The following is a 129,333-nucleotide window of genomic DNA, read 5'->3' as shown; positions in this document are numbered from 1 at the left end:
CAAGGCGTTTGTTTTTCCTCGTGCAGGTCCTCGCCAGAAGTTCTGGAACGATGTGGGCATTACAGGCGTGGGAATGGCAGGGTGAGTGGCCGTACCCTGCCACTTTTGATGGAAGTCCAACACCACATGTTCACGTTGCGACGTTCTCGGATCGTCACATTGATGTGGGACGTTATACTAGTGAGTAGATAAATTACATTCAACCCCCATAAACTGACTTATTTACTGCCAAAGACTCAGGCTGGTGGATGAGAGAAGATCAAAAGAAATCTGGTTTGGAGCACCAACTTTCGGCGTTCGCATCATCAGATGGGCAGAGAAGTAGAGAGAGGCATCTGCGTGACGCCAAGAACCAGAGCGCCGGCACACCGTTCGGTGACCATCGGTCTATATCTGAGTCGCTTAAACACACCGCTCAACAACCATCTGTGCGTCAGCATTTCGCGCAAAGTCAAGCATGGAGCTATCAGGAAAATCCGGGAAGCGCTCCTGACAAGAAAGCACCATTCGAGCATGAGTACCGTTATTGACACGTGACTTTCACTGATCGGCACCCTTCACCTGCGCAATAGCTACCAGTTCTCCACTCAGCCACTAGCTACGAGCAGATGGTAGTGCTGGCGTCAAACTGGTGGAAAATTTGTAAACCGCCAGTCCAACGTCGGCAGCGGGAAGTGTGGGGCAGGGCAGTTTGCCGCTTACTTTTTCCTTGTTCTCCGTTCCTCCTCAACCCATCTGATGGTGATGAATGCCGAAAATTCATGTCCCCATCTAGACTTCTTTCGATCTTCGTTCAACCACCAAGCTACCAACCTTCAGCAGCAAACGTGTCCATGTTGTTAGGGGTTAAAGGCAATCGTTTTCTCCGATATGGTGATGAATGGAAAGCCATCTCGAGTGTTGAGTGATTAGCGAGCAAATTTCAGGGCTGGCGAACGGGAGCTGAAACGCTGCACACGAGCATGGAACCAGACCAAGAGCGCTGACACCTTGTCACAGGAGCATGCCGAATTGAAGTTCAGTGCTCCCACCAGTCGCACTTCGACGGTATGTGGGAATCTCGTGAAATCCGTCAAGTGCCGCTTTGTGAAGCTGATTGGTCTGGGCTTCACTAGGAGCATCACATCTTTTGATGCGACGCCATTTGAGATTCTCAAGCTCGAGCAGCCAGGAGTGACTTTGAGAAGATGGTCAGGATTTTGCTGGCTAGGGCTCATTACAGGGGAGGGAGGGGGGGGGGGGGGTCTGCTAGGCAGTGTCAAATTCCTGCTTATCGAGGGTAATGAGAAGCATGCTCCCTTAAATAGATGTAGACGATGAAGTTTCCAAACTAAGGGCCTTCTGATCGGCATAGGAGGTCATCTGGAACCAATAAAAGTCCTCTCTACCCCAAAACAGGACCCCTGTTCCACAAAAGATCCTCTTGATCCAAAACAGAATCCTTCCGGTTCACAAAAGGGGCTTCCAAGTCCCGCAAAGGGCCTCGTTTTCCTAAAACAGGGCATTCTGCGCCGGAACTGCAACCATCTGATACATGAAAAGGGCCTCCTGCTCCAAACAAGAAGCTTCCTCATGTATAGAGGGTGCCTCTTTATTCAGAACGGGAGCCTCTCAGTCAGGGGATGCACTCTTGCACACTTTCGGAGGTCTGAGCCCCCCCCCCCCCCCCCCCCCCCCCAATGGTGACTTGAACCCTCAATGCTCTTCTGGGCCTTCCCCATCCAACCCCCCACTCCACCCCCACCACCAATGCGTATGAGTAAGAAGTGGAATGCCGGGTCAATGAAATGCAGCTTCTGAAGCGCTGGCACGTCAGTTACCTATGCACATCACTGTAAATGCCAGCATCATCATGTATAATCATTATCACTGTCACATCGCCTTGAAATTGGAAGCCATATCTCGACACCAAAACAACTCTGGAACCGGCCAAATTCTTTGTGTTGAAAATCAAAGTGGCCGAGAGCCGGGAAGAAACAAGGCTCTTTGGGAAGGTTGGGTCAATTTAAGTAACTCCTCCACCAAACCGATTTTAAAAGTGACCCACTGCCTCTAGCTTGTAACGGGAGTCTTCCGAGCAAGCCAAGGGCCTCCTGAACACAAATCTGAGCCTCCTGATCTAGAACGTGGGCTACCTTAATGATAATGGTGGTGTCACGGACCAAGCACGGGCCTTTTGATACGCAAGCGTGTCTTCTGGGCCCGATTTAGCGCTCCCTAGCTCAGTTATGGGGCCTCCTTGATCTGAATTTTGGTAATTTTTGTAAGCTTTGGTTTGAGTAAAAGAAAATCTAAGACTTTGAGGGGTAGAAACATACTTTACTCCCCCTTTCGGAAGGCAAGAAGGACTAACTCAGGTGAAGACAGGGAGGGTGCAACTCTAACCCCCTCTGTGCCTCCCCCCCCCCCCTTCAGCCCTGCTTCGCCACCCTTGCACATAGCCACGTTTGCCACTCGAGACGGGCTTCCCATTATGGGTTAAGCCGTCCCATCCAAAATTCTCGAACAAAATCCTCTGCAGCATGCATTTCGTGCGTGCAGTGAAAGGCATGATGAGGCAGCGAGGATCAAATACGGACGATGCTGGGCGGAGCGTGCTTCGTTTAGTGGCTGGTTTGTGTAGCCATTTCATATTTCCCGGACTAAGTCGCGCTCTGTGTACTGGAGAACGGCCTGAGGCGGCCGAGTCAACAGGCGCGCAGTCAAGGTCCAGATTGCTCTCCGCTATTGATCCCCGCGATCCATTGATTTATTTTCGAGTGGAAGGCACCTCGAGCGCCTCATGAGAATAATCTCACTCCGTGAGATTTCCGACGCTCTCAGCACCATGCACGGCAGCTGATGCAACTGTGGGGCCTCCTGGGCGCTCTCAACAGACACCAAGAAGTCGCCGACGTCTAAACCACTTCGAAAAATACTGGCAGCTGGCGGGAAATCATCTGCAACGCAATCTGCACATTGAAGTAACGCAAAGTTAACACAGCAAGATGACGATGCGGCGCCGAACCAAACAATTGCGTTTCATGCACAGTGAGATTCGCAGGTGAGACACTCAGCGCCTCGCTAGCCGGAAGCGCAGGTTGGCCTGGCGCGCTGGCGCCACGCCGACGCTGAAGTACACGCATGCGCGTACTTCGGCGGAAAGAGTGATCCGGTGCTTGCGGCAGAGAAATAAAACGCCCGCGAGGCCGTCTGATGGATCATGGCCAGTAAGAAGGCGATCGAGAGGACAGCTATGTGCATGCCTATGTGCTGAGCTGTATACATTGAGCAGTATATATTGAGCAGTATACATTGAACAGTATACATTGAGCAGTATAGTATTGAACTCGGCTCGTGCAGCTGGGGTCGGGGCGAGGTGGAGATCCACCAGACGAGGCCCTTTTGTATTTCCTCTCGGACAGCAGACAGCATGACGTCTGCAATGCACAGCCGCGGCGTTGTGACGACGTTACGCAGAAAACGCTCCGCGCCAGACGAGCCACAGACACTAAAGCTCGCGAGGCGGGACGCCGTCATCAGGGTCCCATCGACCGCGGACAGGTGCAGCGTCCGCTGAAGCCCGTCCACTGCCAGCTCTGCGGCTGCCTCTCCGGACACTGGGCCCATCTGGCTTCTCATGTCCAGCATGACGGCCGGCACGCGGCTTCCAGCCGGACCGCTGACAGCTGACTCTGATTCAGCTGACCTTGAGGCCGACTTTAATGCAGCATTGGAGGCAGAGCCTGTCCTTGCTGTGGTGCAGCAAAGGGCGTCACTTTACATACTTTGAGGCGGCGGCAGGGGCGGGGCTGAGGCTGGCAATGCTGACTTCAGCCCGTTTCTCCTCCTCCCAATAGTAATCAGAGCCCTTTCAATGCATATGAGCAAGGAAGGAATGGTGGGCAGAATACATGCAGAACAATTATCTTGACTATTGGCATGCTAGGTAAAAGATACCTGAACATATCGCTATCAGTTTCATGTTGATAATGTACATAAAGCATCCTGTGGGTACTAACTGTTTTGTCAAGGTTCTCCAAGTAACTCTGTCATATGTGAAGCCAGTCTGCATATGTTGACAACTTTATTAAATGGTAACGCCTGGATGAGATGAAGAACAACTGACTGCAAGATGCAGCAGCTTTTAAAAGCACAGGGTGGCCCATGAAAATTAACGCAGGTGTTCCCCAACAGTGGCAAGAGTATCTGTGACGTAATCGTGGCTGTGTTGGTTATGCAACACGATAAGCTACAATGGTAGTCATGAATTATCCCTTACTGTTTGCGAAGTGGCTTGCGCTGTGAATCACACCCCGTTCTAAAATTTTCACAGACAGATAACAAACATTAACTTGAAATAAAGTTATTCATCGGCAGGAAAACATTTTGAATCCATGAATATTAAACAACGTTGTCTCTTATTTAACATCGAGGACCTCGGGTGCCGATTTGAGCTCTTTTGTGAGGGCCCTGATCCCTCCCCCCCCCCCCCCCAATGTTGAGTTGGGCGTCCTAACGTTGGCTTGCCCCCAATGTTTTAAGCTGGAATACTTAAAAAGTAGGTAAAAGATGACCATAGCACAAAACCTTCTTTGATCTTCTTTGATCTTTCTGCCTAGCGATGTCTCGTACCACTATCATAACAAAAACTAATGGTTGTTTTCACCACCAGATACACAACGTAACAGCTGAGCGGATAAACGATGCAATTAACTTCGTTTATGAGGTTAACGAGAAAAGCTCTGGAATATGGAGATGACATAAGTCCTTCATTGCTAACCCCGTCCCCGTCCCCCACAGCCAAAATGCGTGCCGCCTCTCATGACCGCCATAGAAGAGCGCCACTGGCGCCCAAGGTGGCCTCTAAAAGGGCGCCTTCTCTTGCCGGTCAGAAGAGACGTGTGCGTCCGGTGCCTGATCCATAGATCCATCCTTGCATGATTTCTATGCTACTTGAGTTAAAGACTTCCATAAATTACATAAAATTAAAACGTATCTTGCCTTTACTCAATATAAAATGGGCTAAATCCGATGAGAAAAAAATAGGTGGGTATGGTGTCGGGCCCTCGGCTGGGGCCGCCAATAATTTACCAAAATTGACACCCCTGTCGGGGACGTATTTTCGAGTGGCCGAAATCCGCGGAGAAGGCCGATTTTAGTGACACCCCTGGGTGCAGCTGTCCTATCTCTGCGACCACCTGGAAGCGGCTGCCGGTCTGCGTGGCTGGCAACTGACTCGGTGCGTTCCGCAATGAATGCGTGCCATGAGGCAGGCGATGGTGTCGTTCGGATCCCACGCAGTGGTCATCGGTGCAGAGTGCGAACAATCACAATCACTACTCTTGTGAACGAGTTTAGACCCAGAAAACATAGCGAAGGATAAAAAGTGGTCGCCGCGCGCTAATTGGCGCCTACAGTCAGGAAACCGTGATAGCTGTCCTGTGGTGAAATTTCTCAGAAAGACAGCACATCCCAGCGTTCGCTTCTTCGTGGCGCAGTTCACAGCAGCAGCCGCGGCACCGTTGCTGGAGTGCCCGGAACGCTGCCGGCCGCCGGTCTCTGATGGACGTGCACCTCCACGGCGCGGCTGCTCGGTATCAGCAGCTCGAAGACCAGCAGCTGCCGGTGTGCGCAGCCAGCTGACACGATCAGCCAGCGTTGGCTGCTGTGGCTGCAGAGTGACTATTCGCTGCCCCTCCAGCGCCAGGTCGAGGCGGTGGCAGTTTGGCAGTGACAGACGACTTGTTTGTTGAAGCAGCCAAGTGAGCAGGGCAGCCTTGCGAGCGAAGGCTTGCAACATCGTGCAGATTGGTCGCCATCGCCTCTCAAGCCTTCAACTTCCGAACGGTGTCATGGAGTCTATCAGTTGATCGAGGAGGCCTGATGATGTCACGGCGTCTTTCAGTCATTCGAGGAGGCCGAACGATGTCATGCCGTCTTTCAGTTATCTGCGCCGTTCCAATGATGAACGGCGCGCATATCCGGGTTGCGCAGAACTGTTGTCATGGTAAACCGGAAACGTCCTTGAAAAACTAAGGCCAAGTTTATGTGGATAATATGAGTATCTCAAAACAAGGCGGTATGCATATATATATACCAAAACAACAAACTGGAAGAACTTGTTTCCGGCACCTTTCGACCCACCCTTAAATTCACTTAAGGAGTCCCTAGCCCCGAACTTTCCGTTATCCGGAGCCGGATTACGCTATCAGAAGACAGCGAAGATACCATGTGTCGCTAACCGAGGGCAACCTGGGCGCGTCGCGATAGGCCCGCCCAGCGAGCGACGGCCTCCGGCGGCCGCCACTCGTCCTTCCGGCTCGAACCATGGCGTTCGCCGGTACAGCGCTGCTGCTGCTGCTGGCGGTGGCCATCGGCCCAGTTCGCGCCGGCGTCACCATCGCCGACAACGGCTACTCCGGCGTGCTGGTCGGCATCTCGCAGGACGTGCCGCAGGAGCAGGGCCAACAGCTCATCGACGCCGTTAAGGTAGCCGCCGCTGCCGGCCGACCGGCCCGAGGGAGGGTGGGGTGAGCTGAGCCGGCGGGCAGGGCAGGTGGGCAGGTCAGGGCAAGTGGGCAGGGCAGGGCAGGTGAACAGGGCAGGGCAGGTTAGCAAGGCAGGCGGGCGGGGTAGGTGGGCAGGCCCGGCGGGCGGGGCAGGTGGGCAGGGTAGGCGGGCAGGATAGGGGTGGGGGCAGGATAGGGGTAGGGGCCCTGCCCGCCTGCCCGCCTGCCCTGGTCGGGCAGGCGGGCAGGGCAGGGCCGGCAGGCAGGGCAGGCGGGCAGGGCAGGGTCGGCGGGCAGGGTAGGGCATGCGGCCAGGGCAGAGGAGGCGGCCAGGGCAGAGCGGGCGGGTAGGGTAGAGCAGGCGTGCATGGCAGGCGGGCAGGGCAGGGCAGGGCAGGGCAGGGCAGGGCAGGGCAGGGCTAGGCAGGGCCGGTGGGCAGGACAGGGCAGGCTGGCAGGGCAGGGCCGGCGGGAGGAGTAAACGGATAGGGAAGAGCAGGCGTCGAGGGCAGAGCAGGCGGGTAGGGTGGAGCAGGCGTGTATGGCAGGCGGGCAGGGCAGGGCAGGGCAGGGCAGGACCTGTGGGCAGGACAGGGCAGGCGGGCAGGGCAGAGCAGGCGGGCAGGGCAGAGCAGACGAGCAGGGCAGAGCAGGCGGACAGGGCAGAGCAGGCGGACAGGGCAGAGCAGGGCAGGGGCGGCCGGCGGGGTCGGCAGGCAGGATAGGCGGGCAGGGCAGGGCAGGGCAGGGCCGGTGGGCAGGACACGGCAGGCGGGCAGGGCAGAGCAGGCGGGCAGGGCAGAGTGGGCGGACAGAGCAGAGCAGGCGAGCCAGTCCAACCATCACCATGCGGGCGCGATGACGCACCGCGAGGACGGTACTGCGAATACAGCATTTTCAAGGCAGGAGACAAGTGGCATGTCCCCAAAACAGTTGAAGCATTTGCAGAACAACGGCAAGACGGATGCTTCCGAGCTCTATTTCGGTTTTCGGCTCCGACTATCATGGCCCCAAGTACTGACATAATGCCGATGGGGGAGCGATGGTGGCACTAGTCTTCCGTGGGGCCAGGGCGAAGCTTCGTGTAATCGGAACGGCTGTAGACCAGATCAAAAACAAATGAATATATGCTGCCTGTAGTTTTTCAGGCTGCTAGAATCCATGATATTACATCTGGGTGCTTGATGAGCCATTTTTACAACAAATATTGTTATGTCTTGACTCTTGTTCATGGACAGTCAATTCCCATGAACAGAACACAGCACACAGGTTTCCCGACCCCAACAGCTACGTGTCCGTTTCCCGCAATCACGACGTTACGTTTTCCTTAATTCTGAAATAATTTTTAAGCGATAGATTACAACCCATGCGTTAAGTCTCGTCTGATATAATGGTCACTAGATGACCTCTAGAGGTCAAATTACAACATGGAATTTCTCAATCAAATTCCAACGTGGGATTTCTCAGACACCGAGCTACGTAATGGTTCTCTTCACATGACTCTAGCTTAAGCAAGGTCGAAATGGCGAAGACGTGTTCATGATCTGCCCTCGCCAACGACCCCAGTGGAGAAAGCTCCCGTCCGCTGGGTATTAAGACAAAAATTGTTGCAGCGCATTGAACTGTAGAGAATAAACGCATGATAACCATCAGTGTAGCGTATAAGTTAGGAAATTCGAAAGTCTCTACGCGACTGTGCGTGGCTATTTTTCGTTGGACCCGACGCATTTAAGGCGTTGTTGAAACGTGAATCGTGTTGCTTCATGTCTACGCCATGCTAAATACCGGCGAGGATGTCTTCTTTCCATCCGCTTCTTATGTTCAAAAGCTCGTTGCTTAGCCTTTCTTTTGGATTCAAGAAAGGAAGTAAAATGCTTTTGAACAATTGCTGCTTTTTGAATCCCAAGTCCTTCACTCGGGTATTAGCCGACAGGCTGGTGAGGATGATTTGGTCGTGGGACCGTTCAAGCGTAAAAGCAAACGTGTTCCGGGAGATTATTCTCCACAGAAATCGGATGGGTCCCGACCGAACGCTAAAGACGGCACGCATTCATGGCACCGCGAAACGAACCAGGCAAACGCCTTAATTATGCCCAGGGAGCAAACCTGACCTACAACGTCTGACCGTTTACCCTGAAGAAGCGTGCGGACTTGGGAAAAGCGTTATATGTTTTGTAGGAAAATGCGCAGTATCTCGGGTTATTGCAGTAACAGAGAGATTTGGGGGTGGCCCAACTTTCAACTACGGGAACGAAGGCAATCTTTTGGGCTGTGGCCTTTCCAAAGGGATACATGGCTCCATACACCCACCCACAGCTCACGATGCCAGCGTGCAATTGGTGCGAATTGGGTGCGTGTACTGACATATTTTGCCGCTCGTGTTTTCAGGTCATGTTCCGCGAGGCGTCTCAGGCGCTCTTCACGGCCACTGATAGACGCGCCTACTTCAAAAGTGTCACGATCCTGATTCCGATGTCCTGGACGAATTTCACCATCGACCGGGAGTCGTTCGCGGAAGTGTATGAGGTGAGATACATTGTGCTGAAGCTGGTTTCAAATCAGGTTGAGCCGAAGCTGCTACTGTCTCTCGTTTTATCTCGCCATTTCTAACTTGTGGCTACCTGAAGTCGCGAAAGATTTCGCGTGCGGTTACGTTCATAGGTTGTTTGTTCTATCGTTTTACGGGGGTTACGCAGAAGGTTACGAGTTGCATGATTGGATACGATTCGATTATTTAGCTGTAGTGGCAGGCTGCCATCACATCACATTGGGTACCCTCACATCTCTACCAAATATGCCCGGTTCAGTAATATTCTAGAGGTTTTATTTGCTGAGAAGCAGCTTCATATCCTAAACCAGGCGGAAAGTTACCTGCCTAACAGTACTCTAGTATGATTTTCAAGAATCTTTTCTGTCGAGCAAAGTCAAGATCTGAATATGTTTAGAATACGAATGCATTATAATGCCTATAATTTCAAGAATCGTTTTTCTTTTTCCGTCCACAAAAGCTACCGATAGCCCGTGCCAAATCATCGGCAGGTCAGCAGTTCGTAAGCAGAGATCTGGTTCCAAAACTCGGCCGTTGCACCAAGTTTTGTCGGATATTTGCACAAAACTTTCGCATTCTAGAAGCCATTTAAAAAACTGAAGGCAGCGTTGCGCCACTAGGAGCCTTAAGGAAGAATAATTTGATGGTTTGAACTACAGTGAGCCTGCCATAACGCAAATAATCAAGGCTGTTCAATAATCTAACACCCGAGCCTGCCGTGAAGCTGTGAAAAGTGTGGTGGATTGTTTGTGCAGCCGTATCTATTAATTCATAACCATTTTGGAATAGAGTATCAAATCTATCCATGGTCAAATGGCGTGATAAGCAGTGGGCCAAGCACTTATCGTTGACTGCTTCAGTCGAGGCATTCAAGCAATTGATTTCTGGTGCGACATCGTTAGTTTGGATTACAAGCTCAGCTATGAATTGGGATATACAATACACAAAACAGATAATAAAAAGCCTACGTCAGAACGGTTACGCCGCGCCGGTAAGAAACTGTTCTGGAAAACCGTCGGAGGTAGGGGGTCAAACTGGCTCCCGATGGTATTCAATAAGGAAGCAAATAGCGACCCGGTTTTAGCAAACGCATCTTGCTTACCGCTATCGCAGTGAACCTATCCTCGTCGCTGTTTTTGCAGCGCATAATTACGTATTTAAGTGAAGCAGTTTACTCCTAGCCTTAATTCCATACAAATATTGGTCAACATAAATCGTTGATCCGATGGAAAAAGGCATAGTCGAAAAATGTTGTACGCCGTAAGGCGGCCTCTTAAGTGGCACCTTCACCTGCCGATCAGAAGAGGCACGTGCGTCCAGTGCCCGCTTCCCGGATCTGCCCTCGCGTGACTAATAATCTACTTAAATTACGGATTTTGTATACAGTATACAAAAATAAAAGCACATGTTGCCCTTCATCTTTGTCACAATGAAGTAGGGTAAGGAAGGTGGACCAAGGACAGGCCGATCAAGTTCATCGGATGGTGTTGCCTCCGCGCTCTTGTCAGACTGGAGTTTGGATGGTTTGTGTGCCGCGCCGTACTACAACCCGTCCATCCGTACCCCAGGTCAGCTTGACACTCTCGGGCCAGCTGATGGTCGACTTTTTCGGATCAGTCGGACCAAACTCGTCCCCGCCAGGACCCGTACCAAATCCCGCTAGAATGCACGATAAGCATCTTTTATTTGGAACACGTAGGCGATGGAACATCCTAACATGCGATTTATGAGTCCTGCCATCATATGGAGTGTATGGCGTATTGCTGCCCTACCCCTATCTCTCCATTCCGCGTTGGTTATTTTGAATTGATGTTATGTGTGACTCTTGGGTTGTGCCGTATGCGAGATTCCCTGCTCAAGCAGCAACGTAATCTCAAGTTTAACGAATCGTCGGAAACCTCGCAAAAACGTAGTTCCCTGATTGGTCAGCAGAAGGTATTCACCGGGGGTATTCGAACAGACTAGGTAAAATATCAAGCTCTTGTAGGACATCTAGTGGAATGTTGGAAGTGTAGGCTATGAACTCAGTTGTCATGCACTACAACTGTATTATGAATTATCGGGGTGAAAATAAAGAATGCCAGAGACACGTAGGCAAAGCGTGAATAGTTAGCAGGGGATGCAACTGATTGGGTATGCACCACTCTTACGTCGACCTAGCTGTGCTACATTCGGCTTCAGTTTAAGCAACTCCTTGGTTTGTTTGCAATCAGTTTTCCTCTCTCGAACAACGCACCAGCCTTTCGATTCCTGCCTTTTAAGTCTGATCGTCCTGTTGTTCAAAGATGGCTTCCCTGTTGCCGAGAAACTCCGTTGCTGATTATGTAAATTTTCGAGTTGATGCGTATTGCTCGCAATGTTCCACGGGTATGGGTAAGGCCCAAAAATGTGAGGAAATCATATTTAAAATTATTCTTGGCATGCCCACAAGGTGAACATCAAACCTCCATGAAAGTGAAAGATCATTTGTTGTTGATCATTTGACAAAGACCATTGTTGTCGCTCCCCTGATATTTTACGCTGGCAATTTGCAGCAACGAAGATATCAATAGCAGTCACTTGTCACGCGACTGGGGTACGCCCTTAGCCTGGCCGTAGCTGGTCCAGAGTGCGGACCTGACGATGACCATGGATGGATTAAACGTACCGATCATACAAACTTATTCAGACTTATTGGGAACTGCAGCGACTTTGGAGAATCAGGATTATTTCGGCTCGGCTGTCATGATTTGGGAAACATTGACGCCTGTAATTGGTCCGGAGTAAGCGACAGACGCTCGCTGTAATTGGTCCAGACTAAGCGACAAACGCATGCTGTACTTAATCAGCCCTACCTTAACGACAGCTGTGATTGGCTGACTGCAGGGGGCAGACGTGCGGCTGGCCCCGCCCAACCCTGCGTACGGCGACAACCCGTACACGCTGCAGCCGGGCGGCTGCGGCGAGCCCGGCAAATACATCCATGTCTCGCCAGGCTACCTGCAGAACCTCAACACTAGCTCAACTCGCAGATTCGGCCCTCCAGGTATGGCCCTCCCTCTCCCTACTTCTATCCCCCACGACCCCTTCTGGCAGCGGGAAGCGTGCAGTGGCCGGCCGGGACGCCACCAGTTGCGCGGAACATCCAGGGCTTTTCTACATTATAAATACTGGGGGGAAGCTCAGCTGATGCCCCGTTAGGTGGTAATTCCGCTTGCTGTTACCGACTCATATCATTGCCTGGCATGCATGTGTTGCACGGTATGATAGAAGTCGGTGCAATCGATCTGCTTTAGCGTACGCGTTCTCGTGGCGAAATATTAAGATGACGTAATTTGCAATGCAAGTTGGTATGACCGCTTCCCCTCCAGGCATATGGCATACCCACCCACGTTCGGGGACCACAGCACGGCACTGTTTAGCCACTGACTGAACAGTGGGGGCAGAAGCACAGGGTGGCCGTCTCTGACGTGGAGGCAGACGTCAGCCAGTGGCTGATGTACATGATGTAGGCATGCCGGCGCGGATTACACGCGTCGTGGTGTCTAGTTAGGTAACATTTAATCCGTTGCTGCGCGCTTTACTTAACATCTGCATCAATCCTACTCGCATGCATCAAACTCAATGTTTGTGGTGGTATGTGGTTGCCAAATAAAAGTAGTCGCCGGTATGGGGTTTGCCAACGGAAAAAGGTTGGAGAGAAGACACTCGGGACTTTATTTGCGTTTCCTTTCATGGTACACCCATGGGAAGGAACGTACGAAACGTATTTCAAAGGTGTTCTATGAAATCATCACGATCAGCAGCAGTATCGTCTTCCCAACAATATCCACGGACGTGATGTTCAGTACCAAAATCCTAGGATCCATGTGCTCTATTCCCCCGGTGGTGTAGGATATCATTCTCAAGGCCTTATTCATGCTTTGCGCACAGAGATGACCGGAACGAAGTGCAGCGACCACAACAACAATCCATGGTGTGTTGCAGCTGCAACAACAATCCATGGCACGTTGCAGGCAAGGTGCTGACCCACGAATGGGCTCATCTGAGGTACGGCGTCTTTGAAGAGTATGGCTACCCTGGTGACGACACATACCCGATGTTCTACTACACACGCGAGGCTAATGGAGAGAGCAAAGTGGTTCCCAATACCTGCTCCAACACAGACCTACGCGGATACAAAATGTGAGTGTGAGAACTCGATGCACGTTGATTTCTTTTCGTACGCAAAGGGAGGTTTGGGCCTCGAATTGCTGAGAAAGCCGAGGAGATGGAGGCCTGAAGAGACTGTGGGCAATGACTTCAGTGAATCATACTGCATGTTGTGAGCTCTGCCTATGAAGTTTACGTTACATTTTAGTGCAAGGCAAGGCTACTTCTAGGGGGGGGAGGGTAATGGGGCAGTCGGATAATGGGTAATGGAACAGCAACTATCATTACCCCACACCCAACAACCCTTTGCAGTAATGAAGTAACAGAACGTGTCGCCAAGCACAGGTTACCAAGAGATAGGTCTGATAAGTAGGAACCTGATCGTGCAGAGATGGTGTCTAAAATCTCGTTCCCTGGAACTGTGGTCGTGCTGTGGTGGGCGCGTGGGCGCAGGAGTTATGCTGCATGCTGTGCGCGCGGTAACGTGGCGCTGTCTTGACACGTTTGAAGACCCCCGTGCTAGGACTTTGAGACTTCTGGTCACCGCACGCCCGTATCGTGTACGACCTCGTCGATATCAGATCCTCTGAGCCGACGAGGGATTAGTGTCGCATCTGGATAGCACGCACGTCACTCAGGGACGTCCGAGGCTACATGGCAGTGCGGTGTGGACGAAGGCATTTATATGAAGTCATATATATATATATATATATATATATATATATATATATATATATATATATATATATATATATGTGTGTGTGTGTGTGTGTGTTTGTGTGTGTGTGTATACATATATATGTATATATGCATTGGTATATATAAATGTGTGTATCTCTCTCTCTCTCTCTCTCTCTCTCTATATATATATATATATATATATATATATATATATATATATATATTTCTAGCTTCTACGCCCACCAAAGTAGAACCTATCAATAATGAAAGTGTTGGTGCGGTTAGCAGATGACTGCAAGATGCGAAGCGTAATGTTCGCGTGTTTTCGCCTGTCAGGGACCAGAAGACTCAGCAGCCATGCACTTACAGCAAGACCACTGGGCTGCCGGACAACAACTGCGTCTTCTACCCGTATGACGACAACGACGCCATCTCGTCCTTGATGGCGTTCACCTACCTGGACTCGGTACAGCAGCACAGGGCGGCCCAACTGTCGGACCTGAGGGGTAGAAGCACGGTGTGGCCGTGTTTGACGGGAGTGCAGACGTCAGTGCGGATCTGTCGGAAGTCACCACTGTTCCATCAGCTCTTGCGGCACAAAAGCCCACGGTGACCTGGAGCCCAGCACTATAAGGAATCCACACAGCGCTCCTCTTTGCAGAGTGCGATATTCGCTGCCTGCGGACATTTTTTCCTTCTTCAAAAGGTTGAGCTGTGCGTATTGTGGCATACCTCTACATTGAGAAAAGGTCACAATCACGGTGGGGCATATATAATTAATCACGACATAAATAGATAAAGAAGCACCTGGTACTGGTTGGTCTTGGTACCCAGGACATTTCCGAGTGATGGGACTAATTAGAAGGTGTCACACTGGATTTTTTACTGGACCCACTGGCAAAGTTGTACCATTGATCTAGCCTTCATAGCTGTAGTGCGATAAAACTACGAGGGTTCTTATGTTGAATTATATATATATATATATATATATATATATATATATATATATATATGTGTGTGTGTGTGTGTGTGTGTGTGTGTGTGTGTGTGTGTGTGTGTGTGTGTGTATGTGTGTGTGTGTGTGTGTGTGTGTGTGTGTGTGTGTGTGTGTGTGTGTGTGTGTGTGTGTGTGGTGTGTGTGTGTGTGTGTGTGTGTGTGTGTGTGTGTGTGTGTGTGTGTGTGTGTGTGTGTGTGTGTGTGTGTATCAGGAGATAATGACTAAACAACGTTACAGTGCGAACGTTGGTTGCAATGATTGCTGTGCTTGCTGTGCACTTTTGCTTGGGAACAGCCATATTAATTTGCCCATGTCGTTACTGAACTGCCTCCAACCACATATGAAGCTGTTCGCCTAACGACGCCGACGCAAAGTGTGGCGTAACACATGCTGTTGGTCTGAGGAAGGCCGAATATCCGGAAGGTCACACCCTTACACGCAGTACACGCACGCACACATGGTTGGATGCATGCACAGTCACTGTGTTGTGTACTGTGTACATTATGCAGTATAATATGCCCCTTGGGTACCGCATCGCTGTGTGTTTGATTGGCTGTTGTTGATGTGGTCAGTGATCTTACCTCAGAGAATGTGCTAGCGATTTTTATCGTTATTGTACCGATCTGACGGCGGTCCTGTGTACCAGGTGAACCATTTCTGCAACAACAGCGATGATAAGCGGCACCGTCCGGATGCGCCCAACAAGCAGAACTTCCGCTGCAACCAGAGATCGGTCTGGGAGGTGATGAGAGAAAACGCCGACTTCAAGGGAGGCAGGTGAGCCAAAGAACAAACCGGGTAAATGTCGTTCGATCTGATCCAGTCCTTATCCGGCCAGGCACGAAACTGATTCATTCCAAGTCAAAAACTTCTTCCAGTGCTTTACTAGGTTCAATCCGAATCAAGTACGCCCAAATAAGCCTAAGTATAATGAAGCCAGAACATAGATCATTTGTTTGGTGTAATGCAAACCTGCAGGTTAAAATTGGATTACAAAAGCTGCTGTTCTAGCAGAATTTAGGGCGATCACCTGGCATATAAATCAGGACTAGTCGACACCACCTAGCGGTATGATTTCTGACCGGGTAACTTCATCTCTGGTGATTAAAAACCATACGTTAATGGAAGTCCGGTTCGATAAAAATCCGCACATATTTAAGGAAATGTCGGTAATCCGATCCACATCCAATCCTGTGCATTGGATCAAATGGTTGGATCCGCCTGATTAATCTACTCACTTTCCTTCTCTGCTGGGTGCACGTGTGCGTGGGCTTCTATTCAGTCATACGCCCTGACTTCGAGGCACGTTCCGTATAAGTGTCGCTGCCGCAGTTTGGACTCATGGACTGCAATGAGGCTGCAGACGACTGTTGTCACACCATTAGCGCGCAAAAGGATATAGATTTTGGGATGGCACGCAGCTGTTTATGTCAGACGTTTGCACATAGGAACACCGCTAGTATTACACGCCGTGACGTCACGCTTGCTTACCTTTACGCTAACCCTAGTGCCCCAGCGCCGACGCGCGTTCCCCAGTGACGGGCGCTGTGGTTACCGTGTACCCCTCCCCTTTCCCCTTTGTCGACCGCCGTGGTAAAACGCGTCGTCTCCGATCGCAGGAACCCGCCGGCCAGCTTGGAGCCGAACCAGCTTGTGCCGACGTTCGAGGTGGTGCAACCGGCACAGGCCAGGTTCATCATGGTGCTCGACACATCCGGCAGCATGGGGGATGTGTCTGCAGCGTCGTCGAGACAAGCAAGTGGACGGCGATCCCAGTTGTTCACTCTCCGATCCATACAGTAGAACCGAACCCCGTACCTCTGGTTTCCCACTACACTATCGGTCCCACTACACTTTCGGCACCAGGGATCTATTTTCAAGTTAAGTCGGTGCAATTTCTATCGAAATTTCCAAAGAATAGCAAGCATATGATGACGATGCGCTGTTAACGCCCGTAGCATTCCAACAGTGGTAAAAGTCACCAATAAAACAGTGCAGCGTTTTAATAAATTTCATCCCAACTGCCATTGTACCGTCTTTGCAGTGACGACGTAATTATTAATCAAATGCCAAATCGGAGACGTGTTTTGCACAACAACAGAGGCGCTTTTTATTAAAGTCAGAGTAATGGTCAAGTGGCGTCAGAGTGTCATTTTCTGTTGTTACTTCCCATTCAAAAAATGTCAGCGTCCGCTGTTCTCAATGTGCGATGTGCCTGCCATGGCATGATCAACGATAACCTGCCCAACAGTTCTCAGTCAAAAGATGTGTGTGATTCCGTCAATTAATGATGTCAAAAAGACGACACAAATTACTTGGGTTTAACGCCTTGTCTTGACATTTATCAACGCCGACTGAAATACCTGCGATGGTGACCCCGGTGACCTTGCAATACTGACCCTGATTGACACGTCGTCAGGACAGTTGATCTGTTATAGCATACTGATTGGAGGGAAGGAAAGAAAGTTGAAACGTCTGTCTCCGTACTTGCAAAGGATCACCAAGGCCCCCACTGTCGCTATCGCCCGCATGTGACGTGAATTTGGACTGCAAACGTATTTATGGCAAAAAAGATGTCAAATGGTTTCAATTTGTACAATTGTTAGAAGCGCGCTGGCCATCAGCAGGAGCATTCTGATTTGTCATGAGCGTCCCAGGAGCACGTTAATTGTAGTTTATGCTTTGTATTTTTTAAACATGAACGACTTAACTACATAACCCTGAAATCTTAAACCATGAACTTTGAAGGAAATGTTCATGGTTCTGCCCCACTGATGCCGTCGCTGCTCTTCTGCGCTCCAGACGTCTAAAATACAGAAGCTTCACTCTGCTGCCACCAAATGGATCAAGTACGAACTCCAGAACGGCACTTGGGTGTCCATCGTGACGTTTACAGACACCGCAGTTCTTCGAACAGACTTCAAGCAGATTGTGGATAAGACATCAAGAGAAGAAATTGCCAGACATGTTCCTTCATCAGCATTTGGTGGCACGTGCATCTGCAACGGTGTATATTTGGGACTTAAGGTAAGATCATTTGACTGAGTGTGCTGACCTCTTTTGCTAACGCAGGCTGCCGATTTTGTTTACGCGCTCAAACTTTGCATTCAATTTTTCATCTAAATGATGTGCGCCGATTTCTAATGGGGTGGGAGGAGGGGGGTGGGGAAATGAAACCATTTGACAGAAATAAACTGAGGTACAACAAAACTAATTTCATTTTCTGTTAGACTGAGATCAACAGTTTCATACGGGTGCTGGAGCGAGTAAAGACCCAAAGTGACCTAGAATTCCAATACGTTATGGCAAAACAGATGTAAAACGTATGCGCTCTACAGGTACTAAAACTGTGGTGGCCATAACTAGGATCGCTCGGATGTTATGGTGCTCGGGTCTTTGGATCTGGCCAGTGTTCACATGACGCAGAGGCCCTTCCTGAACAATGCTGAGTTTGTCTTACTTGAATTGTGAACAAACTTTATTTGACCAGTCCGGACTGCAGGATTAACATTTGTGACCGACCATGGGCCCAGCCTGTGCAGCCGGGCGTTTGTCGTAAGTGATCCAGTTTTCGGCTCGGCTAAATGTACAGTCATACATAGCCATAGCAAAGCTGTTTATGCCCTTAATAATGTAATGGTCTGAGTGCCATATAATGGTGCAATGCTATCTACGAAAAAGGCTCACAGATCCGGCACCGTAAAATGCCATCACGCAATCCATTCTCAGTGGACATGCTCTGTACTTGAAAAACGATTTCCCACAAAGGGCTTTTCTTTGCCCTTGATCATCAACATACCCTTACCAGCCAGTGAGTCTGAACAACTGACGGATTTCCTATATTCACCGATGTATTCACCAATGACGTCCTTCACTCCATCGTTCGCCGTCACCGCTCTCCGTGCAGACACCAGCTTCTGAAAATCGTCCAATGTCGACCATCCACGTTCACTGTCCTCTTGCCTTATCTTCCCGAACTGAAACGTCTCAATATGGCACCGCTGTGTTACAGACTCTGAAGAAAGCGGTAGGGACTGGTGGAGTGATGGTCCTCATGACAGACGGCGGGGAGAATCCCCCCTGCTACAACCCGGACACAAAGGCCATGTGGGACCTGACCGACCTGTACGACCCCGTGGTGGCGGCCGACGTTCGCGTCATCACAATGGCCTTCGGGTACGTAGCCTCACCATCGGGCATGGGTGTGAATTGTCAAGGCGTGGCGCCATCGTGATCCTTGGCAGCTCAGGGCCAGGTGATTGGCGTGACACCTATGGATTCAATGAGAGAGTGATGGCAAAAAAACAGCAGGATTTGTTTAAATATTGTGGTACTTATATGTAAAGTTGTGGTACTTTTACGTTTTATTATCAAATCATTTATTGAACGTGCATATTACTATGTCACCAATTAATTTTAAATTTTATTACGACCAGATCAAAAGGGCTGCTGATCTGAAGGTTCTCTCAATGATGATTCACAATGTGAGCATGTGTCTGAGAAGACACATAAGTCAGGCACGAAAAAACACAGACGACTACATCGTATATGCATGGACATAGATATATATGGCACTGTTCAGCACCTCATTTTAGGCATATTGTCGTGCATACCTCGGTGGAGCCTGGCAACCTGGTGGACAGTCATATTTGCGCAGTTGTCGCTTCCGATGTTGCACCGACCGTGCTGTCTACACTTAGAACAAGTAAACGTTTGGGCAATATTTATCCCCCAACATGTTTAGGAACATTTAATACGGGTCTTGTAGGGATCCATGAAAAGAAACGTCACACAGCGCCTCTGAGCTGCCCTGCCCTCCCCTTCCCCACAATCCTGGATAAAAAAAACACTTATGGAAAGCGTACCCTGGCCCAACAGTGGTCCAGTTACTCACCTCGACCAGAGGTCCGAATGAGTTTTATTTTGTCAGTGATCGGTCTCGCCTTGAAAAGCAGACTATTTTGGTACCAATATCCATCTGACATTGGGTTCTATGGTTCGTGCATACATTTCCACCGGAGGATCGAATCAGTCCGATCTTATCAATGACATTTTTAAGTTGAAAAGACCATTTTGGTTATCGATATCTAGATGTATTCGTGCTGGCGTACTATTTATACTAGTGTAGATCTCGCTCGTGCAAGTGTGTCTCGTGATCCAGTTAAAGATCTTGTCAAACTATCACCCCTATTTTCTAGTCCCTCGCAACAAACACCAACACCCACACCACATTTACCACCGGCACAACCAACAGCGATCTTGCTTTTTGCAAGCCTAGAGAGGGTATGGACCTACATGGCCACTAACGATGCGCCTTATATACAACGCGCATGGGAAACGAGCCATGGTTACAGGTCCTGGAAATGATGTGATATTAACCAATGAGAAGCGGGTACCACGTCGTACGATGGTTGGCTAAGCCAATCACAAAGTAGAGATTGCCTCGCGAGCTGTCTACTGCAACTTCCGGCTGGTGAGGCGCTGAAGGCGTTTTCAAAGGAAGTGTAGAATGACATTACGGAGGTCAGGCCTAGTCTAGGTTTCCATGAAACGGATAGCATGTGGTGAGAGAGCTCTTCCCCAGGTCTGGATATATTCTAGTGCTCTTTTTGTTCTAGAGACTTTCGAGGATCGTGGAGCATTTAAAAGCGTAGATATCTGGAGTTTTAATAAATGCTTCTGGAGAAATTTATTGCTGTTGAATATGGCCTTCTTACCAGAGGTTTTAGTGTTTATATGTACATAATCGCAGAGGTCAGTCATTGCTAGATAGCTAGATCTCAGTGTTCGGGGCGGTAAAAACTAGTGAAAATGACTATCAATTAACCGCGTTACCGTTCTCCTGCGCAGAACGTCGGCCGATTCCCGATTGGAGAAGTTCGCTGACATTAGTGGTGGGAGGACGTACTTCATCAGCGAAACGAAGGCCTCACTGCAGCTCGACCAGGCGTTCCAGGGCTGTCTGACCTACCAACCGGACATCACAGTGGAGACTGAGAAGAACATTGTGGTGCGCAGTATTCGAGATCTTGCTCGCTTGGAATTGTTCCAAACCAAACAAAAGCATTCTGGATTGGGCACATTAGCAGCAAGTGGGTAACTGTTTTTGACCTGTTTTTGTGGTGAGCGGTTTTTAAAGCTGCAAGCATGGTCAAGTCCCTGTATTTTTCGCATGAATAATAACATATAAGGACATATTGTAAGACCGTCTCATTCAGTTCCAGGGGCACGGGGTTCAAAAAAAAGTCTAGTCATATTACTATTTTCTTAAGTTTCACGTTTTATTTTTTACATAGTAACTATCAAGCCTTGTGTATAAGGGAGTTAACGTTCTGTTCTCTGCGCTTGGCAGCTGTTTCAGCAATATTTTTCCGGATCTTCCGTCACAACATTTTCCAGTATGTTCTCCATCGATCCAACAACGGGGAGAGATGTCGTCTTCAAACTGGCGTTCGATGATGCATCGGCCATCAGCACCGTCAAGTCTGTTCGCTTGGTCTCTCCTACCGGCGCGACTTACACGAACGTCTCCTACGAACCGAGTGAAAACTTCGGCACGTTGAAGTTGCATCTTGCTGAGGTGAGCTGTCTTTTTGCGGTGATGCCAAGGCACATGCCAAGCCAAACTGTTCATGTGATAGCAAACGTGTCTGGTGTGATACCCCGTCACGTCTCAGCGACTTCCCTTCAGAGTGGCGCCATCGTCCAGGTGATCATCCGTTGCAGGTCGGTGGCCATAATCGAGGTTTGAAACGCCCAGATGAGTCTTGTCCCGTCCACTCGTCGAGAGAACATTGCTGACGGTTTCTGTCGCTATCATGAAATGGATTAGTGAACAGATTTGTGCATCACGTGATACATACTAATATTTCGTCGCATTTCAGGAAGGCGATTGGCAGTTCTCCGTGGCTTTCAAAGGCAGATCCGATGATGTTGTCATCACTGTCACGTCTAAGTCCAGGTAGGTTCGGGCATTCCAACTAGAGTTCTTCAGATCATCCTTTCACGTACAGAATCACTGCAAAAGCAATCCGACACACATTGATGACGTATCCCTTCGTATGCCGTAGTCGAGTTTACTTGTTCTCATGGTTGCGGACTGCTCGCATAAGTGTCCTGAATGATCCATGCATGGTTTTTGATGTTTACTAAAAACTTTGGTCGCAACCTGACTCACGCGTAGCAAAGTGAGAAAAGCGAACCAGTCTGTATGTAGCAGGCATGGGCTTGTTTGGAACGTATGGAAGGGGTACATGCTTCTGCTATCAGTACTCAGTTCGAGTTGTCTGGACGAACTGTGCCATCAACTTTTGTGCATTGGAAACCCGCTAAATAACATCATAACCGGGTGAGTGCCTTCTGTTTCTCACACTAGATGGCATTACATTCAAAACATTTGTGTTTGATAGCTGAGGTGAAAGGGACATTGATGCCGTTGTGGAATCAAAACTCCCAGAAATAGAGGTGACTACCATCCTTTATGTTTTAGCTCCTAATAAAACCCCATAACACTATTACCGGGACGTGATTGAAGAATGAATGTAGTCCATATGCCGTTGCGGGAAACGGACTTATCCTCCCTTTTTCCGCTTTCTACGACTCTTCATAGATCCTCGCAATGCACCGTCTCACCTGCAATGCTGTCGTCAGGCACGAGCCGGCCTCACGACCGCCTTTGTGAGACCCGATCCCTAGAGTTCGCAGAAACACCAGAGAAATGCCTCTGTGGGTATACCCACATTTATCTCCACTGCCCACCTCTTTTTTTAGGGATGTTCAAATTTGAAGATGTGGATGCAATCATCATGTATGATAAAATTAGTTCTCTTGTAAATCTTGGATTGTGTAATTACCAAAGACTGCTCTAGACAACAGAATTCCCCTATTTCCTAGATATGCTTCTCATTACGTCATCGTTTGGTTGCATCATGAAAGATTTGCATGACATCAGAGCGGCTGCTTAATTGGCGCGTAAAATTGTCACCGTAGTGGACGGACTGACTCACTTGAAGTACCTCAACCTCTCGAAAGGTGTCGTGCTGACCAGTTCGCTGTTGGCAGAGCCCATATACCATTGTGAATGCGCGGTGATGCCCTTTCATGTGATGCTTTTGTACTTTTTTATCCATGATTTGATATCACTTACTTTCATTCATTTGTGAACTTACGGTGTTATTCTTAAATGGAGTGCTCCACATTTATGCGGGGTTTGAGCCGAAATAAACATCTTGAAGATAATTCGCTGCAGTTCACAGCCCTGTTCTTCTTAACACCTAAGCCCTTCTAGTTTCTCAGCAACACCCTGGGAAAGATGTGCAGACTATTTCATAGAATAATTTGAAGCTCACACAGGTGTCCATGACGGCATGATAACGTTATTCAAATCTTGTCATTTCATTGGCGCTACGCCGATCAATGCCAAGAAACATATAATTGTCTGGTCGCTCTTATCTGACGCTCGTGAGCGGCATTTACAGATGAAGCGACCGGCAATTGGCTCTCAATTAATGTTGTGCAAGGTACGATGAGGTAATCAAACGATGACGTATTGAGGGGCATGTTTGGTAAACAGAGAAACTGTATTGTACAGAGCAGTCTTTTCCACTTAAAGCATGCCAATAGTTTTATGTGAGCTTATTTCATTATGTGTAATGCTTGCTTAAATATTTTCAATTGTGGAACATTTTTTAAAAGATTTTCTTTCCCAGTTTTGTTTCCGTCATATCCCGTACCTCCGTCCAACTTTCCGTGTCATATAGCACACAACGTGATTCGTGTTCGAAGCATGCACTGAAAGCATAACGTTAGTTGGAAACCAGTTGAAGTCCGTTCGTGCCAGAAATTGTGCTTACGTACGACAGACACGAATAACTCGTTGATCATTGCTATCTCAGTTCTGAACACCACATAGTCAATAGGGTGGCAATATTTGTGTAACGTTCCTATAGCGTTATGCATGCCTGGAAGACCTTGAAATAGTCCGTACGAAGTAGTGTGCACACTTTCGTAGTCCAGCTCAGAGAGCTCAGGAACTAGATGGCACTTAGTATTATAAAGGGCACGGCTGTGAACTACAATGAATGATCTTAGCAATTGTCATATCAGTTACAAAGCACATTCAGATCTTAAACACTCCCTTTTAGAATGAAAAATTGGCGCTTTTCCTGAAGGAATGGATTGCTTTCATGTTTCGCAGCTAGGACGTCCTAGGGCTTAACGTATTATGGTCGCAAATGTCTCTTCGTGGCTTGCAATCTTGCAATCCCAGTTCAAACCCGGTACAAATGTGAGCATGTCCTTGAAACCTTCCGTGATCGCCGTCGTTTGCACGATTAGACTCGCCGTGGTGCTCACTGTGCTTGAATGAGGAATGTCTTCCTGACTTGGCAAGGTCACAAGGTCGTAGCCCTGCGGACGAAATAGCTGTTAGATATTGCGGCAGAGTGTTTGACGTAACTGTCTGAAGGGAGTGCTTGTCTGCCCTGTCGGGACGGGTGTTGCGATAACTCAGTTGGTTGGAGCGCCTGCCTTCTAATCCATCCACCAGTGGGGTGGTGGGTTCGAGCCGCTGAGGGCTCCGCTGTCTGCCTTTAACGGGCATGGGCTGCCACCCACCATGACCGTGGTTGGAAGCAGCAGTCATCCTGCAGGTCAGCTGACGCCGAACGGTAGGACGGACGTTGAGCGTTGAGCACCTAATTGTGCTGTCGACCTGGAATTGAATTATCACGTTTTCACAGGTAAGGGTCAGTGTTCATACAACAAGCATTGCTTAGCGTAAGCTCTGGCCCCATATTTTTTAAAAGAATGTTTTTACATGGCGTCCGTCAGAGTGTGGGCAGTACATCCCCGTGGGCTCCCATTCCGGTCATGTCGTCCACGCGTCCGTGTGACCCCGACGGGTGCACTGTCGGCAGGTCCAACGGCACGCTGCCGCTGACAACGGAGTGCTGGATCGGTACCATCGGCCAGGTGACCGTCACAGAGTCCACGCGACTGGCCGTGCTGGGCCGGGTCCGCCAGGGCAACAACGCCGTGCTGTCAGCCACAGTCGTGTGAGTGGCCTAGCTCCGCCGGCAGCGAGCGCCGGCACACACGGCCACGAGCCGGGCACGAGCGGTGTGAGTGGCCTAGCTCCGCCGGCAGCGAGCGCCGGTACACACGGCCACGAGCCGGCCGCGGGCGGTGTGAGTGGCCTAGCTCCGCCGGCAAAGAACGCCGGCACACACGGCCACCAGCCGGGCGCAAGCGGTGTTGGGCTCAATCACCACAGGCCGTCCGTGCGCCCTCGGCGAGAGGCACAGCCAACAGCTGAGCACGCTGCGACGCCAAGTCGTCATAGCAGATCCACGCAGGCAGCTCATCGTCACATCCACCAGAGCACTGTCAAAGAGAAACAATTCCGCGGACGTCACGTTATCACCGATGACTGTCACACTGGACTCCCATGCGCGACTTCACAACAAACTGTCACCGTGCGTCGCCATATCGGGGCGTTCCCACGCGCTGGCTCCGCGCGTCACGCTCACGTATCGGGACGATCATGAACCACTTTGCCACAGTCAACTGTACCGTCACACGCGTCAGTGTTACATAGCGCGCTTGCGCCCACAGCGTGTGGCTTGTCTCGAGCCGTTCAGTGTTGCGTCATGCGCGGGGGCAGATCCAGGATTTCGTCACGCGGGGAGAGGGGATGGGTGGGGTGGGGGGTGGGCACGCAATGTTGTGGAGACTCCAGAGTTTAGTTCCCCCCCCCCCCCTCAATGAAAAATCCTTGCATTCCGGCCTCTAGATTTTAATTTTGGGTGCACGCCATTTTTTATTACGGGAACCCATCTTACTATGCGCAGCCCAAAATCTGAGCGATCATGGGTGCCGGGGCAGGCCAACAAAGGGGCTTCCGTCATCAAGTATAAGGTCCTCAGAGCCATCGATAATAACCCGAGAGCAACGTGGTGAGTTTCTAGCCGATCGGGAGCGCCCGGCGGGCTGACACATAGCACCCAATCATATCAATAACCGCTCTCTCAATCAGTCAAAAATAGCTTTGTGCACTCGTGGGCTCTTCGCTTTCCATGCGACTGTTCTTGGAAGGTATGACTCTGTGCCCCCCCCCCCCCCTTCTGGATTGGCTGTTGGCCGCTTCCACCCACAAACGCTGCCCAGATGCCGTTTCCCATGACTTTCGGCACCCGTAGCTACAGGCCTCTGATACGAGACAGTCAGTAACGGCCGGTCTCACTACTATCTTTTGAGCCAAAAGTCATAGTTGACCGTTCAGAATGGTTAAAAGTTTTGACCATTCTGAACTTTAAGGTGCCCTTCAAACTACCTGTTTTTCAGCAAATACAAAGGTAGGATGTCGCCTTCAACGCCGTTTCTCTCACCAGGTTGAGAAGTGGGGCCTATGCAAACTTGTGTTTGATTGAAATATGTGGGCGTCACGACATACTCTCCTGATACACATGGGTTTTGCGTGTGTTTTTTGTGAGTTTTCGCTTCGCGCTGCAATATTATGTTAAGTTTAGGCTTGACAGCCACCTAAATGTGTTACACACAACACCCGTTGGTGCTGTCAGTATGGCGATGTTTCAGTCCGAAACGTCCCGGCCGATGGTGGCAACACCTCAGACGCTTGCAGTCCGCTGGGGTTGAGAATTTACTAGAGGATTTAAAGCGTTTTTGTGTTGAAAATTTTGTTTTGAGCGACCAAACCCACCGCAGTTTATTGGTGAGACATATCACGTATGAGTGCCACTTCAGTCAGGATATATCCGTGGTCCGTTGATATGGCCACGGGACGTGGAGCCCCGAGCTGGAGCGGGCCGAAGTGGCCCGGATCGGGGGCTTGTCTACCCTGACCACCTGGCCGGCAGGGCGCACGTCACCACACCGAGTGCTAGTTCAGGTGTGCAGGACCTGCTACTCCTGGACAATGGTGCGGCTGCAGATGCCATTAGAAACGATGGCATCTATAGCAAGTACTTCACCCAGTTCGACGGAAAGGTAACTAAGAGAAAACTAGGTTAAACCCGAGGGGTCGATGAAAGAAAATCATGCAGCTGGAATGGTACAATGTGTTCTTTTGTATTACTTGCCTGCGTTCTAGCTGTGTCGTCGATGCTCTATATGTGCGATGTTTTGTTCCTCCAGACCAGAACATGTGTGCTGCAAGTTATTAGCATGGCGGTTGAGAGCATGCATGCGCCTGGCTCCCAATTTTGGTTCCTGGCTGGTTCTTGTGGCAGAACAGAGCCCTGGATTCTGATTTCATGTCGCTATTTCAGCTTTGGACGGGAGGCGTTAGCTATTTGCCATCTATTTTCTGTCTGCGGTGTGAGCAGGCAGACAGCAGTAGCAAATGAGGGGTCCACCCGTTTGTGGACAGGGTCTCTCGTAAAAGACGTCCCGTGTGATCTATCCGTGGATGGTCAATGGAATAATTAGCTCGGCGCACCAGCCGCGTGCGGTTCTGTATTCTAGGCTCCCGAACAGCCACCAAGCCCGAGCCTAGTACCCGACCCCGGTTGTAATCAAGCCCTCCGCCGCGTGAGTGGCGTCACCTCTTGGTTGCGACTGTGCATGTGTGTTTTCTCAATATGATTAAAAGTTGCCTGATGTTGTTTCATCAGCGTCTCTTGATGTGCTAATGGTTGGTCATTTCGGCATCAGAACTATCTTACACATAATGCTAAAAAGAGAAGCTTATGCTATTTTTGCTTATACATATACAGCTGCGTTAAACATACCGAACATAATGTTTAAACAATGCAAAGAGCATTGCCACATATACGCTAGAATGTAAAATAGCTTTGAATGGAGTGTTTCGGGTTTACATGGAGTTTGAACTGAAAGAGCGATGTTAAGGATAAATCGGTGCAGTTCACAGCCCCGCTTTTCTTGAGACCTAGAACATTCTAGTTTCCGAGCGACATGCCTGCGAAAATGTGCACACTATTTCAAGGTAACTATTTTAAGGTCACCCAGCCACCCGAAACACTATGACGTCATTCAAATTCTGTCATTTCATTACCCGTGCGGCGATCAAGGCCAATAACAATATAATTGTCGAGTTGTTCATATCTGGCCTTCGTAAACACTATTTCCAGATATAATGGCCGCCAACTGGCTCTCAATCAACCCAGTGCAAGGAGGATGACACACAAAAACATGACGCATCGAGGGGCATATTTGCTAATCAGAGAAATCGTGTTACCTATAGCAGTATTTTTTCACTTAAAACAACACTAATGGATATAAGTGCGCTTCTTCCATCACACATGATGTTTGCTTCAATATGTTCAAGTGTGAAATATTCTCTTTAAGGAATGGCAATCAAATGTTTCCACGGAGCCATTCTGCTTCGTCTCATCGTGTTTTTTATGTGTACGCTTGCCTAGGAAAACAATTATACTTTAACGTAACCTGGCCTATCCATTTGACCTAAGGGAAAGGAATCACGTTTCCAATATCTCCATTGTGGTATTTGTGTCGGTGTAACCGGTGCACGTTGCAGTGCCTACAGTGCTTGTTCGAAGCTGTAACGCTTTCCAAAGCCATTTTGGGGGCTTGTGCTTTGCGATAACAATGGGAGTGAGTCTAGGGCTTTACCTTGCTCTTCGCATCCGGTACCTACCGGCTCGGTCCCTCCAAATGAACGGATTGGTACTAAGCCATAGGCGGATCCTGAGGGGGGGGGGACACGGGGCCATGTCCCCCACCAAAAAAACTCTGGGAGTATGTTTTGCCCCCCCCCCAATCATTCCTAGAACTACTTAAAAATTTCGTCTACTTACCGTCCGTTTTAACTTTGATCGTTGATCGTCGATTTGATCGTCGTTTGACTCGTTATAGCGTTATGGCGCTTATCAGTACTTCCACTAATCACGTTTTTACTCACTTCGTGTCCTCACGCCGTTGGCTCTTGCAAAACAGTCCTACGTTTAATACCAAACTTCATAGATTGGTCTCATCTGCGACAGCAGCAGTGGTCGCTTACGCTTACGATCAGTGTTCCGCCACCAATATAATTTGAATGTCACGTCAGCCCCATGTTCTTCTCAAATTGGCATTGCATCCTGATTCCTGACCGACTCATCATTCATCTCGTCCCGCAGCGCGGCTCACCGGTGTGCTCGCCCGCCACAGCCGCTTCGCAGCTGCCACCACGCTCCATAGCAACTAGAATCATCATTTGTGCGGCCTGATCACCCTGTTTAACCATTTGTTACCCTGATCACCATTTGCAATAAACCCCATCTGACCAGTTGACTCTTGAAAGTAATATCTTATGTTACGATCTTTGTAAACATGCGTACTGTATATAGAAGGTTCAAAAGCATTTCGGTGCTTGAATGGTGTCTCTACTAGGTACTCGCGAGAGGCACCATTCACTTGACCTCGGATCCCACACCAGCCAGCTGGCGACGAACGGTTGCCCCCACCCCCCAAAAAAACAACTCCAGGCTGGATTCGCGCCTGTACTGAACGTTAAGGGGGAAAGCTGGTATACTGTCTGTTTCCATTCTTGCGCGGCTCGTGCCCCGTGTCCCAGTGCTCAAGAGATACGTGTGTTTGTGTGGGGAGGGGGAAGGTCTGGGGTGTGTTGCGCATGCGCTGTGCAGTTGCCCAACTGTCGCTGGTGTTGTGCGTCGCCGTCTGCCGTTATCACGCCTCCTCACGGGAGGAAATTAATACTGAGGAGTCAATTCTAGGACTTTGTCCTGCTCTTCCTATCCCGTAGCTACCGGCTTGGCGCCTTCAATCTTGAGCGGATTAGTACTCAGCGTTAGGGGGAAAACCCGCTGCACTGTCCGTTCCCATTCTTGCACGGTTCATGCTTACGCCTCACTATCACGCGTCCTCACGAGAGCAAATTTCGGTCTGCCGGTGGGTGGTCGAGCCCACCGGCAGACAGCGAGCGCCAGACATGACCCGCGTCTATACCTTACAGTCCCCACGGCCGGCACACTCTGGAGACTCGTTCTGACCGGCCTGTCCGATGACTTAGTCCCTTGTCGCCCGTGTGCCCCAGGGCCGGTACTCGGTCGTCTGCGAGGTGCGGAACGACGGCAACGCCGTGATCAACGAGGGCTTCTCGGCGTCGGCGGCCATGCCGAACCCCAACACCGACAGCTCGAGCTGGTGCTGCGGCAGCGCCTCCCCGATCGGCAACACCAGGCCAACAGGTGAGCCGCGGGCCAGCGTCGCGAGCTGCTGACAGACGTACTGGCTGCTAGGACGTGCTGGCTGCTAGCTGCTGGCAGATATGCTGGATGCCAGCTGCTGACAGACGTGCTGGCTACTAGCTGCTGACAGACGCGCTGACTGCCAGTCGCTGACTGACATGTGCTGGCTGCCATCCGAGGGACGTGACGCAGTAGGTGTTCCAACAACTTATCGCTCACGGTTGTTCTGCCCATTGGTCTAGAAGTCATTCTGGACTGTTGGTGCCTAAGGATGTGACATGCGTGTTGCTAGATGTTAGCAGGCGAAATATTTCGATAACGTTTTCATCACCTTATCCCCATACCAAGGCCGCAATAGCCACAGTCACGTTACTTGCAGCGCCCAAAACAAAAGAACAAACTCACTCTCAACCTTGCAAGTGCGTCTAATGAAGATATCACAGCTGATATGCTGACCCCAAACTGGGGCCGACTGTCATTACCCTGCTGGTTCGTAACTCACAGTTTGCCTCCGTCTGCAGGCAGCTTTACCCGGACGGTGAGCGCTGGGGCCTTCCAGGTGACAAACAACGCCCGTGGCAGCCTGCTGCCGCCGGCCCAGGTCACCGACCTGGTCATGAGCGAACGCGCCTCGGACGGCGCCGTGGTCACCTGGACGGCGCCCGGAGCTGACCTGGATCAGGGCATCGGTACGGCAACCGGCCCCTCTCGTCCCTCCCTACCCTACCCATCCCCGCCATGAGCTCGGCGGGGTACGGTGGGTAAAGCTATTTCTACTCCGGAACATGTCATGAGATGGGTGCGTTTGTTATGTCGCGCACTGCCAGGGTGTTGTAGGACCTAGAAATATCAGCGGTGCCTGTAGGCAAAATGGCATCGTTCGTCGTTTTCACGTCTGTGTGGGTCTCGCCAGCTTACCGACCCGTCTTGGCGTACGTTTTGGTGTGCCAAGACCCAGATCATCAGTAGCCAGGGATGGTGTCTGGGAAATCCGGGAAATGTTACGTTGTCGCTTTTGCACCCCGCAGCGCCCCGTTTCGGTGCATTTCCATCATCATAGGTCTCTCGCGTCATCGGATGGAAAATCGTGTCACGTTGACACGTAAGCAAACCCTAAACGGCCTTTCCTCTCGGCCATACCCTCACCGTTCGTTGGTTGTCTGTTGCTTACCGCGCGCTGCCCTCCCTCCCCCCACCCGCCTCTCCTCCCTCTCCATCCCATGCTGACCACTGACTGACCTCACCTCGCGACCGAACTGCTCTCCCACAGCATACCGGTACCAGTTCAAGTGGTCTGCCAATGCGACCGACCTGTCGCCGACCCAGTTCGATGCCAACGGCGAGGAGGTCGACAGCTCGCTGGTGGCGCCCCCGGAGATCAGCGGCACCGTGCAGAACCTGATTTTGCCAGTGCCGTCCAGCCTGGATACAGTCTACCTGGCCATGTGCACGTTCGACCAGCAGGGTAAGACGCTGATGCCGAACAGGCCCCGAGATGCTGCTGGTGCGGGTTGTCGGGAGATGTCCTCCCCTACCGTCAGATATGACGGACCTGGGTTAGCCATCAGAAAGCGACATACGCAGTCTTCCCAGGTGTCCATTTTTACTACGAAATGTGATTTTGGCACTTGTCCGCCAAGTCCTAAATCATTTTCAGTTCTCGAACTAAACGAACTGTTCGGTGATGAGCTGGTTTGTGGGATGCCGTCTGTTCAGCCTCGATGTTCAGCCCACTACACACGATGCGTCTCGTCGTCTCCCATGTACATGCACCTCTGGCGCGCGAGGGAGCGTGACACCGCCGGACTCGCCCACGCGGCATCACTGTTGCGGCGACCACGACCGAGTCGCCGCTGAGCATCGTCTCTGACCAGCGGCGTTTCTCCGCATAGGGCACCGCAGCGCCGTCTCCAACACGGCGATCCTGTACCTGGGCTCCGTGCCGTCTCCCCCGGACGGTAGCCTCCTTGTCGGCGTCATCGTCGGCATCATCATCGCCGCCGTCGTCCTGCTGGCGGCGGCTGTGGTGGGGGCGCTTATGGTGCGGCACCGGCAGCGCGTCATGGCGGCGTGAAGCGCCGCGGCGAGTTTATCAAAGGAGAGAGACCACTGATATGGCGAACGTTGACGACAGGCGGAAACGTAGCTCGAGAGTCGTGAAGTAGCTTCCCATTACGAATAGTCGCTGTCGGAGCTCGATGGTGCGGGCGGTTAACAGTGCCTGGGATAATGCCGCGTGATGAAACGTTGCTCCGAGCGCCCCGTTACTGCGTCCCTGTTGATGGTGTAAGACCGTACGCTGGTAATGGTACCGCGTAAAAAAGATATCAGCAGATGTTTATCACCGGGTTGCTGTCTTGCTTGTTGCTAACAAAATTACCTCGAGCATGAGCTATCAAATGTTTGTATGTGAACAGCCTTGAGCGAAATATAATTTGCGTGATCGCGTTTATTGGTATGAAAACAATTTGCTCTCGTTACGGGTATACCTCGTTCACCTCAGATGGGTTGTTTTACCCTTTAACTTTAATCGGAACACAGAATGCCTACAAAACTCTTCAGCGGATTCAGCGGATAGAGCATGGTACAGACGGGGACTGGCAGGTACCAGCGGCGGGCCGGAGCGAGACACGTTCGCCTGTGGTCGCGAGCCTGTAGCGGGGCGCTGTCAGGCTCCGCCGCTGCCGCACAGCGAGCAGGCCGGACCTTCCAGACGGTGTCCGTGGCCTCCAGACGGCCGCAGTCACGGCCGTACAGAGCGCACACCGGTCACCACGGAGCACGGGAACGGCACGACCGCGTGGACACAAGCATCTCGCCATGCATAAGTGCATGGCCCTGCAACATGCAACATGGCCCTGACCCAGTGCAATCTGACCCCGCGCAATATGACCCGGGCCCCGTGAAACATGGCCCTGACCCCGTGCAGCATGGCCCTGACCGCGTACAGTATGGTCCCTAACCGCATTCAACATGGCCCTAACCCCGTCCAGCATGACCCTGACCCTATGCAGCACGGCCCTGACTCGAATGAGCAGCCGCGACAGCCAAGTATCAGTATGAGTTTTAGTATATTGGAAACCATCCACATGGTGGTCATTGCGGTCTCAGGTAATGCAGGTGCAGTATGAAATGATGCGCCCAAGAAGTGTACAAAAAAGTGATACGAACAATGGTCAAAAGCTAAAAAGACCAATCAACGCACTATGGGCAGATCAGATCGGTTGTCAGTGGTTAAAATCACATCGCGTATGACAGTCTTAAACGTGCTCATTGCTGTGACATGACGGACGCACGATGGCAGGCGGTTCCAGGCAGCTGCCGCTCGACAAGTAAACGTCGTCTGTGTGGCGGCCGGGAGGTCCTTGCGCGGGTATAGGCTACCTCTGTCCGAGGCGTGCGTTCAACGGCTCAAAACAGCAGCGCGTGGGGCGCAAGGACCTTGTGAGGTGCTGCTCCTTCTTTGAGCACCGTTAACACATACATCACGTCAGGGAGCTAGAATCACTTTTGAACTAGGGTGGGAGTGAAAAATTTCATCGCAAAAAAACCGTGTGGGAGTGAAAAAATCCATTCACAAAAGACGGAACCTGTGAGCTTGCGACGGGTGCTTCAGCAACCAAAGACATCTCTTTCAAGTTGGCATAGACGTAATATCAGAAACCTGACGAAACTATTTCGTTTTTTAACATCTTAGGCCATTAAAGTGAAACAGAATGCATCAACACGAGCTCGGGTTGGGAGGGGGGGGGGGCAAATTGACCCCCCTCCGACCGAATGGTTTTTGAACGGCGCGGCGTAGCCGCGCCACATTTTGCATAGCTGTAGAAAATTGCACAGCGGATCGTTTGACATACAAATTTTAGATGCACCATGTAAGGTCGCTGACCTATGACAGGTCAAAGTCAGCCCATGGTTTCAGCGAAGGCAATTTCTAGGGAATCGTTCAATGTGATACAACAACGGAGTGTTTGACGAAGACATACACATCTGAGATGCCTACTTAGACACCACAAATGTTGAATGAGCAAATTACTTTGACCAAAGGTCAGGTATGATGGTCAGACCAAGGTCAAAACCAACCTGATTTATTACTCTAGGGATAGTAAGCTAATACTCAAGCTGTATGGGATAGTTTCTGGTGCTCATTGCGAATTTATTGACAGCAAGAACCACATTATACATTTTCAGTTGACTTCTTAGAGGTCAGAACAGACCATTGACCTAAGACGACCCGGGTCGAACGTTTTGTTTTAGGAACATACTGCCTAGCGCAATTTTTGTCACTTATTCAAATGAAAACGCAGGGCAATCTTGCATCATTTTGGTCACTATGACCTTCAAAGGGTCAAACAAGGTCAATGACCTGAAATAGGCTTGTGACTTTCTGCCTAGAGACAGTTGCCTGGGTTCTGAGGGTGCTTTGGAGACCAACCTGGAATTTGACCTTGTTTGACTTTATTCGACCTGGAGGTCATGATCTAGGAAGCTGAAACCCTAACCTAAGCGTGTTCACGCATAGCTCAAGACATCCTGTAAATTTGGTGTCTCTAGCTTTCTTAGTTCCCGAGATCTTAGAGCGGGGGTTCAAACTGACCCCCCCCCCCCCCCCCCACAGCCGAGCGGAGGGCGTCTAGCCGGTTAATGTGGGGGCAGGGAAAATAAAAATTTTGTCACCGTTTCTTACAATATACCAATGCTTATTTCCATGAAAGTAGCCTATGCCTAACCTAAAGAGACCTCACATCTTCTCATCCTGTATAACCTGTTTTTGTATCACAGCAGCAGCTGTGAGTTACAGATTCTTGCACAATTCCTATTGCCACTTGCTATGCACTTGACTAACTAAACCTAACTTCGAGTAGCCCATATGATGAACATCATCTCATCTCACCTATCTGTTGACAGCAGCACTTGTGATAAAAACATGATATTTAAAGCTAGTTTTTGACTGGTTTCAACTTGCATTTTTATTCAGTTCGTTTGTGCATGCTTGTTGACATCAGACAACGTTGGCAACACGCAAATCAAAACACTATAAATCACTTTGAACAACTTATTTTGATTGTCATGGTTAGCCTATGTCAAGGGCAATAATGGGTATGCTCCACAAAACAATCTCTCTTCTCCAAAAATAACATCACTTTTAGATGATCATGCCAGTATTGCTGCTTGCCTTTTCAGCTGCAGCAAATGGATCCATTTGGGCTTGTTTATTAATATTTAATGACAAAGTTTGAGATGTTGGCTATACATTTTAAATGGGGTGGTCTGACTATTTGTTACATACCAATATTTGATTCATATCATAATATGCTATGCAACTTAGAGTATCCTGTGTTAAAAATATAGTGTATATATACAGTACTGTCATTTGCCGGTCAGCCAACCATGACAACTATAAAAAAAAATCTGGTTAAAGCAGCCATGGGGGTCCACTTAAAAAAATTTGGGGCAAATAGCCAAGAATATGGAACAAAATAAGCCCATTGCATGCCTTGTGGCATCATGATTTGTCTTATGACAAAACTCGATGCATTAAAACAGAAAATGGTTAACTCTGGTTACCAATCATGTGTTGAAAGCAGGCAAGGTAAACAATTACGTGGTCCACAGGAGACTTCTACCGGCTACCGTCTTCTTCCCGCTCCCCCAAAAACAAAAATTCAGTACCTTTTGCATAGTCTGCTGGCAGACAGAGTCGTTCGACTCACCCCCCAAGTATAAATATCAGTCATGCCCACCAACACTCGAGATTAAAATGCAAAACAAGTGAGAGGTGCGCATGATAAACATCTCCAGAGGGCAGAATTTCGCCATCAAACACTTCTGTATTAGCTGCGTCAGGTCTGTCCCAAGACTCAAAAAGGCAGCATTAAAATAGCCTTGTCAGGTAGCCTGGTGAATTAGACGCTCGAAAAGCTTGGATTTGTCCTTATTGAGCACCGCCATGAGCCAAGAAAGCAGTTAACCGAACGTTTAAGAGGGCGAAAATGGCGGTAAAAAAGCTCCGTGTTTTACACTGTCTCCTTCATTCCCTGGGAATTGTTCACGCATGGGTGCATATCAAACATGTTTGGGCGGCTGGCGAATTAAACCAATTTATGCAAGGAATACGTACAAGATTGCAGTTGAAGCATCTTGCAGAGAAATTGGTCGACATTTTAAGCAACAGATGGTACCTCTACAGGCAATCCAAAAGAAAGGAAGGATAAAGTGGTGTCACACTCTTATGGTACCAAGAAAATAAAAGTAGTTAAATAAATATAAAGACTGATACTTTTCTGGAAAAATGTTGTTATCGGCTGATTTGACTTAAATCTGTTAAAATAAGTGCTCAAATGATGATATTCATCTTGTAAATTTAATTTGGAAGACATTTCTTGAACTTTTCACTCATGCGTTTCGGGAGTGATGCAATTTAGAGGTCAAGTTTCCTCGGGAAAAAAGAAGCACGTGGAGTAAAATTCTCTACCAGGCCTTGCTGGTATTGGCACCAGGCTCTGCTTTCGTTGTGTGGTGGTGAGACCAAAAAAATAGGGGATGCGTGAAAACCTTGTATTTGGCGCACAGCTGCAGATGGTGATGCATTTTGTAAACAAACCAAACTTAATGCGTGCAAGCGGCTGGGGTCGCTGGGGTTCTTGGGCTTGGGGGTACCTGGCTTTGCTTTGCTTTGTGCCCTTGCTTTGTGCATACATATATATGATTCGGATGTAGGTGAGGCAGGACATAGGCATAGGTGTTCAGGTTCTGCGGAGCCCCGTTTATGCTTGGCGGTTTCAAGTGAGCTCGGCTGTGGACGACATCTGAAAACCTCAGAAAGGGAAGTAGGGGGTTTGGCATGTGCGATTAGGCAATATCAGGCAAGAGTGAAAATTCATATAAAATCTGGGGAGAAGGAGTGAAAAATTCCTCCTCATAGGGTGTTGCTTTACACCCAAAGTCGGCAATTCTAGGACACTGCATCACGTTGCGGTGCGCCACCACGACCTCGATCTTCGGCCATCGAAGGGAATTTAAAGCCGGAGTTATGTGATAGTGTCTTTTAGGGCCGGCAATGACTTTTGCAGCAAAGGTGATAGTTTTTTATTTTGTGTAGTTGACTTTTGTTTGCCCCACCCTACACGCAAAGGTGGCATTGTGACATGGCGGAAAACGTACGCCTGTGTGATGATTTTGAGAAGATGTGAAGTAAAGTAATGAAGTAATTTGTACAGAGAATCGAGAATGGCACTGTATCTTATTTTGCAATGCTCGAGACATGGGCACCCCATGGCAGATCGAAGTCGACTATGACGACACGGATTTTGAGGTTACTTGAGGCATGCACAGTCAAACCGTTCACTTAGAGTGAAATTCGGTAAACTTTTTAAAATTTTGCTTTAACCCAACGGGCATAAAAGTAGTTTTTGTTTCATTCGTTTTGAGAGAATGGGCACTGAGCCAGTTCTGAATCTCACGCACGAAACGTTTCAGTCTAGTTTTGAAGTCCGCGGGGGTCTCACCGCGAGGTCCGCTCCGTCAGGGGGTGCGCAGTCCACGTGCATGGCGTCGTCAGCCTAAGAGATGAGGCAACCATGAGTCAAGTATCCATATAGATCGATGGCTAACAAAATTAACCAAATTGGACCGATGCTTGAGTTCTGGGGTACACCGTGCAACATGGCGAAAGCGTGCCGTTCTCCACGCACCAACTGCCCTCGACCGCCAAGTAATTCCTAACCCATCCCACATTGATAACGCCACACCTAGACCGCTTGATGAGGAGGACGTCGTGGTCGACGCTATCGAACGGCTTTGACAAATCGATCAGCGTTACCGACGACACAAGACCGTCGTCGATGTAAATGACCAGGCGCTCGACTGCGACTGTCGACTGCGACTGCGACTCGACTGCGACTCGACTGTCGGGCCTGGTCCGGGCTGGCGCGGCCCGTAGGCGTACTGGGATGGGCGCAGCAGCGCTGTCACGTTCAAGCATTCCGTTAGCTGTGTGCAAGCTGCCCTTTTAAGGCCTTAGAGAGCACACTGAGTAGAGTTGAGGGCCTATCATGGAACGGTTCAGCCGGATCACCCAGCTTCGGAACTGGTAAAATACATGCCGTCTTCCAGCTGTCTGGGAAAATTTTGGTCAAGAGAGACATGTTGATGAGCTTTAAAAGATGAGGAGCGACGACTGAAGAACATTCCCGCACAGCCTGGAGTGGGATCTCATCCAAGCCCACCGCCTGTGATGTACTCATACACTGAATACGCCGTGACAGCTCTGGTAGCGTCGCAGGTCGGAACGAGATGCCAGCGGCGCCCACGGTGGGCGGTCTGGGTTCTTGGAGCCGGCGCTCACTGCGCTTCGTGTGTTGGCCGCGACTTGGGACCCCATGGCAGCGAAGTGGCGGCTAAGCTTGTCCGCCGTTGCCTCAGCATCCTTGGGGCTTACCGCGGACGCGACCTCAGCCGGCGTCAAAGCTGCCATAGTGAACTGCATTTTAAGCAGCAGCAAGATGCCGCCGCCGCTGCCGCCCCTGCCGTTCTCGAAACTGGGCGGCATGGTTTGTGCTTGGTACTGATTGTTCCCTGTATATACTGGCGCGTTTTTGCACATAATCACCCCGCTATTCAGCTATCTGGCGATGGTGCTCACTTTTGCTCTGCGTCAATCGACCCCGCCTCCCGTGACGGCCCCTTGCGCCTTCTCCTCATCAGTCCGCTTGCGCAGTAGCCATTTAATCACTGATTCGCTGAAGGATTCAGATGAAATGTCTGCTGAATGGTCCTTGGTTGCTTTTTTAGCGACTGAAACTGTCTGAGCCAGCGTGTCGTTGGTCATCACGGCGTTGACTAATATTGGCATGGCTGTGAGTGACTAATATCCTACAATAAAGCAGCATGGTATCCGGAGCCCTATGATGACATCGAGCATCCAAGTTCTGAAGGTTAAGCTGGACTGTAACACATTCATGATTAAGCACAGACCCATAACTACCGCAGATGATTTCGCATTGATCACCCACCACGTTGGAGGTTTTTTTTTAAAAAAAAAAACTCATTCTGAATGCGTTCAGACACGTTCATTACACCGATGGCAAATTTGCATGTATTTTTTTAGAAACAATCTGGGGCCTGCTGACTGGCTGGGTAATTGGTGCTTCTAGCGCAGTCACTCTAAAGCTTGAAGTGCTCTTCCCATCCAAGTAACAGCACCTTCACCTAGCCTCCTCCGCCCCCATCACCCGTGCAACAGCCTCGACCAAGCGGACATCCGCAATCTGGCGGATCTTTCCATAGCTGCGTTACCACGCGCTCCTCGTCAGAGAAGGCCAGCGACGCATGATCATCCAGCACCTCTCGGTCCAAGCCAGAGTATTGGCTGCTGTTCCTGCAGCGGCGTGGGTACTGGGCGTGTGGCGATGGGTTGGAGACTATCATACGAGCGAAAACGTCCTGCTTCTTGCCATCAGACACGTCAACGTTTGTCCCTGCCGTTTCCCACAGTCCTCAAAAGCGGGTATTTGTTAAATAGTATCTTAATATCCAATGAACCCGAGGACACACGGTGCGGAAGCCCTGTGCCAAGGCAGAACCTTGACAGTGTAGGTAGCCATGGCGCAGGGGGCACGTGCCCCCTTAGGTTCCGAGGGGCCTAAAGGGCCCTCGGAACCTATGATTAACAGCGCGATTCGAGGGCTCGAAGGGACCGAAATGCCTGCCGGAAGGGACATTCAGGGGCCCCGGCCTGCAGGGCCGGGCACTCCAATGCCAGCCAGAGGGCCCTGCGCGCTGATCAGGGCCCCTGAGTCGATAACGATATATATGTCTGTCAGACACCGCCAGTAACGCTCAGTCGGCTCGGGAAATGGGCCTAAAGGCCCATTTCCCAGGCAGGAACAAACCAGAGCCAGCGTCTGCCGGCGGGAACGCAGCGTCCGCCGGCGGGAACGGGAACGGGAAAACATTGGTCGGGAACGCAGCGTCCGCCGGCGCCCCACAGCGCCTAGCAGCGTCCCGGCGTTGGCAAGGGGTCGCGAGTCGGCCATAGGCAGTGTTCGATAAGGTTCGAAGAGCCTTTTCCTAGCAGTTCCTCAATGTAAGCACTCATCGCAAGTTCTCATGCTTCTTTTCATTGTCAGAGGGCCCCGACCAACGCGACAGGCCCTTTGTCGTCCGGGGTCCCGCCCCATCCCTATTGAGTAAATCTTCCCCTGACCGACTCCAGGCCCCTCGTTAACACAAAATACCTTGTTAGGCACTGTAAGTCCCTGAACGATGCACGAGCCCCGACCAATTAAAATCGCGGCCCGGCCTTGTTCTTGCTTGGGAAATTGTCCCTCAGAACTCCGACCACCACGGAGCCGACTGTTTGCTGTTGGTGATTTCTGGCCGAGAACGCTACGTCTCTCAGGGGTCCCCAATCAGACAATAATTTGCATACAAACCTGGCTTCGTCAAGCTGATACAAGTTGTGAAACCATTTTGGTCTACAATCTAATTTGCGGAACTAGGCCATTCACAGGGCATTATGTGTCAACAAGGGGTCTCGATTCGGTCGGGGGTAGATTTGCTCAACAGGGACGGGGACGGGGCGAATCTTTTTACAACATTGAGGCTGTCCTCTGGACATATTAACAATGACAGCAACCCGGGAAATAGAGCAGGCTCACAGATGGAGGCCTCCGGCGAGAGCGTAGGGTCCCCCATGAAAAAAGCAATGTCCACGACGCAATGTAGAACGGCCGCCAAACAAGCCAATGCGCCCTGGACAGGTTAACAGACAGGGATCCGACAAGGGCGTGGGGCCCTCCATTCAAAAAGGAAGTACCCAAGATCCAATGAAGATAACCTCCGAACGATCGAGTGTCCCCAAGCAGGTTATCAGAAGAGATCCCGACGAGAGCGTAGGGCGCCATTCAAATAAAAAGCACTCAAGGCCCATTGCTAGTTACTTGTTGAGTTCTGAGGGTGTGTCAACTGCTCCGGCTATTTGTGTCCATGTCTTATTGTTGAAAGCCCACGTCGACAGAGCTATAATCAGAACTATGTCGGAAGACTGTCATCAATGTCTTAGTTGCTCAGAAAGCTCGTTAGCCGCATACCGGAGCTGTGAAGCGTAGAAAACAAGTGGCCCACCTGCCAATTGTCAAGGTCGGTGAGCATAAGAGCTTTAAGTTAATGTCTCTGAAAAAGGCGAAAACTGCTCGAAGATCGATCGACGGTGGATCACCCCACAGCCAGGCCAGGGGAATGAACTTCAGACTTAAATATCGGTTTTGCTCAATCTCTTAGTTCCCACCCTCAGCTAGCGCGTGGGCCACGGACAAAGGTGCCCGCATCTGCGGCAAAGGGGCGGAGCTGCCCCGGAGAAAACGTAAGAGTGCGTCTCGTACGTGTGGCCCAGGCGCAACTGACATAGTCTTGCTTCGTCGGTTCTGCTTTTAAAGTAAGGTGATCTCCATTCACAGATCTGCGCTTAATGGCTCGGAGCTTGTTCGGTCCCCGGTATCTGTACCTATGTAAGTTCTGCTGTTCTGGCGTCTCGCTTCCGGCTCACTGGTACACTGAGTACGTCCCAAGTCACTTCTGTATTTGATACGCGTCATAGGCCCTCCGTACAGTCCGTCCTACTGGCGCATCCGTCCTCGCGCCGGCGCCTCTCCGAGCCTTCTTTGTTAATCCCCCTCTCCCTCGCCTGGGGCAGGAGGAGGGGAACGCGAGAGCCTCGAAGCGGCGCTCGTCAAACTAAGCAAACACTCACTAGCAGCACACAGGTGTTCTCTGACACCTTACATCTAGTTCATCCCAAGTGCGTTGCAATCCTGTTTTTAGATCACTGTAAAATACGTCCCTGAGGTCTGATGCTGGTGTCTTCTCTCAGGCTAAACGAGGACTGGTGGCACCTTGTTTGGCTAGATAATCAGCTTGTTCGTTTCCAAATATCTGGGCGTGAGCGAGCACCCAGATGCTTTTTGTAACAACACGCTTGTTATCCTGTCCCAAGGCAAGCAATGTGTGCATTATTTCTTCAGCGATTTTGTGTTGCTGTCTTGCTTGCTGCAAGGTCACCGGATAGTTTAACACGCGCCCGGGTGGCCGACTAGATACCCTTCGCTCGGGTGGGGGCGGAGTCAATTTGACCCCCCTAAGATCTCGGGAACTAAGAAGGCTGGAGACATCAAATTTGCAGGGATTGTTGACCTGTACGTGAACTCACTTAGGTCAAGTTTTGAGGCCACTAGGTCATGACCTTCTGGTCAAATAAGGTCAAACAAGGTCAAATTTCAGGTTGGTCTCCAAAGTGCCCCCAGAACCTAGATGACTGTTTCTAAGCAAAAGGTCATAAGTTCACTTAAGGTCAGTGACCTTGCTTACCTTTTGAAAGTCATGGTAACCAAAATCATACAAGACTGCTCTGAGTTTCGCATTTGAATAAGGGACAAAGATTACGCTTGGCAGTATGCTCTTTAAAAAATGTCGACCTGGTCCATCTTAGGCCAATGGCCTATTATGGCCTCTAAAAAGTCAACTGAAGATGCATGATGCGGTTCCTGCTATCAATGAATTCAAAATGAGCACCGGAAAATACCCCATACAGCAAGCCCTAGAGCAATAAAACAGGTTGGTTTTGACCTTGGTCTGACCCTCATACCTGACCTTAAGTCAACTTAATTTGCTCATTTAATGCTTGTGTTGCCTAATAAAACATCTCGAATATATATAGCTTCGTCAAACACTCCGTTGTTGCATCAGATTGAACGATTCCCTAGAAATTGACTTTGCTAAAACCACGGCCTAACTTTGACCTGCCATAGGTCAGTGGCCTTACAAGGTAAATCTAAATTTCTTACACCAAACAATTCGCCATTTAATTTTTAACAGCTGAGCAAAATTTGGCGTGGCTACGCCGCGCCGTTCGGAAACCATTCTGGAAAAACCTTTGTGGGTTTTGCCCCCACCCGAGCGCGTGTGAAAGGGTCAGATAATATGACGTACATGGATTCGTCACAGTGATGCACTGAACGTAGATTCTCACGGATGGCGAACAATTCTGCGGTGAAAATGGAGCAATGGTTAGACAAGGTAAAACATCTTCGTCTGTTTCCGGACACGAGTGCACATCCTACACCCGTACTGGCCCTTGAGCCATCGGTTTATATGTGACGGAACCCCCGATACACCGTGTGAAGACCACACAAAAACTCCGCGCGGTATTTGTCTGCCGTTGCATATGTCGTTGATGATCCACACAGATGGAAGTCACACCGGGGTGTTCGAAGTTGCCATGGTGGAAGGCCCTGTGTTGGACCTGGGGCAATACTGTCAACTGAGATGTCCCATCGCTCAAATATCTGGTTGGCACGTATGGTGATGGGCAGGGCAGTTTTCACATGTGAAGAAGTGAAAAGGCCGACAACACGAGGTGAAAAAATACTCAGGGATGTGGGATGGGATGGAAATCTTACATTTTTTTACGACATATCTCGCGGACAGTAGTTCCTGTCGCGAGCGTAAAGGGGGTTTATTTGCATCCACCAATATACTGTGCGCGGGGCCAGTACGGAAAGCTCCCGTCGCTATTCGGATTCCGTCGTGGTGTACTCTGTCTAAGGTTTCTTCACCGGATGCGAGGCCGAGTCATACACCTGGCAGGCATAGTCAATCTTAGATCGGATAAGTGTCCTGTATAGTAGTAAAAGTGCTCTACGGACACCCCCATAGAACATCCGAGTCAAGATTTTTAAAATATTTAAGTCCTTGAATGTCCTTTTTAATGTGTGGGCGGTATGATGGCCTGCTCTCGAATGTGATGTCTAGGAACTTTGCATCCTGTCTAACTGGTATTTCATCCCTATATAGCACAAGGTGTGGGTAGGGCACTGATCAAGCCCTCTACAAAAATGAACACGTGCAGTTTTGGCGACAGAAAATTGAAAGGCATTCAGCACATTCCATTGTTCCAATTTCTTTATTCAAAGTGAAGTTGTCGTTCGGAAGCTGTGCTGGTTCGTGCGCTGGCCCAAATGGCAAGTTTGTCGACAAAAAGCGACCTCCCTACCTGTAGAGGAAGGATTTCAATTATGTCATTAGCCATGATGACAAAGAGCGTAATGCTGAGAACGATGCCCTGCGGAACGCCATGTTCTTACCGGTATGGAGCGGACAGAACCGTCTCCACACGGACTGTGAAGGATCTTTTCCAAGAAAGTTCGACAGGAACATACTCATGTGTTCTTTAACACCGTATTTGTAGAGCTTCATTAGAATACCGTACTTCCATGTCGTGTCATAGGCTTTCTCAACATCGTAAAACACAGTTAAATGATGTCGTTGCTGGAAAGCTTCCCGTACCGCCACATCTAAAGTCACCAGATTATCTAAAGTACAGCGATTTCTCCTGAAGGCACACTGGGCATTGGAAAGGACGGAATGCTTCTCTATGTGCGAAATTATAAGAGCGTTTGTCATTTTTTCTTAGGGCAACGTAGGGCATTCCATTTAAATAAGAAGCTCCCAGGACCCAGTGTGGAGGGTCACCGAAAGATCGGGTGTACCGGAACAGGCTATCGCATGCCCCTCCCCCTCCCTCCCCCGGCGGGAGCGTAGGGCCCTACATTCAAATACCAATACCCAATGTGCATGGCCCGAATAATTCGCTGTGCCCAAAAAGGTGAACAAATGGGCGCCGACAAGCGTGCAGGGCTCTCCATTCAAATAGGAGGTGCCCAACACACAATGCTGACAGGAGCGCAGGGCTCTCCAAATTCCACATTCATTCAAATACACCACCACCACATTCAAATCCCGAAGCCTGATGCCCGTGGCCCCCGAACAATCCAGAATGCACGAGCAGGCTTATTTGGAGGAAGGAGGGGGGGGGGGGGGGAGGGCGAACGAACGAGTGTGCCCAAACAAGCTAACAGATGAGCCACCGACAAGAGCGTAGAGCCCTAAGCAGGTGACAAAGAACTGGAAGGTTCGTAGTCCCTAGACCAATGTAGAAGGCCCATGGGCATGTCGAGAGTGTATCCGTAGGTTAAACGAGACCGACGTGAAGCGCTCCTGAACAACCGAGCATACCACGGCAGGTTAACATATGGGGCTCTGCCTATAACGAGTGTGCCCAAACGAACGAGTGTACGAACGAGTGTGCCCAAACAAGCTAACAGATGAGCCACCGACAAGAGCGTAGAGCCCTAAGCAGGTGACAAAGAGCTGGAAGGTTCGTAGTCCCTAGACCAATGTAGAAGGCCCATGGGCATGTCGAGAGTGTATCCGTAGGTTAAACGAGACCGACGTGAAGCGCTCCTGAACAACCGAGCATACCACGGCAGGTTAACATATGGGGCTCTGCCTATAACCTATACAGTCTTTCAGGCGAATGGACAAGCAATGGAAGACCCCTGGCTGACAAGAGCCCCGGCAGGCTAGCAGGAAGGGTCCAGCAACGGCGCACGGCCCTCAGAGCAAATGCATATAAATCAGGGGGAACCTAAAGGGCTTCTTAATGACCGAATTGCCCCCGCAAGTAGACGTATGTGACCCCAGAAACAGCGCAGGGTCTCTGGACAACGTAATGAGCCTTAAAACCTCCCAAACACCACCCTCGCAACCAGTGAAAAATATTTTTGGTCTGTTCGTGGGCCCTTTGCCCTCGCTTACAACTGTTTGTTATCACCCAAAAGCACAAAATGTCCAATTTTGTTGCGTGTTGTGTGGAATAAAACACCATGTCCCTCTGGATCCCTGGGTGTTTCGATATCACTAATTTCAAGCGGTGGGGGCCTTCTAGCAACGAAAAATAGACCTGGTAAATGTATTACATGGATATTACAAAATTGGCACATTTTGACGAGTAAACGTGAAACGCAGCGCGGTAAACGTCCCCCACACCCTCCCGCCTCCACTCTGCCCCGTACCGCTATGGTGACCTCAATTCAATATAGGCGGATGCAGATTTCAAATTATGGGATATATGTTCTGTTTCTCTTTGTGGGTTTCATTCGAGCTGGTTAAAATGAGCGCCAAAATTTGGTAAAAAATCCACAATTAACTTTTTCATCATTTTGAGGAACACGACTGCACACGCCCCTGGATCTCAGGTGCGTCCGGTAAAAGTTGTTTACGTGTCGTCGCATCTGTCTTAACTCGACGAACGTGGCGCCTTTCTCCTCGAATTATCCTCCTTACTGCGAAGAAGAGCTAGTTGGTTAGGTCGCGTGGTGGTGGGCTTCGTAGTGGTGGCGTTTGTGATTAGGATTTGTGAGTAGTTGCTGTTTAACAGTAAAATAACACGATGTCGCGTAATGTTTCATCTCTCGCGAAGTTTCTTAGAGCTCCGCGTAGTTCAAGCGCCACAGGAGCAGGTCTAAGTGGCATTCAGGCACTGACAGGAAAATCAAACAATATTGCGAGTTTCCGAGCTCAGGCACGACTGGTGTCAAATGTCTCAGAAACCTCTAGTTCTGCAAGCAAGTATACTGATGGTCTGTTGGGATCATTGGTCAATGAACAACAGCTCACTCAGCAAAGTAACCCAAATCAGACAGTAACTAAAAAGCCTGATTGGAATAGGGCTGTGTCAGATGCCGAAAAAATTGTTGGATACCCAACATCATACCTGAGCCTTCGCTGCCTTCTCAGTGATGAAATTTCTAACATTGCTGTACATGTGCGCAAGCTTGTAGGAACGAGCCATCCTCTGCTTAAGACTGCCAAGTAAGTTTTCTCCATGAGTTGCCTAACCGCACAAATTTGTCTGACCTTGTGCTGAATGGTTAGGGCACCACCCAGTCATGAAAGTGTGTCAAAAGTATGTCAAAGTATGTCAAATATCCACAAGAGGTTGAGGAAAAGTGAGGCAAAGGATAATTTGTTGGGGGGAGGTGCACATTAACATATAACAAGTATTGAATTGTTATGGTTCGGCAGACAAGGATTCTCCCTAGCCTAATGCTGATCATGTGTGAAAGAATGTGTAGTTGCCAATGATTTATCAAGGAATGTGGCCAGAGTTCTTTCAAATTGATAATTAACTCACTCAATGTTAAGGTTTTAGACATGTTCACCAGAAGGCTCCACATCTGTATTTGTCTTTCATATTGATCATTAAGGGGATTCAGTGGTCAGGGTATACATTGCTACCTCATGTTAAGAAAGAGCATTGTACATCAATCATCATTTTTAAGGCAGAACATATTGTAATTAATTGTAAAACAGGTCATCTGAGCTCTTACCTTGGAACTTAAGTAACTAGGATAGCGAACATCCCAGCACAAACACGCAGCAACCACGACCTGGTGCAGCGCCATTTCTATGTGCGATCGGAGCATTACTGCGTGATCACAACATTACTGCACATCAAGAACCATAAAAATGTATGAGGCCAAGGTAACAAGAATTCAATAAAATGTGTTTCTTGCATATCCAAGCAGTCTTCCATATTGCTTGTAGATTGGTCAGCATGGTGGGGAAATACAACATTTTTGCATGGAAATACAACATTTTAAAACTTCTTAATACAGTACATATATATGGCATGAAACATGGATGCCATTGGGACACTGGGTTGAAGGGGTTAGGGTGGGGTTAGGTCAGGTCAGGTCAGGTCAGGTCAGGTCAGGTCCAGTTAGGTTAGGTTAGGTTGTTAGGCTAGGTTAGGCTAGATTAGATTAGATTAGGTTAGGCTAGGCTAGGCTAGGCTAGTTTAGACTATGTTCTGGACTATTCTGGCCTGTCCATTTCATAAATGTACCTAGACGCGATAAGAAACATTTTTCATTGCATTATTATTGTTACCTTGGTCCCATACATTTTTCATGGTTCTTGATAAGCAGAAATATTGTAAGTATGCAACGACAACGCAGAAACGGCGCTGGGGAGTTGAGGCGGTGAGGTGCGTGCAGTGCTGGGGAGCTCGCAATCGTAGCTGTTGAAATTTGAAGGTAGGGGCATGAATCTACCTGTTTTAAGATTATTTACGATATGCTCGCCTTAAACATGAGGAATGGTCTACAATTATTTTTTCTAACATTAGGTGGCAATGTATACCTACACCGGCAGAACAATGTATCTCCTGCCGCGTGATATTTTGCAATGTTTATCGTTGGTTTAAAGTAGGACATTTTGTGCTTAATTATATTGGCCCAAGCCTGTGAATTATGATATAGAATGTAAGCCAAGAAGTGCACACATATGTACAAACTGACAATCAGTGGCCAGGGGGTAGACCTGAGCACCACCTGCAAAAGCAAATTCTAGTTCCCTAAGTGCATGCTCAACTTTTTATACCTGCATTAAAGTTGTGAAAAGACATTGGTAGTTACTCCTAATGCTTAAGCATGCAACATGAATTTAAAAGTGTTATGTTGCAGTCTTGCAGCATTCTGCCACTTGGGGCAGGGATGGCAGTACTTTTTCATGCTGTTACACCACTTGCTCAGGATTCACTGCTTGATGCTTCCCTTGCTGAAAATTGACCAGTCAGCATTAAACTGAGTGTATGCAACCCAGCATCTAAGTGCCTCAGGCTTCATAACTGGGATGGGTAGGTCAGATATCTGGGTTCTGGGAGGGGGCGGGGGCTAGGGTGACAGACTTGGTGCAACAAATTGTGCATGAAAGCTGCTGAAGAGCCAGGATTCTGGCAACATGAATTCATATTTATATCCTGCATACCCTGCTAGATGAATTTTGGAATGTTACTTGAATTGATGTTAGATGAATGCACACTTTTCTGACTTATCTTACAGTAGCAACTAAAACAAGAGTGACACTATTAAATACATTTGCCAATATCACTTTTTATACTGATGATAAGTGACATCAAGTGTTTCAGCTTATGAGGATTGAGCAAACATTTGTTTGAACTCACCTATGCTAATAACAAGGCTTTGGAAATGGTCTGCTTTTTTATCATACTCAACAGCTTTCTGCAATGTAGCCATAGTCTCAGATAGGATTATGTAGTCATAGCCTCAGATTTGCAGGTAGCAGGTACATATCAGGATATTTGGGAGCAAGGAGTAGCAGAATATGTGCTCACAGATTTTAAATATTTGCACTGCATGGTATGCTGCCACTTACCACCAAGCAATGCCTGACAAATTGTGAGTATGTAGTGCCATAGGCAGTCACCTACCATCATTGTGTCACTACTGGTAGCATGGGAGCAGGCACTGACCACCAACACCTGCCCGTACCTCCAGGCGGCTGATCTACAATGGCAGAAACAACATGCAGACGCGCGGCCTCATTGTGCTGCTGCTCTCTAAGGCAGGCCGGCCACATGAACCCCGAGGAGCTGGAGGTGGCTGATGAGCAGGATAAGCCGGCCGGCGTCTCCCACAGGTGAACCATGCTCACTTGGCTGAGGTCAGACGACTGCGCTGCTGATGGCCAGTGCTAGATGGGTAGAGCCCGGAACTGGTCAAACGGATCAGGCCCGCCCGCAAAATCATTCGGGTTGAACATGTAGCATTGCGCCATCTCGTGCTGGTCCATGTCCTATTTTGTTCTGTCGGAGGTTGGCGCGTTATATTGTATTGATTCTGTAAAGTTTTGGCAGTAATACAGGACTGTTTAGGAGGTAGAGAGATTTTCAAACTTAGCACTGTCGATGTAAAAGTGCTCCCAGTGATCGCAACATTTTTGGTCGAGATGCGGCCTGGTTGGCTGAACGAAGTGTTTCAAAAGTGGTGATTCCTGTCATTCTTCATCTGCTAGGGCTAGAAAGATATTCTAGACCAGGAACTTGTTTATGTTCTTGATAATATTTAAGGTGACCAGGAACTTGTCATGCTTTTGAAAGTGCTTAGAATGAAAGCATTCGTCATGTTCTTAAGACAATGACGTTGGTAGGTTAATTCCTTTAAACCAAAAGAGTGTGAGTTTGGGTTGCCGTAAGACTCACCTTTCACGAAGCGGTGTCAACATGTGTCATCTTGTGATATGGCACGAAAATTGGGCGCCAGGAGTGCGTTGGCATATACAAAAAACAATCGTTTCAACATTTTGAAACGGTTGTTTGCTGGTATAATGGAGCGTGATAATGACACGGAGCTCTATCAGTCCCAGTGACGTCACTTGATTGGAGCAGACGTGGCTTTGGATCGTGGGCGATCGGTCTGTTGTGCGCTGTCCCTGTGACCGGGATGATCTGTGTGGTTCGCAGCCAGCGCTCTCTGGCGGAGATCACCGAGATGATCCACACAGCGCATCTGATCCACAAGGGCGTCGTGAACCTGACGCCGTCCGACTTCCCCGACGGCAACACGCTGCAGGACATGACGTTCGGCAACAAGATTGCCATCCTCAGTGGCGATTACCTGCTGTCCAATGCCTGCACGGGCCTGGCGGCGCTTAAGAACTCCAAGGTCGGTCCGACAGGTGCCGCCCGCCAGGCTAGGCATGTGTGGCTGGTTGGAAGGAAATGAGCCTTACCGACTCACCATTATCATGATCGTTTACAAAAGCTGTGGTCTTTTGCAAGTTAGGCTGACATCAAACTCACTGCGAGTTGAGAAATATGATGTGGGTTAGTATCACTACCACCTGGAATGGTCAGAACTTTAGGCAAAAAATATCTCTTGCGAACACCCTGTATACCATTATTCACAGTGCACCATACTAGGTTGTTTGTGATCTACCAGATTCCAGTGCAGCCATGGTCGGTCTTCGTCCTGGTTGTCGTGATCCATATATATATATAAACATTGGCATGCCCCACATGATCCACTTGGATAGGCTTACCCAAGGCCTTGAATACTACCAAGTACTCATTCGCTGTTGTCACTATGGCGTATGCGCGGCCTGGCGACGTCATCGATGCTACAAACTGGGCGTAGCGATATCGGGATAAAACCTCCGCAGATAGCAAGACGACTCACAAGACGACTCACTCACGACTCACTCACGACTCACTCACGGTTCTTGTAGCGGCAGGGACGTCATATTGTGCCCTTCGTGCGCGAATAACGAGCACACGTATTACGTACATGCGTACGCGATTTCCTGATCTGAGAAGTCCACATGAAGTTACGAGCAGATATTTGTGATCTGAATCGAGACGCCTGAGTGACCTGACCTGACCTGTCCTGACCCGCCTGGTTGTGCTGATGTCAGGTGGTGGAGCTGATCAGCACCTCCATCTCGGACTTCATGGAGGCCGAGTTCATCGGCGTGCAGGACACGCAGAGCAACCCCATCCCGACCAAGAACATGGCGATGGAGGAGTGGGCGGCCAAAAACTACCTGGCCGCTGGCAGTCTGATGGCCAAGAGCTGCCAGGCCACGCTCGTGCTGGCCGGGCACTCGGAGGAGATGCAGCAGAAGGGCTTCGAGTTTGGCAAGCAGATCGCCTACTCGTGGCAGGTGTGCTTCGACCGCGACCGCCGCCGGCCGCGCGGGCGGTGGAGGTCACTGGCGCGCCGTGCCTCTGCCGGGGTCACGTGGTGCGCGAGTTTGTCAGCAACGGGCCACTGGTGTTGTTTTTGTTTTGGCGCGTGTGCCGGCTGTGATGCATCGGCTAGTTGTCTGCGTTTGGGCTGTGATATGGACACTGGGACCCTCGATTCATGTGTCATTGATCGGTACCTCGCTAGTCGCGTTCTGTTTTGGGTGCTGCTGTTGCTGAGTGTTTTGGTGATGGCGCCAGCGCTGTTGTCAAGATGAATCAAGCATGCTTCTATTTTCGTTTGCTGTTTGTTTTAGGTTGTGGTAGGCAAACGACCATGTGAACCATCTGATGGTGGCTTACACACAATGCTTAACCTTTGGATCGTTTATATTCAGATTCATTTAACATTAAATCTAAATGCAACGAGCAATGGATGTGATTGGAGTAATGCTCATAACTCCCGCAGATTACGAAACTTTTCTTACAATCCCTATTTGTTTAGTCTGAGCGTCTGTGGTACATTTGTGGCACACGCGAAACTGAAAAAATCGTCCCTGGTTTCAAGCACCCATGCATGTCATACGATGAATTCGTGAAAACGCATCGCTGCATATCGTGGACACACGGATGGCAAGAAGGTCACCTCATCGCATCATGGTGGCAACTGCTGCTCGAGGTGACGGGCCGTGTTGGGCGCCGCTGACGTCAGCACGTGGGCCCCGCAGGCGCACGCAGACCTTCAGCCGTTCCTGGACCTGTACCGCTGCCCGCCGGGCACGCAGTTCGACCTGACCTCGGCGCCCGTGCTGCTGCACTGCCAGGAGCACCCCGAGCTGCTCGAGTACATCCAGTCGTGCGGCGACACCATCGACAACCTGGACTTCAAGTACCTGCACCAGGCCATCATGCAGGTGGGAGCTGCGGCCGCTGTGGCTGCCGCGCGGTGTGCCTGCTGACGCATGCCTCTCCGCTGTCCTCTGTCCTCTCCAGTCCTCTCTTGTCCTCCAGTCCTCTTGTATCCTCTCGTGTCCTCTCGAGCCCTTTCGTGTCCTCTCGAGCCCTCTCATGTCCTCTCGTGTCGCACGTCTGCCATTCGCCGTTGCGGCGTGCATGGTGCGTGTCCCCCTTGACATGCGGTCGTGCTAGCGAGTCCCCTTTGTATGACCACGGGCTTCCGTCGGCACGTGTGCTGTCCTTGCGCGCGCCATTTCCCGCGCGCTCATTGCGACAACCGTCGCTTGTGGATGGGTAGCCGTGCTGTGCTACTGCTGGGGCGCCGACGGAGCTGCCTATCGGTGGCTCGACACGCACGTACCGCTCGTTGGCTCTGCACGCCTCCTCGATGGCCACGTGGTGTCATGTCATGCTATTAAACTCATGCTGCTGAAATCGTGTGTCATGCTGTTGCGCTGCCTCGTCCGCCGCAATGAAAGCATGCGTTGCAAATCGGGGGGCTCTGTTGTAGCCCGGCCGGCATCACGCGCAAATGTCATGGTGTGCGTCAGTGCAGCACGCGTCCGACCGTCACTAGAGGTGTGCGCCAGGGGCTGAGCCTGTCGCACCCCTCTGGCGTGGGTGGTGGTGCGTGTCTGCCTGTCCGGTGTGTTGTGCGGCGCGCCGCTGACGTCTCGTGCCGGCCTGGCGGCGCGCCGACGCGTCACGCTTCACGTCGTCGACAGGGTCCCGGCGTCAAGCAGGGCCTGGAGCTGTGCATGCAGCACGCTCGGCTGGCGCTGGACGTGCTGGCTGACTTTGAGCGCTCGGACGCGCGCGTCGCCCTCGAGAACATCATCCATGCCATCATGGAGTGCGACTAGCCGGCCGGCCGCGAGCCCGTAGCGGCCGGGTGCCGGCCAAGGAAGCATCAAAAGATGGAGGCTGGCGATCGCAAGGGCGATGAAGGTGTGCTGCTGACTCAGCGGCGGGTCGTTTCTTTGTGAAGCAGAGATGTAGGGGACGATTGCGGAGCGGACGGATAACCACTTTGTGGTTCTGGCTCATGAAAAATACTCTGGGATGGGACTTTTGGCGGTTGGCAGCTAAGTTCGAGTAGCAGGTCCGCACTCTGGCCTTGCTGGCCACCGGACTTCGACAGTATTCTGTTCATCAGCGATGTTTTAGTATTTATTTGGCGGCCGTTAAACGGATCACTCGAGCGTCACGTAGCACAGAAGCCTGGTGGATCACCTCTAAGGCACCCGGCTTCCGCCTGGCCGGGCGAACGCTCGAAGCGATCGCTGCTCAACTTTGTTCGCGGTGACGCGTGGCTGCAAACGCTCGCAGCTGCTGTCTTAAAGTGCATTGTATTGTGTCGTAGGATTGTCGGGCCGGCCACTGGCTGGCGCTGGGGCCGACCTGGCGGCGTGCGCCGCTCCTGGCAGCCGCCCGGCGGGTCCGGCCGCCACCCAGGCGCCGGCCGCGGTCGGCTGCGCACCCCAGCCGGTCCAGCTCTAGTACTTATACTCGCCTGTTATGCGGTTCACGCTGTACGCCTGACCGTAGTTAGATGACTCTATTTTTACGACGCTGATTTGTTTGCGTCGCGCACGTTGTAGCGTGTGCCGGCAGCTGTGCGTGTGCGTGTGCGCGGCACCTCCGGCGGCCTAGAGTGCCGCGGCCGCTCCGCTGGAGACGGGTCCGGGGGTGCGGCACCCGCGCGTGGCCGCCCTCCCCGCCGAGGCAGCTCAGCCTGGCCCCACCGACACGGCTCGAGGGCCGTCTGCTCAGGGTGGTGCACGCTCTGCCTCGGTCCACGCGGCCGTGTCGCTCCCGTGCTCCGTGGTGACCGGTGTGTGCTCTGTACGGCCGTGACTGCGGCCGTCTGGAGGCCACGGACACCGTCTGGAAGGTCCGGCCTGCTCGCTGTGCGGCAGCGGCGGAGCCTGACAGCGCCCCGCTGCAGGCTCGCGCCCTCAGGCGAACGTGGCCTCGAACCCTCAGGCGAACGTGGCCTCGCACCCTCAGGCGAACGTGGCCTCGCGCCCTCAGGCGAACGTGGCCTCGCACCCTCAGGCGAACGTGGCCTCGCACCCTCAGGCGGACATGGCCTCGCACCCCAGGCGAACGTGGCCTCGCACCGGCCCGCCGCTGTTGTCTGCCAATCTCCGTCTGTACCATGTGTAGTGCTGTAGAACGGTGGTGGTCTGGTTATAAAATACACAGTGCATCTCTGGAACGGCGCGTTTGGCCGAGGAGACGTCGCAGGCTGCTGCTGGACGCTGCGTGTTTTGAAAAGCGGGGGATGCGACCGGCCAAACAATCACGTTGTCATGCATGGCCATCATGTTTTGCAAACTATGGAAACCATGCAAGTTTCAAAATGTCTATTTTATCTACTTGCCGTTGTTTTCTGGTCCTCCTGCGGTCCGAGCGGAGGATTTAAGACCTCAGAAGTCACCAAGATGGACCTAAGTGCGCTACCCGGTAGCCCACGCTGTTGAATAAATACACAGGACCGGGGAAGCAATGCATTCTCGCCCAGTTACAAACGCTCAAGCACAAGTAGTTGTTAACTAAGCGACGCTGATATATGTCCGTGAAGTTAGCGATTTATTCAGCGATTTTTACAGCGACGAGTTCCAATTTCCTTGCAAAAATGGTTTGAATGTGAATTTTGGCATGAAACACCAAAAATGACCCTTAATTTCCCATATCATGTGACCTTCCAGGTCAAAAGCTGGGTCAAAGGACGGGGAACTCCATATCACACAAAAATTACCGGCCGATTTTCAACTTGTAAATGCCAGAATATTCAACACGGAAAAAACTAGCCTCCGTCAAAAAGTCCTGACCTCTCAAGGCCACCCTTCAAGGTCAAACGCGGGCTCAAAACACGGGGAACTCCACATCACCCAAAAACTACTGGCCGATTTTTAACTAACAAACAGCAGAACATTCATCACAGAAAGAGCTAGCGTCCGTCAAAAAGTCCTGACCTCTCAAGGTCACCCTTCAAGGTCAAACACGGACTCAGAAGACGGGGAGCTCCATACGACCAAAAAATTGGCGGCCAATTTTTATTTAACAAACAGCAGAACATTTATCATAGAAAGAGGTAGCGTCCGTCAAAAAAGTTGAGCCCTCTTGAGGTAATCCTTCAAGGCCAAACGTGGTCACAATGGATGGGGAGCTCCATATCGTCCCAAAATCGTCAGCCAGTTTTAAACTTGCATGCATTACGATATTCATTGTAGAAAGATGTAGCGTCCGTCAAAAAGTCCTGGCCTCTGAAGGTCATTCTTCAAAGTCAAACGCGGGCTCAAAGGACGGAGAACCCCGTACCACCCAAAATTACCGGCCGATTTTTAACTAATAAACAGCAGAACATTCATTCCTTTGAGCCCGTATTTGACCTTGAAGGGTGACCTTGAGTGGTCAGGACTTTTTGACGGACGATAGCTCTTTCTGTGGTGAATGTTCTGATGTTTGTTAGTTAAAGATCGACCGGTAAGTTTTGGGTGATATGGAGTTCCCCGTCATTTGAGCCCGCGTTTGACCTTGAAGAGTGACCTTGATAGGTCAGGACTTTTTGAGGGACGCTAGTTTTTTCTGTGTTGAATATTCTGGCATTTGCAAGTTGAAACTTGGCCGGCAATTTTTGGATGATATCGAGTTCCCCGTCTTTTGACCCAGGGTTTCACCTGAAAGGCCACATGATATTGCAAAATAAGAGTCATTTTTGATGCTCTCACGGCACAATTGACCTTGAAACCATTTTTTCAGGGAAAGCGGAACTCGTCGCTGTAAAAATCGCCGAATAAATCGCTAACTTCGCGGGCATCGCTGCTGTCGCTGGGTCAAGGTCTTCATTTCACAGTGTTCAGGAAGTGTGCGGAATTATAATGCAGTGCGACTGGAACGGCCATTGGTTTTGTCAACATTTAGTCTTAGCCTCTGTGATGGAAGCATTTCTGTGGTGAGCACCACCGCTAAGTAATGCTCGTTCAACGAGCCATGACACGACTGTAAAATTCTATGTAAAAAACGGCAAAACTTTGCGGCAAAAGCATAACATCCCGCAATACTCGGCACAGTCCAAACTGCCCTCGGACGTTACCTGACCGTTAGGGTGACCCCTGCCACCGCCCGCAGGCCACCCCAGTGGGAGATAAATAACAAACGCCTAAAGCGACTCGAACCCACCCCGCCACTGGTCTGTTCATCGGAAGGCGAGCGCTCCAACCAGCTGGGTGATCGGGATAAGCAATCACACTGCGGGTGAAACGATTTTAAGTACAGCTCAGCGGTGCATCCTCCATCTAATTATACCACTAAAAGGGTGTTGAGGAACGGAATCAGTATATTCTGGGCAGTATCCACCAGAAGAACGGAATATACGGGTGCGGTTAATCTAGTCTTGTAAAGAAATCTAACCATGAGTACAGGTTCGAGTTATCAAGTTTCGAGTTATACAGTCCTTGTTCGGTTTTTTAACGTCATTTAACCAAATTTTCTCTTGGTGTGCTGAGTATCGATTTATTTTTACATGAGAATTCTCAGCTTATCACTGCTGAACACCAAAATTCATGACCTTTCTCATTTAAGCAACTTCCAACACGTCAAAGCGTTCACCAGGCTATTTTTTTAAGATGGCTGCCCTGGAGATAAATTCATTCACCAGTCTTTACCGACTCTGTTCTTTCAGTCAGTGACATGTATGTGGGGAAGCTCTTGCATGTTTGGTTTAACTTTGTATATATATATATATATATATATATATATATATATATATATGAGTACATGGTGACAAAGTTTCCAAAGTGTTCAAAGTGTTCACAAAGTTTCCATGAGGTCTCGTCCGTACGTGTTACCCCATGCTACATACAACCATTTTTCTGCTCATCGGGCCGCCTTCGATGAACAACACTCATTTTTGTCTGTCAAGTGAGATCCAATTACTGTGGCGCTTTTCCTTTAGATTTCGCCCTCTCTAAGGTTTTACGAAATGCAGATTCACGTTCCCTTGAAATGGGAAGTCGCTTCTCTGCAGCAGGACAATTTTGGAACCTACGAAACATTTTTTGCCGCAACGGGAACGCAAATTAAGGTGGCCAAAATCCGGAAAGAAATCACGGTTTGGGCGCAAATGAGGTCTACGTTATCGGCTTATCCCCCGAACCGATTTTAAAATGCGACACTCCTGCTATCACATGTGCATTGCCCAGTAGTCACGCCGGTTGCGGAGACATGCTTACATTCACATTGGTCTGAAACGCCGTGTTTGATCTACACTGATTTCACCATAACGGTTCTCAGCCGCCTGTGTTTTGGGAAATCTCAAGTCTTCCGTGAGCTGGGCGTCATGACGTGAAAACTTGCATAGCCGGCGTGTTTACGAGGCTCGTGCAATGTTCGTGATGCCTGATGTTCGCGTTAATTAATTTTCTAACTTTACATTCGGCATGTGGTATCGCATCCTACCGGCTAGTGGCCTGTGTTTGGTGCAGCCTCAACGTACCTTGCTTAGGGTGTGGTGACGCGAAGCTCGAATGGTTGAATATATTATGCCCTTTTCCATGGGAGCGGGAACCATGTTCAAGTGGGGGAGGGGGCAAGCTAAAAATTCTAGAACGGGCCCGCTTACATTAGACAGTGGGCCCCTACAAGCAGGAATGCGCCATTTAAGTCAATAATGAGCTCTCTCCAGGTCAAAATAGGCCCCAATGAGTCAGAATGGGTCACGTGCAGGACAAAATAGCCCCCCGCAGTCAATAACAGGATCTCTAAAGGATAGATTGGGCGTCCGAAGGTCCGAATGGGACCTCTACGAATAATAATGTGCCCTTGACAGGCCCAAATGTGCTTTTAACTAGCCAAAATGGGCTTGTTACAGGCCTAAATAAGCCCTTCTACAGCACGCGAGCATGGACCCTCCATGGTCGATAATATATTCTCTACATGTCAGAATGGGCCCTCTGGAATGGCTACTTTACGGTCAATAATGGGGCCCTCCACAGGCCGGAATGGGTCATCTATAGGCCAAAATAATAGGAACAGCCAATAATGGACCATCTATGAGCCTTAACTAGCCTCTCCACTGGTCAGAATGAGCCGCGTGCAGGCCAGAATGGGCCACTGATAACCGACAACGGACCCTTTACGACTCATAACGGGGCCTCTACGTATCATAATGAGCCCGTTGCAAGCCAGAAATGGTTTTTGGAGTAAAGCATGAACCTTTCACACGGCAGAATGTCCCTCCAGCAATAATGGACCATCTTCAGATCAGAATGTGCCTCTACGGACCAGGATGGGCCCTCCGCAGTCAAAAATGGGCCTGCTTTAGATCACAATTGACCCTCTCCAGGCTCAGAATGGCCCCTAAAAAGGTCAGAATGAGCCCTCAACAGGTCAAGATAGACTTTGCAATGCTTATGCAATCCCTTTACAGATCAGAATCGGTGTTTAACATGCCAGAATGGGCCCTCCACAGGCCCTCCGAGCTGGAGAGGGCTCCCAAGCTGTGGGAAAGCTCCCCCCCCCCCAGCTTTCAACTTGGGGGCGAGCTGCCCCACTTTTTGTTAAGAGTTGGATGGAATCCGGGGCAAGATAAGTTTCTTTAGCACCTTGGGGATCGGGCTTCGTCATTCACTGTTCAACCCCAACTCATTTTACGAAACTACGTCCCTGGGCCCAGTCCAACATTGGAGCAGACGTCTCAACATCCAGGGACCATAACCACGAAGAGGGATGACATGTCTTGGACTCCCGCGGAACACCTCAATTCGAACAACCGAACCGGTCAGTGCACACGCTGGTGTTTGCAGCGCGAAGAGCTTTTAGGGGTCCGCGCACACGTTGCCCAGTGCAAGGTTTCAAAGACGCCGTAAGGAATAAAGGGAACCCGTACAGTTCCTTTAAAAACCCAGAAGAGGAAAGGAATTTCGGTTTCATTGCTGTTTTTCGATGCAGATCGTGTTAAAACGAAATAAGAAAATAAATTCTGAATTTAAATAACTGGCTCAAGCAATAAAAAAAATATGACATGAATAAAACCTAAAACAGCTGTTCAGAATGCAAAACCATTTGAAGAATATGCGACGGCAACGCTGCACGACCCTTTAGCTTCCGAGTTCTTGCCGGAGCAACCATGGTACGTATTATTATTGTTTAAGTGATGATTTGACGGCTGGCACCGATGGCCACAAGCATGAAGTCTAGGTCAGCTAGTTTTCATTTGTGTACTCTTGTGGGATTAGGAATTGCTTGTGAGTGTGTATACTGATGCTGACTGCCAGTGATTGAAGGAATGTATCTTATGCGTCGGAAGCGCATGTACATAGCAATGGAGCTGTTAATTTTGTAACATTTTCGCATTTGTTGGGGCTACTGACGTATTGAGCTTAAGACGCTTCAGATATACGCTCGAAAAACTAATGAGGTATTCCTTACTCTATCATGGCAAGTTTTTGTGGCAGGTATACTGAAATTACTGAGAAGATTGTTGCTTTTAAATCCTGGAAGTCCTCTTTTCCATTTAATGGGGTTGCTCAATTAGTCTTAGCTGATGAGGAAATATGGAAATGGATAGTAAATGTGTGTCAAGATTGTGAGCTCAAAAGCCATTCTGCAAAAGGTCATCCACTTTGCGGAATGTGTACACAGGTGATGCCCATTCAGCTGAACATGGAGTATGCCTGCAGTAAAGTGGGCTAGGCAGCTAACCAAGTTGAGAAGTATTTTTGCTTAAAATTGTGGGTGGCATTTTTGCATGAAATCAACTGGGTAGCATGCTAATTTCTCAGGGTATTTGGAGCAATTGTGAAGTGGGGGCAATTGTACCAAACTCAAGGCTCAGGTTTACTCCATGTGTGGATTCAAATTGGATGTGGTATATCATATTACTTATGATAGTTTCAACAGAACATTTCTGGTGTAGTTTGGTCCAAAGGCCTGCACAGGCAATGAATCAGAATCATTGATTGCTATTGGTGTAGTGGTTGTGCAGTGTGCTTAGAAACTAGGTGCACGATGTTCAATATCCTGCAGTGTCTCCATCTTGCCATATGCAATGCTATATAGCTCCAGGTTTAAATTTTTGTTCTGAGTTTGCTTTTAGTGACGGAAGTTCAATTGTGAGTTATGTACTACCCGTACACTACTTATCAGCAGTTTAAGCAAAAAATTGTGCTGGAATTTAGCTGAGTGTTTATACTCCATGTTGGTTAAGCATTCTCCCTAACTGCTTCATTTTCTTGTCTGTCTGGTGTTTGTGTAGTTTGTGATCAAAATTATTTGTGTCAACCTGAACACTGGCCGCCCTAGGAGTTGACTCAGAAGAATATTGCTGTCTGGTCATCCTGTTTGTTTGTATCCTGGGTTTTGTGATGTGCTATCTTGTGATCATTCCTGTTTGAAATTGGGAAAGCTGTTGTAGGTACTTACTCATATTTTGTTGATCATAAAATTATGTGCCATATTGATATCTCATTTCTTGCAGTCACCTTTTGTAAGGGAGTTTCAGTTGCTTTGGTCACTTTCAAATGTATATGTGAGAAGAAGGTTTCACTCTTGGCTGTCAGCTACTGGGCTTTATGGTCTAGCTGGTTGAAGCAAGGAATGGGATGCAAAAGTAATCATCATGCTCTTGGATTGCTTGTATCATTGTGAAAAGCTCTGGCAAAATGGTCTCATGATGTTGAATGTTATAGCCTCTATCATACTGTGGGTGTATGTACATAAGAGAATGGCAATGCAAGATTGTATTGGATAGTTTGCTCATGGTGATTTGCTTGATTCAGGTGCTGAGAGGTAGACACCATGTATAACCACAGTGTATGTATTTTCAGAATATTTCCATATATATCTTGATGGTATTTTTGGGATGTCTTGTTATGGCCCCCTCTTTTACCACTCATCTACCATGCAGTGAACATTAACCAGCAAATTTGTTAACATTGTGAACAATGTTCTATGTTCTAGGGCCGTGTGCGCACCAAAACCGTGAAGAAGGTGGCTAAGGTCATCATTGAGAAGTACTATACCAAGCTTGGGCTTGACTTCCACACCAACAAGAGAATATGTGAGGAAATAGCAATCATTCCAAGCAAGCCTCTCCGCAACAAAATTGCTGGGTAAGGTCATTTATCTGTGCAACTGGAGTAAGAATGATTTTGTTTGTGGTGGTAGAATTACATGTGACATGTTTTGAGGCCTTTGAGGTTGATTAAGCAGTCAGCAGATAGTCATATGGGTCTTGAAGTCATGATAACCTTTGTTCATTATGTGGGCTCATCTGTATGAATTGTTTAACACATGCCCCAGTGGCTGGTTGGATACTTTTTGCTTGTGTGGGGTAGGTAAGGCAATCTGGCCCCCCTTAGATGTAAGGAACTAAGGGAGCTAGATACACCAAATTCATAGAGTGTGTGACATGTATGTGAGCTCACTCAGGTTAAAGTAGAGGTTTCAAGGTCATGACCTTTGGGTCAAATAAGGTCAAGCAAGGCCAAATTCCAGGTTGGTCTCCAAAGGGCCTGTGGAACCTAGATACTTGTTTAAGCAAAAAGCCACATGCCCATCTAAGGTCAGTGACCTCATTAAGCCTTTTGAATGTCATGTTGACAGAAATCATACAGCACCAGTTCACTTGTTTTTTACAGTTGGATAAGTGACAAAGATTGAGCTAACCAATATATTCTAAAAACAAAATGTTGACCTGGGTCATTCTGGGTCAGTGGCTTATTCTGACCTTTAAAAAGTCTATGGAAGGTGTTTAATGTGATTCCTGTTATGAATAAATTCAAAAGGAGCACCAGAAACTACCCCATACTGCAAGCCCTGGAGTAATAAAACAGTTTGTTTTGACTTTGGTCTAACCTTCATACCTGACCTTGGGTCAATGTGAGTTGTTCATTCAATTGTGTTGCCTCAGAAAGTATCTCAGAGATGTATGGCTTTGACTAACACTTGTTGCGCCAGATTTAACTATTCTGTAGAAATTGCCTTTGTTGAAACCATGGCCTCTTTCACCTGCCATAAGGTTGCTGACCTTGCCTTGTAAGGTCAGCGACCTTACAAGGTACATCTAAATTTGGATGCCAGGTGATCCCTTATTCAATTGCCAACAGCAGTGCAAAATTTGGCACGGCCACACTGTGCCATTTGGAAGCCATCCCAGAAAATCCTTTGGGGGTCAATTTGACCTTCTACCCGAGCGCATGTTAAGGTTTGGTAGGCAGGCAGGTTAACACATTTATTTGGTTGTCTGCACCCCATGTATGATGTATAGAATATATTTGATTCATCATTTGTTGTTTCCTTTTTGCTGATGTGACCAATAATTGTATGTTAGCTGGGTGGGAGATGTAAAAGCATCATTTTATGGCAAGTATATCTGCAGAGCCTTGAAATGCAGGCAGTGCAAGCTGCTCATGCACCCTGCAGGCTGGTACTTTGCACCAGTATGGACTGATCTTTCAGTTTTTGGGTCACACATTAGTGCAATGCATATGCTGATATGCATGCACTTAGAAAAGTGCCATGCTCCTGCTAGGTTTATGTAACTGAACCTTACTCAGTTGATATGAAATGATTGCCAGCATTTGTTAGCGGGTTAGGTGTTGAGTATATGGAAACATTAAACAACCCTCAATGGCCATTGGCATCAACACTATATATGCTGTCACAGAGTTCAACAAAGGTAGCATGGCCTAAAGCCCAAGTCATCACCATTCATGATTGATGATCTGAGAAGCTCTTCACTTGATGGGCTAATTGTTATGCACATTTTGGAGGAGTTGACAGCTTCAGAGGCCAGTGTAGGCCCATGTGGTCAGGTGTTGCTCTGTGAGTATAGGCTTAAAATAAGGATTGAGTCATGCAATTTGCACAGGCCAATTACAGCTTATTGCAACTAACATTCACACAAAGGTTCTGACAGTACTCTGGTGATACTAATTACCCTTAAACCTTACCCTAAAAACGTACAAGGCATTGCCCTAAAAACTTTACTACACTTACGGATTACTAATCTTAAGTGTGGTAAGGCTTGGGGTCGGATGTCTCTTGCTTCTGATCATACCATCAAGGCTGTAACTATTGCTGGAATACCTGATTTTGCTCAGGTGTGGGTGCTGCTCTCCCCCTCTAGCGCCACCGCGCGCACCTGTGTACGACTTGTCCCATGGTAAGCATGGTATCGTTATATGGTTGCTTGTTGTTGCACGTTCGACTGTTGCTCACGGCACCCGGCTGCGGCAGGTTCGTCACGCATTTGATGAAGCGCATCCAGCGCGCGCCAGTGCGTGGAATCTCCATCAAGCTGCAGGAGGAGGAGCGCGAGCGCAGGGACAACTTCGTGCCCGAGGTGTCGGCCCTCGAAAAGGACATCATCGACATCGACCCCGAGACGAAGGAGATGCTCAGCATGATGGTATGCTTCCCCGCATGCGTTTGTGGAGGGGGGATGCAGACTCCTGCACTTGTCTGCATGCTGTGTCCAATTAAAAATGTTTGGTTTAGTTTCTTTAGTATTGTGTCTGGCTGGAAGAAGCAGTTCAGGGTACTTATTTAGGTTGGTGATTGGTATATATGCCATCAAAGGGTGTAAAGGCTTTGGTATCACCATTTAATCTGTCGAGAGGCATGTTAAGGTTTGGATGGATCATTTCACCATACATCACAAGATGTAGTTCTACAGGCTGCGTTAACTTAATCAAATTAACTCCGCCACAACAAAATGGCATTGGCCTTTTCCCTTTGGATGTCAGATGTGAGGAGAGTGTCACCATGAAGCACGGGGCTAGTTGCCAAATGTGCATTTATAGGGAAGAACGCCGGTGATGTCAAGGTGGCATTTGCTGCAATTGACCTTGTGACCCCATGACCGTTGTAAAAGACTAGGAAGCAGGTTACCCTCCACGTGTGTGTCACGGAGCATAGACGTCGTGGGTTTATATTCCTGCTGCCGTTCGCCTGTATGACGCCGGTTGACTTCTGACGGGTTTCACACACGTCTCCGGTTCCGCTGACCCGACCGACGTGTGCGTGTTTGCAGGACTTCGCCAAGATCCCGGGACTGCAGGTGACCCAGCCCACTGCGAACACCTACGGAGGAGGCCCGCGCCGGTAGAGCATTGCTGTTTTGAATTCATTGCAACAAATAAAGGAGAAAACAGCATGCTTTTGTGTTCCTGGCGTTGTTGACATGTAAGGCAGAGGACTTTCACATGACTTTTAGCTCATTTATGCATTGTAATGGGACTATGCCCTTTGCAGGACAGACAAATAAGGAACGGCTTGCCATTGCGGTAGATGTGTTCTAGCACTGACCTTGATTAAGGCCCTGTTTAAACAGAATAGCACATGTGAATTGAGCAAAGCCAAAGCACATCAGAAACCTGCCAGCAGAGAAATGACGTAAAGTTTGCTGTTGTTTATTGGAGTTCAGGGGCGCGCCGACTGCGGTGGTCATTAAATGACGTATAGTGTGAATACGACTGCCCGCTTCTGTTGAAAACGACTAAAAGCTGCAGCAAAGGTCATAAGAATAGTTGCGCGACGCATTTGCGGCGTTTGCTATCATCAGATGGGCGGGGATTCTGCGCTAGTTTGACTAGTTCTGCGATGTACCGGCGACATGGTTAAATGGTGTGGCGACGGATCGTATGCAAGCTGGGCATCTAACAGGCTTGGTCGTCCATCAGCGGCGTTGGGTTGGATCTCCGGGCTGTGTTTATCGTAAGGAGAGGTTCGAATGTTGTTTATCTGAACCCCACCATTGAATCTACACAGAATATGGACGTGCAAACGGTTGTGGGTGGGGTATCCGGGTGGCACACGGAAGAATGGTCACCAGGTCGGGGTGGGCCCTTCCCCGTCAGAGGCACCTCTCCGGTCAGTTGGGTACCGCGCTTACGACACGAGCTGAAACCAGGCCGAAAGATGCAACCGAGAACGTCTCATGCCGCGTTTGTCAGCAACCTGATATCTTTTAGGCGAAACGAGAACGAATGGCGCCATGTGACCATGGCGGTCGACGCGTCATTAAGCTCAAATCATCATCATCATCATCACGGAACAAAAACATCGTCGATGGTAGCTGGCACATCCGGTGCATGCATTAGCGAATGCTTATGCTAAACGCGGGAATGATGTGGACCTGGCGCGGCTTCGTCCAGTCCTTTCACAATGCTTCCGCTAGCTGGCAGCACCACCGTCAGGCTGGCGATTGCCAGCTCGCTGACAAGTATTGAGATCGGTGCCGCGCCGGCAGTGGCTGTTCCGGTTTCCTCGCTTCTTCCGACCTTCATACACATGACGGTCATCTACGAAAATTCGTGTCCCAGTCAGGGGCGTAGTTTCACAAAAAGGGTTGAGGGCGGGGGGGGGGGAGGCGGTCAAACGTTGAAAAATGACTCCTACCCCCAAAAATATGCCAGCAAACAGGTTTCTAACCATACTTGACTCACTTTCTTCCCGCAGTTGGCGGAGGGGGCTGCAGCCTCCCCCAACTGAACAGAAAACTACACCCCTGGCCCCTGTTTAACTGACCTCTGATCAGTAGTTTACCACTTATCACTTAGGCAATCTCCTGGCGATGGCAGATGCCAGTAGTTAGATGCCAGAACTTCGACGCAAAGCACTTATCTCATGACACATTTGGGTGTGATAACGCTTCGGGAAAGCTTAACTAATCAATGGGGCAGACATGAGTTGAAGGAATGCATTCAAAATGCATGAATCAATCTCCCCAATTTATACTTACCGGTTATCACCCCAACAGCGGCAGCGCACAACGGAACGAAAAGGCAGTTCGTGGGAACTGCTGGAACAAAAAGGGCAAATGACTGATGCAAAACGGCTTGGCGATTTGATCAGTATGAACGTCGCACAAACTCGCTGCGCGTGCATCTCTGCGCTTGACTATGTACGCATGTGCACGCTTTGGTGTGTCAGCTTGCTTCCATGACGCAGCTGTAAAGCCAACTGATTCTCCACACCGTGGAAGGGGTCCATCAGCGTCGTCTGTCTGCACATAGGACACTCCCTCGCCAGCCTTCTTGTCGCCTGGTGTGGGGTCATCCAAGTGGACTCTGGAAACAGCATCGACGGCGTGGCCCAGCCTGGCTGCATACAGACGAACATTGCCAGCGACCTAGCTGCGTGCGCAGCCCTGAGCTATCTTACTGAGCGGCGGGGCTACGTCGAACACGCGCGGAACTACCACTTAGAAATCCACGTGCAGAGCTGCTAGCTGCGGCTGCGAGGAATTCCCGCGAGGCAGACCCCAGGTCAAGAGCGGCGCACGAACAGGTTAGGTCATGGGGCCACCTGACCCGTCGTTCTGCGTTCATTCCTGCTGGCACGGTGCGTGTGAGCGTGGAAACCACATCAACGGCTCCTCTCGCGCAACAGGAGCGGCGCTGCCACCTAGCAGGCGGTAACGGCACTTCTCATCTGACGGCGAGAGCGTCACGTGACTGCTCACACCGAGGAAGTGGGGGTGGGGGGACTCGAGCGGGCGGCGTGGTTTCCTCCACGGTTGGGCCTCCTCCGACGGCTGGGCCTCCGATGACGGCGCGGGCTTCTCCAGCAGCACGTCCTCCTTTAGCAGCTGACAGCGCGGCCTCTGGCGGCGCGGCCCCCTCCAGCGGCACGGCATCTGATGGCAGCGCGGCCTCTGGCGGCGCGGCCCCTTCCAGCGGCACGGCATCTGCGGGCGGCGTGGTTTCCTCCACGGTTGGGCCTCCTCCGGCGGCTGGGCCTCTGATGATGGCGCCTTCTCCAGCAGCACGTCCTCCTTTAGCAGCTGATAGCGCGGCCTCTGGCGGCGCGGCTCCCTCCAGCGGCACGGCATCTGATGGCAGCACGGTCTCTGCGGGGCATGGCCAGGTAACGCGGCCTCTGGCTGCACTCGAGCTACTCACGTCCAATCCACGGGTGTCGAGCCGGCGTTCTCGCGCGGCAATCCCTCGGGAGCGCACGCCGCGAGGTGCCCCTGGACTTCCACAGACCGGCACGTCCCATCGATCTGGTAGGTGTAGCCGCTATGTCCAGCGCACGTCTGCTGCTGGAAACGTGACCCGGGCGTGACCCGGACTTCACTGGGGACGCCCGGACGGACGGCCTGGGAGTCAGTCAGCGTCAGCATCAGGGGTGTAGGTCCCCATTCATTGGGTGGTGGAGGGACAAAGCCAAATTTTTCGCGTGCATTTACGGCTGGGATAGGAGAGGGACATTGTTCACCGCTAAGCCAGCCGCTTCACAAAGGTTTAAACTATTCTGCTCTCGTGCCGTCAAAAATGTTTTGATACAAATTAAAATCTCGCCACGGCAAAAATCGGCTGTCGTTTTTCATATGGGTTATCTAGTCTCTACTGAGCATAATCACGTCCCTCAAGCAACCCTGGAGGGCACGATGCACCGTATCAAGTGCGATTGATGTTTGTACAATGCGATGCGACTGCCATGACCAACACAGTGACCTGGTATGCATGCATTACATATGACGCAACTGGTCTGTCCCGTAATGTGACAACATCGCAAGCGCCGGCGCACGCCTGTGCACTGACCCAAGCAAATCCGGGAGCATGGCGTCAACAGCCCGCAGCGTCGCGCTATGCACGCCGACAGACCGGCAGACCCTTCAGTTTATACTACTCCTACCCGTCGGACGGCCGACGCTGCAGGCGAAAACTGACGTTCCAAGTTCCATGTAGCGAGTTTTCCATGTAATTTCAAACATATGCAGGCCACGGGTCCGCTTGCAGGAGCCCACGCCAGCTACCTGAGTCTGTGAGAGTCGGCGTTGCATTTTAACGAATGACCGCTAGTTTCGCACGCTGTTTTTGCTTTCATTGCACCACGGCTATGGGCACAAAAGACTCCGTCTTTCCACACCATCAGGTGGTCTCAGTTTATAAAAAAGTACCACAATTTAGGTATTATTATATTCCACTCGTTACAGCGGTCGGGTGGCAATGGCTCACGTTTCATCGCATTCTGACAAATGACAATGGAATTGCAAATGATCCAACTCTAAGGACAGGTCCAACACGACCGTGAAGACGTTCCCCTGATGCGGAATACGCACCACCCTATGACCGCTACAATCGAGTGCTGTCTCCAATCCGAGCAAAATCATCGATTTGAAATGACGGACACGGCAGCGGATACAGCGTTCACTCAGAGATATCCATATCATCCTCTCCCTGATCTTTCTCCTCCTTCTTAGCGTCAGCTGCCTTCGCGGGCGACGCCTCACGCGACGAGGACTTCTTCACATCCTCATCGAAGCCTTTCTCCTCCTCATCATAATCCCGCGACACCTTGGCCTCCTGCTTCTCTGTCTTGGGCTCCTTCTCCTTGCGATCCTTGTCCTTCTTGCGGTCCCTGCTGCGGTCGCGACTGCGGGCGCGCTTCTTGTCGCGGTCCGCGGAGCGCCGCGAGCGCGAGCGGCCGGAGCCGCGCGGCGAACGCGACCGCTTGCGCGCCGGCGAGCGCGAGCGGCGGCGGGCCGGTGAGCGCGAGCGCCGGCGACGTGGCGAGACCACGCGCCGCCGGGAGCGCGAGCGAGACCTTCGGCGCGCCGGCGAGGAGCGCGAACCTCGCCCGCTGCGCCGCCGGTCGGCCGAGCGCGAGCGCGAACGCTTCTTGGCCGGGGATCGCGAACGCTTCTTGGCCGGAGAACGTGAACGCTTCTTGGCCGGGGAGCGCGAGCGTTTCTTGGCCGGCGTGCGTGAGCGCGACTTAGCCCGCGACGACTCCTTCGGCTTGCTTTTGGCGGGCGAGGTGCGGTTCTCGGCGTCGGCCGGCTTCTTGTCACCGCTCTCCTTGTCAGCGGCTTTGGCGTCGGTGTCCATCTTCTCGACGGACTCCCTCGGCTTGTCCTTCTCAGAAGTGGCCTTGTCAGACGATTTCTCCGTCTTGTCCTTCTCCTTGTCCTTGCTCTTGTCCTTGTCCCTGCTCCTGTCCTTATCCTTATCTTTGTCCTTGCTGCGGTCCTTGTCTCGCGAGCTGCCGCTCTTATCCTTGTCGTCCTTCTTGCGGTCACGTGACCGAGACCGCGTGCGGTGGCGCCGGCTGCGATCCCGCGACCGGCTGCGGCGCGACTTCTTGTCGCGGCTGCGCGAGCGCTTGCGGTCGCGCGACGGCGAGTGCTTGTGGCTTCGTGAACGGTGGCGACTGTGCGAGCGCGAGTGCCGCCGCCGGTCGCGCGAGCGCGAGCGGCGCCGGCGGCCGCCGCGCGAGCGCGACCGACTGCGCTTCGCATCGTCCATGTAGGTGGTGACGGGCTGCATCGTGGACGAGATGAGGCTCTGCTGCTCCTGCGCGCGCCGCATCGCCTCCTCGATCTCGCGCTGCGCCATCTCGTTGGTCTTGATTTGCGGCTTGGCGATGGCCTGGCTGGCGTGCACGACGACGATGGCGCGGTCTCCCATCAGCTCGCCGCAGCGCCTGATGGCCTGGCACGACGGACGCCTGCTCGGTGAACTCGACCAGGCAGGCGCGCGACTCGTCCGTGTCGCGGCCGCACATGCGCACGTACTTCACCTCGCCCGCGGCCGACATCCACTCGATCACCTGAGCGCCAGTCGGCAGTCGGCGCCAGGTTGCCCACGACGACCGTGCGTCGTATCTCCTCCACCTGTGGACGGCACGAAATGGTCAGACAGCCGACAGTGTGGAGACACGGGGGGGGGGGGGGGGGAGGATCGATCGGGGAGAACGCCAATCGATCCGGGGAAGAGAAGGTTCCAGAGCACCAAACACAGGCAATGAGCACGAACCGCAAAACCAGGCGACTTCGGCGGTCGAACATCGATATTTTCCAGCACTGAACCCGTTGAAACCGACAGAAATGCATTTGCCACGCAAACAACACGCAGTCAGAAGTGATGGACAGTCAGGAACCTGTGTCTCGCTGGTCAACGGCACCATGGCGCCACCCTGCACCTTCCTGGCCGCTCCTCGCCGCACCCACTACCCACCTGTCCATACTCGAGGGTGCAGGGCAGCGGGGGGTATTCGGGCACGTCGTGCTCGGCGAAGGTCGGGTCCTTGGTGATGTAGAAGGCGCCGTCGACCACGTTGCTGATGTGCGCTGGCAGGCGCTCCTCGTTGGTGACGCCCAGCACACCGTTGGTCTGCACCAGCGCCTGCATGGCGGTGTGCTCGTCGGGGATGTCCGGCTTCTCGTACGGCACGATGATGAGAGCCCGGTCGATGAACACTGTGTTGTTGAGGTGCTGCGCGATGCCCACGTGGTCGCGGTCGAAGAACTTAACGAAGGAGACGCGAGACGCCACCGGGATGGCCACGTCTCGGATGGTCGGATACAGCTTGATCTCCTCCACCTTGCCGACGAAGGTGAACAGCGTCTGCATCTGGTCGCGCGTGGCCTGCGGCGCGATGTTGGTGACGCGGATCACGCGCGAGCCGCCCATGGTGCAGGGCCGGTGGCGCGGCTGCCGGAGGAGACGCCAGTCAGCTGAGGCCGTCAACAGGTTACAGAGCGTGAGCTCGCATGTGGGTGGGTTGCATAGGATCGTGCCACAGCGTTTCAATATTTGATCCCCTTGGGTGGCAGGGATTTCGGTATTTTACTTCATGCTATCATGCCCTGCCTTAGAATGAACTGATTTTTACTCCCCCACCCTGATCATACCCAGCCACTTACCATCAAACTGGATGGCATTCCATTCAAGCAGATAGGCACATCAAGCTAACAAATCAGTTGGATAGATCACATGTCAGCATTTAGGGTCAAAGGGCAATAGATCAGCAGCCAACGAATTGTGCGTGCAGAGGCTGTCAGAGATCCAGATATTCAGAACTGATATTTACCTCCTGCACACCCTATTCGATGAATTTTGGAATGCTGCACCATGGTGGGCATCATAAGTATTGGTCAACTAATCCAACTTCATGAAGTTGTGAACAATGAATAACAATAACAATTACCAGCACACTGTTCAATTTGATACATGATCTGCATTCACATCAAATGACATAATCAACCAGAAAAAAACAAAAATTCACTAGATCAAACTAATGATATTAGCCATGGTCCATTTGCCACAGCCACCTAGCTGCAATAATGTGAGCCAGGGCTTAGTATGCTGCAGAGTGATTTGCCATCATCACAATGCTTGAGCCAGACTTGAAGTGCTCATAATAGACATAACCACACTGTATTTGTGTTGTTATGCATGGCTTAATTACAAATACATTAAACTATAACGAGGTTCCTCAGCAAAGCATACTTTATACTAATACCTGCATATCTGTGTGTGTTCTTCATGGCCAAGAACAACTTAAAGTGGCAGCAATGTACAAGAAGGGCCATATTCAATATACAGTGATTCATGCATAAGAACACATAATAAAAGACCACATCAGTCTTAGTCATGACACACTGAAACAATGTAATTTTGTTGCCCAACACAAGCAATTTTACCAAGCACCTTAACGCAGAACACTCGTCCCCGATTAATGCAGTAGGGTATAAATGACTCCTACAGCAGAAGACAGCAGTGTCCTGATCAAGCACTCCCTGGGGACGATTGTCTGGATGGAGCCCCAAACCATTACCCTTAAGTATTGTACTGTCCCAAGATGGTTACTTTACATACAGTTTCTAGCTGTTCGCTATTATCTTTATTTTCCATTTTTGAAAATGATCCTTCTCTGCACACAGTAAATTATACAGAAAAGCTGCAGATGGCATGCAATTAGTGATGACTTATACTTGCATATGATTATCAGCAGCAGTAATGTTTTCTGGGAGTTCTTGTTGAAATGGGCCAGCTATCTGTCAAAAGTATCCAAAAAACCATGTTGTCTAAAAAATTACGGCAAAATATCAAATAAGTCTTGGGGCATTCCATGACAAACCGACAGATCAAATAGTTGATTTAACAACCTCATCTCTCGGATTTTCATAAAAATGCGTCACAGAGGTTACCAGCGGCACTGAAAACGCCCCTGACAGTATCAGGTCTATCAGTCGAGCGAATTCGCAGACACAGCCTCCGGAATATTCGTGTTGTGTGGTTGAAGAACTATGCTCAGCAGCAATTTTTCACCTTCATGAAAGAAACCAGCACAGACACAAATGTCAAAATGATTCAAAAACGTCCCAGATTACGCGTGCCATGGTTGGAATCGTCATTGCGAAATAAATATTCATTGCGGCATTATAGATATTTGTAATGCATGCTGCATCGTTTTCCTATGTGATTGTGAACCTTTTCTGATTCACACGTGATAGAACGTAGTTTGCACCTCACAATCCAAAAATAAAAAAGGTGGTTATAGACTTGGAAAACTTTGCACACAGTGCCACCGTAAGGAGCTGCGATTCATTCGCGTCATCCGCCATCGGGTACTGGCGCGATATCTCCACGTGCCTCTCTGCACAGGCAGCAGAAAGTGAGTGCGTTGTGAGAAAACACTAAGCTTAACAACACGACGGCTCACATACACGTGGAAATCGACTCAGTGCGCCCAGTCTAACTCATCAAAACTCTTGAAATGAAGCCAACGCTACTTCCCTCTCAACGCCCGGACTAACTCACAGAAAATGAGTCCGAACACCTTCTGGAAACGGAAAGTAATGCCCGGTGAAGCTTGAACCCCTCCGACAGTCTTGGCCTAGCCAATCTGATGCTAAGCTTATCCTCTGTCCGAGGGACTTCTCCTTTTGGACGACGAAACGTAGCATCTGCATATTAACCTTGCCTAGAAAGTGCTGGCATAGCTTTTCCTTTTTCTGGAAAGAACATGATCTCTCATTATCACATTCCCTCTCGAGAGAATAGGATTGGAAAGGAGGCGCGATGGGCTGGTACTGGCAGCAACCTTTTTCAAGGCTTTTCAAACCTGTCGCAAGTTCTTCCCATGGGATGTGGCAATGTAATGCCGCTCGCACTCCGCGCCAACCCCATCCTCGTGAATGCAAATGTTCAAAGAATTAAAGCTGTGCTTGTAGCGCAGCAGATCCATATGAGAGCAATGCACTTTTTCTTTTTGAAATGAGGCTCTCCATTTCTGGTAAAAGGTATTGTACAAATGTATGGACTGCAGTAGTGTTGTTTCATCGCGTCTAACAGCGCGCAATAACTTTTACATGTGATCTGTCCAGGTTCAAGTTAATATACCATGAAAGGATGCAGCGTGCACTGCAGCGCATTCCAATGAAACTGCTGAGTGAACTTGGTCTTGGACGACGACGGTGTAGCATTCCGAAAACTTTAAATTATCAAAGCTTCATTCTCAGACAGCTGTTTTAAGGATAATCAAAAATTGTACCCTGGTGCTGGGATGTAAGGTGATGTCTAGTAACTGCAGCTATGGCTTCTGACAAGTTGGTAAAAAACTCATCTATTTGCAGAAGTTCAATATAACTTCAGTGTTCGGTGCTCACCCGCTGGCTAAATCTGATTTAACTGACCAAATCCAAAAGGTCCTCTGCCTGCACATCAAATGTGTGAATAAAAAATGATTGCACACCATCCTAAATGGCAACAATTTTTGCACTACCACCTCATATAGGATTCCCTATAATTCCTTGTGAACATCACAAAGGCGTGACTCAGCGGGTCCTTTTAAGTAACATATCACAGGCCAAACAATTAAACAATCCCTTTTGCATTTTGGTGACAACAGAGCACACACACAGGGTGAGTGCTGCTGCTACCCATCAGGATGCAGTTTTGATAGGCCTCATGTTTGCAAATATTTGTCTTCAAACATAATATTTCAAGCTTTCATTGCATTCATTACACAAACATTTTGGCGCTGGGCTCCTCCAGTTAGGCGCTGTGGGCTCCCGCCTAACACAGGGGCCCTCATTGATTCGGGGCACATGGACCAATGTAGATTGCGAGTCTGGCCTTATCCCTGCTTAGGAAATGGGTTCCCAGACCCAGGCTAATGCTGGGCTGACTTTACAGTATTGGTAGAGCCTAAGTGACATAAATACCCTTATTGTCTTAGGGGGCCCAATCAGAGCAATGGACCTTAAAACTGATATTTCACTGATATTTCAGTCAGCCTCCTGCCCACTTAATAACCTCTAGCCAGCCTTCTATCACGCCAGCCTTGGGTTCCCATATCATATGTATGGTGCTCCCATTTGAGGTTTCTTCATGGCCGCCTGAATGACACTTTGGACCTAGAATCATTCATTTCCTCCCCATGACATTCCAGTATCAAGGGCAAACTGAGTTTAGAGAAGGGGCAAGAAAATGGAAAATAACAAAGGATCCCCTAAAACCCTACAGCAATAACAGTCACCTCAAATTTGGTCAATTTTCTTCTTTAAGGAGCACACATAAAGGGGGCCCTGAAATACATAGAAAGATGCACCACTATCCAGTACTCAAATAAAGGGGTCCCCAATGACATAGAAAACTGCACAGCTGTCCAGTACTAGGGAGTTCAGCCTTTTTTTCTGACAGGTGTGTTATGACAACCACTTACACAACAGTTCAAATGCCATGGGATAAGGGCATCCATAGTAACCACAGCACTGTTCAGGGACCCTACCACAACTGGGATTAGAACCCTGCTTACCACATGACAGCCAGATGTATTTATCACCAGGCAACTGCACCCTCAGGTTTAATTTTCTATGATGCAGAAACACAGAAAATTGGCTTTGACTAGGTGAAGATGATTTGATTACTGTCTTATGTTTATGGCTAATATAACCTGCTTTTTTGACTCACAGCTTCCTTTTCATCATTTCAGTAAATAAATTGCTGAATCTGGAGATTTTTTGGCAGGCATCACTGTATAGGCCTCACACATAGTCATGCTCAATTTTGGATGGTGTATAAGCCTGATGCGTGGCTGCCCTCTGTTTTGGAGCATGTATAAGCCCAGTAAATAGCCACCCTACAATTCAAAGGGTTTATACGCGCTGCCTTGAATAAGTTAAGATACACAACAAATTGCAACAACAAAACAATATCACCTGCCCAAAGCATTCCAAAGGTTTTTGTCAGTCTGTCCAATTTGTAGATTTGATTTTGGGAAAACTTCACATTCCAAAAAACCGGAATCCAAACCGCACCTTTCTAGCAAGCATTAACCCATCATTACATGTTATACTGCAGACGCTTGCTTATAAGAGATTGACACAGAGAACATTATACATGACTAAAAATCTGTTTCTAAAGCGCAACTAATGTTGACAATGTACTGAGTAGTCTACTTGATATTATACAACATTTAATTAACACAACGATCAGCCAAAGCTCTAGTTATTCTTACGACCGCGCCGCCTTGACCATGTGCGACATAAATTGCGCATTGCCGAAGAACAAAATGCTGGACAATTATTCCCTCCTACATTCGACTGGAGACAGCGAAGACTTGAACATACTTACATTTTACCGCTGGAGTACAAATAAGAAGCACGAATGCACGGGCCGTTGCAAAGAGCGCGCCCGCGACACCCGCAGCCCACACCACGGCGGAAACGTATCCCGACCTCACACCGGCTAATGCGGCAAGGCTCCGGCAATACGTTCTTTTTCGTTCGTGCGCAGCTTATTGCGCACTTTGTGCGCAAAACATGCGATGATGCGGTTTGCGGGATGGTGGTATATGGAATCTGAACAGAAAGTACACGGCATAATTCCCACGTTTCAGTATGAGTTACTCCACTTAATTAAGCACGAGAAATCACAAGTGGTAATGCTTCAAAATAAAGAGCTGTGCTAGGAAAAACGTTTTATGACGTCAATAAATGTGGCTAAAGCAAAAGATGACGGACCCAAAGATGACTGCACGCCCTGATTGCACGCTACGAACTCGTCAATTCCCGCCGCGTCCTTGCTTGTTTTGATGAGTGCGTAGTAGCGTGGGCCGCAAATACGTGCGTTTGCTGATGTTCTTGGGGGGAATTGGAGAGCGTGTTTCACCAGTCGCACCTACCCGTTCTACATACGAGGCTTAGGATATTGCGCGGGAGTTTGAATCTGAAGTTAGCTGTGTCGTGTTTTTAACTGCCGGAGGCGGTCCTAGGTAAACAAACAGTTTTAAAAGGAGTACGCATTCACCGGCCAACATCCCGAAACGTCGGGCTGGGACCATCTGTCAGAGACTGAACCACCCTATCATTGCACATTATGCGTGACCCTGGAAAAAGCCGTGAAATATCTGAATGCCCATGAAGAAGTGAAGTCATTGTAAGATGTTTTAGGCATTCAAAGAATAGTCCCCATCAATGGGGGTGTGGTTTTGCCAAGAAGTTTTGTTTTGGGGGAGTTGGCTGGGCTGGTCTGGGGAAATTGCATAATGTGTCCCCAAATGAACCCTAGAAAAAGTTTCTCCCCTTTCCCTGCTTTCATCTCAAAATTGGAGTGCCTAAAGGCCACCAATTGGACAGGGAATTACATCCCTACCAGAAGTCATCTGATACATCCAGTCATTACCCATGGAACCACTTGCCATCCACTCATGCTATTATGAACAAGCTTGCAAAAGGCCCAAGTGCTGCACTGCAGCTGGAAAGCCATTGTGCTCTGATGCTTGAGTACATGTCATTCTTCCAGTTCCTGGTAGATGGTAAGACTAGGTGGTAGATGGGATGCTAAGGCTGCTGATAGCATGGGTTTAGGAACAATGGGATGGGGAGCCACATCCCCCAATTTTTGAATGCTTAACATTACCCATAGGGCAATGCTCTCTTAAGAGAAGTGAGCTTAAAGATTGCCATTTCCTCTCCCCATAAAGGAAGGTGGTCTGTCTTTGCCTCCCTGGTGATAATAATAATTATCTTGTTTTGTTATTTTTCCCACAAATAACAGTCTGCACCCATAGATAGCAGGCAGGAGACATGCACCCGGAGATAGCAGGCAGGAAACAAACTAACCTTGACTTTCTTTGGCTTTGTAAGGATATAGCTGTGCCAATGACATGTGTTTCAGCAATCAGTGATTTTTCATGGCTGGCTTTTGCTTTTGCTTGCAGCTCCCACATGCTGCATCACGTGCATAGCTGATAACAAAACCAGGCAGTGATTCTCAAGGGCAAATAGCACATTTACAATGACCAATTGATGGCAGTAAGAGAAATGCCTGCCTGAAATGTTGTGTACCTTCTAACTCACAATATAAGGGTATCTTCAAAAATGTTTTGTCATTGACCATCTTCAATCACTCTTATAGCTCAAAGTTACTTAATGGAGCGGGATGAGATTTGTTCACCTGCTTGAGCCATATTCTTTGAAAATAGCCAGATTGTTTTCAAGCACAAGCATATACCTGTTAACAAATTTTGGGATCCAATGCAGCTCATGACTCACAGCCATTCCATTTTTCAGCTTATTTTGGACACTGCTTCCATTAAATAGCTTTGTTCATAATTCAGGCAGTGTGCCGCAGGGTGCTGGTAGCGTAGTGGTTAACGGTGTGCCGCAGGGTGCCGGTAGTGTAGTGGTTAACGGGTCTGTGTTAACCACTGCGCGTCTGGGAAACCAGGGGTACAGGGTTCGATTCCCCGCGGCGCCCGCCCTTCCTGCCGCGGTGAGAGGCAGGCGACGCCATATAGCCTCGGCAGCTGAGTGCGTCGTAAAGCCCCAATGACATGACATAACGTATTATTACCATTTAACTTGGTTTGCACACTGCCCGCAGATCACCAGGTCTTCTCGCCAGAACTGTAAGGTCATATGATCCATTATCAAAGGATAAAACATATGGGATTTTTAGCTGTAATGGAGTTGGCACTCTGTCGTGACATCAGTCTTGGGACCTGCCAGGAGCCCAGGCAGAAGTAATTGTCCTCATCTTCCACTCTCGGTTCTTGCGGGGTGCTATATGCTGGTCCCAAGGTTTAAATGAGTACCTTTCAGCCATCCTGCATGCGAAGGTGGTGGGGTCGAGGGAGGTCTGATAGAAACTGCTCAGCCTTAAAGTGATGGACCCTGCACTAGCACACATGCAAAATAAAGTTAAGATGTGGAATGCACCAGACATGTGTGGTGCAATTACTTCCTGGGCATCTTTAATGACAAGACAGCTTTGAATTTGCTGCATGCCTTGTGTTCATGTCAAGTGCCTGTCACCAACAGAGGTGTTAATGCTTCATGTAGAATGTTGTTGCATGGTCCATTGATGGCCAAACTGTTCCCCTCAGTGGTGGGGCTTGCATCCCAATGAGAGACTTCAAAGCACTGCATAGTTAATAGCACCCACTATTTTCAGACCAGCATGTCTCCCCCGAAGCTGCTGGCCTGTCACGCCTGCTCGAGAGGTTACATGTCCAAAGGTGAGCATTGCCACAAGCCCTTGCCACAAGCCCTTGCCACAAGAGCTATGGTTGTGGATATGCATCCTTGTGTGTAGTTTGTGTTTTGGTGCAGATATTGCGCTCTCAGTATAGCTGGACTCCTCAGCTGGGTGGTGTGCTCTACCTCTTGCACATGTCCGAGTGCCGTGCCTCGCCCCCGGCAGTGACGGCCCAGAACAAGAAGCGGTGTCCGGCGCTACTCGACTGCGGCCACAGCGTCTGCGAGGGGTGCGTGCGCAGCGCGGCCAGCAAGGGCCCGCTGCTGGCCTGCCCGCAGTGTCAGCAGGTGGGCACGCTCGGCGCCCGGTCTGCGCGCGCGCCAGACGCGCTCCAGTGGGAGAGCGCTGCTGCTGCTCGCCCTGGGCTGATGTCGTGCAGGCGTCTGGCTGCCCGGGTTTGTTTGCTCTCCATGTGCGATATGTGACTGTGGGGTTCTAGGTAGTTCACATAATTAGTTGCATGACATAGTTGAAATTACATAAATTACAAAGATGATAATCAAAGTAGGTTTCTTTTACAAATGCTTTTTTCTATTTTTTGGAAGGTGCAATTCATTGATGTGTTATTGAATGAAAGCTGGGATGGATGCTACCTACAACACCCCCAACCAGACCGTGACTCACGATGGCAATAGGCCTTCATGGTGGTAACGAGGTTTATTGCTCCCAGTTAACAGTTGTGGAGGACAAGAAGCTGCCATCAGACGCCTTCATCAATGGCTGTCTCGTTATCAACATGAGACCACCGCTTAATGAGTAAGTAATCGCTGCCATCGAGTCGAGTCGGGGCCAGTCTATGACGTAATGAGACTGTGAGGTAGTTAAATCATGAGGACAAACTGACGGCCATTGTACCGCCTTGCCGACCGTAACGACCAGAGCACTGGTAAGTGCGCTTCAGTCGTCTCCGTCGCCATGGCGACCGACGGCGGCGGGACCAGTGTAACGCAGACTTCATTGGCAGGGACACTGTCGGCTTCAGTCGCCTCCGTCGCCATGGCGACCGACGGCGGCGGGACCAGTGTAACGCAGACTTCATTGGCAGGGACGCTGTCGGCTTCGTCACGCAGAGGAAGCCACGGCGCGTGTCGGAAAAGGCGATGAACTCGGCGGTGTCCGAGAAAGGTAAGAGGCCGGCGACTCCGACCAGTCCCCGGACGCGCCGGGCAAACTTCCTGCACTGCAAATTGCGGTGTTTTTGGAGCTTTTTTCAAAACTTGACATGCTGTAACCTAAAGATTTAATTATGATTCGTCCTTGGGTCTCGGGATGTATTCGATTGTACAGGTTTCATGTGCATATTTCAGTTTGTGGTATTTTTGTTAAGTTATGCTTAGTTTTTGGTCCACCTGACCACAGATATTGGGCAAGACGATTGTTGACTCATTCAACCAGCATTTTATTGACCTCTCGTAAATCCTGGGGCGGCGGGGTCAAATAGCACCACATACGCCGACACCGCGGAGGGACAGCAGATGTGCTCGCTATTCGCAGATAAATGCGAAGAGTGCAATGTGAACCACGGTTCACTGACCTGCCCGAAATGCGAAGACTGTCGCTTTTGTCAGAGCTGCTTCAACAAAGTGAGTGCAAGCGGCATGGAAACCTGTTGGAAGCGCCGAGGGAAAGTGAGTGGCTCGCTAAACCATCTCTGGTTCAACCACCTCTGGCTCATTTTTGAATTGTTTTTAGACGAATGATTTGTCGTAAGAAGCGGCCATGTGCGTGGTCCGATGCATGCATTCGTTCTGAATCATAATTGGCGCTGAAAATGAGTCATCAGCTGGCAGCCATCGGCTCTGCGCTCAGGTACACCAGGGGTCGAGGCTCCTGTCGCGTCACGTTCCGCGCGCGGCCACGCCGGCGGCGGCCGGCTCTGGCGACGGTGGCGCCGCGGCGGCCGACCAGTGCTGCCCTCTACACGAGCGCCGCCCGCTCGAGTACTACTGCACGGATGACGACGTGGCCGTGTGTTCGCACTGCTCCATCTCTGGCGAGCACAAGGGTCACACCGTCGAGACCGTCAGCGAGCGGGTGCGTGGCTCGCCCTCTTCCGGCGCCAAACGCCCGTTCCCATCGGGAGGAACGTGCAGATGTGTGCGTCTGCGCTGTGGCGTTGGTCGTACTCGCGCATGTGACCCGCGATGCTCTGCTGTGGGAAGCGCGGAATGACGCGCATCCGTTTTGCAGTGCATGGTAGATTTCTGATTGCTCCCAGGTCCCCTCTGCTTGCATAGTTGCCTCGATGGGTTTCGTGCCGGCGCCGTGGCGTGCGCACGTGGTTGAGTGGGCGGGTTATTGGCGCGTTAAGCCTGGTCACTGGTGCCTCGCGTGCTCGGGTCAGACGGCGGGTAGCCCGCTGCGCGTGCAGTCGGGTCTGCCGCGACCCGCGCCGCCCCGGTCGCTGACGGCCGTCTCGCCCGCCGCCAGAACGCCCGACGCCGGCCGGAGCTGCTGCAGGCGACGGAGCGGGCACGCAACACCTACCTGCGCCTGCGCGTGGCCGCTCAGGTGAGTCCCGCCCGGCCGGGCGGGCGGACGGGCGGCGCCGGTCGGCGGGCCGGTTGCTGACGGGGGCGCCGGGGTCGGGTGCGGTCTGGCCTCCCTGGGCGGGCCGCAGGTCGCGCTGGCAGCTGACCGACTCTGGCACCTCACGGGTCGCCCGCTGGCGTCGAAGTTGGCTGGCGTTGGACAACGCGCTCAGCTTGACGGCTTACCAGCGGCTTGGAGTGACGGACAAAGCTCGGTCTGACCGACCTGTCCGTGACGCGGTATTGAACCAGCTCGCGGCGGCTGATTTGTAATGAGCCATTTGCGATCACCAGTGGCCTGTATGCTACGACCTCGTCATTTGACATTGGCTGTCATTTACGCATGCCTCCTGTGCTCAAAATGCACCAAGGGAGCGCGTTTGGGCGCGGAATCGCCAAGTCGTTACACCCTTACAATGGCACCGTTAAGCTTCATCTGAGTGCCAAACAGCATCTATGAATAGAACCGTGCAGGAGGAAATGCTGAGGAATGTTCTGTTGGCATAGCGGCTAACGTTAGACGGTTCTGACGTTCGAGCAGCGATGAACTGATCTTCCCTACGGCCCCGTCTTTTGTCTGGGTGCTGCAGTACACACTCAAATTGTATTTTGGAGCCGAGACGGAATGCATAACCCATTACCGCACAATGCGCTGGTCGCACAGTGCGCTGGGCTACAGCGGGAGCAAACCAGGCGACTGGGTCGGGAATAATATATATTTCTGATAATGCAGATTTTGTGGTATATTCTAAGCTAACGTCAGCAACAATTCCTCTCACCAGGCAGTGTCTGGAAATATTTGATCTAACCAGCATAGGCTATCTTTCCTTCCGAAGTCTTTCAACTTCCCGTTGAAATGCGGCGTTTGGACCGCGCCGCTCAGCGTCGGCTCTCAGACTACCCCCAGTGGCACGCTGACAAACAGACCCGCTCGGTGCGTCAGGTCGGGACGCTGCACTCTCACCTCACGCGCAGCACTTTTCACAGACCCGGTAACAGAACGGTCAAGGTATCACGCGAATGTTTGTGGCACATGGGGCGTCCCGCCTCTCGCGGCGGGTAGCGAATCAGTGTCTGCGCGCCCTCTCACTAGATGGCGGTGCGATCACCAGGGCGCGTACTGCGTCAGCTCTTTCTTGACGGGCCGATGCGACGGCTGTTCGTTATGCTTGGACTTGCGCTCGAGCGCCTTCAGCTTCAGGTAGAGCGCCTGGTCGCGCTCAGTGAACCAGGGCGGGAAGTCGTGCGTCTCCAGGAACTTGATGGCCTTCAGCTGGCGGCCCTGTTCCAGCTCCCGCAGGAACTTCTCCTGCAATAGGACAACGCGGTCAGCGGCTGCGGCGGCTCGTCTGTCGCCGCGAGCGCCCGCCGGCCTGACGTAATCGACCTGGGTCAGTGCGGCAACCCGGGACCGTTAGCTCTTGTAACCGGCGTGGTGGTCACGCCGCCAGTGCGCGTCCCCCCCCCCTTCTCCGCCGGCGGGGGGGGGGAGGGGGGAGTGCCGCCAGACCAGGACCGCCGGCGCCGGCCGGTCGCCCACCCCGGATGGGCTGCTTAGCCCGCTGGTTAGCGCCCGACCACGCAGCCGGGCTCGAATCAGACCCGCGGCACCGGCGATTGAGTGCGAAGGCCGTATGGAGATTGTGCGCCCGTGTGCCGCACGGGCCAGGCCGCGAACGGCGGGCGGTCGCGGCGCGGCCCGTGCAGAACGGTCTGCAGCCGCTGCCGGCCGGATGAAAGCGACGCTGATTGGCGCCGCGCGCCCATCTTCCGCCGCTGTTCACGGATGGGATGGCTGCAGCCGGCGAGAGGTCGACAAAGGGCCGGTGCCGCCGCGCCGCGAGCGCGTGTGAGCGGCGGCGGTCGGCCGGACCCCGCGGACGAGGCGGCCATGCTCGGTACTGCCGGGGCCGCGCGAGGCGTCGGGGTCGGCGCTCTATCGAGCCCGGCGCCGGTGAGGTAACGTCCGCCGACGCCGGCGGGGGCGAGCCGCCGTCGTGCGCGCCGTGCCGGCACCGCCATTGTGGCCGGCCCCGGCCGGTGGTGTCGGCAGGCGCCGGGCGGACGGTCCGGTGGGCCGCGCGCGGCGCCTTTCAAGCCGTCCGGCCGCTCCGCGCGCCGTCGAATTGGATCGGCTGGCGGCGTCGGCGGATGGTGCGGACGCCGCGCCGGCCGCCAGCCGCCGGCCCGCTTCCGCCTGTGTCGGCCACCGCCGGCCAAGGCCGCGCCGCGCTTGTGGCGCCGACACGGCCAGCGGAGCCGGTGCGCCAGCGAGACGCGAAAGACAGCGGGTGTCGCGGCGTCCCCACTGCGCTTAACGCGCTCTTCGCGCCGGACTCTCTGCTCACTATAGGCATGTCATCACTGGTCAGGAGCCAGTTCGCGAAGGGATTTATGGCTTTTCATTCGCCCCGATTTTTTGCTGCCCTTTTGTGACTAGACCTGAAGGGTTGACTAGAACCTATTGATGGTGCGGCCTCCAGTTTATTTCAGCTGACCCCACAGTGAATGTGGTGTCGAGAAGTAGACGAATCACTGTCACTGAAAAGCCACAAGTCAGCTCATGGACATGCTTCAGGCGATCACCTGATGAAGCATCCGCCCTGTCCGGATGCGTGGTCCGTGCTGTCGGCGTCCCTGAACGGGCCCGGTGGCGCGCGGTGCCCCTCCCCGCAGCGGCTCCCGACAGGCCGCCGGTGGCGTCGCCGGTGACGTCGGCGGCCCGGCCAAGGGCCGGCGCTGCGCGGCGACAGCCCGCTCCCTCCCGGACAGAGTCGGCCTGCTGAATCACGCCCGGCACGGGGGACCTTCTGCCGCGCCCGCCGGCGCGCCGGTCATCTGATGCGAGCTTGCACAACGGCGGCGACGTGAACGTGTCAGCGATGCCGTGTCATTGGGCCAGACGGGCAGCTGATGGCCGCGCCATTTATGCCAGGTGGTGCACGATTTACGCCATCGGCATGCTTGGCGCTGAGACCTGATCGGCACGGGGGGAGGGTTGGGGGGGGGGGGGGGGGCAGTACCAGCGGACTACCGTGTTAGAGACACCTGTGCTGCCCGTGGGGCTTATGTGGGAGTACATGACGGGTTATGCCACGAGCATTTGGCGTATTGATGGGAATCAGGGTGGAATGCTGCGCAGTGATCGGCAGCTGTTTCGAAAGCTTTCGTTAAGCTCATGTGGACCAACTCGCCGTTGGAGAGGGATAAGACAGGCATGTGTGATGGATTGCTTTGGTCTTTGGACAACCAGTCTAAATCCGTGTCTAACTCATCGAGCGGCGTTGTCTGTCTGATTCGTATCCGTCTATGGGCGCGCGTGCGCACCAATCGGTGACGAAGTAACGCTTCGACAACTACGGATGACTATCCCCTCTGCCCTGCTGGGAGATTCGCATTATTGTGTTTCAGAGCGTACCCCGGAATTTACACACACAGCCGAACAGTTATGTGCCCCTCAGACCCGAATCACCATCGCTACCAGGGCGCCCCGATCCCGTACGCACCTTCCTGTAGGCGCGCTCCTGGTGCCGCTGGTAGATGTACCAGTCGACGATGGGGCCCTTGAAGTCCTCGGGGAACGTCTTCTCGGGCGGCGCCGGCAGCAGCGACAGCGCCTCGTTGGTCACGTACAGCTGCACGGCGTTGTTGCAGTCCACGTTGAACCACCAGTCGCAGATGAACGTCACCTGGCTGAACACGGTGCCGTTCGGGCACAGGAACGAGTGCTTGTGGCCGTCCTGGTCGCAGTAGTGCCACACCTGGAACGGCGAGGGGTGCGGTCACGCGCCGACACCGGGGTCGTAAGGTCACGTCCGGGAGGGAGTGGCTGGACAGGGGGTGGGGGAGTGGGTTGGGGGGGGGGCGAGGGGACGCGGGCGGCGTTCGGAGCCGGCCGCCGGGGGAGATACGATACTGCCGTCGCCACAAACGCGGTGCTCGGGAGATATGCGGTCTCGCCGTCTCCGCTGCGCTCCGTCACGCCGTGCTGGCGCCACGGGGGTGGGGCGCTGCCGCCGTGCTGGGAGACGATGAGACGGCCGCTCGCCGTCTCGGACGCGTCCCCCGCCGCCCGTGCGTCATCATCCGCCGCCGGCGTCAGTGTTGATCAGCGTCAGGTGGCCGCTCCCCGCTCGGATCAGCAGCGCCGTGACCCGCCGGCCCGGTCGGATCAGTGGCCGTGGGAGCGGCAGGCCCGCGGTCGAGACGGCACCCGCCGGACGGGCCGCGGCGCGGAGTGGCTCGCTCGCCCTGGCGCGTGCCCCGGCGGCGCGCCGGCCGCGCACCGGCGCCACCGGCCGCTGCGCGGGGCCGCAGCCGTTCGCGGCTCGGGTTCAGACTCGCCAGCCGGGCGCAGCTCGCCGGCGACGCGGCGGGACGGAGGCGACGCCGCCGGCCGCTGTCGGGGTGTCGGGAACGGCGCGGTTACGCAGCCGGAAGGGAGCGGCGATACCGTGGGAGCCACCTCCCCTCCCCACCCGCTGGACCCCCATGGGCGCCGGCCGAGCCGAACGGTGGGCGCCGCGAAGGCTGCCGAGGCGCCGCCGTCCGGCGACGCGTAAACACGGAAATGAAGCGCTCGTGCTGCGACAGCGTCGGGATAAACATTCAAGCTGGCCGCCGGGGCCCGACGGAATCGATCAGCGCTGCTGAGGCAATGCTGAGCGGCGTGGTGATCAGTTCCGGAGTGGCGCTCACTCGCGGTGCGAACAGAAAAAACACTCGTGGCGGCGAGTGGCGGCCGCGTAAACAGCTGAAGAGCGGTGCTCGTGTGGGGTCCTTGGGCTCGAGTGGAATGCGATCGACCGCCGTGAGAAGCGGCTCGACGCGTCGCGCACGCAGAAACCGCGCCGCGAATTTCTGCGCCGGCGAGGTCAGTGGGCGCGGAATCCGGGCGCTGGAGGCCGCCGGCCAGAGGGCGGTCTCCGGGTTGCTGGAGAGGGAGGGAGGGCGGCGCCTTGAACGCATCGCGGAGCGGACGGCTTGCCATCGGCGGGCGTGCGCTATCTGAGACCCGTTACGCCACGGCAGGTTTAGTGCGTAATCCGTGCCTCTTCGGCGTGGTCTCAGCGGGTCCCGCGGTGCGCAGCCTTGGATTAGCCCGGCCCGTGCAAGCGAGACCGCCGGCGGCGGCAGAAGCGCGCCGCGAGGCCGTGCGCCCGCGCCGTGTAGTCCCACGATTGTCGCGGGGGGAGGGATGTGAACCGGGGCTGGTTGGCCGCCAGCCGCCGCGCCACCCTGACGTCCAGCCGCCGCCTGCGTCCGCGGTCGGCGTGGCCGCCTCGCCGCGGTCCGGTGCCCTTCGTGGCTCTTCATGTCTCCTCCGCTGCGACGGCGCTGACCGGCTCGCGTGTCGCCGCTCCGGCGCCGCCTCCGTCCGCCCCGAGGGTGCCGGGCGACCGGGCCGGCGGTCGCCGTGGTCGCCGCGGCCGGCAGACCGTCCCGGCACGGCTGGTCGCCTCGGGCTCGGTGGCTGGCCGCGGCGACAGTCCGCCCCAGTCGGTGGTGGCCGGTGGTGGGCCCCGGCCCGAGGGTGCCGGGCGACCTGGCCGGCGGCTGTGGTCGCCGCGGCCGGCAGACCGTCCCGGCACGGCTGGTCGCCTCGGGCTCGGTGGCTGGCCGCAGCGACAGTCCGCCCCAGTCGGTGGTGGCCGGTGGTGGGCCCCGGCCCGAGGGTGCCGGGCGACCTGGCCGGCGGCTGTGGTCGCCGCGGCCGGCAGACCGTCCCGGCGCGGCTGGTCGCCTCGGGCTCGGTGGCTGGCCGCGGCGACAGTCCGCCCCGGTCGGTGGTGGCCGGTGGTGGGCCCCGGCCCGAGGGCGGCGGCGACCGCACCGCCAGCCCGCGGCCTCGGCCGGCGCCGGGTGTGGGCCATCAGTGGGCCATCAGACGGTGTGAGCGGCGCGGGCACGGGTTCAAGAGCGCCGCGACACCCCGGCCGACGCCGCATTGTTGTCGGCCGACGCTGATGAGGCCGGGCGCGCGCTTCAAGGTCCGGCCGGCGCGCGCTGGTCGCTCATGTCGCCCCCGTTATCGATGAGCGTCGAGATCGCGCATGCTTTTTGCTCCGGCGGCGGCCCGAGCCGGTGGCGGGAGACTTTTTTCTAGCTGCGGCCGAGCGCTGCCGACTGCTGTCCTCACGGATTTGGCGCCGATTGAGCAGGGTCGGTTTTGATGTACGGCCCCGCGTCTATTGATACAACAGGATATTAACTAGCGGCGAGGTGTCAACATCATGGCGTGGCGTGATGGATGACGCTTTGTGTTCCGTATAAGTAATCTGGTGATCTCGCCGAAGGTAGCGCCGCGCGCCGCGCCCCGCTTCGGTTTCGGTCCCGCGTGCGCCGTGGGATTGAGCTCTGTTACCAGGTGGCCTTACCCGCCATGGATCACGATAATAGCTTTACGGCACCGGCAATCGCACATTGAAGGACGAGCAGCGTACGCCGGCTCGTTCGCTGCTCCGACGGACACGGCCGCTTCGGCAATATGAGTTATCCGAACTTACGAGCCACGCCGGCTGGTAACCGCAATTCACGTCGTGCGCAAATGGTTTATGGTTGTTCCAGTCGCGGCGGCAATCGATTACGGGCCGAAATGACACCGTTCGCGGCCGGTAATGCGACAGGCTAATGACGTGACTGACGGATGCCCTCGCTGGCGCCCGCGGCTGGCCAGCGCCCGCCCCGTGGGAGACCGGCGCCCGGTTCGTCGCACAAGAGGGGGCTGCTCGCGCCGCGGGCCGCGCGAGCTGGGCTAGAAAGCCCGGCTCGCCGGCGGGGAGGGACGCTGGGAATCATAAGTGCCGATCGGCGCCGCTTGAGATTCCACGGGCCTCACCGCCTGGCTGGAGCCGACATTAAAAATCAATTCAAAAAGTGATCAGGCGGCAGGCGCTGGGCACCGCGAGGGAGCGTGCGCACCCTACCGTTTCCACGTGCCGGTGACCGTGGACCCCGAGTAAAGTCCACGGCCACCGCGTCTGTCACACGAGGCCTGTAAGCCTGGCGCTGAAGGATGCTCCAGGTGGAATTATATCACATACGTGTCTGATGATAGCGTTCGTGCTGATATTAGGCGGTATCACGACGGTCGTTATGGGACCCATCACGGTGCCCGTGCTCGCGGAAGCACCTCACCATGGCGGCGAGCCGTGGGCGCCGGAACGGGTGCGGCCTCCTGTGCCGGCTGTCAGCGGCGGCGCGCGGCGGCCATCGCGTCGTGCTGTCATCTGCAGCTGCGCAGACGCCACCGGCGGGCGGCGGCGTGTGTCGACGAGTGGACGACGGACGCGGCGCCAGCTTGGCTCGTGCTGACCGTGCGCCGGCGGTGCGCCACCGGCGGCGGCGGCTAGCGCCGGGGTGGAGCTTGGCGCACGCCGCCGCCGGCGGCGGTGCTCAAGGCGGCTGAGGAGGACGCCTGGCTGGTGCAGCACGCGGGCTCTGCTGAACAGTGCCGCTGGTATGCGGCCCCCTGGGATCTGTGTACGCGGAGAGCTGGGTGCTGACGACGAAACGATTATCGCCCTCGCGCTGGCGGGCTCGTTGCGCCACCGGTCAGCCCGTCGGCATTTCGCTTCCCGGCACTGAGCCCCGAGTCGCATCGCCGAGGCCTGCGTCGCATCGCGACTCGGCACGGCACGCCGCGCGGGGGAGGCGGGCGCCGATCGCGGGCACCGGCGCCGGCGCCGCCCTGCGGGGGAGGATGCGACCCCGGCCGGCGCCAGAGCCGCGGCCTCTGACGCAAGGCGAGATAAGTGGGACGCTCGTGCCGGCTGCGGCCCGGCCGGCCGGCGGTCGCGTGCGGCGCGGCCGGGGCGCGGGCCGGCGCGCGCGCGCCAGGTGTCGCCGCGTGGGCGGCGGTGTCGGGTGTCCCCGCTCCGGGCCCGACCTGGCGGCGACCGAGCTCGTTTGCATGTGAATGCGCGATCGGAGGCGGCTGGTGTGCGGCGATAAACGCCGCTGCGGCGGCCGAGCGGCGCGAACAGTTCGCTCCCGGGGGTGGATGGATGGGTGGCGCGGTCTTCAGAAGCACCCCGACTTGCAACACCTTTTTCACAACCGGAGCGGTCAGCTGCGGGCCGGCCAGCCGGTCGCGGAATGGCCGTTTCGAAAGTGTGCGGCGGACCGATGCGCCGCCCTTCAGCATTGACCGGGCCATTAAGCGTGGGTTTCGATTGGGCCCAATCTGTCACGACGCTGACGGCTCCCGACTGGAGCGCTCAGCCGCGCCGAAAGGTCGGAAAACAGCCGTCCGGGGCAGTCGCATGACGAGCGAGTGAAGGCGACGCTCCATTAGTGGCCGCGCCTTTCATCGGCGCTGCTCGGACGCCTGCCCGGTCGCGAAGGCCGCGTCGGTCGATCTCGGCGTGTGCTCCTGCCGACCCGCCACTCTCTGCGGGAGATCAGCGTCCGGTCGACGCCGGTCAGCGGAGGTCGCCTCCCCGATCGCGGCGCCAGATGCGCCGCTTGTCGTTACAGGTGCGCTGTCGCTCGCCGCCCGCGCCGCGCCGAGAGGACCGCCGCCCACGCGGCGGCTGGGGCGCCGGCAGCGACGGCTGTCGACTCCGCCTTCCATTACCGCGGACAGGCGGGACGGTGACGGCCGACGGGACGAGCCCGCGGGCGGGGCGCGCTTCGGACCGAACTGAGAAGGTGTCAGGAGTAAGTGGCACTGGCAGGGGTCTGGCGGAGGGCCGGCCATTGCTTAGCACCGCTGGCCGGCCGTCTGGGACGCCCCCGCCGCTCCCTCCGCCGGCGTCCAGTCCCCGGCCCGGCCCGCCCGGCCGCGCGCCCGAACAGCCGGGCGCGGCCAGCGCCGACCCCGACCCGGCGCCCCCACCGGCGATGGTATCGTCCGCTGTGCGCGCCGCCCGCCCGGGGCATCACGAAAGTGACCCGGCGACCCGACGGCGCGCGCCGCGCGCCCCAGTCCAGCGGTAAAGCGGCCGCCGCCGGCCGCGCTTGCCCGGCGCGGCTAATGCTGGATAGATTGCCGCCGGTGGGAATCACTTAGTGCGGCTTGGAGGCGCCGGAATCATTCAAATGATGGGCTTGCGCCGGCCGCGATCGACGCGTCGCAAGCGTCGCAAGCGCGGCCGTGACGGGCTGAGGCAAGCCGGCGCCCCTGGTGACGTAACGCGTCCCGCGGCCGCCACGGCGCGCCCTGCGTGCGTCGGAATGGTAGAAAGCACGCCGTTTTATTGATTGGACGTTCACGCAACCGGAATTAAAGTAAACGTCGCCGGCGCCGGGCGGCACGCCGCGCGCGCTGACGGAACGCGGCGCGGCGGCGGCGAATGCGGCGCCGTGTCATTGTGTCGGTGGCCGGCGACGTCGCGGCGCACCGCGGCGGCACGAAAGCGGCGCCCGGGCCGGCGCTGTCACACGTTTGTCAATACTGCGGGCGGCTGGAGCTCGAAGGAGGGGGAGGGGGGGGGGGGGGGGCAGGAGTGCAGGAGCGGGCTGGCCGGCGTCATGCAGTGCCCGGTTTCACCGGCGGCATGCGAGAGCCAGAGGTCATCGGTCAGGTGACGGTGCCGGTGTCTGTCCGGCGACGGGCCATTTGTAACCGCCAGGCCGCCGCAGCGGCCGTGAAACAGACCGAGGTGCGCCCTTCACGGCAGCGTGGACAGGCCCGGAAGAGCGTGACGTTGCGCGCTGGGAGGGGGGGGGGGGGCGATCTGTGCGGTGGGGGGATGTTTTGCACGGGGTCCGGAGGAGCCGTCGCCGGGGTGTGCGTGGGAGGCGTCTCCACAAGCAGCCTGGAAATGCTGCATTATGCCTATGGCCTTGCGTGTAAAGAATGAGCCTAAAATACCCTTTATCCTCCCCAATCTTTCTCGGTACACCAGTCGTTAATCGGTGGAGCTACACATCTCGGCCAGATAGAGGTGAGATTATTCCATTGTAGTTTGGATTTCGTCCCCGCTATCAATCAAACCGAGCACATATGGCCTGTATTTGACTAAGGTAAATTATGTCATTTCCTTCGCCAAGGTCGGTGGTCCCATGCGCCTCCAGCGAAGGTTGTAAGTCAAACGATATTGAGTACCATACTATAGTTTCGGTAATTGAATTGGCCATGATCGAAACCTCAGGAACGCCAATTTCCTGCTCCCTGCCACGAGTTCTACCAGTTCCGCACGCCGCCGCGTGGAGGTTACCCGATTACCCGACCGCCCGCCGCGAACGCCGGCGGCGCGGCGACGCGAGCCTGGGCTTGTCGCCTCGGCAGCTGACTGACCTGGCACTGGGCGGCCGTGTCGGCGTACATGCCCCAGTAGCGCTGCTGGCTGCACTGGAAGGTCGTCTCTGGGATGCTCTGGTAGATCGGATAGTCGACGCCCGGGAAGCCCTTGATGCCGGGCGACGGCTGTAGCGTGGGGTACTCCTCCGAGATCAGGCTGTTGATCAGGTTGTCGTGGTAGACCTCGGAGAGGCCGGGGATGACGCGCGGCCGCTTCCGCACCGCCACCACCTTCAGGATCTTCTTCCGCGGCGTCGCCTCGCTCGGGGCGAGAAACTGCTTGCGGACCAGCTTCTTGGCCATGATCTTGCGGCGTCGCTTGAGCCGCTGCACGCGGAAGGCGCGCTCGCCGGACGTGGTCGAGCCGTGGCGCGACGCCGCCTCCAGCGTGTTGGCCCGCTGACTCAACTCGTCGCTGTCGTCAGCGGCGGCGGGCCGCTGAGGCCGGAGGCGGCGCCGCGCCGGCCGCCGCCGCCGGCCCGCCCCCAGCCGGTTCGGACTGGCCTCCGTCTCGACCGGCGGCGGCGCCGCCGTCGTCGCGGCTTCGGTGTCGTTGCTGCGGCGCGCGCTCAGCCGCCGGCCGAAGACGGGCGTCAACTGGATGTGGTCGAAGAGCGCGGCCGGGTCGTCGTCGACGGCGTCATCGTCGTCGTCGGCGAGCGGCGGCGCGGCGGTGGTGGTGGCGGCCGCCGGCTTGGGCGCGTCGGCGCGCACCAGCTTGCGGCGCACCACCTTCCGGATGCGGCGCGGCACCTGCGGACGAGCGGCGGCATGAGTGGTGCGGGTGGCGGCGGCGGCTCGGGGCCATGAGCCGGCACTCAGCGTGCAGAGCCTAAGCTCTGGGCTTGTGAGAGTTGACGCGATCGCTGCCGCCGCATAGCGCCTGCCGCGGTCCGGCGAACCGAGGCGGCTGACTGTTGGGAAATGTGGTCGAGCAAATAGTTCATGCGAGCATATATGGAATGTGCGGATTGTGCAGTTGTATGCTTACTCGATTGGGTCATGTGAAACACTGTTGTCGGGGTCAGTTGTGTGAATGGTTTTAAACACGCGAATGTCAATATCCTTGATCTCGTAACTACACACATAACCGTTGCTCCCGATGGGTCAAGTTTCCGTCCATTAGAACTTGCTGCTGCTGACGGGGTGTTGCTGGTATCGGTGCTGTCTGTGGTAAAAATAAATTATGGAATGAGTCAAGGGGCTATAATTGAGACATTGTTCAGATAACCTGACGTAAAAACAATATTGTGGGCTCGAGAAACAAGACGGGCTTGCGAAACGGTAAGAAATTACGTCTATTGAGTTGTGCCTGTTCAAAACAGCAGCGCTTGGTCTCCACGACTCCAGCCGTGACATATGTAAACACCAGCGCCGCGATGGGGCGCCCCGCCGAGCGATTGACGTTCGGACTCCACGGGTCTGCCTGCGCCTAACCTTGAAAACAACTCCGCGCTGTTTTGTGATGATCGAGTGAGATTTATTTGGCGGCCAAAAGACATCGCTTTTACGAATGCCACAAGCTCAGAGGGTGCTCTGTGCCGCCGCCATCCCGCCGGCCGTAAACGGGAGTGTGGACATGCTTGGGTCGTGCCTTGGACAGACAAAGGCGGACTCGGTGTGTTTGACATCCCGCTAAAATCCGCCAGCATTTCGTGGAAGCTGTCGGCGCCGTGCCAACTTAAAGGCCCATTTTATGACTTGATGTCGCTCTCAGAAACCCCGGCAATCAGCGTGAGGCGTGCGACATTTCTGCTGGTAACGGTGTCATCGTCACCCGTTTGTCCGCTTCCGTCGTATGATGACCGGCTCACCAGCCCGCCGGGTCATGCTGAGTGTCGACTCTCGCCGGCGTGCGGCCAGCCGCGGCGCCTTACCTGGTAGAAATAGCTGTAGGATTGCGACTGTGGCGAGTGCTGCACCTTGATGAGTCGCGGCGAGTTTGTGATGCAGCGGGCGCTGTAAATGCATAGCTCGCCGGCCGGCTCCTCCTCCTCCGAGTTGCCTGCAACACGAGCGGAGCGAGGTGTGAGTCAGCGATGGGCCGCGCGCGCGCGGTGCACGGCGGTGGGCTGCGAGCGTGACCCGCTCTCCCGGCCGCATTCACTGGAGAGGTGCAGGAATCTGCGGACGTCCGCGCGGACTCGCCTCGACATAATTGGGCCGGCGTCTGCCCCGAATTACACCTCCCCGTCGGGCTGCCGCGGGCGCGCAGTCCGCTCGCGGCGCGCGGTCCGCGAGTCTCGCGCCGTGTTCCGGCAGTCTTGGCTGGCGGCTGCGGCGCCCGCGAAGACCGCCGCGGCCTTGCGGCGCCGGCTAATTTGTGAAGCGCTTCGGCAGAATTAGGCCATCGCGTCGGCTGTGACATTGAGCTGCGCGCAATCGCGATGAGCCGCGGCTAACGGCGGCTAGCGGCTAACAGCGCTGCTGACCGGCGCCGCGGCCGCCGACGCCGGCCCGTTGCGCCAGAGCTCAATCAAGCCGATTGCTAAACGGATGCGCTCTAATTAATCACGGAGCCGCCGGGTTGCGAGCCGGCGGTGAGAGTGACCGGCTGGCCCGTCGCGGTCAGCCGCCGCGTGCCCGCGCAGATGACCCGCTCTGCCGGCACGGCGCGCGGGAACACGAGGCGTCCAGCGTGTCGGACGGCGCCTCGCCAGTCGGGGGCGTCGGCGGTGTCCGTGTCTCGTCGATCACGGCCCGGCCCGAGGGCGTCCGCCCGGGCGGCGGCGGCGGCGATTGATTCGGGGCACCGGCGGCGACGCCGCGCCCCGCTCGCACCGACGCTGAATCCGTCACGCGCACACTCATGATGAAGAGGTCCGAAATTGTTTCCTTGGATCTGATTAATCGACGCGCGGGCCGCGCTTGATTTGCACGCAACGTGATCGGGCGCCGCGCCGTGACGGTACGTAAATCGGCGCTGCCTCGCGCTCGTTGCCGGCCGCGGCGCCGCACCCGGGGCGGCGGCGGCGGCCGAGAAAAACCGACGCCGCTGGCCGGCCGGTCACGCGAGCCGGTCGCCCGACCCGCCGGCGGCCGGCCGGCGGCGCGGCGCCTCGGGCGTCGGTCGGCAGCGTGCGTGACCGGCCGCTCTGCCCGGTCACGACCGGCGGTCAGTGAGCGCGCCGCTACAGCCGTGTGCGCAACGCCCCCGGCGCCGCTCAAGCGTGGCCCCGCCGCTGCGTTTAGCTCTTTACTACGGACGGGAGATTCATGGCAGCACCGGGCGGCGCATCATCGCCGCTCGATGCGCCGTGCCGCAAATGGATTGGAGTCGGCTCGGGCCGGCTCAGGCGTGAAGTATGGAGCACACACGCGTGTTATGGCGCGTGTGCGGACGGGGCTGGAGTGTGAACGGAGCTGCTGCGAGCTGTGGATGCCAGAGCGCGCCAGGAGGATGCGCGGCCCCGCGCGGAGAGCGCAGAGACTGCATGAGAGAACACGCGAATATCGGAGAGAATGCGAGTCGGCGGCGGCGTGTAGCACCGAAGACTGCGACGGCGCGTAAGCGAGGAACGGATGATGGCCGCCGCCGGCGTCTGCCGGAGCGTGACCGATGAGGTGGCAGCGGGACAAGGCCCGGCCCGGACACTGCGGTTTTCTGTAAAATGAAAGATCGCGCTTGTTTATGGGAGCGTGGGAATGGGAGCGAAGGCCTGGCCGGCGGGCGATGGGGTGCCGCCTCCCGCAGGGCGCGGGCACGCTTCGGCGGCCTGTTGTGGGGGTCGTCACATCGTGTTCGGCACGCCCTGCTGCCGTCGGTGCCGCGGCCGGCGCAAACGCGTGCGCGCCGTGTGAGAGGCACAACGCGTAGCCCAAACGATGACTGTCCGCTTTTGCTACATCGCATTTGTCAAATCGGCGTCATTGTGCGGCGGGCGACAGTGTTGCCGCCGGCCCGTACCGGGCGCCTTTGAACTGTCCGGGCAGCGGCTCCCCTGACGTGTCGCTTTGTCAGACCGATGACATCAGGCCTGGTTGTGTAGGAGCCGCTTTTTGTGGGCGACATGCCTTCGACGCGTGTTCATCCTGGTTGGGTTGTCGGGCCATTCAGCAGATGTATTGCGTTTGGAGCAGTTACGGTTCTTATGCAGGACATACGCATTTACACTGCACTTTTGTCCTGTGCCTTGTATGGCTACAGCAGTTTGAAGGTCCCGTCGCCTGGTGTTCCAATTACAACCAGCGGAATGTTTTTGAAACAACAGCATTCTCACTTGGGGGAAACCGCCTGTATTGGGCGTGTTGCATTAACTTTATTTAAAAGCTGTATGGGCAGTGTTTGAGTGAGGTCCACCGTATTGAGTATAAAATTCTGCTATTTTTGTAATGCAATTTTATTCAACCGCACCGTTGTGATGCCAGCGCATGTCCCGGGACGAAAACTAGCATGGGCTGCTGGAGATTTTGGAAATGGAATATCGACACGCCTGTGGAGACTGCTGCCCTAGAGTATGCTTTCAGTTGTCTGTTTCGTTGTTTTCCCGTTTGGAAGGTTCTAACAACGTCGTGTACTGCGTTCTGCACGGTATCAGTCAGCGTTTTTTGTTAGCCATATTTCTGTGTCTTTCGTTAAGTGCCAGCACAAGTTAAGTGTGTATCTCAATTTGTGTGGCTCTTGTCTGAATTGATGGAGCCAGTTTGTGTGGCAAGCGAATCCGAATTGCGCGTGGGAAGTACAATGGTCAGAATCAATAAGGAGACATTCATTTTATGAAAAGTGCACTAGTAGGTCGACATTTCATGACTCTTCACTTTTTGTGCTGTCTCATGCAATGCAGTTATGTGTTCCGTGAAGTTCTCCTTGCTTCCCCGGAGTATGCACGGAATTCTACGTATTAATTATTAATCAAGCGCCAGATATCATCTCCGACAGTCACTGCTTATGACACCTGCATAAGCATCGCTAAAACACGCACTGAATATTCATGGCCAGATCTTGAGGCACTGGCCTGCGTATTAATTCACGCCGCATGGCTATGACGATCGATGCCTGCGCTGCGTCCTACGCCGCTCGCCGCGGGCTGGCTCCCAGGCCCTCCGCCAAATCAGCCCTCTCACGCGCCGCCCATGGAGCACCGCCGCAGTTTCCGCGTCGATCGGCTGTCAGCGGCACAAGCGCGGCCTTCATTACACTGGGGAGGCCCGTCGGAGCGCAAGGTCGCGCCGCGCCGGCCGCTTCCACGTTCGCTAATGTTGCCCCGCGCGCGGGCCTCCTCCCTGACCCAGTTGGGGCGGTCACACGCCGGGTCGGCGGCGGCGGCGGCGGCGGCGGCGAGGGGCGCGCCGCGCCGCCCTCCTCCAAATCACGAGCCGATTAGTGCAGGGCGCGGCCGCGGCCGGTGCGCGGCGATCGACCCGCGGGCTCGTGATGCCGGCCGAGCTTATCTAAATTTCTGGGAGGAGACGGGCGTGCGTGCCCGGCAAAGAACGAGACGCAGCGCAGGCCGAGTCACGCCGCTCGCGGTCCGTGTGCGGCGGAGTTTCCGCCGCACCGCACGCGAGCCTGCTGCGCCGCGTCCCGGCGCGGATAGCGCACGTCGCCGGCGGCCGGCATGGAGCGACTCGTCCGCCGCCGCCGCCGAGGCGTAATGTGTATTTACGCGGCGGCGTGCGAGCGCGGGTCGTGCATCCCCCGACCGCGGTGCACGAGCGGACCGGCGCGCAGCAGCGCTGGCCGGCCATACGCTTGGCCGACACAACCACTGTTATTTCCCGGCCGGGCTCGGCGGCGGCGACGGGCGGCGGGCGGCGGGCGGCGTGCTTTTTGCCTGGCGGCGCCAGGCGGCGTGGCGGCACTGGCCGCCGTCGGCACGGCTGACAGGCGGCGGTGTCGGCCCTGCCGGCCCCCCTGACGGACTGACGGGGGCGCGGCGACCGGACGACAGCCTGCGACAGCCGCCGCGCGGGCCGCTGATGCAACGCGCCGCGCATGCCATCATGCGCCGGCCGGTACCGCACAGCGCCGAAAAACTGGCCGGGCCGGCGTCGTGCGCACGGCGGTGGTCGCTGCCGAGCGGAGGCGAGGTGCACGACGACCTGCCCGGGCAGGGCAGCCAGAGGGTCGAAGAGCGTGAGTCGGTCTGAGCAGGTGACGATGGGACACGACAGACCGGGGTAGCGCAGGAGCAGGTGGGGTCGGTTGAGTGGCCTGACCGGGCAGCTGTCATTCGATAGTTGGTGTGGTGTGCCGGATGGGCTGCTTTCAGCTGACCATCCGGCCATTGGACGGCGGGGCGCTTACACGATCGTCTCATTACTCCTCCACCTCGGGTCGGCCTCGCCGGGTCAGGGATCGGGCGGCGGCGGCGGCTCGGGCTCGCGCCGGGTCGGGTCGGGTCGGGTCGGAACGTGGCGGGGTCAGGCGGCGGTGCCGGCGGCCCCCGCCGCGCACCGAATGTACGGCGCCGCGTGCGACAGCCGCTTCACGAACGGCCGCGTCGGCAGGCCGGCGCCGCTGAGTGACGGCCGGCCGGGTGCGGGCCGACGTGCCGGGCCGGCCGCCAGCGGCTTCCCGGTCGGCCGGGACGAGCGGGCGCGGCGGGACACCGACCCCCGCCGCGCCCCAGCGCAGCGCCCGGCCGACGGGACCGACCGGACCAGCGGCGGCCAGACGGCGGGGAGCCGACGCGCGCAGCCGGTCACCGGGTCCCCTCGGAGCGGGGCTAAAGCCGGCCTTCAGATCCCCATGGCGTCGCCCAGAACCGGGCGGACGAAGAGTCACCAGATTTTCTCAGAGTCGCCACATAACCGGTCAAACTAGGAGCAGCGCCCTTGGACGACGGGTCGTCATATCCACCCCGAGCCATCTCCGAATGTAGCACGCGAGGGACCACTTATGTGCCACTGAGCAGAGCCGACCAAGCGATCATCAAGTCCTTTCATCGGGTCGCCATCACACCAGGAGATTACTGGATGGAGGGTTACACCGGGTCAGATCCAGACTCAGACCCAGACCCAGACCCAGACCCAGACCCAGACTCAGACTCAGACTCAGACCCAGATCCGGACTCAGACCCAGACCCAGGCCCAGACCCAGACCCAGACCCAGACCCAGAACCAGAACCAAAACCAGAACCAGAACCAGGCCCAGGCCCAGGCCCAGACCCCGGCCCAGACCCAGGCCCAGGCCCAGGCCCATACCCATACCCAGACCCAGACCCAGACCCAGACCCAGACCCAGACCCTCCGGCTGCTCCGCGACCCACTGAGCGGCGCAGTCACGGCCGAGCTTCAGCACCGCTAGTGACTGCCGCCACAGCTGGCCAGCTGCGGCGTCCCGGGTGGTGATGGATTTGCCGGGCGGCGGGGGCCTGTGTCGAGGTGTTTGTGCCGGTGGCATTAAGTAGTTTACGAGCTGCGGGTGCTCCCAAGGGTGCTGGCGGGTCCATTGTTTGCGTGAGTTTTCCTAGATGGAGACATTCATTAACCGCATTCGCGCTTCAGTGGATCAGGTATAGGGTGTTTGGCGTGTTTTAATCAAACCAACTTGGAATTTGTGTAAACTGCTGGTTTTCTAAATGGTGAATATGAACAGTCTGAGGACTGCTTAGGTACGGGCTTATTACGCTCACAGTAATCGAGCGGGAGGAGGTCGCGACTGCAAAGACCTCTGATGATGACGGCCAGATAAGATCGCGATATACTGTGCCGTTAAACTCGTCGTAAACCATTGGCTTGAATTGGTCCCATTGAGCTGCCTGCCCTACCATAATTGCCCGGCCACCCTGTCGCATGAGCCCCATCCGTCGGCTGCCACTGACCCTGCCCTGGTGCAGTTCCATGCAATCTGCATACTCTCAGCACTCATCGCCGTCGACCGCCGTGCACGTACCTCGGTAACCACTGCAGGGTCGGGTTTTAGAGCCGTGATCATGCAGTCTGCACGTCACGCAGACGATGAACCCGCTTGGTATTACTAGCAGCGCTTTTAAGCGTCGCGCCTGCTCCTTTTACAATATTCTCCGACGCCCAGTGCACGACGGTATGCCTCGCCAGCTCCCAACCAGCGCCCCGCCAGCTCCCAACCAGCGTCCCGCCAGCTCCCAACCAGTGCCCCGCCAGCTCCCAACCAGTGCCCCGCCAGCTCTCAACCAGCGTCCCGCCAGCTCCCAACCAGTACCTGCCAGCTCCCAACCAGCGTCCCGCCAGCTCCCAACCAGCGTCCCGCCAACTCCCAACCAGCGTCCCGCCAGCTCCCAACCAGTACCTGCCAGCTCCCAACCAGCGCCCGCCAACTCCCAGCCAGCGCTCCGCCAGCTCCCGACCAGCACCCCACCAGCTCCCAACCAGCACCCCACCAGCTTCCAACCAGCTCCCAACCAGCGCCCCGCCAGCTCCCAACCAGCGTCTCGCCAGCTCCCAACCAGTACCTGCCAGCTCCTTACCAGCGCCCACCAGCTCCCAACCAGCGTCCCGCCAGCTCCCAACCAGTACCTGCCAGCTCCCAACGAGCGCCCGCCAGCTCCCAGCCAGCGCCCCGCCAGCTCCCAACCAGCACCCAACCAGCTCCCCGCCAGCTCCTAACCAGTGTCTGCCAGCTCCCAACCAGTACCTGCCAGCTCCCAACCAGCGCTCGCCAGCTCCCAACCAGTACCTGCCAGCTACCAACCAACTCCCCGCCAGTTCCCCGCACAAGAACAGCGGCCGCAGTCATCGGGGTTCGCCGGTAAATCAGAGGCGTTTGCGCGGCCGTTCTGGCGAGCGCGCTTGTCAGGCGCGATCACCGCAAGCCGGACCAGCCATGCGATGATCACGGTCCATGAGGACCGCGGTCGGGACGAACAAGACCGCAGCGGGCCCACCGCGCCGTCGGCGGCGGCGTCCGGCGCTGGCCCCGGACCACAGACACATGTCCGGCGCACTCACAGGGCACGGCGCTGCAGAGGAGCAGGACGGCGGCGGCGGCGGTCCACCGCATGGCTGCTGTTGGGCTACCCGGTGGCGCGCGGCCGACACTTTTCCATGGCCGGCGGGCGGCAGGCGCGCGCGCTCTCTCCCACCACGTCCGTCGCTCGGCGCGGCGCGGGCAGCACTGGCGGCGCGGAGAGCGGCGGCGGCGGCGGCGGTGGCGGCGGCGGTGGCATTGGCGGTGGCGGCGGCAGCGGCGGCGGAGCGAGTACGCTGTCGGTGTCGCGCGACGCGCCGTACCGGCGCTGCGGGCGGAGGGACGGCCGGCCGTCGACTGCGGCGTGCCGCCGCCGCCGTGCGGTTTTCGCCGCGCCAGCCGTCCGGCCGCTCAAGGTGATCGGGTGGTGGCGGAGCGTCTGCCGCCCGCGGGCCGAGATGCGTCTGCTGGGCGCGACTGGCCGTCGGTCGCGCTGTGTCGCCAGTGCCGCAGCGCCCGTCCGCGCAGGCGATGGATGGCCGGACGTTGCAGCGGCGGCCTTCGCCGGCCACCGGCCGGAGAGCACGCCGCCGGGCGTCCGCCGTCCGGCCGCGGCTTCGTCATCAAGGCTGAGCTGGACGCGGCGCGGCGGCGGGGCGGCCGGCCACCCGACCGACCGACTTGCGCTCGCCTCATTTCCATGCAGGGCGACGTGTCGCCTCCGGCCACCGCCAGAAACAAAAGGCTCCTCGCATTCCTGGCTGTCGTCGCCGCCGACTCGCGGCCGCGTTCGCGTCGGTGCCGACGGGCCATCCGGCGGTGGCGTCATGGTCGCCTGACGCGACGCCAGTCATCTCCTGACTTCGGAGCGCTCGCCGGCGAAAGGCACGCGCGGAGATGCGTGGCGGCGAGGGCGGCGCAGCGTTGCGTCATGACGGATGGCGCATCAGCCATCACTCATCGCGCTGCTTTATGGTGACGGCTCGGGTGTAACAGCGACAGCGCGGCCGACCGGCGGCTCCGGCTCCTCCGGCGGCTCCGACGGTTTCGGCGGCTCCGGCCGGTGGGAGCAGAGGGCGCGCCGGGCCGGGCTGGTGAGGCGGCCCCTCAGTGCACGACATGTCATGGCGCCCTTGATCCTTGGCCGCCTCCCTCACCCGGCGCGGCAGTGTATTGTTAGGCACCGGCTGGGAGCATTATTCACCGGCACACACACACCCGCGCGCCCGCACACACACGCGGCAGGGCTGTATCACCCAAATTGGTGTCAGACGCATTAGGGGCTTTTGTTTCACTTTTTACTCGCGCACGTCCTGATGACGGCCAATTTGAAACGGGACGCAGTGTGAGAAAATGTGACGTCTTGTTGGCGCTCGCTCATTTTACCAGCTCGTAATCATGTTTGGGAACTCGCTCGTGTCTGCGCGAACAATGTGCACGCTTCACAGTGTGTACCCCTCCCTTCGCGCAGACACCGTTATGCGTCGCGTCGCGATGGAAAGCTGGGGACTCGTCTAGGGGCGGTGAAATGGGCGCTGGTCCGAGTGATCCCTCTTGGACCCGACCGTGGCGTGCCGGCAGCCCTCCCCGCGCGCGAGCTGACGTGCCGGCGCGCGGCGGCGATGCAGCGGCGGCTCTGACCTGAGTGAGGCGGCGGCCTTGACCCGCACGTGACCCCGGCGGCCCTGGCCGGCCGCGCTGCCCCTCCCAGCGTGACCCCTGCGGCCCTGGCCGGCCGGCCGGCCGGCCGGGGCGCCCTCGTGCGCCCGGCTCGGAGGCGGGATGGATCTCGTCACGGATCCTGCCGGCCCGACCGTGAGAGCGCCACCACCAGCGGGGCGGCGGCGTTTCCGGAGGGAAGCGGCGTGGCGGGGTCCGGGAGACGTGAAGGTCCTGATGAGATTGGGGCTTGACGTTTGGTCTTGCGGTTCTTGCTGATTATCGCTTGTCCTTCACGGGACTCTTTTCTCGGAAGTATCCCGCTTTCCGGCGGTGTTTCGTGTCTCCCGATTGCCCTTTTCTGGCGGGTTGTACACGATTGATGGCACGAACTCCCGCCACCAATATCTGGAGATCTCCGAAGGCTGCCGCTTGAAAAATCGTTCCAATCTCGCGGTGTCCTAAACAAAGCATTAATCCACATTACGGCGGCTCCTGCGGCGGCCGGCGGCCGGCTCTCGCCCGCCGCGCGCGCCGCTGCCGCCGCTCGTAATGCACGCTGTATCTGATCGGGTGGCGGATTGCGGGCCCGATAGCGATTATGGCGGCCGGCCTCCGACCCGAGAGGGGCTGGGGTCGCCCCCGGCCGCGAGCGTCCTCGGCTGCCGCGCGCGCCCCTGCGACCCGGGAAGGAAAACAGGTGGCGCCGAGGGCTGCGCTGGGGAGCGCGGCTCGCGCTCGAGCGAAGGACGGCGACCGTGAATTGAAGCACGGAGTGGGCGTGGTGCAGCTGGGCTGGTTAGTCGGGTACTGCGGCCAATCCGCCACGCTTAAGACGCGGCTCGTTCACGTTCAATTTGTGTTTGAATCGACTCGATGATTCATACGAAGCTTTGGATTTAAATACCCGGGAACGTGGTAGCGCAATTTGCATTAGTCAGCACAAAGGGCAGATCAAGGTCTACTGAAGCTCGAGTAGCTTACGGAACCACTAAAACTGACCAACAATTTGAGGCTCCAATCAAGGAGAATGGTTTATGTCTGGGTGGTTTATGGTTGGAGGAAGCGGTCTGAGGGTAGGGCGCCAAGGCCGGCACAATACTTCTCTCCGCCAATTGTGTCGATCGTGCCTTACTGCCTTGTTGTTTATTCTGGTGTTCATCTTGAACGTATGATACTAATGCGTTTAAGGTGTACCTTTTTCACTGTTTTTCTTCATTGAGTTAAGCTTTGGCATTCATTGTTAATAAGATGAGACCTCTTTCCACTGAGTGTTGCAACTCATTGGAGTCTTCATGTGTCGACGTATTACCATTCTATATGGTTCACGGGTTGTGGCTGATGCGACCAATGTGTTGCACACGTGCCCGTCGCGTTTTACGCAAGGTGCCGGGGGTGATGGATTGGCCGAAAAAGCGTTTTAAAGTTAAATGGCGCAGAAAGCTGCTACTTACTTCCCAGGCTCAAACGGCACCTTCCTTCCCTGGTGCCAGGACTTTTCTCCCTACGCGCGGGGGGGGGGGGGGGGCGACTGTGTAACCGTTTCAGTTGACGCGCCTAAAATTCCATTTGATTGTCATCTCTGCGTTGCGATAACCATCCGAAGCTTAAGCCTGGGCATGAGAGCCGCGGGAGGCCGTGTTTACACAATTGTATCCTCATTATCCCAGGGCTGTAGTCCATTGCGCTACGACCCGATACGAAACGCAGAGGTGACAATACCGGTTTTCACGATGGAGTCAAGTCTATTTTGGGTTTGGACTTCTTATACCGACTCTAAGTGACCATCAGTGCAGCTGGAGGTACTGGCTTTACCACGATATCAAGCAAACATAGTTCATTTTGTCCGAGCTCGGCGTTGGAACCTGTGCCTATGGTCTCGAGTGGTCACTTGTGACCATAGGCGCGGCCCAAGCGTCGAGTCTTGATGTTCAACCACTATTTGATTGGTGCGTTGTTTCACCAGTACCTCTTGGCGTATTGAAGGCCGATTATTGTCAGCATAACAAACTCCAAACTCATGCCGATAAACCAGGGGCAAGGCCTTTCTTGCTCACAAAGAGGATCAACGTTTGTACCGTTACAATACTGCAATGTTACGGCAGGCGGTAATCGCTTACGTCAGTTTTGCGCCGTTCAGTTCTGGGCCCTCGCGTTGGTTTCTGATATAAGAAGCTGATGGAGAGAAGTGGTATATACAACACTTAAATTTGTTAATTATTTTGAAAATGGCCTCTTAAGTTACGATGCTGCCCGGGTTATCCGAACTGCCATTGAAATGGTCCCAACATTGCGTACCACTGCATGGTGGGTAAACCACGTCGTTCTTTGCGGACTGCGAGACATATTTTAGAAGCGGCCACCCGACAGCGAGAAAGATGCATTGCGGGCTATTGCGAATTTCGTGTCCTCGTCTCTTTGTCAACACCTCCGCCGCTTACAGTATTCTTTATTTTCAGAAGGCCTTAACTGTGCATATTACGCCATGTGAGGGATGAAAAATGCTGCCAGATTCCCCATAATGCGGAATATGTGATAAGGCGATGTGCTTGCGACTTACAATAAGAATGAAGACCAATTGAGTGCACTGTCTACCCATAAGCATGAAAGTGACACAGAATGCCCATACGTGCCATAATTATACCGCATCACAATCTTACTATCCCATGTTCGACCCGTTATATAGCCTAAGGTGAAAAATACAGCGAATGACAACCTTCACAAAAACGGTCTATATTTGAATTGTTCGTGATTTAGTGTGGCTCAACGTTTGCGAGGTCTTCCTGGAAGTTACTAAGGCATTCAGTTGGGACGCGTCTCGCTCATGCGGGGTTCATTTGGCGAACTCCCCGATAAATATTGTCATATCGATGTTCTCACGTGGTATATATTTTATAATTGGCTTAACATACGTCAGTTCAGGTAAACAGAAACACCAAAACTTAAGCGGGCTCGTATTTCAATGTTTTTTTGCCACGAATCCTCCGTCTTCATTTTTCCAGACGGGAATTCGTTTCTCCAGTTTTACATGCGTCCACCGAGGGCACACACACCCTAGCAGATCGCGCCTGAAACAGCGGCGCTGTGGCGAACCGCATGCGGCGAGCATTGCGCCCCCGGGCGTCTCCGGGGCTGTCGACTATAAATCACAGCTGGGAGGAGCCGGAACGCTGTCAGGTGACTGTACAAATGATCCCGGCTTCTGCACACACACCGTCGCACACACACGCCGGCGTGCGGCGCGGCGGGGTACCACGCCCTCCGACCTTGGGTCGCCGCCCGACTCTCCGGGTCCCGCGCCCGTGGCGACGCGCACGTCCTCGCGGGCCGTGGCTGTTGCCGTCGCGCTCGCGCCGGCCTCTGGGGCTCGCCGATGGCCTCTGATTACGCGCTGGACACCGGAGCCGGCCGCCGCGCCCGCCGGTAATTGACGGGCCGCCGCGGTGTTGTCCGCGCGCAGGCGCACTGAGGCGTGTAATTCAATTACCATAGCCGGCGTCCGCTCTTGAACGGCGATGTGTCGGGTGGACAGGGTGAGTGATGACAGCCATGAATTACCCGCTGGTGGCGGTGGATGCTGGTCTGGAGTGGCGACGACGGGGTCCGGGGTCAGGTGCAGGAAGTGCATGATGCAGGGGCTGACTGGTGTCAGGGTTGATTGGATGATGGGGTGGTGATGTCACCGAGCGGTTGGGGTTGTGCGGTCCAGACTTGCTACCAGACATTACGTACACGATCATGCCAGCTGCCAAGCGTTTGAATCTCCATTGTCATGTGTTAATCTGATGTGCCATATTTTGTGTCAGTTTACATGAATTTTTATGGGAATGCTCACGTTTGATTTGCCTGTAGTCAAATCTGTCGAAGGCGTTTATTACATAACAGCAGAACACAACTGTGGCGTTTTATTCATGGGATGAGAGGCTTACACCACTGACCGTGGCCTGCCGTTTTTAACGGCCGATGATGCCGTCAGCGGCTGCTATTGCGCTGCAATCGCCGATCAGCCGGTGTCATTATCTGAGCACCCGATGCTCTCATCCCCTCGGCTTCGACCGGCGCCGCGGTCCGTCCATTACGGCCGGCGCAATAAAACCCGGCCGGCCGCCGCGGCGGTCGCCGTCCGACCATGAAACTTACATGCATTCCGTCGTTGGGAGCCACCGCCGCGCATCACTGCTGCGTGCCTGCGTGTCCGCCGCGCCAGGCCCGTGCGGCACTCACCGGGAGCTCCTGCTCGTGACTCTAGCTCTCGGGACGGCCCGCAGCTCCGGACTCCTGAGCCGAGCTCCCAGCTGCGGTCCCTAGCTTGCAGTTCACGGCTCGGGCCCGTAGCTGTACTGTATGGCGCTGGCTCCCCGGGTAGCCCGTGGCTCTGGCTGCCGGCACCTCACTCAACCGGTCGGCTTCCGCATCCGGCTGTTGTTGTGGCTGGCGCTCCCAGCTGGCGTCCCTGACGTCCTAGCGCCTCAGTGTCCGGGCCCAGCAGCCCGGACTCCCGACGAGCAGCTCTCAGCTCTGTCTCCCGGCGTCCGTCTGGCGGCTCAGAGTCCGAGCGCGCAGCCCGGACCCTAGATCAGAGGTGGCAGCGCGTTGTCGTGGCCTCCAGAGCACGTCTGCTGGCGTCGGCTTCCAGCACCGACCTCACGGTGCTCGTGCTTCTGCTCTTAGCGTTTGTCTTCCCAACCCGCCGTCCGCGGCTGGCCGTCAGGCCCTGGCTATCAGCGACCTGTTGTGGTATCCGGGTCCCAAGCCGACATCCACCGCCTCAGTCGCGGCTTAGGCTCTTGGCTCTGAGCTGGCGCCAGCCGCTTTTTGGTGGCTTCTGGGACACTTTTTCCCCCGTCTAGGGTATTAGGGGAGTGCACAGGGCTTTGCCTGGGTTCGCTATATTGCGACTTAGTTGTTTCCCAATCTGTGTACTGTTTCTCCGTGCTGACGTGCTCAGCTTCGCCCGTTTGTATCCGTTGTCCGTTATCCGTATCTCCACTGCCTGCCGGCTCTGGCGCTCCGGCCTGTGGCAGTCTTCGCCCCCTGACTCCAATACACCGACCCCTGTCGACCCCTACCGCGGCTCCTGAAGCTCTGCTGACGCCTGCCTCCTGCCACCCGACACCGTTGTGACCTGCCTCCTGACCTCCGGCTCCTGGCGTTCGTCCCGTCGGGCGTTTTTGCTGCGCGCGCCTCGGCTGCCCGTTGCCCAATAGGGCGCCCGGCGGTAACGGACGCCTGGCGATTGCATGCTGGGCGCACGGTCACGGGCGGATGCGTCTCGCATCTCTGTTTTATGTGACGGCCCGTCTACAGCCGTGGCATGATTTACACACGACGCTCGTGCTATCGAGCGCACCCGAGCTCACAACGACGGTTTGATTTGTGCAATGTCGTGCGGTCGGTTTCGCAAGGGAAGACGACGCGTGGCTGGGCGGTGGCCGCGTGTGGTGATTACGTGGAAGGCGGTAGGGAGGCACATTGCAAAGCAGTTATTGGTAATATCGTGCAATGGGCAACACTTCTGTGCAATACAAGGTACAGGATTGCAATTTGATCAAACGCGACAGGATTGCAATTTGTCTGCGATTGGATCTCGATGCGATCTCACCTGGTGATACCGTGGTGGGCAACACCCGAAATATCTCAACTGTGAATAGCATCACTCTGTAATTGTTTAGTGGCTGATGTTCAGTTTGTTTTTCTCCTGTTTGTTTTTGTGATGATGGCCTGTTTTTTTTTCTGTGATTGATGTCACTTATTACGTTATGCTCTTGACTTGATGGCGAGCTGAAAGTCGCGAAGGCCGCGCCTGCGCCCCTCAAATCCCTTGCTGTTTGTTTTGTCCACACTTTCTCCTGACCAATGCCAGCGTACATTCGAACCGATCTCAATATTGCCGGCGTTTGAATGTCCTGCGCGTTCGGGATTGCCGGTGTTTACAAAGCATAAACACGGATAACTCTGACGAGCTGAGGGCCGGGGCCGGGCCGCCAGCGGCGGGAATGAAGACGCCGGGTGCGGTATGAACAGCCGGGGAGCCGGCACCGCAGATGCAGCCTTTCCATTGACCTTGGTTGAGCACCGAGCGCTGTTTGTAGGTTTAAGCCGGCATTGTAGAGAGCCGGGCATTGTGGCGGCGCGGCGCGGCCCACACGCCTGAGAACGGGCCGAGGGCGGCCGGTCGGCCGGGCAAGAAGGGATCCGGGTCCGCCGCCGCCGCCGCCGGCGGGCTGTCGGGCCGGACTCGACACCGACGGCTCGCTCCTCGCCGTGCGTCGCGACCGACGGCGCTGCCCGGCCACCGGCCAGGATCAGCTCACGGACGGGTGTCCGTACGTTGGCCCCGCCGCCGTCCGCGGTCGCCTCGCTGGCCGCACAGCTCCACGCGGGTCGGATCGTACGCGCTGATTCCGGAGCCTTCGCCGGGGCAGTGGGCAGGTGGCCGGTAACAATGGCCGGGCGTTGGGTTGAAGCCGCTCGCTGTTTCTCGGCGCGCCGCGTCCGTGACCCTCCGCCGCGGCCGACACCTGTGTCCGTCGCCGATGAATACATCGCCACGCGGCCCGTGGGAACGCGGCCGGCGCCGGCCGCCCCCGCCGCGTCGGCGGCCGGTCCGGCGGCGGGCGGGTCAGAGGTCGGGTCAGCACCAGACGGGGCCGGCGCGCGGCCGCGGTCGGCACGAGGTGGCCCGCTAGCCGCCGCGGGCGCCGTCGGACGGAGGTCAGCGGGCCGTCGTTGGCATGCACGGCGGCGGCGCGTGGCGGACGGCACCGGCTGCGGAGGCGGGACGCGCCGACCCTGGTGACGTGGCAGTGCCGGCGATGGAGTGGCGGCTGACCTGGGCCTGGCCGCGATCGGACCGGCGGACGTGACAGGGACTGATGGGGCCCGACGGCAGGCTCAGACGGCCTGCTGAAAGCTTACCAGCGTGATGGAGAACACTTGCAGTGCCGCAGCCGGCGGCAGAAGTTGTCCGTAGTCCTGGCTGGAATTGTAATTGCACTTTCACACGTGCAGTGCATGTTTGAAATTCGACAGACATAGACCAGTACAGAAGCGTAATGCACTTGCCCGCCCATTCCGTGGGTGCGTGCCATTAGCCTTCCCACCGCTGGCGGGCAGTACCGCGCGAGACCTCTCAGCGTGGTGCGGCTTATCGGCCTGATCGTCACGCGTCCACTGCGCAGCGCCCATCCTGCTTTAGCCGCTGTATCGCGTACTGCCGTCCACTCAGCGCCCCGGCAGTCGCGTCTCTTCCGGTGGTGCGGCGGCGGCGGCGGCTCCCACGCCTCTGGGCGCGCCGGCGCATCCGGCGGCCGGGGCGGCCCCCGCCGTGCGGCCGGCCCGCGCCCGGCCGACCCACGCCGCCGGCGGGGGGTCGAAACGAAAGCGCTGCGCGCGCCCAGCGCCGTGCGCTACGGATCCGGAACAATGGCGCATTGTTGGCCGTTGCAGCGCCGCGCGGCGGCATCCGTCATTGTGTCGCGGCCACAATCAGCGGCGGCCGTCCCGGGCAGGGCGTCCCCGCTGTCGTCGCGCACGCCTCGTGCCGCCCGTCCGCCCGCGCCGTATTCATGGGCGGACGCGCTAATTCGGTCGTGAATTTCATGGGGCGTCGAGCGCGTCCCCGTCACGGCCGACGCCGCTAATTCGGCCGGCGATGGATGGCCGCTAGATGGATTGGTCGCCGGCCAGACTGCACGCGGCTGATTGAAACGGGCCGGCCGGCGGCGCGTCAGATGGCCTGCAGCGCGGGAGGTGGGCCCCCGCCCCGGGTCGTGACCCGATCGGCCCGTCAGTTGGCGCGCGGCGCCAGGAGGCGGTCCGCTCTGTCAGGACTCGGTATCACGTCCTACGTGCTGTTCGTCGAAGAAAAGGAGGAAATTCTCGAGCATATCATGCCGAACGCGCCAAAGGTGTGTGCATGATGGCCCACGCATTCGCCAAGGTCGATCACGGCGCGCCGTGGCTCAGCTTCTGAGGGGGCCGCGCACCGAGCCCGTCCCCGGGCGGCTCAGTGGCGCGGCGGCGGCGACTCGTGACGCGGCTCACCTCGGCGCTGGGTCACGCCCTGGCCTGGCCGCGCTGGGAGCGCCGCTGTGCGCCGCTCGTGACCGCGTCGCCGCGTCGCCGCGTCGCCGGACCTTGACCGTGGTGGCGGCGCGCCGGCGGGCCGGCAGTTCCGTCGGCGCCGGTCGTGCGCGCCGCCAGCCGGCCTGCCGTTAGCGGCGCGGCCGCGGCGCGCTGCCGCGGTTATGGGCAGACCGATTTATGGGACGACCGGAGATCGCTGACTGGGTTAATCGGATTCGTTTTGCGTGACTCCGCGGGCAGGTGTCGGGGCGGAGAGCCGGAGCTGAACGCATGCTCACGCGGCTGTGCCGATGAGCTTTGCTGGGGTTTGATCCATGCAGAGAAAATTTAATGAGGCGTCTTATCATGATTTCGGAGGGGAGGGATGTTCTGTACACGGCCAGGATCATACTTTTGGCTGCACGTGTAATGGCTTGATTACCGGCATGGTGTTACGAGCGATGGGCAAGCGGGATGTGATCGGGATAAGCCGTGAACTTGCGCCTTCAGGGCTTATGCAACCCGCGTAGTCACGCTGACGCGCTGTTAAGCACTGGCGGCCGCAGATGGCCGACGTCCGGCCGTTCACAATCAGCCAATTCTTACGGCGCATTGTAGCGCATTAATGGAAACGACAGCGCGTCTGTGCCTTTGACCATTCTTGCCATTGAGGCAGCCAACCTGGCGAATGGAAAGTGGCCCGTTGCGTAACGCTCGCGCACGCTTACCATTTGTCATTGTCCTGTTGTCGCATCCGCCGCGTGCGCGCGCGGCCCCAGTGGCCCCGGCGCCTGACGTCCCCCCCCCCCCCCCAGCGCGTCAACAGGCACACCGCTCTTCAGGCACGGTCCATTAGCCGGCGCGCGCACGTCGTGTTTGTGTGCCGATCGCGGCGCTCCGATGCGCCGCTGGGGACGGGCAGGGCCGCGGGCCGCGCGAGGACCTGGCGCGGTCGCCGAGGAATGCGCCCGCCGCGCGCTGACGTGTGGGACCGGCCCGGGATCGGCACAGGCCTCGACTTGTTACGGCTTCTGTAGGATTCCGGGCTAGTTACCCGCATTTTTAGGCAGGCTGGCGTCATGTGTGGTGCTTCCAGCGGACAGCGGGTTGCTACTGGTTTACATCGGCCTGCTGGGGCTCACCGATGGGTCCGCGTGGGCTGTGTGGCGGGGAATCTCCGTCCATTGCCCAATCAGCTGTATGACTAGCAGTTCTGCCGGCTCCCCGTGTCTGTACGGGGATTGACCCGTGCTGAGGCGTGCCTTTTTCTGGCCGGACTTGGTCGAAAGGCCTCTGGTCTCGTTGCGGTTACACCATGGGGGTGACCGGGTGACGATGTCTGTTCCGAAATTAAAGTGCAATTTTGGCTGAATAACATCACTTTTATGTTGGACGCATCGGCGAATCGCATACGCTCGGAACATGTTCCTGAATGTGGAGTTTGTCCGCAGATGGCCGGGGCTTCAGGCAGTCAACAGGTCCATGCCGCCCGGCTTCTAAACCGCCATGCGTTCTCAAGTCGACATACACTTAATGCGTCATTCACGATCAATGCAAAGAAGACGTCTGACTTCCGAGCTCAGCCCCAGGTCGTCCCCCGTGGCGACGAGTGAGAGCTGGGCGGCCTCCGAGGACTGGACGAATTCACAGAATTCCAGGACAGAATTCGCCGTCAGCCCTCACCTGGCCTCAGTCCCGCGTGGCTGGCGTGGTCGTGCGCTGCTGACGGAGCGGCGAGTCGCGTCGGGTTGCGGTCGCCGCCGGCCCCGGACCGCGCGCCGCCCTCCGCCCTCCGTCCCGGCGTCCTCCGGCGTGATGTAACGGCGCGCCGCCGGCACCGGGCCGCGCGCCGGCCAGCAGGACGGCTCACGGGGCACGCCGTCCCGTCCGATGCAATTAGCACCCGCGCCAGGACGCCGCGTAATTGATTAGCGCCGCGCGCGCGGCTTGCGACACCGATCGGGGATGCGCGGGGCGCCGCGGCCGCCGCCGGCCGCCGGACGGTATTAATTCCGGCCGCGGTCGGATGACTAACGAGATCCGAGCCGCCATGGGCCGCCGACACCCGCTGCTTTGCCGCCTTCAATTACCGGCCGGCCGCGACATCCAATCCCGTCGCCGGGCGGCCGGCGCGCCACCAGAGCGACGCTCGAGGCGCGCGCGCCCGCCGCCCGCCGCGGTGCGCCTGCTGGCGCGCCGCGCCGCTCCCGCCGCCAGCCTTTTATTATTGGCGACACGTGCTGGAGATGGTATCGCGGGTCTTAATTCAGCGGCGCTGACCTTTGTTCGGGGGTGGGACACCGACGGCGCTGTGATGGACGCCCGCTGCGCCGGCCCCTGTCGGCCGTGGACGTCTCGGGGAGAGATGTCTCGCCGTCCCGACTCATCCGGCGCGCATCTCTCGGCGGCGTCACAGTGTTCCATGTCGGCCGTGATGTATCTCTATGTTCATCGCCCCATTGTCATGCGGCCGAGTTTTCGTATCTGCGCCCTGGCCCGCGGCCGGGGGAGGGCGCGCGCCGCTTTGGGATATCGATTGGAGACGATCAAATTACTTTTTGATTGGTGACGAGACGTGGCCGGTTGCGATCGCCGATTTGCTGACAAAGCTCTTTCCACCGGAGAAGCGCAAAACGACCACCGGGCCCTGGAGGGAGGCGCTTTGGCCTGGAACCGTACGGATCGCCCCGGCCACGTGCCAGCGTGCTGAGTTGTTCCCCAGAGTACGGGCTCCGATCACCGCTCTTATCTCTGCATCGTCTCTGACCGGACTCCACGCGGCACCTGGGGCCTCCAGCGGCCGGGGGCGGTGAGCAGATGCCGCAGTCGGAGGTCGATCCGGTCCGGTCCGCGCGACCTCCGTCCGGTGCGCGCGTCCAGCGGCGCCTCGGCCAGCCGCCGGCGTGCAGACCCGCACCTCGGCGCGACCTCCGTCTGGCCCGTCCAGTGCACGCGCGTCCAGCGGCGCCTCGGCCAGCCGCTGGCGTGCAGCCTCGCGCCTCGGCACGACCTCCGTCCGACCCGTCCGGTGCACGCGCGTCTAGCGGCGCCTCGGCCAGCCGCTGGCGTGCAGCCTCGCGCCTCGGCACGACCTCCGTCCGACCCGTCCGGTGCACGCGCGTCTAGCGGCGCCTCGGCCAGCCGCCGGCGTGCAGACTCGCACTTCGGCGCGACCTCCGTCCGGCCCGTCCGGTGCACGCGCGTCCAGCGGCGCCTCGGCCAGCCGCCGGCGTGCAGACTCGCACCTCGGCGCGCTACGCTCACCGCCGCCGGAGCGTGGGAACACACACAGCCGGGCGGCCGAGCCGGCGCGAGCAACGCGTCATACGCGGAGTGTGCAGGAAGGACGCCGCACCCGCCGTGGCCAAATGGGAGGCAGGTGGCGGCAAGCACTGGGAACGGCGCTATCGGGCGGATTTTTCTGGGTGGCGTTCGAGGGGAAGGGAAGCTGTCCGCCGGCTGCACACCGGCCCTCAGCGGAAAAAGGCCAGCTTCCCACAGTGAAGACACCGGTCCGGCCGGAGACGAAGCGCTATCTGTTGTGGCCGTCTCGGATGGCCATGGATCGGCGAAAAAACCGCTCCGTCCCAGACGGGTGACGTAGGGACTCGCCAGGACTAGCTGCGTCGCCCTTGACCACGCGGTGGTGGCGGACGCTTGTCGCCCTGGTCGGCGCACCGGACGGCTGCTGCTTGGAGACGCCGGGCCATCGCTCACCAGGTCAGCACTGTGCGGCCTCGCTCTTCACGCCGTCCTCATGCGATCTGGGTCTGGTCTTGTCGCCGGTCGCTAGCGGCAGGCCGGGGCTCACCCATCGGGCCGCCCTTGATGCTAGGGGCCGGGCCGGTCGGCCCATCCCGTCCATCCGTGGGTTTGGTGAATCGTGCGGACGACCCTGCTCCAGTGAGGTACCGGCCCGGGCAGCTACAACGGAACCGGGCAGCCCCTCGGCGCCCCGGAGCCGGCCGCGGAGGGGCACCGGAGGCCGCCCGGTGCCCGGCCGGGTCCGCCACTCCGCCGCCGCCCCTCGCCTCTCCGCCCGGCGGGCGTGCTCAGACTCAGCGGCCGGCGTCTGTGACACAAATACGGCGCGGTGCCACGCCGAGGCCGCCGGCCAGGCCTTGACACCCGTCGCCTGACGGACGAGGTCGGAGGCCGGCGTCCGGCCGGCCGACCGTCCATCCGCTGAGCATCCGACCGGCAGCGGCCGGCCACGCTGACGTAATGGACGCCGCCGCCCGCTGGCCGGCGCTGAGCGTATGCAGCGCCGCGGCCGCGCCGACGCCGCTTGGGAAACGTCGACCATCGATGTGCGGCGCAATGCGCGGTGACGCAGCGAATCGGCCGCCGGCGGCCTGACCACCAGTGCCGCTGCCGTCTGGGGCGCCGCTGCCGCCTGGGGCGCCTTCCGTCTGGGGCGCCGCTGTCGTCTGGGGCGCCGCTGCCGTCAGGGGCGCCGCTGCCTCCTGGGTCGCCGCTGTCCTCCTGGGTCGCCGCTGCCGTCAGGGACGCCGCTGCCTCCTGGGTCACCGCTGACCGGCACGCCTGGTGTTCGGACGGGCGCGCCGGCGCCGGCTGGCGAGGCGGTCGGCAGTGGCGTCACCGGCAGGCGGCCATCTCTCACGGCGTGCCCGGCGCTGCCGTGTCGCGCACGCCGCTTATGAAACGCGAGCCGGCGTGGCCGATGGCCGGCGATAGCGCGCCGTCCCGCCGTCGTGTCGTGTCGTGTCCGGGCCGCTCCGGCCGGCCTCAAAGGCAGACCGACGCCGCCGGCGACGGCCGACCCGGTCTGGCGCACCGTGCCTGGTGTACGCGACGGTCGCCGGCGGGGGTGGCAGACGCGTGCAGGAACGTGCTGGCCTGACTCCCCCGTTCGTGCGCGCACGGCAAGATGTCCGGTGCGCGCCGTAATTGGGGCAGGCCCCTGTCAAACGGGCACGGGGCTGGTGGGTCTCGGTGGTAACGTGAAGGAATACGCTGGTAGGGGCCAAATCGTGACTGTCAGGCATGACTGAAATACTGGGAACAGCACGGCAGATGTGTGCCTGGACTGACCCGGGGCAAGCGATGGCACGGTCACGCCCCCGCCTGGAGGACGAGCCTTCCACTTTCTAATCTGCTGCGCCGGTCGCACCCGCACCTCACTGTCCGCCACACAACCCTGTTCCGTGCCTGATGCCGAGATTGCGGCAACGCCCGTGGGTGGCGGTGGGGGGACAGGCAGTGCTCCTCTAACGTCTCGAGCTTCGTGGCTTCGGTTTTCTTCCGGAGGACGGTGTTCCATTCTTCGTAACACGTGCCACGTTTCGCACCCAGGGCATCGAGTAATGGACAAAATGTTCCTAGGGTGCTGTGTGTGTGTGCATATGTACGTACATATATAAATATGAATATATATATATATATATATATATATATATATATATATATATATATATATATACATTTATAATGTATCGCAGACGCCTCCAACATGTTTTGATTGCTCCAATTCCTGCTCCACAACCCTTCGAAAAAATACAAAAAGTTGTCTTTACGCACTTCAAACATGTGATTGCTTTCTTATGAAACACTATCTAACGAGCAAATTACAATTTAGTTGTTAAGCCTATTCCCCCCTTTCTCATACCTGAGTGTGCCTCCGGTTTTTGTTTTTTGGTCAGTGCAGTGTGTCTAACTGTGCACAGGAAAAAAACCCAGATGTGACGTAGGGGACTCCAGAAACTATGCAGCCGCTCGTGTCGCCATCGCCTCTCGTGTTGTTTCACAACCGTACCCTTTTGCTGATTTGGAAACGCCCATACCGGAGCTCTTTGTTCGATGGATATTCCCACGTGTTGGTACTTATGATTTCTGTCTGAGGTACATGTTACCCAAATGTGGACCAGGTAGGTATGATCACGAAGACAGGGCATCGAATGGAGAACGTCGGATTTCAGCAGCGTTCTCACGCGAATTTTAGCCCTGACGTTGTCGCTGGCTAGTGCTTCCTTTGATACGTCTGCGTTTAACACCACATGCAAAGGCGTTCTCATGAAAGTTCGCCAAGTGTCAAGGAGCTGCGACAGCTCGTTGGGAAATGATAGCCGAGACTTGAGAACATTGCGGAGAATCTGCCCCTCCCACCCCTCCGCCGTAAAAGCGATAGGGTTGAGCGATGGTGACTTTTCAATCTCCGTGAGATAGATGTCAGGTGCAGGCCGCACTGACCATGTGTCCATGTCTGCTAGGTAGATATTCTCGGCGGGGCGCCGAATGGAGATTGATGCGCTCTGATCGCGCCATTCGTGAAGAGCGGGAAGGAAGGCCCTCACGAACTGGTTTGGCGAAAGCATGGTCTAGTGATTCATCTTTGGGAGTCTCGCGCGCATGATGACGTCACGAGGCCCCCATCTCAGGTGTTGCATGATGTAGTTCGCTTCTTGTCGGGCAAGTGATGATATCGCTTTGTCACAGATGGGTCCAGTCGCGGCGTGGGACAGATGCCCTGACAATCGGGTCAACAGTGAGATCGACACGCGGATTAAGATGTTCCGTCGTGACCCCCGCCATTGTGTTCGATGTCCGTGAGCGGCATACGGCTGGCTCATCCCATCGCCTCTGCCCTGACCTTTCCCCAGTTCCATCTGTCTCTGGGACATGATGGCGTGCAGCTGCCCTGGGCGGCTGACACGCACGACTCTCGCCGACCGGGGCCCGCGGTGAAGCCGGCGGTCCGCCGCCGTCCAGTGGTCTGGCGATGCCTCTGGCGGCGGCGTCTGTCGGAGACCTGCGCTGGCCTGACTCACGACCTTATTGTCGTCCGTTGCTGAGCCGCCGGTGCTATTGGCTAATGACTTATCAGCGTCGTGACGCCGTTACGATGTGTGTCTGCACGGGCCGGCGCAAAACACAGCGGCGGCTCTTGGTCCAGCCCGCGGCAACAGCCGGGGCCGCCTGCCGAGCCCGGCGCTGGGCTCGACCGCCGTGCTGGGGCCACCCGGCCTGCTGGCCGAATGCTGGGAACGGCTGCAAGAATGTGGCTGCCGCCGAGGCCGTAGCGACACGGAGAGTGCGGGCGATAGGGCTGCGGTGCTCGGGTAATGGCCGTCGAAGCTCACGCCTCATCGAACTCTCCGATTTTGGGTTTTGATGGGCCGTGCTCTCAGTCGCATATATCACAAGCTGTCCCATTTTGTGTGATTTGCTGTTGGTTGTGTAAGGCCCGTTCTTGTTTCGGTTACATGTGTCGAAAGTATCGGTCAAATTCTTCGAAGTCGCTCACCCTGTCATTTCCCGTGCGATTTCAGTCGTAGCAACATATCGCATCATGGTAGAGATTGCAGACCTCGATGCAACACATCTTGGAATAAAGTATTGCACCTTTTGCTGTGGAGACTGTACGATGATAGGTTGTTGCATGTGTGTTGCCCACCGTTTATCGCCTTCAGCTTAGCGCGATGGGCATGTGTGAAAGCGCAGTGGATAATGCTTGTACGATCCGGCATCAAACCGTGGCATGTTTTACGATTGAGGAAGTACCACATGCTGCACCAACGAGATTTGGCAGACGTTGAACCCGTTCAAAGCACAGTGCTTAAGATCATCCATCAGCATGCTGCCCATTCCGGTTGCGATGATTGCATGTTACGGTTTTGTTGTACTGCTCGGATGTCCGCGCTCTCACCCAGTCAGCTAGTCTTCCACGACCTTCGAAAGCTCCTTGATGTCGCACGGCGACTGCTCACCAATAGCCTGGTTCATGACGCCACAGCCTGCATCTCTTTTGGTCGGACTATGTGAGCGTGCGGGTTGGAAATCTTGTGGTTCCATCGATCTGTCGTTCTCATCCGTGACTTGAAAAACCGAATCATGAATAAAACTGCTCTGTGAGTTATCGACACTGACTTCCGTTGAAGCGTGATAAGCGTCAGCGAGGTGTCTGATATATTGTGCATCCATCAAAATCTTGTATATATCTATTTATCTATCGTTCTATCTATCAATCCATCTATCTATCTATCTTGGTATATTATGCGTCCATAGACATATTGTATCTATATGTTTATCTATGGTTCTATCTATCTTTTCACCTATCTTGGTATATATATATATATATATATATATATATATATATATATATATATTTGTATACGTTTTACTTATTATGTGAGATTTATATTGTTATTTGATATATATATATATATATATATCAATATATATATATATATGATAACGTACAAAAGCTTAAAGCCTGCGGTTAGAGCTGGGAGATATCTCAGGCGCCGTCGACAGGAATGCCATCATTCTTCTGCGACCGCGGGAGCTTTGCACGATTTCGCATGTCGCTGAGAGTGGCCTTTACCGGATGACCGGCCGTGACGTGTGTGGAGACCATCCTCCCTGTGTCTGTGGCTGCAGCCGTGGGAGCGAACACCGTCCTGCAGTCGGCGGTGCGGTTCGCCACGGTGTCGTGATGGTGGGCTTACTGTCCGGCCGCCGAGATGTTTGAATATGCGCGTTTCTAGGACGGTGTGTGCGTGAAAACTTCTGCCATGCGGACGGTGAAGGGACGTTCCCAAGGGACCCGTCGCGCGGTGGGTTAGTTAGGAACGCTGGGGCGCGCTGGGGCCACGCTGCTCGACTGGTGCCAGATGGTGCCGCTGATGCGTGCCGACCAGACTCCTGAACACGCGCCTCCGGAACGCAGCCGCAGCATGACCTCGACATCCTGACTATCTGGCCCCTGGAAGTGGCCCCCATCGGCGGCCAGCTGGGTGCTGGAGGTGGACAGGTGGAGAGCGACTCCAGGAAGTGCGGCACGTGCGAGTGTCATGCCGTCCGCTCAGGGTCCGCGTATGGCGCCGTTATTGTGCGCCTCTAGGAGACGCGCACTTACCATGACCGCCGCCGCAGTAGGTCGGGGCGTTAAGTAGTGGGATTTTGCCATGTGGGCGTTAAGCTTCAGGCCAGTGCTAAGAATGACGGTTGTCATGGTGCCGTCACTCGTCCGCCCCCGCAATCGCCTTTTTGCTAGAAACGACCGTGGGTGGACCACCCGGTTTCGTGCTGCCATCAGTTTTTACATTCCTTATGTTAATGTTTGTCTGGCAAATTTTCACCGGCATAAAAACCGTAATTGTACATTGGTGTGTGTGTCGACTGGTTCTCACTTCCTGCTCGGATGAAGTGCCCGTCGATTGCCTGTTAATTGGGTCTCGGAGTTCAGCGCGCGCGTTGTAACGACACAGCGATCGTTCCACACCGGCAAATAACAAGGTCCGCCGAACCGTAAACTGCACGGTCATATCCAGGAAGCGGACCATTGGGACAAAGGCCTCAGCCAAGGATTTTGGCGCCGGCGCGTTGCCGGCCACCTCGAACGTGAACATCGGGCGGCGGCGTGAGCTGACAGGTGGGCACGGTCGGGAGCTGCCGCCGGCGGCCGGCCGACGGGACCGGCCTTGTACCGGCGGTGATCTCTCCGGCGGTGGACACTCGCCGACGGACTGTCACGGAGGGACGCGGCGCTCGCCGGGTCACCAGACGCTGACAGGCGCGGACAGGCGCTGACAGCGCGCCGGACGAACGGCCCTGCCGCCGCCGGCTCACCGTCGCCGTCCGCTGCCAGACGCGCCGGCAGTCCTCCCGCCGCCGTCGCCGCGGGCTGCGGTGGCCCGGCCGTCGTGAGAGGGCGAGGGGCCGGCTGCGCGCCGAAGGAGAGAGCTGGCGGAGGAGGACCCCGTGGCGACTCGCCCATCCGCATGCAACGTACCCGCTGCGGAGCGGGCCGCCCCGGGGAAAGCAGGGAGCACGGCTTGCCAATTACCTCGTCGGGGTGCGATGTTTCGGGTGTAATGACGGGCGGCGCTCACTTTTACTGGAGAGTTTGCGCGGCGTCTGGACGCCGTGCCGGGTAGACGGTCGGCCCGGACGTGGCGACCCCGGCCAGGATCATGCAGACAGGGCTGAGCCGGCTTTCGCAACGCATGGGAGGACTCTGCTCCGGGACGGCGAGCGAGGGCCGAACCGCGGAGCGAGGCAGGCCGGGATGCGGCCACCGCGGCTGCCGATGCCAGTGTGCCGCGAAACAGCGCTACTCTGCGTACTGCCTTTTCTCCCGCGTGGACGCAACGTTATATCCGAGAGGGGCATTTATTCTCCCTGGCTGAAGGCTATCTTACGTGTTATGTTTAGCGTTTTACCTGTGCCATTGGGCGCAGTACAAATCGTAGAAAGGGGAATTCATGACCCGCTGATCTGTCTTATTTTATCCGTCAAAAGTTTTGTAAAGCCAGCGATAACGACAGCATCTTGGGTCGACTGTCGAGCCGCCGGCCCCGGCCCCGACCCCGGCACGGCACGGCACGTGCGCAAGCGCCGGCCCCGCCGGCGCTGGCGCGTGCCGTGTCGCGGGGTCGCGCCGGGGTCGACGGGGGCCGTCGGTCGGCGGGCCTTGTTTTCGGCCGTCCGTCCGCCGTCCCGGCTGAGTTATCGCCGCGCCGTAAACATCACGTCTGCGCGCCGCGCCGCGGCGGTCGGCGCCCGCCGCCGGCGCCGCCCGGAGAAGGCGAGCTTCATCGCCGGAGGTTGAAGCTCGTCCTGCGGTGGGTCCGCGCTCTTCCCGACAAGCGCCGGCGCCGGCGGTGAAAACACCTTTGATGCACGCGCTTTAAGTGTCGGGCGATTTCTCCGTGGGTGGCGCGTCGTAAGGCCGCTGGTGCGTTTTATTGGCCGATTACGGAGCTGGGGAAGTGTTGGCTTGCTCGGCCCGGACACCTGTGATTGAGGCCCGCGCACGAACGAGCTCATCCCCGCGCCGTCATTATCACTTGCACTCCGACCTTGGGCCGCATTCGTAATGGAAATCTCGTGAGACGTTCCATGAAACTGGCGGTGAAATAACGGTGCTGAACATCGTTCGCTAGCCTTGAAACACTTTTTCTCACCGTGTCTTTGCCGCAAGAGGAGTCGGATGGTGTGCACAGGCTCCGCTGACATGCGCGCGCCGCCAAGGGCACGCGGCTCCCAGAAAAGCCCGCGCCGCCCGGCCCACCATCCATGTTCAGCGGCTTAGCATAATGAATTCCCCCTCATTTACATAGGATAATGACGGACTGTAGGTGACGGATGCTTTGACAGTGCAGATGTGCGTTTCACCAGACCCGGCCGTTCCGGCCGTGACCTGCGGTGACCGGTGCTGACTGATGCGCCCCCGGCTGACTGGTCGGCACCGGCCACGTCACTGCTGGCGTCTTGCACCAAAATGATTGGGTAATCGCTATGCTAAGCGTGCGATACCCACGAGCAGAGCGCGGGTGCTGATGGAGGATCTTCGGTAGGTTTTCGTCTTGTCAATGGCCGGCTTGTAAGCCACGGGATCTGACCGACGACCGCGTTATAAGTGACTGTCGAGTGGCGATAAAATCGCAAAAAGACGCGGCCGAGACGGAAGGCACTTCGCGTGCGATGCTATCAGTACCTATCACAAGTTGGAAGCGTTGTTTATCACACTCATCCCTCCCCCCGCCACCACCCTTGAGACTGACACTCCTGATAGAAAACTGTTCTCCAGCAGCATATCAATCCAGCTGGGACGGGTACCGGTATGACGCCGCAGTTTAGAAGGCGGTACAATCTCAGCCGGCGGCATGCGTGTTCCCTGCTTCATCCAGGCACGTTTCAACATTAACGCGCCGACATCGCCGCACCATGTGCGTGCCCGCCTCCGTGTGCTGCTGTAATAGCGCGCGGCACATTACGCCCATGCAAATCCGCTGGCGGTGGGGCGGCGACCGACGGTTTCCCACATTGTTTGCCGTCCGCCGCCGACCGTCGGCCCGACTCCCACCGAGCGGGACGCGCCGGTGACGACCAACAGCCAGCAGCGGCGAACCGCCGCGCGCTGCCCGGCCTCGCTGCTCGTCGGAGCCGCTGCTGTCGCGGGCGGGGAGGCACGCCGACGCCGTCGGCGCGCGGCCGGCGGCGCGGTGCTGTTTGTCGGCGGCTGTGGTGGCCGCTGAACGGCTGAGGATGCTGACGCCCGGCGCTGCCGGCTGCTGGGGCAGTGGGAAGGGCTGGGGTCAGGAGCTGTTTGCCAGCGGCTGTGGTGGCCGCTGAACGGCTGAGGATGCCGACACCCGGCGCTGCTGGCTGCCGGGGGAGTGGGAAGGGCTGGGGTCAGGAGCTGTTTGTCGGCGGCTGTGGTGGCTGCTGAAGGCTCGAGGATGCTGCCGCCCGGCGTTGCCGGCTGCCGGGGGAGTGGGAAGGGCTGGGGTCAGGAGCTGTTTGTCGGCGGCTGTGGTGGCCGCTGAATGGTCGAGGATGCTGACGCCCGGCGCTGCCGGCTGCCGGGGGAGTGGGAAGGGCGGGGGTCAGGAGCTGCTCACCTGCCAGCGCACTGCTGTTGAGAGACTGCTCACGACGATGCTTTGATGCTGAGATGCTGGGATCAGAGCTATTCATCCGACTCTGACGTTACTGAGCTGGGATCAGGGCTATTAACTGATGCCTTGGGCATGCGAAACGAATTGGACTCTTACGGTAACGAATCAGAATGGCTTGTACATTACAAGTGCAATAGTCTCTCTGGAAGGCTGCATGTGCTCATTGTCATGCTGTTGACGTGGTGCTGACGGCCAATCGTGTTTGCCATTTGCTATTGTGCTTCTGTTTGCAGTGCCAGCGCCTGCCGTTAGGCGGCTTTTTGCCATGACGCCTGCATTGCCGGTTGCAGGTAGTTTACGGCAGATTCAACATGATGTGATCTGCTCAGCACTACACTGCGCCAATAGTGCTCAGCGGCTACCGTTGTGGCGAGGTCTGGGCGCCGTGTCCGCCGCTCTGCTGACGTAGCCGTGTCGCCGCTCCACCCCCCCCCCCCCGCGGCAGGAGCGCTGCCGTCCCGTAAAGCAGAGCTCGTGTTCCCGGCGGGCCGCCGCGGCGCTGGCTCCGTGCAGTCCTGCAGTGTGCAGCCGCCCGGACAGCCTGACGGCGCAGCCAGCGCAGCTTCCGCGCCGCAGCAGCGTCGGCCGGCGGCCGGCCGGCAGCGGGTCGGGCCCGGCCGCCCGCTGCTCGGCGGCGGGCCGAGCCGCGTGACGCGCCGACCCCGGCCGACTCGGGCCGCCGCCGACGCCGGCCGCGTGCGTGGGGCGCGCTAACCGGCCCGCCTTTCACGCGCCGGTGCCGCTTTGTTTTGGCTCGCCTCGGCAGGCGAGAGCGGCTAATTGTGAAGGAAGGCTAGGCGGCGGTGACCCGCGGGTGACGCCGCGCGCTGAGGGGGGAGGGGAGGGGGGGGGGGGGTGACACGGGCGGTGCAGAGTCGGGCACACGCGACGGCGGCTGGGGCTGCCGGCGTCGCGTGGGCGCGGGCGACTGGGGTACAGCGCCGCGCCGACGGTTTGCTCCTGGTCAGCGGGGGACGTTCCGGGAGGCGGAGATGAAGTCACCGGCGGCGGCAGGTGCCGAGCCGGCCGCTGCTAGCAGTGTGCTGCGGTTACCACACAAACTGCGGCGGGACCAGCTCGGTGAAGTCATCCCGCCAGCTGGCGGTGGCGCGGCGTCGTGCAGCGGGCGGCGGCCGTCGCGGCCGGCTGCGTCATAAACCCGACAGCGCCGCGCCGTCGCGCGGTCTCACGGCGCCGGCCGGACCGCGGCAAGCCACTGCTCGCCGCCGGCCGTTGCATCACCGCCCACTCAGCGGCTGCCGGCCGCGGCGCTGCAGCCGCTCGGCAGCCGTCTCCGGCGGCGTCTCCGTCGGCCGTCACGGCGGTCTGCACCGGCAGCCGGCGGGATGGCGTCACCGGCGCGGTCGAGCGGCGCGACGCATCGGCCCGGTCGGCGGCCGTGGCGCGCGCTCTCCACTGCGCCGAGCGGAGGCGGGACGACTGGAGTGGAGCGGTGGTTAGAGCGAGCTATGCGTGGGGATGGGCGTGTTGTCCGTTTTCGGAGGAACCGAATGGACGCAGAATGATCGGTGCAGTTGACGCGCTCCGACTGAAGTGATTTCGTTAGTTAGTTCGAACTAACGGGAGGTACCGAGCGCGGTTGTGAATCCCCGCATCACGCTGATTTCACAGTTTCCAGTGTGACATCGACTAATGAGGTGCGATGGTCGTGACCCCAGTGTCACACGCCTGGATAGCTAATCAGACGCGAGTCCCGCCGGCCTCTGTCGAGTCGGGAACAGAGGGGAGGGAGGGGGAGCTGCTGGTCCTAATTGGGCCGCGGCGGCCGGTGGCTGGCGGCGGTGAGTTACGAACCGCGAGCGGCGATGCCGCCGCCAATTAGCAGCCCGCTCCGGCCGAGGCGCGGCCCGCTTCTGCCTCCCCGCGCGGACCGTTCGTCATGCGTGTGACTTCATTAGGGGGCGGGCCGCCGCGGTGGCCACCGAAGGCGCCTGCGTGGCGGGCCGCGCCACCGTCCCGGGAGAGATTTGTCGAGGCCGGGAATGGCAGGCGCGCTGATGTAGCGGCCTGTCCAGCCGTCTGCCTGGCCCCGTTCCGTCGCGTTCTTCTTCGGCCTGCGGTGTGTTCTTGTTAGCCGTCACCCTTCCTCGCGCGCCCGCGAAAAACAAGCGGCGTGCCCGCTCGCCTGCTCCCGCTTTTTCCGCTGCGGTGACAAATCGCGCTCGTTACTGCGGCCGCTGTTCGCAGGGCGCTCCGTCCCGGGACGGCCGCGCCGCAAGCTGGCCGGTTCGATCTCGTGGAGCCGCCGAAGCCGGCTGATGGGCCGGCCCCGTTTTTCCTCGGGGGTGCGGAGGCGGGAGGCGGGCCGCGCCGTGGCCGCGAGCGGCGGCGCTGGCCGCTCGCCGCTCTGTTTGGGTCGCGGGGAGGAGCGGGCGTGGGCGGACGGCCGGACCGCGTGTTGAGCGGTGTTTATGGCCGCTGGGAACACGGCGGGACGGCGATGATGGCAGCCCATCACGCGGCGTGAGCAGCGCTGATGGCGCTCATAATGCGCGGAGCTGGCGGCGGTGGCGTCCATCACGTCAGGACGCTGAGCTAGCGGTGGGGACGTCCACCACGCCGAGACGGTCTTGGGGTGTTGCCGCGCGCTGGTGTCAAGATCAAAGATTGTCGTCATGCGCTCGAGTGATTTGAAGCCACATGCACTGCTCACTGCCGTGATACTCCTGGTGCTGTCGGAGGCACCGGTGATCATTAGGCGGCTGCCGCACGGCTGGATCGCCTCTGTGGGCCCGGTTTGTGCCTTTGCAACGAATTGTCAAATGAGGGCTCCTCTTGGCCGGACTGGAGACTCCTCCGGGCCTGGCCCTGGCTACCGGACTAGGTCGTAGCCTCCTCCAGGCCGAACCGTGGTCCCCTCCAGGCCGGGCCCTGACCTCCTCCGCGCAGGATCCTTTTTCTCACCCGCGCAAGGTCCTGACCTCCTCCGGGCTGGGCTTCCGGGCCGGACCCTGACCTCCGCGCTGGGTCCTGGCCTCCCCCGCGCAAGCTCCAGGCCTCCCCCGCGCGGGGTCCTAGCCCCCTCTGCGCAGGGTCCTGACCTCCTCTGGACCGGGCCCTGGTCTCTCCCGGACCGGAGCGGACCGGTGGCATGCGGTGCGTGGCATCGCTGGTGCCGGTGATTTATTGGGTAGAGTTTGCGACTCGGTAAAAACGCGTCAATGTCTGTCCGATGACGGCGCTTAAGATGCAAGAGAAGTGGCTGTACGCACGCGCTATTGATTATGTGATGAGATTGCATTGTGTAATCACAGTCCTCGCTTTTTGTGACGTCGGTGGCGTGCATCGAGGCTTTTTTCATCCCGAGATTAATCCTTTGTGGATGTTGATGGGTGGCAGCATTGCCGAGGCAGAAACGCCTAGTAGTGTCGGTGTAGATAAGCGGGCACCTCAGAACCGCTTAGGTTTTACGATGCACATTTGTCACTCCATGATGAACATGTTGGTTTGAACTGGGTAATCCTATGACATTTGTATGCTGATTAAGACTGAAGGTCAGTTGGTACAAATGCGCCCATCCCTTACACAATATTCGAAGCATGCAGTGCAGAGGTCAGCAATGTTCTAATCTTCCTTCTGCTGGTGTAGCATTCTATACCCAGAATCCTTCGAAGCGATGTGCATGCCATTTGTCAGTCACGACCTGCTGCTGTTTTGGGGATCGTACAAATACAGTACATCATCTGGTTACCCTTGACATAATTCGATGCTGTTGTGTGCTTAACGTCATTGAGCAAGTGCAAGTGTTGCGGGTCGCAGGTACAACATTGTCGCAGTGACTCACCCTCCCGCTTCAGCGCAGCACCAGGAGTGCCCATAGTCATGCATCGCCCGGGCTGAGGGTCGCGGTGGTCCGCCTGAGGGCGGGGGTCGCGGTGGTCCGCTGGCGGACTGAGAGTCGCGGTGGTCCGCTCGCGGGCTGAGGATCACGGCGGTCCGCTGGCGAGCTGCGGGTCGCGGCGGTCCGCTGGCGGGATGAGGGCCACGGTGGGCCGCTGGCGAGCTGGGGGCCACTGCGGTCCGCTGGCGGACTGGGGGTCGCGGCGGTCCGCTGGCGGGCTGAGGGTCACGGCGGTCCGCCTGAGGGGGGGGGTCGCGGCGGTCCGCTGGCGAGCTGAGGGTCACGGCGGTTCGCTGGCGGGCTGGGGGCCACTGCGGTCCGCTGGCGGGCTGTGGGTCGCGGCGGTCCGCTGGCGAGCTGGGGGTCGTGGCGGTCCGCTGGCGGGCTGTGGGTCGCGGTGGTCCGCTGGCGGGCTGAGAGTCGCGGTGGTCCGCCTGGGGGCGGTGGTCGCGGCGGTCCGCTGGCGGGCTGAGGGTCGCGGCGGTCCGCTGGCGGGGTCGTTGAATAATCAAACCATTATGACGCGCAAGTGCATTGTAATATACTCGTATAAATAAGCGCGACTGCCGGCCTGATAGGGCTATTAGTGGCGTTTGAGTACGTTGTTGCTGTGTGACATGGTGTTTGGAGTCGCAATCCTTTTGTCGCATGCTATTGCATCAAAGACGCTTGAGGGCGAGTCACCCACCAGTACGGTTGTTGGTGTAATTGCGTACTTCGTTGTGACAGATTGCATATCATGTGCTATTAGTCGAAATTTATGATCTGAGCACGAGTCGTAAATGGGAGGACGATGGGGGATGAAAGGCTTACATGCGAGGGAAAAATGACCTTCCTGATGTGTTTGTCAAGGATGACACAGCTCCCAAAAGTAGCCATTGCTCTGCACCAGCTAGTTTTTAGCTCCGCAAAGTTGTTGCCACCGGATGAATAGACCCATGTACGTTTTGCTTCCCCAACACATTCATCTGTAATTAACAAAGTAACGCAGTGCTTTTAGAAGAGGTATTGTAAGACGTTAGTGGGATGTGCGGACCCGATAACGGTCCTCTCCAGTGAGCCAAACCATTAACACACGAGAGGGCCAGTTGCGTGTCGCATGTGAGGACACTGGCAACGGACTGTTGAGCGGACGGAGAGCTGACAGAGCATTCGAGCAGAGAGCAGCGCCCGGCGGCCCAGCTACGTAACGCTGGCCACCCGGCGGCCCACCCAGCGGCGCTGGCCACCAGGCGGGCCCAGCCCAGCGGTCCCGGCCACCCAGCGGCCCAGCCCAGCGGCGCTGTCCACCCAGCTGCCCTGCCCAGCAGCGCTGGCCACCCGGCGGACCCAGCCCAGCGGCGCTGGCCACCCGGCGGGCCCAGCCCAGGCGGCGCTGGCCGCCCGGCGGCCAAGCCCAGCGACGCTGGCCACCCGGCGACCAAGCCCAGCGGTCCCAGTCACTCGGCGGCCCAGCCCAGCGACGCTGGCCACCCGGCGGCCCAGCCCAGCGGCACTGGCCACCCGTCGGCCCATCCCAGCGACGCTGGCCACCCGGCGGCCCAGCCCAGCGCGCTGGCTACCCGGCGGCCCAAGCCAAGCGGCGCCTGGCCGCCCGGCCATCCGTCGCCGGACGGAGCAGGCGCCTCTTAACCGACCTGACCACGCTGCCACATTAAGCAGCGGGCCTGGCGCGACCTCGACGCTCAGTGGCCGGCCGGCCCTCCCCGGTGCGGCGCGCCCCTCGACGCTCAGTAGCCGGCCGGGCCTCCCCGTGCGGCGCGCCCCGGCGCTAACGGCGCCCGCCGGCCCCGACACTCCATTGGCCCGGGCGCCCCCCGCCGCGTCCGCCTTTTTGTGCGCCGCTTAGTATCGGTTGACGAGGGGGGCGGCGTCGCGATGACGTCGGTCCTGGTGGCTGATTACCGCCGAGGAGAGGCGCACGCATGGAGCGCGCTGGCCGCGTCTGGCGGTCTGATGATGCCCCCCGGCGCCGGACGGGGCGCGCTGTGCCGGCGCTGTCCGGCGGTAAGGAGCGTGACGCGGCCACCGGGGCGGCCGTGTGCGTGCCGCGCGGCCGTGTGCTCGTTTCGTCAGGGGCAGGTGCGTTAATTTTGTTTCTGGCAGTGGTCGCTCCATAAATCAGCGATCGGAGAGGCGGTGGCGCGAGGCGGTACCTCCGTGCCGGGATATCCCCCGGCGACGCTCCGGCCGCGGGTGGTCGCGCCATTAATACAGCTTTTCATAGTCAGTGCGACCCCGAGCATAAATTTGAATGTGAATCTTAGCCCGGCTGGCGCGCGCGGGACGTGGCGCCGGCGCCGCCGCCCGATCGCCGCCGCCGCCGTCGGCCAGACGTTCGATCGGCTTCTCATTACGGGCCGAGATGCGGCCTGGCAGCGGGCGGGCGGGCGGCCGGCAGTAAACCGGGCCCGAAACGAGGCACCGTGTCATCGCGGCGGCGCGACCCCGGTCGCCGGGTCGCCGGCGGGTGTCTGTTTGTGTGCGGCCGGCGCGGCCGCCGGGCGGCGGCGCTGTATGCTAATGGTGGCGAGGAGCCGCGCGCACAGGCGGCGGCGGCGGCGGCGGCCACCAATTCTAATGTGTTTGCTGTGGCGCCAGCCGGGCCAGCTGCGTGCCATCGTCGCCTCAGTGAGCTGTGCGCTGTGGGCACGGACATTTCTGGACGTCACGGGTTTGTGCAAGAAGCGTGCGATGGCGAGCTCTGGAGAGCAGCCGGTCAAAGCCCGCCCTTGTACGCCGCCCAGCCCTGCTTACCACATTCAGATCTTGCGGCTCATGCATCGCGATTAATGTTGACTCTTCACACATTTACTGTGAATGCACTGTAAATTCGGTGCAGGACGACACAGAAATTAAATAAGTTTAAGATGTGCCCCTTTCTGGACCGCGCAGAACACACCTAAAGCCGCGTGTAGGCTTGAGAGCAGATTTGAAAGCATTGGGGAGGGCGCCATACCCACCCAAGTGCTCCAAGTTATCTGGTCCGTGATAATCACGCACACTGATTATGCATCGTACTCCCCTGCACCATCGAAACCTC

General features: G+C 55.4%; 6 protein-coding genes across 6 annotated transcripts; 4 read left to right on the top strand and 2 right to left on the bottom strand.

Annotated features, from left to right (window-relative positions):
- Nucleotides 1–6,275: 6,275 nt before the first annotated feature.
- On the top strand, nucleotides 6,276–32,485 carry LOC119103827 (calcium-activated chloride channel regulator 1). Its single transcript, XM_037227485.1, has 18 exons — nucleotides 6,276–6,471; nucleotides 8,880–9,017; nucleotides 11,905–12,064; nucleotides 13,035–13,203; nucleotides 14,188–14,317; nucleotides 15,496–15,626; nucleotides 16,469–16,604; nucleotides 17,652–17,876; nucleotides 18,862–19,025; nucleotides 20,700–20,859; nucleotides 21,202–21,429; nucleotides 21,734–21,810; nucleotides 24,767–24,904; nucleotides 26,726–26,855; nucleotides 29,884–30,037; nucleotides 30,559–30,726; nucleotides 31,308–31,502; nucleotides 31,930–32,485. The coding sequence occupies exons 1-18, from the start codon at nucleotides 6,310–6,312 to the stop codon at nucleotides 32,109–32,111; spliced, it is 2,847 nt and encodes a 948-aa protein (XP_037083380.1). The 5' UTR covers nucleotides 6,276–6,309; the 3' UTR covers nucleotides 32,112–32,485.
- A 13,681-nt stretch (nucleotides 32,486–46,166) lies between these two features.
- Nucleotides 46,167–54,600, top strand: Pdss2 (Decaprenyl diphosphate synthase subunit 2). Its single transcript, XM_037227009.1, is given in 7 exon segments — nucleotides 46,167–46,747; nucleotides 49,237–49,306; nucleotides 49,308–49,378; nucleotides 50,202–50,403; nucleotides 51,152–51,400; nucleotides 52,151–52,336; nucleotides 53,105–54,600. Coding segments are annotated over 7 exon segments (1,338 nt in total). The 5' UTR covers nucleotides 46,167–46,325; the 3' UTR covers nucleotides 53,243–54,600.
- Nucleotides 54,601–59,467: 4,867 nt separating this feature from the next.
- RpS17 (ribosomal protein S17) lies at nucleotides 59,468–64,545 on the top strand. The gene is made up of 4 exons (XM_037227070.1): nucleotides 59,468–59,517; nucleotides 61,347–61,498; nucleotides 63,627–63,798; nucleotides 64,423–64,545. Exons 1-4 carry the CDS (start codon nucleotides 59,515–59,517, stop codon nucleotides 64,495–64,497), a joined length of 402 nt encoding a protein of 133 aa, XP_037082965.1. The 5' UTR covers nucleotides 59,468–59,514; the 3' UTR covers nucleotides 64,498–64,545.
- Nucleotides 64,546–68,298: 3,753 nt separating this feature from the next.
- On the bottom strand, nucleotides 68,299–75,881 carry LOC119103446 (putative splicing factor, arginine/serine-rich 7). Its single transcript, XM_037226984.1, is given in 5 exon segments — nucleotides 68,299–69,832; nucleotides 69,834–69,962; nucleotides 69,964–70,014; nucleotides 70,358–70,834; nucleotides 75,764–75,881. Coding segments are annotated over 4 exon segments (1,920 nt in total). The 5' UTR covers nucleotides 70,814–70,834; nucleotides 75,764–75,881; the 3' UTR covers nucleotides 68,299–68,548.
- Nucleotides 75,882–76,610: 729 nt separating this feature from the next.
- On the top strand, nucleotides 76,611–81,748 carry LOC119102902 (E3 ubiquitin-protein ligase Midline-1). The gene is made up of 9 exons (XM_037226351.1): nucleotides 76,611–76,946; nucleotides 78,587–78,650; nucleotides 78,836–78,957; nucleotides 79,341–79,426; nucleotides 79,716–79,795; nucleotides 80,165–80,253; nucleotides 80,480–80,704; nucleotides 81,101–81,181; nucleotides 81,743–81,748. Exons 1-9 carry the CDS (start codon nucleotides 76,944–76,946, stop codon nucleotides 81,746–81,748), a joined length of 756 nt encoding a protein of 251 aa, XP_037082246.1. The 5' UTR covers nucleotides 76,611–76,943.
- Nucleotides 81,749–81,898: 150 nt separating this feature from the next.
- LOC119103798 (uncharacterized) lies at nucleotides 81,899–100,465 on the bottom strand. The gene is made up of 5 exons (XM_037227451.1): nucleotides 100,319–100,465; nucleotides 93,325–93,452; nucleotides 91,445–92,200; nucleotides 84,708–84,962; nucleotides 81,899–82,510 (listed from the first exon to the last, which is right to left on the bottom strand). The coding sequence occupies exons 1-5, from the start codon at nucleotides 100,368–100,370 to the stop codon at nucleotides 82,307–82,309; spliced, it is 1,395 nt and encodes a 464-aa protein (XP_037083346.1). The 5' UTR covers nucleotides 100,371–100,465; the 3' UTR covers nucleotides 81,899–82,306.
- Nucleotides 100,466–129,333: the final 28,868 nt, after the last annotated feature.

This window comes from Pollicipes pollicipes, unplaced genomic scaffold (assembly GCF_011947565.3).
Source record: "Pollicipes pollicipes isolate AB1234 unplaced genomic scaffold, Ppol_2.1 Scaffold_5724;HRSCAF=6776_pilon_pilon_pilon, whole genome shotgun sequence".
Classification (NCBI taxonomy): domain Eukaryota; kingdom Metazoa; phylum Arthropoda; class Thecostraca; order Pollicipedomorpha; family Pollicipedidae; genus Pollicipes; species Pollicipes pollicipes.
This window is presented reverse-complemented; position numbering and strand designations above follow the sequence as displayed.

Excerpts from the sequence above, each read along its gene's own strand:
- LOC119103827 (XM_037227485.1), top strand. The coding sequence starts at position 6,310 with ATGGCGTTCGCCGGTACAGCGCTGCTGCTGCTGCTGGCGGTGGCCATC. Across the intron at positions 13,204-14,187 it reads GACCTACGCGGATACAAAAT|GGACCAGAAGACTCAGCAGC; the intron begins GTGAGTGTGAGA and ends TTCGCCTGTCAG. Across the intron at positions 14,318-15,495 it reads CGTTCACCTACCTGGACTCG|GTGAACCATTTCTGCAACAA; the intron begins GTACAGCAGCAC and ends CCTGTGTACCAG.
- RpS17 (XM_037227070.1), top strand. Across the intron at positions 61,499-63,626 it reads CTCCGCAACAAAATTGCTGG|GTTCGTCACGCATTTGATGA; the intron begins GTAAGGTCATTT and ends CGGCTGCGGCAG. Across the intron at positions 63,799-64,422 it reads AGGAGATGCTCAGCATGATG|GACTTCGCCAAGATCCCGGG; the intron begins GTATGCTTCCCC and ends GCGTGTTTGCAG.
- LOC119102902 (XM_037226351.1), top strand. Across the intron at positions 78,958-79,340 it reads CCTGCCCGCAGTGTCAGCAG|TTAACAGTTGTGGAGGACAA; the intron begins GTGGGCACGCTC and ends TATTGCTCCCAG. Across the intron at positions 79,796-80,164 it reads CTCGGCGGTGTCCGAGAAAG|ATAAATGCGAAGAGTGCAAT; the intron begins GTAAGAGGCCGG and ends CGCTATTCGCAG.
- LOC119103798 (XM_037227451.1), bottom strand. The coding sequence starts at position 100,370 with ATGCGGTGGACCGCCGCCGCCGCCGTCCTGCTCCTCTGCAGCGCCGTG. Across the intron at positions 93,453-100,318 it reads CCTCTGCAGCGCCGTGCCCT|GCAACTCGGAGGAGGAGGAG; the intron begins GTGAGTGCGCCG and ends CTCGTGTTGCAG. Across the intron at positions 82,511-84,707 it reads AGGAGCGCGCCTACAGGAAG|GAGAAGTTCCTGCGGGAGCT; the intron begins GTGCGTACGGGA and ends GTCCTATTGCAG.